General features: G+C 46.4%; 3 protein-coding genes across 3 annotated transcripts; 2 read left to right on the top strand and 1 right to left on the bottom strand.

Moving 5' to 3' along the window:
• The first annotated feature begins 12,747 nt into the window (after positions 1-12,747).
• On the top strand, positions 12,748-16,531 carry org (oogenesis-related gene). Its single transcript, XM_066695652.1, has 7 exons — positions 12,748-12,852; positions 14,347-14,424; positions 14,813-15,026; positions 15,284-15,429; positions 15,611-15,724; positions 16,026-16,101; positions 16,285-16,531. Exons 1-6 carry the CDS (start codon positions 12,751-12,753, stop codon positions 16,056-16,058), a joined length of 687 nt encoding a protein of 228 aa, XP_066551749.1. The 5' UTR covers positions 12,748-12,750; the 3' UTR covers positions 16,059-16,101; positions 16,285-16,531.
• A 24,566-nt stretch (positions 16,532-41,097) lies between these two features.
• lingo3a (leucine rich repeat and Ig domain containing 3a) lies at positions 41,098-67,935 on the top strand. The gene is made up of 2 exons (XM_066695769.1): positions 41,098-41,338; positions 59,956-67,935. The coding sequence occupies exon 2, from the start codon at positions 59,985-59,987 to the stop codon at positions 61,800-61,802; it is 1,818 nt and encodes a 605-aa protein (XP_066551866.1). The 5' UTR covers positions 41,098-41,338; positions 59,956-59,984; the 3' UTR covers positions 61,803-67,935.
• An 11,857-nt stretch (positions 67,936-79,792) lies between these two features.
• Positions 79,793-109,300, bottom strand: nfil3-4 (nuclear factor, interleukin 3 regulated, member 4). Its single transcript, XM_066696053.1, has 2 exons — positions 109,007-109,300; positions 79,793-81,964 (listed from the first exon to the last, which is right to left on the bottom strand). The coding sequence occupies exon 2, from the start codon at positions 81,451-81,453 to the stop codon at positions 80,494-80,496; it is 960 nt and encodes a 319-aa protein (XP_066552150.1). The 5' UTR covers positions 81,454-81,964; positions 109,007-109,300; the 3' UTR covers positions 79,793-80,493.
• Positions 109,301-115,233: the final 5,933 nt, after the last annotated feature.

Here is a 115,233-nt window from a genome sequence, read left to right as displayed (position 1 = left end):
GAGAGAGTCAGAGAGAGTCGGGGGGAGAGGGAGAGTGAGGGAGAGAGAGAAAGAGAGAGAAGGATGGAGGGAGAGAGAGGAGATGGCAAAGACCCTGCCTCAGCTCCGTAATCTGATACTGTGGTCTGCTCACTCGGTCACATGACTGCACCAGGAAATGTGAGCTGCAGCAGCATCAGATAAAGTACTTTCAAAATACAGAAACACTTTTTAATGTAATATTTTCTTGCTGCTGTTTGTTCGTTTTCTATTTTTAGTGGATTTCCTTTTCAGAATCCAGATTGTCCTCGGCCCGAAAATCTGGTTAGACTGACAGGCTCACTAACTGATTGATCGACTGACTGACTGACTGATGCAGAGACTGACTATCTGTTCAATCTATCTGTCTGTCTGTCTCTGTAGGTATGCATGCATCTATCTATCTGTCTGTCAGTTGACACAGACACAGTGACTGACCTACTGACTGTCTGTCTCACTGTCTCTCTGTCTGTCTCATCGTCTCTCTGTCTGTCTCACTGTCTCTCTGTCTGTCTCACTGTCTCTCTGTCTGTCTCTTACCTGTGCTGTTTGAGTGGGAGGGCGGGGGGGCAGCTGTATCTCTCTGTCCGGTCCATTGCACCTTTCTGTCCAGATGAAACATCCATGCTGGAGTCAGCTAATGCATTCCAGGCAAGTTTCCTCCCTCTCTCTCTCTTTCTCTCTTTCTTTTTCTCTATGTCTTTCTGTTTGTTTCTGTGTTTCTCGATCTCTTTCTGTTCGTATTGCACACTCTCACACACTCTTTCTTTCTGTGCTCTCTCCTCCCCTCTTTTCCTTCAGCACAAACTACCGCTCTCTGCGTCTGCCTTTCTCTGCATCTGTCTCACTCTGCGTCTGTCTCTCTCTCTGCCTCTGTCTCACTGTGCGTGTTTCTCTCTCTCCACTCGCTCTGTCTCTCTGTGCTTCTCACCATGTCCCTCTCTCACCTGGGTACGTCTCTCATTAACCTCAGTTTCACAATCTCTTCCTTCCTTCCTCTCTCTCTCTCTCTCTCTCTCTCTCTCTCTCTCTCACACACACACACACACACACACACACTCTCTCTTTTATACTACATTTCCTAATTTCCAAGTGTCTTATTGTGTCATTCTTGTGTCACTCTTCCTTGCCCTGGTTGCCCTCTTATGTCGCTCTCCCCACTGGTCTCCCCATGCATGTGCGTGTGTGTATGTGTGTGTGTGTGTGCGTGTGTATGAGAATGAGTGTGTGCCCGTGTTCTCAGGGGGCTGTGTGTGCTATCTGTACTGCGATCTGTGAGGCTTTGGGTTGGTACAAACACAGCTGTACATTTTCAAACCTCAACTCTGAGAGAGAGACAGAGAGAGAAAGGAGGAGGGGCTTCGACTGTCTTTTCCTCTCTCTGCTCTCTCTGCTCACTCTCTCCATATTTCTGTGTGAAGAAAGTGTATAAAAACATAAACCTTATGCCCCCCTGATACAACTCACACTACACTACACTACACTACAGCACACAGCACTAGGCTAACCTACACTACAGTACAGCACACTGCACTACACTACACTACAGCACACTACACTATACTACACTACAGCACACTACACTACACTACACTACAGCACACTACACTACACTACAGCACACTACACTACACTACACTACACTACAGCACACTACACTATACTACACTACACTACAGCACACTGCATTACAGTACAGCACACTACACTACACTACACTACTCTACAGCACACTACACTGCACTACACTACACTACACTATACTACACTACACTACAGCACACTGCACTACACTACACTACAGCACACTACAGCACACTACACTATACTACAGCACACTGCACTACATTACACTACAGCACACTACACTATACTACACTACACTACAGCACACTACACTATACTAAACTACAGCACACTACACTACACTACACTACAGCAGACTACAGCACACTACACTACACTACACTACAGCACACTACACTACACTATACTACACTACACTACACTACAGCACACAGCACTAGGCTAACCTACACTACAGTACAGCACACTGCACTACACTACAACACACTACAGCACACTACACTACACTACAGCACACTACACTACACTACACTACAGCACACTACACTATACTACAGCACAATACAGCACACTACACTACAGCACACTACACTATACTACACTACACTACAGCACACTACACTATACTACACTACAGCACACTACACTATACTACACTACACTACAGCACACTACACTATACTACACTACAGCACACTACACTACACTACACTACAGCACACTACAGCACACTACACTACACTACACTACAGCACACTACACTACACTACACTACAGAACACTACAGCACACTACACTACACTACACTACAGCACACTACACTATACTACACTACACTACAGCACACAGCACTAGGCTAACCTACACTACAGTACAGCACACTGCACTACACTACACTACAGCACACTACACTACACTATACTACAGCACACTACACTACACTACACTACAGCACACTACACTACACTACACTACACTACACTACAGCACACTGCACTACACTACACTACAGCACACTACACTACACTATACTACATTACAGTACAGCACACTACACTATACTACACTACAGTACAGCACACTGCATTACAGTACAGCACACTACACTATACTAAACTACAGCACACTACACTACACTACACTACAGCAGACTACAGCACACTACACTACACTACACTACAGCACACTACACTACACTACAGCACACTACACTACACTACACTACACTACAGCACACTACACTATACTACACTACACTACAGCACACTGCATTACAGTACAGCACACTACACTACTCTACAGCACACTACACTGCACTACACTACACTACACTATACTACACTACACTACAGCACACTGCACTACACTACACTACAGCACACTACAGCACACTACACTATACTACAGCACACTGCACTACATTACACTACAGCACACTACACTACACTACACTACACTACAGCACACTACACTATACTAAACTACAGCACACTACACTACACTACACTACAGCAGACTACAGCACACTACACTACAGCACACTACACTACACTATACTACACTACACTACACTACAGCACACAGCACTAGGCTAACCTACACTACAGTACAGCACACTGCACTACACTACAACACACTACAGCACACTACACTACACTACAGCACACTACACTACACTACACTACAGCACACTACACTATACTACAGCACAATACAGCACACTACACTACAGCACACTACACTATACTACACTACACTACAGCACACTACACTATACTACACTACAGCACACTACACTATACTACACTACACTACAGCACACTACACTACACTACAGCACACTACACTATACTACACTACAGCACACTACAGCACACTACACTACACTACACTACAGCACACTACACTACACTACACTACAGAACACTACAGCACACTACACTACACTACACTACAGCACACTACACTACACTACAGCACACTACACTATACTACACTACACTACAGCACACAGCACTAGGCTAACCTACACTACAGTACAGCACACTGCACTACACTACACTACAGCACACTACACTACACTATACTACAGCACACTACACTACACTACACTACAGCACACTACACTACACTACACTACACTACACTACAGCACACTGCACTACACTACACTACAGCACACTACACTACACTATACTACACTACAGTACAGCACACTACACTACACTACAGCACACTACACTATACTACACTACAGTACAGCACACTGCATTACAGTACAGCACACTACACTATACTAAACTACAGCACACTACACTACACTACACTACAGCAGACTACAGCACACTACACTACACTACACTACAGCACACTACACTACACTATACTACACTACACTACACTACAGCACACAGCACTAAGCTAACCTACACTACAGTACAGCACACTGCACTACACTACAACACAATACAGCACACTACACTACACTACACTACACTACAGCACACTACACTATACTACACTACACTACAGCACACTACACTACACTACACTACAGCACACTACAGCACACTACACTACAGCACACTACAGCACACTACAGCACACTACACTACACTACAGCACACTACACTACACTACACTACAGCACACTACAGCACACTACAGCACACTACACTACACTACAGCACACTACACTACACTACACTACAGCACACTACAGCACACTACACTACACTACACTACAGCACACTACACTACACTACAGCACACTACACTATACTACACTACACTACAGCACACAGCACTAGGCTAACCTACACTACAGTACAGCACACTGCACTACACTACACTACAGCACACTACACTACACTATACTACAGCACACTACACTACACTACACTACAGCACACTACAGCACACTACACTACACTACAGCACACTGCACTACACTACACTACAGCACACTACACTACACTATACTACACTACAGTACAGCACACTACACTACACTACAGCACACTACACTATACTACACTACAGTACAGCACACTGCATTACAGTACAGCACACTACACTACACTACACTACACTATACTACACTACAGTACAGCACACTACACTACACTACAGCACACTACACTACACTACACTACACTACAGCACACTACACTATACTACACTACACTACACTACAGCACACAGCACTAGGCTAACCTACACTACAGTACAGCACACTGCACTACACTACACTACAGAACACTACACTATACTACACTACAGCACACTACACTACACTACACTACAGCACACTACACTACACTACACTACAGCACACTGCACTACACTACACTACAGCACACTACACTACACTATACTACACTACACTACAGCACACTACACTACACTACAGCACACAGCACTAGGCTAACCTACACTACAGTACAGCACACTGCACTACACTACACTACAGCACACTACACTATACTACACTACAGCACACTACACTACACTACACTACACTACAGCACACTACACTACACTACACTACAGCACACTGCACTACACTACACTACAGCACACTACACTACACTACAGCACACTACACTATACTACACTACAGTACAGCACACTGCATTACAGCACACTACACTACACTACACTATACTACACTACAGTACAGCACACTACACTACACTACAGCACACAGCACTACACTACACTACAGCACACTACACTACACTATACTACAGCACACTACACTACACTACAGCACACTACACTACACTACACTACACTACAGCACACTGCACTACACTACACTACACTATACTACACTACAGTACAGCACACTACACTACACTACAGCACACTACACTATACTACACTACACTACAGCACACTGCATTACAGTACAGCACACTACACTACACTACACTATACTACACTACAGTACAGCACACTACACTACACTACAGCACACTACACTACACTACAGCACACAGCACTAGGCTAACCTACACTACAGTACAGCACACTGCACTACACTACACTACAGCACACTACACTACAGAACACTACACTACAGTACAGCACACTACACTACACTACAGCACACTACACTATACTACACTACACTACAGCACACTGCATTACAGTACAGCACACTACACTACACTACACTATACTACACTACAGTACAGCACACTACACTACACTACAGCACACTACACTACACTACAGCACACAGCACTAGGCTAACCTACACTACACTACAGCACACTGCACTACACTACACTACAGCACACTACACTACACTATACTACACTACAGTACAGCACACTACACTACACTACAGCACACAGCACTACACTACACTACAGCACACTACACTACACTATACTACAGCACACTACACTACACTACAGCACACTACACTACACTACACTACACTACAGCACACTGCACTACACTACACTACAGCACACTACACTACACTATACTACACTACAGTACAGCACACTACACTACACTACAGCACACTACACTATACTACACTACACTACAGCACACTGCATTACAGTACAGCACACTACACTACACTACACTATACTACACTACAGTACAGCACACTACACTACACTACAGCACACTACACTACACTACAGCACACAGCACTAGGCTAACCTACACTACAGTACAGCACACTGCACTACACTACACTACAGCACACTACACTACAGAACACTACACTACAGTACAGCACACTACACTACACTACAGCACACTACACTATACTACACTACACTACAGCACACTGCATTACAGTACAGCACACTACACTACACTACACTATACTACACTACAGTACAGCACACTACACTACACTACAGCACACTACACTACACTACAGCACACAGCACTAGGCTAACCTACACTACACTACAGCACACTGCACTACACTACACTACAGCACACTACACTACACTATACTACACTACAGTACAGCACACTACACTACACTACAGCACACTACACTATACTACACTACACTACAGCACACTGCATTACAGTACAGCACACTACACTACACTACACTATACTACACTACAGTACAGCACACTACACTACACTACAGCACACTACACTACACTACAGCACACAGCACTAGGCTAACCTACACTACAGTACAGCACACTGCACTACACTACACTACAGCACACTACACTACAGAACACTACACTATACTACACTACAGCACACTACACTACACTACACTACACTACAGCACACTACACTATACTACACTACACTACAGCACACTACACTACACTACACTACAGCACACTACACTACACTACACTACAGCACACTACAGCACACTACACTACACTACAGCACACTACACTAGACTACACTACACTACACTACACTACAGCACAGTGCACTACACTATACTATACTACACTACACTACAGCACACTACACTATACTACACTACAGTACAGCACACTGCATTACAGTACAGCACACTACACTACACTACACTATACTACACTACAGTACAGCACACTACACTACACTACACTACAGCACACTACACTACACTACAGCACACTACAGCACACTACACTATACTACACTACACTACACTACACTACACTACACTACAGCACACTGCACTACACTACACTACAGCACACTACACTACACTATACTACACTACACTACAGCACACTACACTATACTACACTACAGTACAGCACACTGCATTACAGTACAGCACACTACACTACACTACACTATACTACACTACAGTACAGCACACTACACTACACTACACTACACTACACTACAGCACACTACAGCACACTACACTATACTACACTACACTACACTACACTACAGCACACTACACTACACTATACTACACTACACTACAGCACACTACACTATACTACACTACAGTACAGCACACTGCATTACAGTACAGCACACTACACTACACTACACTATACTACACTACAGTACAGCACACTACACTACACTACACTACAGCACACTACACTACACTACAGCACACAGCACTAGGCTAACCTACACTACACTACAGCACACTACACTACACTATACTACACTACACTACAGCACACTACACTATACTACACTACACTACAGCACACTGCATTACAGTACAGCACACTACACTACACTACACTATACTACACTACAGTACAGCACACTACACTACACTACAGCACACTACACTACACTATACTACACTACAGCACACTACACTACACTACACTACACTACACTACACTACAGCACACTACACTGCAGTACACAAACCAGTTTGCCGTGCAGCAGCTGTGCCATGCTCTGGTGTTATCTCGTCAGTCACACGTCTCCAGGCGCTGATGCCGGGTGTCTGACAGTCAAAACCGCAATTGCATCAGCAGCGCACGGCACAGGACACTGTGGAAAGTGTTATACGCGCAGGTGGGGGGTGCAGCAGCGTGCTGGGGGTGAGAGCCGGGGGGACACGGTGCCACCACCACACGGGCTGCCGCGGGACCGAGCAGGGGACCGCGGTGTGCAGAGGGAAGTGGCGCCGCAGACGGTTGCTGATGTCGTGTCAGTTCTCTTGCGAAAGGAACATAACGTGTGTGTGTGTGTGTGTGTGTGTGTGTGTGTGTGTGTTTTAACACAGCATGGCTCAACAGTGCTGGCGGCCACGTCTTGATTTCATCAACACTGAGCTGTTATCTCTGGGTCTGGAGAAACACAGTGTCTGCCTGTCTGTTTGGAGATGCAGAACATAACTGAGATACGCAGACGGTGGCAGTTTTCTAATTTGCTTCTAATAATAACACAACTGGAAATGAGTAGTGCAGGGCATGTATGCCTTATATCCACTAGAGGGCGACGTTAGCTTGTGAAAGCGGATCCACTTGTATTCTTTCTATTCTGCACTTCAGGGACGGTACAGTATCATACAACAGTTTTTCTCTGATTTCAAGTACTCCCTGTTAGATAATAATAATTAAAACAATCGTCTTTATTATTATTATTATTATTATTATTATTATTATTATTATTATTATTACTTCTATATTAGGTTATTCATGATTTTGCTCCAAAGAGCAAAAAGCCTTGACTAACAGCGACATGCAACGTGGCGAGTGAGAGAGGAACTGGGAGGAACTTCCACAGGCCCTTTGCAAGTAACGCCCTTGTGTGTCCCCTTTACACCCTGTCTGTAAACGCCTCCTCCTCACCCATGGAGAATTGAACTGAAGAGAAAGTGGAGGAGTTTTCATTCTGCACCATTTCACTCTTCACTCTGTGTCTCTCTTTCTCGTCTCTCTCCCTCTCTCTCTCTCTCGCTCTGTTCCTCCTCAGTGCCACTCACTACAGAGACATCTGGAGGGCTTTTAAAGACAGTGTGGGCGATCTCTCTTTCTCTCTCTACCTTTCTCTTTTGCTCTTTCTCTCTCTCTCTCTCTCAGCTTCTCTATTTATCAAGAGGCTGACTCACTTCGCCAGACCACAGAGTGACGGTGAAAGAGAGAAAGCAAAATAAAAAGGCAGAGGGAGTGAGGGAGTAACCCGGCTGGGACAATGCGAAACAGACCCCATCCTTGGAAATTGATCAATGTGAGAGAGAAGGAAAGATGAGGGGGGGAGGCAGTGAGGTTTGGAGGCTAGAGAAAGAGAGAAAGGGAGAGAGAGAGAGATAGAGAGAGAGAGCGAGAGAGAGAGCGCAGGTGAAGGAAAAACAAAACAAACAGAAAACAGACAAAGCAGGAGTCTGGCCCCCGCCTCTCTATTTCAAGCACAAGCACTTCTCAAGCTGTGACTCTGGGGGGATGTAGAGTGGATGAGGGTGGGGTGGGGGGTTCACTGACATTCAATCACAGACCAACCCCCCCACCTCATTCCACACCCACTCCCTCCCGTCAGATTGGCATCACATCTTCTCACAGCAGCGTTCACTGGCGTGAACTACTCTGAGAAGGCAACACTGACACAACCATCACGCAAGTATGAGCACACAGTGTGCGGTGAGGGTCCTGGGGAGGTGGGGGGGGGGGCTGTGTGCGAATCGTTCCTGACCTTAATTGGTCTTGAGGAGTCCCTGTGTGTAAAGCATCCCCCGTCCAAAGCATAGCATGGACTTAACGAGAGTGATTAACTAATTGGAAATAAATCAATTAAGGTATGGAATAGAAGGCATATTGACAGGGAGAAGCATTAATGCCCATACACTGACTGGGGTTTCCTCTCCTCTTCTCCTCTCCTCCTAGTTGTGGCCAATGCTTCAGGGCCATTCACTGATTGTCTACCCACTTGGTTTACTTTATTACATTTAATTACATGTTTTTTATCGGTCACTATTACTATATAAAGACCCTTACAAACCCCTAAGGACTGGACTTTGGGCATCCCTGGTGGAGAGTCATGCAGCCCAGCTGTTAAAACCAAGAGTTAAAACCAAACCAGAAGGAATGAAAGGCCAGCAATAGATTTCTTTCTTTATTATTTCTTTCAGTGAAGCACTTTGGCATCATCTAAAACACAGTGCAAATAAACATTGTAACACACAATAAGTTAAAAAATACACAGTCCCACAGTCTCTCCTAGTTTGGGCTCCAGCTCGGCTCTCACTTCCTGACTGGGTCACATGATGAATAGCTGGCATCGTCCTCAGAGTTTCCGACAGGGGGCATCTGCCTGCTTGCTCTTGCCGGGCTGCAGAGATGTGTTGCTCATCTCCCTGAGGCTGGCCAGGTGTTTGCGCAGGAGCCCCCGAAACCTGGACTTGTGGTTGGCGGGAGCTGGGCTAGCTTTGGTCTTGGCCCCACCCTGGTCCTTGCCGCAGAGATGGGCGACCACTGGAAGGGATGGGCGGCGGGCGGCTCGGGTGGCAGCCTGGGTCTTGGGGGCCGGGTTGTTGTTGAGGTCCAGGGCAGAGGTAGGGGGGGCAGCAATGTCCTTGAACTCTTCCTCCATGCTCCAGGGCTGCCGCTGCCCCCCTGCGGTCGCCGCTTCCCCCACCTGGAAGAAGAGGTCCTCCTCGCTAGCCACCTGGGGGCTCTGGCCCAGCATGAGGAAGCCGTAGGGCGTGGTGACCTTGGGCAGGTGAGGCAGGGAGAGCGCCGCTCTGGTGGCAGGGTCGGGGAACAGCTGGACATCCAGGAAAGGGCAGCAGGGGAAGGAGCTCTTCCGGGGCAGTGGGTGTGGCGGGAGGGTCTTGCTGAAGATGTCCGAGCTGCTCCGACGGGCTGTGCGGAATTGTGGGGGGAACCAGCACCCCGAGGAAGATGAGGAGGCGGAGGAGGACAGGGAGGAGGACTGACGCTGAACTGGGTCGCCCTCTTCCTTGGGGCTGCCCCAGCCTCCCCCCTCCTCCTCCTCCTCTTCTTCTTCTTGTTCTTCTTTAACCTCTGGTTCGTCCTCCCCTTCCTCCTTCCTCTCCCTCCCCAGGTTGGGGATAGTGAATTGGGGGATGCTCTCCGGCGTCACAACGAAGTTAAACACGCTGTCCTTCCCCGGTTTGTTGGCGGACCCCAGGGGGCTACCCAGGGAGCGCTGGCCGGTCGCCCCCCACATCAGCGCTCGGATGCTGCAACTGCTGTGTCGGCGAGTCGCCTCCCGGTGCTGCGGAGCGTCTGTCGCCCCGGGGCTGGCGGTGTCTCGGCCGTTTCCAGCGCTGAAGGTCCTGCTCACGGAGAGGCTGCGGCTCATCTTCGCGTCCAGTGTGTCTCTGAGAGAAGCACACGCCGGCGCTTTTATAGTGTATACTGCTGCACCCCCCCATCTGCACTGCCCCCTATACCTGCTCTCTCACCGGCCCCTGTGCGTGTCTCTGTCTCTCCATCCTCTCTCCCACTCCTGACACAACATGCAGTGACGAGAGAGCAGCCCGCCGGCGGAAACGGACGCCAACTTTGGACATATTTTCAGTGTGTCGATTCGCATTCAAATTCAAATTAAAAGGAGTTTTATTGGCATGAGTGACAGCAGTGTTGCCCAGCCATAGACAGACATGTCCAGTGCTCAGGAGCAGGGCAAGGGGACAATAAATACAGAAACATTTTACATTTTGTGTAGAATCTCTCTATTTATCTCTCAGTAGTACAAATGGTACGTTACTGTAGTGAGCAACCAAATAATAATAAAATAAACGTTTTAAAAAGACAAATACATTTTTTTGGAACATATTTAATATATAGGCTAACCATTTACTATTAAACTTTCTAATGTATTGTTTTTTAAAATACGTGAAACAATAATACATAGAACGTAGGCTATATTAATTCAACATACCGATTTAACAACTTTTCATTTATGTATTTATTGGCAGACGCTCTTATCCAGGGCGACTTACAGGATACAAGAGCAATACGAAAGTGCAATAATACAATACAAAATTACAAATCAAGCATCATACAAGTTTCTAATGTCTGTCTAATATATCCTGTAATAACTGCTGCTGTTACTCTATATGTGCTCCTCTTTGACACTTGTTGGTCGCTATTACAGTTTTTGGTCTCGAATGGCATCTGTATCTTGTGCCACAGTCGTCTGTCTCTTCCTTATTGGACTCGTATTTGCATATTAAAGGGCTTGGGATGTAAAGACGGTGTAGGTAGTCTCGGGGGCTGTTTCCGCTATATGATCTGTTGTGATAACAAATAAACAAACAAATAAATACATACTGACATACATGAAACAATAATAATACGTACTTAGTTATACTATGACGTATTACTGCAATACCTGCTATTACATTGATGCATGACACTAACTTAAATTCTACTGCCTCAGTTACTATCACTAATATTAACCCGCATACAATCATTAAAATAATACATATTTCATACAAACCACACAAAGTCTAGTCATTCTTCTTCTTTTATTATTTTTATTATTATTATTAGTAGTAGCAGTAGTAGTAGTATACTTATTGATACGTTCCTGTATGAATTGCTTCTATAGGATGCTTCATAATGATATCCACTATGTTGTGTTATTAAAGTAATTGATTAATTGATTGATTGATTGATTGGACAATTGGTCCAGTCAGATGTAATTTCATTGGTGGGGGGAACGGAGCGCTCTGATTGGCTGAGCTCGGCGATGACAGGTTACTTGTCCGCCTTGTCCTGCCCCGCTGCCATCGCCGAAATGACGCAGGCCTACTTCTACGACCATGAGAGCGGCTCCGAGATCGAGCCAGAGGTAAAACCCCAAAAATCGGTGTTATTTGAATGTGCTTCAGAATTAGCCTTTATAATCGTCTGTTCTGGCACTTTACTCTATATTGTCTGCGTCTGTCTGTCTGTCTGTCCGAGCGTGCAGATTTTAAATGTGGTTTTGTGCCATCGTTAGGGGATGGGGAGATCTGTTACGCGTCTCACAATAGTAAGATACGATACACGTGTTAATGTAACGATTGCACTTCCTAAACCTCCCCCCGAAAATTACTCCGACGGGCTTTGATGACGTCATCGCGATTTCTGGTGTGGGATCAGTTCCGCTCTTATTACAGGGGTGCAGGACACGGTAGTTCCCGGTGCAGGACACGGTAGTTCCCGGTGCAGGACACGGTAGTTCCCGGTGCAGGACACGGTAGTTCCCGGTGCAGGACACGGTAGTTCCCGGTGCAGGACACGGTAGTTCCCGGTGCAGGACACGGTAGTTCCCGGCAATACAAGTCTTCTCACCCCCTTTCCGGCTTCGTCTCTTAGATTTCTACGCAATGCTGAGCATGCGCATTTTTAAACACGGAAGCTCATCAGCACACTTCATTTCCCGGCGGCCACTGCGTGTTGACCTCGAAACTCCCGGAGTGTGTTGGAATAATGCAAATAAACGGATATACATGTTAAACGAATGCTAACATGGCGAAATACCAGAGTTTGTTTGCTAGTGGCAATTTTATTTTCATACTTGACAATTTGGTCCTTAATAACATGTCAAACAATGAAAGGCCTGTTTTCAGCGGCTCACGGATGATGCATTTCATGAATAAGTTGAGATTAATTGAATAGTCAAAATACTGTAAAACGCTGTACTATTCCATGCAGTGTGGAATTTATATAAAATAGACATTACGAAAATCGATCATACATTTATGTATGCAACTGTTTAAAATTGCATAATATACATAGCCTACAACATTAGAATTTATAGAAATCCGGCCCAATGTTAAACAACCTTTAAAATGTTCTGTCATTGCATGTATTCCTGTACTTTATTAATCAAAAGGGAGGCAGGGTGGGGTGTTATTTTTAGATGTACAATTCATTATGGCTACAGACAGGCATGTGGAAAGTATGGCTAATTCTGTAATATTAAAGGTCACATTGTATGCTTACATATTTGCATTGACAGAACCTCAACAAATATCACTTTTACACATATACACCACGTAAAACTTAATTTTAAATTGGAGTATAAACAAATGAATCTCTTAAATCTAACGTAAATGTGTATTCATTTGATCTTATTTAATTGTCAGCATCCAGCATACAGCTGGGAAACTATTCTACGTTAAAATGTAAGTGCAGTTTCCTTCCATTAATCTAATGTATTCCTGGAGTTTTCAAGGTCAATACGCAGTTGCCACTGGGAAATGAAATTTGCTCATATGAGGTTTTTTTTTTTTATGGCCGGGAACTATTGCATCCTACACTGGACCACTCTTAAGGAATCGCCTTCCTGCTTTTACAGGTTCGGCCAGTGGCGACATCCGGGTTCCTGAGCCGCCTCATAAGCCAACTTGCGCAGCTTTGGCCCTTCAAGGTTATGGTAAGGCAACATGGTAAATGTATAACAATACAACTAGTTGTAAAAAAAAAAAAAAAAAAGTAATATGCATTGTCACTTTTTCCCTTCTATTGTTCAGTTTCACAGGAAAAGTGTTAAGTATTTAAATGAATTACATTCACACTATAAATTACACAATACTGCCCTCTGGCGGAGAGTTTGATTTGTAAAGTGAAATGTGGCATTTACCCTTGTTCACATGAAATGCTCTTGAAGCCACAGTAACTAGCTCTGTGACTAACACTGCCGAGTGTCAGTGGCCCCTTGCATGTAAAGATTAAAAATTCCGGTGTGACCGAGGTTTCAATTTCTATTTTAATGTATTCCTTAAACCAGGACTGAACATTTTCACATGTCTGTGTGTATGCAGGTGCGTGCCCTGCGCGGCCTGGCCGGGCTGTCCCCTGCGGCGGGTCGGCAGATCACCGGGGAGACCGTGTCCCCGGGGAACGTCCGTCACTGCCGCACCGGGAAGAAACGTCTGCGGCGCGTCACCCGGCTGCTGCTCTCCGTCACCCCCCTCTGGCTGCAGTGTGTGCTGGGGTACCCTGTCTGCACGAGTATCGGCTGCTCCCTCTCCCCAGGTCAGCACTGCGCTGCGGCACTCCAGGGAAGGGGTTGAAAAAGGGGTTTGGAATTAAATGGATAGCTGTTGAAGTGATGGAATATCCACCCTCTGGTCCTGCTGGCTTTTCTTTAGTCTGAATAATTAAAATGCTCAATTGAGCCCTATAGTTGGGCTTAATTGGTAAAAAAATACTAGTAGGGTGGGTAGGTTAGAGGTTTGTTGGGATCGGCCGCACTCCACTTGTGGGTCCAGTCTCCCTCCTGTGTCCTGCAGAGATGCTCTGCTCTCCCACCAAGCCTTCCGGGAAGGGCAGCAAGAGGAAGCAGGACGACCTGGATGAGGAGGAGCAGCAGTCCTGGGTGGAGGCGCTGACTGTGGAGCTGGGAGACGAGGACAGCGAGAACGACCCTGACTATCAGGTGAGCGGGGTGGAGGAGGGGAAGCTGGGAAATGAGTACGGGGGAGGAGAGCAGGTACTACAAGGTGAGCAGGAGGAAGGAGCTACTCGGAGGTCTGTGAGGGGCGATGGAGGGAGGAGGAGACTGGAGTTCGAGGGAGGGAGCGCAGTAATTTGGTCTGACGCGTCCCTTCCCTCTCCAGCCAAGCACTGAAGGGTCGACGGACAGCGAGGAAAACCGCACGTTCAATGACACCGAGACGGACATCGAGGTGGAGGTGAAAGGGGACCAGCACATGATCAAGGACCTGCCCCAGGTACTGAAGGAGGGCTGGGCTGTCTGTCAGTGCTGGCTGGGGTTATACTGTGTGGCACTTTAGTTTTGGATTAAAACCGAAATGCAAACCCAGGTACCCGGGTGTGCTGTGGACACTTGGCACTGCGGCTCTCCTCACCGTGAACAGCTCCTTTTTTTGAAGCTACTGTGTGGTTTGAGAGGCTGTGGCGGGGGCTTCCTGCCTGCTCTGCCCGTCTGTGGCTCTGCAGAAAGCTGTAGAGAGCATGGAGGGTGACGCCGCTTCTCTCCCAGGCTTGTGACAGACCTGGCTTGTGTTGCAGGCTGCTCCTGCGCAGGAAACACCGCTCCCGTGAAAGTGCTGATTGGCTGCAGGAAACGAGCAACCTGCTCCCCAAGGTTAGTGAATTAAAGTGCTTTGCAGAATTCAATGAGCAGGTGGTAATAGACTGATTTTTCACACTGGCTTGGTTAAAGCTTTTACCCCTAGCATTAACAAAACAGATGGTGCATTTATTTACAAAACTGTTAAATTCCATTGTTCAAAAATTGACACTCCTTTTTCCCCCCCCCCCCCCCCAGTCTGAGTGCTGCCCCTTTGTGGCTCTGCAGGGAGACCGAGGGCGATTGTGTTTATAGTGAAACCTACTGCGCTGTATTTGTGAATGAGTCTCTCTTAATGTCCTTTTATGAGTGTTAGTTTCTTGCATGGACTTTCCCATTGCCCTGCCTCCTCCCACCCCTGTGAAGCTGGATGCCGGAAGCTCTGTTTTGCCCTGTAATGTGTATTCTGAAGAATTTAAATAAAAGGTTTCATGTTTGAACTCTATTTGCTGTGCTAGGTTTTTGGTTTATGCCCTGGTTTACTGTGGTGCTTGGAATTGACATCCCTACTGCCTGTGTGGGTGTAGTAAAACTGTTTATTTGGTTTAGTATTTTACATTTACATTAATAAAAACAATTCAATTTTTTTAATACTTATGATTAAAATCATTAAAATATCAATCCTTAAAATCACTTAATTTTTAAAATCTGTGATTTAACAAGGAACAAAACAATTAACTTAAAAATAAACGTGCCCAAAACAACAAAACAAACGTGATATAAGCAAAAACTGCTCACCAACAAAAAGGTCAAATACATTGAAAATAACTGAAAATGCATTGAACAAAATAAAGAAACAATTAAAAAAGTAAAAATAAAAAACAAACAAAAAAGGTCCAATGCATTTAAAATTAATTCCAAAACGGTCAATGTATTTGACAACAGAATATAACAAAACTATACCAAAAACCCTAAACAATGTGATTTAAAAGCAACTAAATCTTTAAAAACAATTAAGATTCGTTTTTAAAATCTTTTTAAAAACAATCATCCGTAAAATCTTTAAAAGATCTTTGGACTCGGGCTCCAGCAGGGGGAACTGACCGTCCCCGGAGGTGGGTCCCATCATGGGATCCTGAGCTCCCCCAGATCTTGTATGTGCCAGTTCTTATAGGCTTCCTCCTTGCCCCTCTGGTGGACCTCCAGATTGACATAGTCTCTTACGAGCACCATGCCCCTCCGCGCGATGACAATCGGGTCCAGCTCCTGCTTGTTGAACAAACAGATGTTCCGTCCCTCCCACAGTGCCTGCTTCACTGCGCAGACGACACGCCACCAGCACCTCAGGGTGGATGTTGATATTCCCCTGGCCGGACCGTACAGGATCTGCTGGGCGGTCGCCCGCGCAGGAACGGCAAACCTGTGGAGGAACGGGGAAAACAGGAGCCAGACCCTGTGGGCGGAGGGGCACTCACTAATGATGTGAGCCTCCGTCTCCTTCCCCAGGCAACCCTTATAGGGGCAGGTGTCATAAGGAGCTATGCCCCTTCTGTGCATGAACACTCGGGTGGGGAGACACCGACTCACAGCCATCCAGGAGACATCTTTCTGCGTATTCGTGAGGCAAACGTGCGTAGCGTTAGCCCAGATAAACCGGCAGGTTTCGGGAGGGAAATCTTCTATCCATCTGGCTACAGATGGTCTTATAATCCCAGGAGGCCAGCACGACTTTATGGAGGCCTACTTCGAGCGCAAAGGCTCGGAGCGCCCTGTAGAACGGCGGGGGATCCCACGAGTGCGGCCTGGTGTTATCCATGGCGCAGAGGCCGAATGGTCTCAGGCTGCTGGCAAAATAAAAGCGGTTCATGAAACTCAATTTCTTGCCAGCAGCCTGGATGTTCTTGACCACATAGGCCAGCCCCTGCGCCTTTATCAGCCGCACAACGTCCGGGACCCCCCCTGCCTCCATCCAGGGTACCCTTCACCATCTGTACTCTTTTCAGCCTCTCCATTTTGCTCCCCCAGACAAACCGAAATATAATTCGGGTCACTAATTTTGCGATGACCTTGTCTGGGGGGAAGATCATTCCTACGTAGAGGAGTATCGGGAAGAGGATGGCCTTTACGACCAGCACCTTACCAGCCATCGTCAAGGTCCTTGTGCTCCAGCCGTGGATCTTCCTTTGGACCTTCGCTATGGCCTCCTCCCAGCTCCGGGTGCCCGTGTTGGTCCCGTCGATCGTGATCCCCAGAACCTTGATAGACGGCTTCACAGGGAACACGGTCGGCGGGCCCCGGCCGACAGGCCATGCCCTGGAGAGGTAGACCTCGCTCTTGGCCTTGTTCACAGCGGCCCCCGTCGCCCTGCAGAAGCCGTCCAGCAGTTCCTCGACCCTGGCCACGGACGGAGCGTCCGTGCAAACCACGGCCACGTCGTCCATATAGGCCAGCGCCTTTAGTTGCTCTCCGCCGGAACCCGGGAGATGGAAACCTGTCACCCGGACGTCCCGGCGGATCGCCTGCATGAACGGCTCCAAGCAGAGGACGTACAGCAGGGCCGACAGGGGACAACCCTGCCGGACCCCCGACCTGACCGGAAATGGTTCGGTCAGGTGGCGGTTCACAAGGACCCTGCTGCTTAGGCCGCTGTAGATGATCTTGACCCACTTCCTCAGGCCAAGAGCGAGACCCATCCTCTCCATAACGAGCTGCAGGTATTCGTGGCCCACTCTGTCGAAGGCTTTCTCCTGGTCCAAGCTGATTAGGACCAGGGGAAGCCCTCTCTCGTTCGAGTAGGCCACGACATCCCTGAGCAGCATGGCGTTGTCGGCCGCCGATCTCCCCCGGGCACCACAGACCTGGTCGGGACCCACGACTTGAGGGAGTGGCCGCTGCAGCCGGAGCGTCAGTGCTTTGGCCAGTATCTTGTAGTCGGTGCACAGGAGGCTGACTGGCCGCCAGTTCCTCAGATCTTTTTGATCTCCCTTCTTATGAAGAAGGGAGAGGATACTCTTCCTCATAGAAGGGGCCAATCTGCCCTCTCTGTACATCGACCCCAAGACCTGGCCCAGATCTTCTTTAAGCACCTCCCAAAAGATCTTATAGAACTCAGCAGGGATCCCGTCGGGACCCGGTGTCCTTCCAGAGTTAAGACTCTTTATCACCTGGGAGAGTTCAGTGGTGGTGATCTCTGGATCCTCCTCCTCCTCCTCGTCCCCCTCATTGCGGGACTCCAACAGGGACAGAAAGTGATGGATCAGATTTTGATCCACCACCTTCTGATCGTACAACTCCCTGTAGAAATCCCGCACCACTGTCTCAACAGCCTCTCTGCCCTCCACCTCTTGCCCCGAGGAGTCGATCATGGAGGACATTGCAGGCCGCCTCTCCTTCGTTTTCTTGAAGAAGAAGCGGCTGCATTTCTCATCGTCCTCCATGATGCGGACCCTGGAAAGGACCTCGATCTTCTCTTGCTCCTCCCGATAGAGGGCGGAGAGACTCAGTTTGACCCGGGCCACCTCCTCAGCTAGGTCGAAGCCTCTGAGCTGTAAAAGACTCAGGCGCTGGAGGCGGGCGTTTAGATGGGAATATCTCGCCCGCCTCTCACGAGCTTTCCGTTTCCCCAGCTGAATGAAGTAGCCCTTGGTTCTTTTCTTCACCATCTCCCACCACTCTATGGGAGAATCAAAAAGGTCCTTCAGGGTCCTCCACTCCTCGAGGCGTCTGCTAAAGGTCTTAATAACACGAGGGTCATCGAGCAGGGAGGTGTTGAGCTTCCAGACCCCAGGCCCCGACTCCCGTGTGCTCGGAATGAGCACCTCTGTCGTCAGGAGCCTGTGGTCTGAAAAGAAGACCGCCTCCGAAGACATGGCGGTCCTCTCCAGTGGCTTACTGAGGAGGACGAGATCTATCCTGGAGAAGGAGGAGCCAGAAGAACTCACCCAGGTGAACAAGGGGACCAGGTCCCGACCTGCGTTGCAGAGTTCAAAGTCCTCCACGAACGCAGCGAGGTCCCTGCTGGATCTATCGTTGCGGGGCTTACTCCGGTCTACATCCCTCAGAGCACAGTTGAAATCACCTGAAATGATAACTGGCAAGGTGCCGATCAGGAGCGGGCGTAGCTGAGGGAGAAAGAGGACTCTCTCTCTCTGGCTGGTGGGGGCATAGACATTGACCAGCCTCAATACAGCCCCCTTGTATTTAAAATCGAGGCTGGCCAGTCTGCCCGCCTCTATTACCTTAAATGTTTTAACTGTTATGAAGGGGTTTCTCAGGAGTACGGCAATCCCGTCCGCTCGGGACACATTGGACCCCGTCCAAAAGGATTCTCCTAGGGTCCAAGTGTCCCGGAGATCTTTGTATTCTTTTTGGAACGGGATGCCGCACTCCTGCAAACAAATAATATCCGCCTTCATTCCAGCCAGAGAGTTTAAAACATCGGTCCTCTTTTTCACCTCAGCAATGCTCCTCACATTTATTGAAATAATGGTTAATGCCATAATGGCTGTGAGGGCAATTACCCGCTCCGTAACAATCATGTAGAGAAACCTTTCTCTTCCCCACTCCTCTCTTCTCCCTCACCTAGCTTAGCGCTAGCACCCATCATTTCAATCATTTGCCTCACCGCTTGATCCTCTAGGAAGACTATGGGGGGGGCTCGGCTCCCGCCACCCGGTAAGGCTGGCGAAACTCCACTGGGCTCAGGGCCCGTGGTGCTGGAGGTTCTCCCTGGTTCCTTTGAGGCCGAGGCCCGACGAACAGATGGCAGGGCAGAGGCTTTATGTACAACTGGGGAGAAAACTGTGTAGACCCCGCTAGTTGTTCTTTTAACTAATGGTGGGGGAGGGGGTGGTCTCTCCCTTCCCGGCTGTCTGCCGCCGCAGGCCTCCTCCCCCAGCGCCAGTGACCTTACCATCACGTCCCTGATGTCTTTCTGGGAAAGGACACTGGCGCCGACTCTCATCTCCTGAGGACCTGCGGCTCTCCCACTACTGCCGGGAGGGCATACCTGACCCCTCCCCTGGGAGAGTCTCAGTTGTGGGGCAGGAGGAATGTTATTTCTAGGGGGCCTCTCATCCACCAGGCTGCCCACTCGGGGTAGTGGAGAAGGCCCACTGCTCTCCTCTCCGGAGTCAGAGTGGGGCGTATAGAAATTAGAGGGAGAGGTCTCTGCAGCGGGGGAGGAGCCGGCAGGGGGGGGAGAATCTGCAGAATGGATCCTTTTTTTCATCATACCCCCCCTACCCATGCTCCTCTTTTCTGCTCTCCTCCTCTTCCCCGCTACCACTGTCCACTCCCCCTCTGCCTCCACTTCTGACCCAGAGTCAGAGAGGGAGCCTATGAGGCTCCTGAGGATTGTTTCCTCTCTACCCCCATCTTGGGGTATCACCTTTGGAGGAGCCTCCACTTGATTTTCTCTCTCTCCACCACCCCCGAGGGCCCGCGCCCTATTTGCATAGGAGGAGGGACAATTCCTGAAGAGATGCCCTCCCCCACCGCACAGGTTGCAGGCCCTCTCCTGCTTGCAGGCCCTGGTCTGATGTTCTCCGCCGCAGACCTTGCACTTGACAACAGTACAGGCTGCGGCTAAATGACCCAGGGCCCCGCAGTTCCTACATAATTTGGGCATGTGTGGGTGTAGGGCAGAGCTTGGACACTAGAGGGCAGTATAGCAGTTTTTGGTTAAGATGCGACGTACTTGAATAGTGCCACTTTTCAAAGTGTTGGAGAGTCGTGGTTGCCTTGAAGTATTACATTTCTCTAAGATAATCCTTTTATTAAAAAAAGAAGAAGAAAAAAACAAACCTTAATTTTCAAACCATAATACCCCTTACTTACTATTTTGAATGGATTTTAATAAGCACAATGAGCTTTAAATGTGCCATGTGCCATGTGTAGTGGGAGCAGTGTTTATAGTGAATGATAAAGGTTTAATTTGTGATGCCCTCTTGGCCCTGACCAAACATAGAACTGTTATTTAAAACCTTTCATAAGACCCTCACAAGAATTTAACTTATCTTAAAAATAACAAACCTCAACACTGACTGATGACATGCAAATGCACACTGAACCTCAAGATTGGCTGATGACATGCAAGTGCATGCTGAACCTCAATACCGACTGCTCATGTGCAAATGGATGCTGAACCTTAACACCGCCTGATGATATGCAAGTGCATGCTGAACCTCAACACACCGACTGATGACATGCAAATGCACACCCAACCTGTTTTTGTCGTCGTTGCTCTATTTTCCATACAAGGATATTGGCTTTTGCTCCAATTTTTTTTTCTGTGCTTCCTGTACATTTATAAAAGAAGTGTGTGTGTGTGTGTGTATGTATGTATATGTATGTATATGCATGTATGTATGTATATACACTCACCTAAAGGATTATTAGGAACACCATACTAATAATGTGTTTGACCCCCTTTCGCCTTCAGAACTGCCTTAATTCTACGTGGCATTGATTCAACAAGGTGCTGAAAGCATTCTTTAGAAATGTTGGCCCATATTGATAGGGTAGCATCTTGCAGTTGATGGAGATTTGTGGGATGCACATCCAGGGCACGAAGCTCCCGTTCCACCACATCCCAAAGATGCTCTATTGGGTTGAGATCTGGTGACTGTGGGGGCCAGTTTAGTACAGTGAACTCATTGTCATGTTCAAGAAACCAATTTGAAATGATTCGACCTTTGTGACATGGTGCATTATCCTGCTGGAAGTAGCCATCAGAGGATGGGTACATGGTGGTCATAAAGGGATGGACATGGTCAGAAACAATGCTCAGGTAGGCCGTGGCATTTAAACGATGCCAGTTGGCACTAAGGGGCCTAAAGTGTGCCAAGAAAACATCCCCCACACCATTGCACCACCACCACCAGCCTGCACAGTGGTAACAAGGCATGATGGATCCATGTTCTCATTCTGTTTACGCCAAATTCTGACTCTACCATCTGAATGTCTCAACAGAAATCGAGACTCATCAGACCAGGCAACATTTTTCCAGTCTTCAACTGTCCAATTTTGGTGAGCTTGTGCAAATTGTAGCCTCTTTTTCCTATTTGTAGTGGAGATGAGTGGTACCCGGTGGGGTCTTCTGCTGTTGTAGCCCATCCGCCTCAAGGTTGTACGTGTTGTGGCTTCACAAATGCTTTGCTGCATACCTCGGTTGTAACGAGTGGTTATTTCAGTCAAAGTTGCTCTTCTATCAGCTTGAATCAGTCGGCCCATTCTCCTCTGACCTCTAGCATCAACAAGGCATTTTCGCCCACAGGACTGCCGCATACTGGATGTTTTTCCCTTTTCACACCATTCTTTGTAAACCCTAGAAATGGTTGTGCGTGAAAATCCCAGTAACTGAGCAGATTGTGAAATACTCAGACCGGCCCGTCTGGCACCAACAACCATGCCACGCTCAAAATTGCTTAAATCACCTTTCTTTCCCATTCAGACATTCAGTTTGGAGTTCAGGAGATTGTCTTGACCAGGACCACACCCCTAAATGCATTGAAGCAACTGCCATGTGATTGGTTGATTAGAAAATTGCATTAATGAGAAATTGAACAGGTGTTCCTAATAATCCTTTAGGTGAGTGTATATGTGTGTGTGTGTGTGTGTGTGTTTGTGTGTGTATATATACACAAATGCCTTCTGTGAGGCTGTATTGTGTGAGTCTCCCTGCTGTATTCCTGTCTCCCTGACTGACGCATTCACACTTGGCCTCTGGAGTGCAGTCATACAGGAGAAAATGGTTCTGAACGTGGTGGAGGGGGCATGGAGTCACAGGCAGGCAGCAGTCTGGGCCTTGGGCTGCAGATGAGTCACATCACTGTACAGAGCAAGAGAGACGGAGACGTCCTCTCCCAACACTGTCTATCTCTCACTGACCCCCCAGCAGCAACACAGTCTTCATGTGTTGGACAGCAACAGTGCATTGCAACCACACGAGACGAGAAAGAGAGGCCTCGAGCTTCAGGTAGCCCCTCCAAAACAGGCCAATGAATCCAGTTCCCTAGCGTTCCCAGTCAGGAAGCTTCACCATAGCCCCACCTTGTTTTCAGTAGTTGTAGATATGTGTAGCTCACGGGGTTTATTAGAGCTGCTGGTGAACCTGCTTATGCAACGAGACCACTTGTACCCAGCAGGCTCCATGGCTGCTCTGGCATCTGGCTGGGGGTTTCTCAAGCAGCCTTGGCTGAGGGGAGAGGAGCGTGGGTTAACGTCATGCGTGTGGGTGCTGGGGAGGCCTCTAGCACAGACCTGTGCTGCCTGAGCTAATTAAGGGAGGCCTGACCCAGAACACAGAAGGTGAAGGGGAAGGGACTGTTTGCCACTTGCAGGGCATGAGGCGTGTGTTAAAGGGGATTGCCTGCCTCCCATAACCCATGGATATATATATTTTTAGTTTTAAGGACTGTTTGTCTTTGTAATTTGTTTTTATTTCTTCATATTGTATTGTTTAACTGCTGAGGGCTGGTGAAAAGAGTAAGAGGCCCTGGGGTGAGGGTGTCTGTTAGAGGAATATCACCTCAGCCTTGTGGCTCAAGTGCTTAAGTAGCAATCTTTTTTGACACATTTTCTCATCTCCTCCTGTGTCCTCTGTAAAGTGAAATAAGAATAAAATGAAATCTCTTTATGTAGGAGGCAAGTTTGTTCCCAAGGAAATCTCAGACTTCTCAAAGTCAGGCCCAATCCCTCGTGCCTGTGCAATGTCAGGTGAATGAAGTAGGTTAATATCCCCACAGGCCTCTCACCGCCCTACATACCAACACCAAGGTTGAAAGCAACACACTCTCTGTGTCGGACGCACAACACATTTTACACATGGCTCCATATGGCGACAGTGATACCTGTTCAGTGACATATTTTTCTCTGCCTCCCCCTCTCCTTCCTCCCCCTCTCCTTCCTTTCTCCCATCTATCCTTCATTCTCTACTCTTTCTCCCTCTCTCTGCCTCTTTCCTTTTCTTCCTCCCTCCCTCACTCCCCCTCCTCTCTTTCATTCTTTGTCTCTCTCCCTCCTGCATTCACTCCTTCCTTCTCTCTCAAATCTCATCTCTCTTGGTCTCTCTATCCCTATGAATCCCCTATGCTTTGTGGCCTCAGGACTTGTTTGGTGTTCTCAAAACATTGGACTTTCTCTCCTGTCCCAATTCATTCCTTCTACATGGAAACATAAACCACCTGCACCCCCAACCCCATCTGTATTTATGTAATTATTTAGCAATTGCTGTCTGTTAGAAATTCAGGCAGCAGGGGGTAAGTGCTGTAAGTGCTGTTGAACAATGCCATGTGCAAGCTCTCCCTTCATCGCTCTCCCTCCCTCCCTCGGCTTGTCTCTTAAGCTTTCCTGTGGGACTTGACGAGAAGAAAAGCAGGGGAATTTGTGGGCGGCACTTGCAGAAGGTTCGCGAATGAATCATGGAACAGAAACGGGCGATCTGATTGATCTGCGTGGCCTGAGAGCAAGCGTGTGTCTGTCAAGTGTTTGGCTTTAGTTATGTCACGGTTTTAGGCACGCAGGGTGACGCTGGGGCGCTGCGCGGGTGAGGGCGGCACAAGTGTGTGCCCACCAGCACTGTCCAGGGACTCGCCAGGTTGAACAGTCCCCCAGCTGCCCAGACCCCGCAGCCCGTTGACTGTCAGTGCCGTGTTTCGGTGATGTGAGTAATTACTCCACGTCTGCAGCTGTTTCGGCACAGTGGGGTGCTGTTGTTTGATGTTGGCATTAATTAATCTTTTTTTTTTTTTTTTTGATAGACTGTATTGTAATACTGAGTAAATTAAATTTGCCTTGCAATCTGCAGGCTGTGTTTTGTAAGTGCTACAACGTGATCTTTTTACATGATGATTTGAACACCTACAGAATTCTGAATAACCCCTATTTTTTCTGTTGTTTAGGAAAAAAAAGAACATTCACTGAACTGCCTTGGAAGCTGTTGCATTTAGGACAGGTTTCTGCACAGGGAAGGGGACCAATCTGTAGCATCCTGTAGGACAAAGAGCCCGTTGATATTCTTGGATCATTAACCACAGCACCAGACAACCTGGTGGGCAGAAGGCTGGGTGTGTTTTTGTGTTGATTTATTTTTTATATATTTGTAATTACCCTTCTGATGCTCTTATGCTAGGCTGGCTGATTTTCTACAACAAGAGCAAGAGACCTGGTTTGTCCCCAATTACAGTGTAGGGAATTAGACCATTATACACCAGTTAGACGTCTCTGTGTTGTTTCTGTTATTAAATCTATAAGGAGTGTGACCGGCTATCACTGACACTGAGGAGCTCGCTGTGGGGGGGCGGCCCCTGTAGGAAGCTCTGACTGACTGTCCTCACCATGGGGCGTCCATGCTGGATTGCCCCTGTGTCCTGGCAGCTCTGTATCTGGTGTTTATAATCATTCTAATAATATTCATTATACAAAAAATATATATATGAATAAGTGCTGCCTTCTGCTGCAATGTGTTTTGTTTTATTTTTTGTTGGGGGGTGGGGGAATTGCAGACAGGAAGCGGAGCCTAGTGACTCTGAGAGGGAAGGGAAGGTGGGTGGACAAGGAGAGCTCTCGAAGGCACTCGTGTACCTGGCAGCGCGGCGAACTCACAAATGCGATTACGTAAGTTTGTTAATTCATTAATTAGATTGCATTAATGTGTGCCTGTGTGAGTGACTGTGTTTAGGTGGGGAAGAAGGGCTGAATGTAGGCGTGCGCATCCCTTATAAATGAGCCGGGATTTCAATAATGTGATTCAATGAGAGGATGTCTGTTAAGAGGTGCTACTATCATACAGCGCCACACTGACGCACTTCATGTCATCACAATCGCCTGGTTCTCTCCACATTGGTACACACACATGCACACTCTCACACACACACTCGCAACAGATTATTGCACACCCTGTTCTGGGACAGGAACAAACTCTGGAGGGGTTAATTAGGGGATTCTCAAGGGCTTTTGTCTTCAGAGGATACCCCCTTCTTTGAGAAATGAATAAGTTTCATGCGATACTGCTGCCTTAAATGAGTGCCTGTAAATCTGGGGTAAATCAGATCTTAATACAGGTTTGGAAACATTTGAATTGTGATCAGTTACACAGGAAGTTTTGGCAAATTCAATGCCATTAACCCAGGGGGTGCTTTATGTGAGAGAAAAAACGATGAAAAGGGAGGTTTTTTTGAGGAGTTTGTTAGAAACTTGCAGCCAGTTCTGCATTTCACTTGTAAACTTTGAAAGTTGTCCTGTGGATTGTGAATGTATTTTGTACCTGTGGTGCACCACAGATGTGCTCAAGATGGAATAACAAACAAATGAGTAAATGGTTGACACCGGCCTGCCGTTTGATGAGTTTCTCCCAGGGTCCTGCTTTCAAGTGGCAGGAAGTTGCCCACTTTTCCGAAGTGAGTTGTAGTGGGAGTGTATGCTTGAAGTATGCAGATCGGCCACAGCTCAGCGCTCTTGCCCTGAACACAGGGAACAGAAACTCCTAGAACCTTCACAGGCTTCTAGAACCTGCCAAGAGAGAACAAATCCATACTCAGATTTAATTGAAATTTAATGTACTCGTTTTTTTAATAATAACTTCGCTCTCCCCTCCATCTGGCTCTCCAGGGCAATCTCTTCACATCAATCACTGTCCCTTAGTTGCACAAGCAGAGGTGAAATGAACAAGAGGGAGGAGAGGAGAGAGGGTAGAACATTCCCCCGTACATACAGTATATACAGAAAAAGAGAACATTCCAGAAAGAGAAATCCTTTTCTGAATGTTTAATAGGTTCTCCATATTTGTGTATTAGGTGTTTTGTTTGATTGTTCTCCTGTAATCAGGAAGATATGAAATAAGTGTTTTCCCTGAAATCTTTCTTTAAAAAAATATTTTTGTTTGTTTGTTCTGGTTTTTTTTTTATTATTATTTGTAGACATGATTTGTAACTAGCAATTCCAGGGCGCTTAGCCTGCAACACTTGTCACAGGATATCAAGATCAAGATAGGCAGCTTGTGCTGGGGCTACACGTCCGCAGACACAGACCCACGGCCGGCGCTGCTTATTGAGCCTGTGAGCCATGGACGGCGTCTTCTGCTGGAGTTCCTCGTGTTTGGGGCTCGAGAGCATTACCTCTGGAGCTTTCAGGTTGGGAGGGGTTTAAACAGGTTTAAAACCAGACTTGGGCTCTCTCTCTCCCTCTCCCTCCCTCCCTCTCCCTCTTGCTCTTTCTCTCCCTCTGCATTGTTGTGCCTCAGAAGAAGAAGAAAAGTCAACTCCTCGGTTCTGCATGTCTGCGATAAAGAGTGAAAGAGAGGTGGAGGGAAGGGGAAAAACCCCTTTGTGTGTGTGTGTGTGTGTGTGTGTGTGTGTGTGTGTGTGTGTGTGTGTGTGGTGTGAGGGTCTGCTCTCTGTACGCGGCCCCCTGGTGGCTGCTCCCGCTGTGCCTCTGGCGCCGATCCTTTCTGTCTCACAGTGTGATGAAGACCACCTGGTAGGCGTCTGCCCTGGGCGGATGCGTCTCATTGGCACGGTCTTGGAGTGTGACAGCGGAGAGCTGATGACAGCCAGCTGAGTGTACCGGCGAACAACTGTGATGTGAAGCATCTGGGGAAGTACGCTGACTGTGGGACCAAACAATTACCTCGTTAAATACTAATTATAATGATGATAATAATAAGAAAAAGCACAGCTAGGGTATAGATAACATTAAAGAAGAACATCTCAGATAAGACAAGAACATGTTATAAACAGTAATAACATAGTAATGCAGACACAATAAACTATATGCATGTTATAAACAATATTATATGTATAACAACGCCTACACAGTAAAATGCATATATGATATAAATGTAATTATAAGAGCTCCTACATGTAAATATTTATACACATGTAATAACATGTATAATAACTCCCATGTCATATTTATACAAGTTTAATTAAAGTTTAAATAAACATTAATTATGATGAAAACATACTACACTCTAATATTGCATGTTGTAAACTGTAACAGTGATGGCAACAACAATATCAGAAATCTCTTAACAAAGGATGATCTTGGGGATCGATGGAAAAGGTCTCTCTCACACATACTCTCTCTTTCTGCGGAGGAGTGTGGATGGCTTGAACCAAATCATCAATTAATCACAGGCCCAGATTAAACGAGTCGTTTCAGACACTGCCCCCGGGGCCCGTGCTAAAGAGGCCTGGTAGTGCTGAGAATCTAACTGCCTGCTACCCCCCACGCTGCGCCCACACAGCCCTGCGCAGGGACGGGATTGAGACAGAGACAGGAGCCCCGGCGTGAGAGAGAGCTGACCCCTGACCTGGCAGAGAGAATCAGGAGCCCAACCCGGAAAGAGAGAGGGAGACAGAGACAGAGTGAAGTGTATGCCTGGAAGGAATGATGGGGAGAATTGATTTTGGAATCAACAGAAGTAGATTGGCAGAGTGTGTGTGTGTGTGTTTGTGTATATGTGTGTATGTGAGAGAGAGCAAGTGTAGCAGGTGACTCTTGCAGGGCCTGCTGCCCCTCTCTGACTCATCTGTCATCGCAGCGCGGTGGCTTTTTATCTGCTGGAATCACAATAGCGGCCTTTTCCTCTGAAGAACAATTACAGCCATTAGGCATGTGACAGCACCATGACGGATCGCTCCAGCAACTCCGCTCGACACAGAACGGCAAATTGCTTTCTGAGGAGGTGATGGTAATTAATACACACATCGCCCCCGGGGACCACGGCCCCAGTCCCCTGGCAAATCAGTAAGACAATAATCGAATCGAGAATCGAATCGAGAATCGTCTCCAAGAGTGACACCCTTCCCAAAAGTTACAGTGCAGTGTGTGAGGAAGAGATTCATACCTGGGGGATATGCCAGGCTGTGAATAAACTGTGTGTGTGTGTGTGTGTGTGTATGTGTGTCTCAGGTTGGCAAGCCCTGCAGAGGGGATATATCGTTGGCACACTTTAAATTGGCTGCAACAGCACAGAACTGTGATCTCAGCACACGTAGATGAACAGCTTCTATCACTCTCTCTCTCTCTCTCTCTCTCTCTCTCTCTCTCTCTCTCTCTCTCTCAGCCCTGGGCTCCTGTCTGCCTCTCTCCCTCTTTCTCTCTCTCTCTTCCTCTCTCTCCTGGCTGTTGCAAACAAAAGAATCACTATAAAATCATTGAAAATTAAAAAAAAATGACAAGGGATACAGAAGAAGATATAAATGCTCTTACAGACACAGATAGGGCATTTTTACAGAACTGTATTATTTTGAGTAATGTAGTTGAATTTTGCACTTTGCTGATGAAATTAGTGCTGCATTTTGGTCCAGGATAGGGTTAGGGTCAGAGTCCCCAGTGAACCCAGACTCCCTAAAGTCAGGATTGCGTTTCTACAGAGTGAACGGACTCGGGTGTGGATCTGTGTGGGCCTGGCTTACAACTGTAACATGGCTGTTATTGTGATGCCTTTCTCATGCAGATTACAAATTTAGTTTTATCTCGCCGAGTTTCCTTATCAGTGATCTCGGCAGCGCCGAGCGATGAGAGATGTAGGAATGTCTACTGGGCTTTTCCTGTCCTCGTCTGTGAAGGACTGTTTGATGTTCCTGATGATATAAATTAGCTTTGCCTTCTCGCCTGACACCACAATCGCACCATCTCCCCCGAGCCGAGATGGGCTATCAGCAGTAGGCTTACAGAGTGGCGAGAGGAATTAAAATGAATTGTTCCACTCAATAAAAGTACACACGGTTCCTGTTATAATAAATACAAGTATAAATGAAATACAAATGTATATAAACTGGACTTGCAAATACGGTGACCTAGTACAGGGGTCTGGTGATAGCAGATGGAATGACAGGGTTTGGCGTGCGTTGGTTAGATGTCTCTGTATATATGATATGTCTGTTCCCACAGTCCCATATTCAAAGGGACATGGATAATATTCAGTTGTGGGCCGACACCTGGCAGATGAAATTCAATGTGGACAAGTGCAAGGTATTACATGCAGGTAGTAAAAATGTCCACTATAATTACACTATGGGAGGAATAGAACTCATTTGAGATTCTTACTGTGCAGCTTATGGGATGAGCAACTCTGACCTGACGGCAATGGTGCTGTTTTAAGGCCTTTTCAATTTTCTTCCTTTATACAGGAAGTCAAAGTGGGCAGCCAGGAAGTCTTACAGTCTTACGAGGTGAATAGAGGTGACTCAGAGGGTAAAATAAATAAATAAATAAATAAATAAATAAATAAATCGGATAGGAAAAAGGGAGAAGCACCGTGTTTTATTTTCATTTCTTCTCTTTTTCAAATCCATTTCAGAAATTAATTGCCAATTTGGAGTTGGGTCAGCAGGGGCAGCGTTGCTCAGATAGCGGTTCAATAGCAGCAGGGCGCTGCGGCTCACTGCCCCCAGCAACTGCACCTGAGATAGAGGTGGGGGGAGGAGGCTTCCAGATCAGCTTCCTTACCCATCCACTATACTGCCGACTCTCCCTGACCAGCCACTGCACACAGAAAGGGAAATATTTGCCTGCTGTTCTGACTTCAAAAAGGCATTTGACTCAATCTGACACCCTGGTCTGTATCTGAGGCTCCTGCAGAGTGGCAACAAACAAAGTCTTCCCCAACGGCTGAGGGGTGAGGCAGGGCTGCCCCCTGAGCCCCACCCTGTCCAACACATACATCGACTGGCTGTCCACAGAGCTGCAGTCAGGTCCCGGCCCGGACTGACTGAGAGTGCTGGGCTGCAGTGTGTTCAGTGGCTCAGTGCTGGGCTACGTTGTGTTCAGTAGCTCAGTGTTACTGGGTTGCAGTGTGTTCAGCAGCTCTGTGTCAGTGCTGTGACTGTAGTGGGTTCAGGTTCTCAGTGCTGACAGTACCGAGCTCCAGCTCAGAGTGTGCTGGGAATTGTGACTGTGTTGTTTGCAGCGGGGAGTGCTGTCGTATTGTAGGCTCTTGTGTAATGAGTGTCCTTCAGCCCAGCAGTCAGCCAGTGTCTGGGGGCCCTCTGTGCACTTGGCCCAACTCCCCTCCCCGTGCTTCCCTGTCGGCACCGAGGGGCAGGCTGGTACAGCAAAGAGGGGTCTTCTCTGGCACTAACATGCTTAATCGCAATCTGGCAGCGCTGAGAACACAAACACACTCGCACTGACAAATAGGCAGCCAGGGATTGTGTTATCTCTCTCTTGCAGGCGTAGGGCTCACCAGATTTCCTGCAGAGCTTTGTGATGTGTATGTGCGTGTGTGTATGTGTATGTATGAGTGTGTGTGTGTGTGTGTGTTGTTTATTACAGGCTCTCGCTGCACCTTTCACTGCAGGGTTTCGTGCCTCAAACTCAGATTTGGAGCTGCTGTGTACACCCGAGGAAACTCTGCCCGAGGGGCTGCAGAAATATTTCTTCAAGAGACGCGCTTCGCTGTAGTATGAATGAATTACTAAACAAACAACCAAACCAGCCAAGAAAACAATCCTAAATGAGCACAGAACAGAAAAGAGCAGAGCACTCACTTCTCCCCTGTGTCTTAACATTTACCAGCCGCTGCCCCGTCTCTCAGTGCATGGGCGTATCAGTGGGTGTTTCGCACGGATGCATTCCTTACTGGGTGAAACATACCCTGAATTCAGAGCATTTGTCTCCAGCCAGCTGGCCCATCGTGAACTGAAACAGAGCTGGAAGTCACAGGCAGTTTAGTCGGATGTGGCCTTACTGGGCTGGACTTCCATCCGCTGTGCCGGTCCTGACGTTGCACTGAGCGATGTGGACTGCAATCGAAAAGCCACACAACACCTCAGAGCGGATTTCGAAACACCCCCTCGTGATCTGCTAACGTGTCTTTTTCGGTAAGCTCTGTGGCCCGACGCTTGCAGACAGCTCTCGTGATGTGTTGGTCTTCTTTTGGATAGCTTTGTCGAACACCCAGTGAACACCGGAGTGAACGCAACCAACAGTCAAAAACTAGCAACTTCTGTATGTCGAATTATTGTATGTGATGTTCCAGTCAGACCAGATTTGTGTTTGTGTGTGTGTTTATTTCATGTAGAGCTTTATGTGGTGCAGAGTGACATCTTCTGTCAGGCAGGTCTTCGTCCCGGAGCATTGTGGGATTTCTACTGTCTGCCTGCTGTCCCTGGCTTTTACTTCCTGTTTCTATCCCCTTCGGAGGGGAATTAATGCCACTTTCTATCCGTTATGGAAATATTCTGAGCCTGGATCTTCAGGGTAGCAGATGTATAAAATCATTATTCACGCTCTGCGGCTACAGGCTGTGGCACATTAGCCAGCTATTCAGTGGAGGAGCCTTGATAATTAATCCTCATCTCTATTAGTCTTAATTTTTTACGTTTTTTATTAAATTTTATATGCGTTTTTACAAATTTCTGTATTTTATGACTTAAAATTTTAGCCAAATCCCCATCTACTCTCAGGCACGCAGCCCTTCCTCTGCAGGCACACCATCCTCCTTCTCTCTCTCTCTCTCTCTCTCTCTCTCTCTCTCTCTCTCTCTCTCGAAAGCTGACAACGATTCACAAAGTCGAGTGTTTGACCTCCATTATTCTGTCCTGTTCTGCTTCTACCTTTTCATCCATTAAGGTAAAATTAACAGAATTATCCGGTATAATAAAACAAACAAACCAAAACACACACACACACAAATCAAGAAAACCATGAGACCCTGTAGAAGAAAGAAACCTATAAAAATAAAGCCTTGTGAGTTGAGTCTCCCCTCCACGCTTGAGGCCAAGGCTTGAGTGATGCACCCAATCTGCCACTTAAACCGCAATATAGGAGGCCCTGCATTGTGGGTGACACATCAGCTGCGTTAACGATGGATCAGTTACCGCCAATGGGCATGTATTGGCGCCAGCTCCTACTGCCCCTCTGTGATGCTTCAGACGTTGTGGGTCAGGGTTCATACCCAGAGGAACCATCAGACCCTGTTCTAACATTGCCAAAACAATGCCCCTTAAAACAGTGAACCTCATATAACACATTGCTACTGTCTTACAAGGCCTGAATTCAATTCCTGACTACCAGCATGCAGAGAGAGAGAGAGATGGGGGGGGTATATGTCTTTTTAAGGAAGCACAAATATGCTCCAGGTACTTCTTCTCAGAATGGCTGGATTCCTTTTCTGCATCTCTGGAGCCATCAGTCAGACTCCAGTTTGTCTCCCTCGCGTTTCAAAAGGTAGTTGCTCGCCGTGACTGATAGACTGACTGCCATTCCTTTGCTTATTTATTTATTTATTTTCTGTCTTGCGCTGTCACGCATGCAAGTGAAGTTGAAGGACACCACAGTATTTGATGTCATAACCTCTTCCGTTCCACACGGCGCTTCCCCGTGGCTCCGGCAGGCAGCGTTTAATGAGCCTTGCACTGCCCCGAGATTCAGCCGGACGGGAGAGATCAGGCTGTCTTGTCTGGCTGAGTGCTGCGCTGCGTCTCCTGAAGGGGCATTTCAATCACAGCTTCATCACCAGGGTTCAAAGAGCGGGGTTTATCTTCCACACACACACTCACACTCAAACACCAGACTCCACTCAACCCTCTTCTGTATATACAAATGTGCCTAAAAATCAATTTGGAAAGTTGTGTATCCGGGTCACATGTGTCCGTTGAATACAAAACTCAACTGTACGCTTTGCAAGAGTCACCCAGTGGGAGGACAATCCTTCTCTGTTTGTAGGGACACTAAATAACTGGAAAACACACACACACACACACACACACACAGACCCAATTTTCTCTGCAATATTTTTGCCAGTTGTTTCTCGACACGTCAAAGTTATTTATTTATTTATTTATTTATTTATCTATTCTTTTGTCCGTCGCCGTGCAACCGCTGCTGCTGCGCCCACGCCGGAGCCACTTTGCCGAGCTTTTCTCCCTGCCACTCTCTCAGTCGCGCGGCACCTGTCTTCTGAGAGGTCATTTAATATTATGCATTAGCCCGGCATCACAATTACAACTGACAGAGAAGAAGTGCTGCCATTATGCGTGTGCAGCAGTGGGCAGCCCGGTGCTCCCTTTGTGCGGCTCGAGACTGATCGGTATTAGCGACGCTCCGAACATAACCCCCGGGCAGCAGCCTGGCGCATTGTATTGTGTGCCGGCATGGTGGTAACAGGAGACGGCACAGGAAGGTGTGTATTTGCAGCAGGTGTGTGGACTCTTATTGGAGGTCGCCAGTGTGCCGGAGTCCCATTACAGTGCAAAACAGTCCGTGGCCTTCAGCAATTAAGGAACAGCTGCTTTTTTTAATCCAGGACCTGTAAGGGGAGGCTGTTATTGCAGGTGTATCCCACAGAACTGTCACATGATCAGCTTTTGGTTTCAGTCATGCTCTGTTAAGGGATTTTCCCTCCAGTCATTCCACTCACACTCAACCATTGACATAATAATAAAAATCCATTCAGAGGTCCGGGGACATTTTCCTGTCCAACCACCTGAGAGATAAGGTGGTGATCCTTCGGCTGTCCCTGTGTCTGCACCGAGCAAAGGAGCTGGCTGTTGTCCTGTTGTGTGTAAAAAAATAATAACTGACAGGGGGCCAACTCTGTCCTTTACAGGAGACTCACCTGTTGGGGCTGTCAGCAGGCCTCAGAGCCCCTGACCCTGAGTGGGGGTCCGGGGCAGACTGATCCGGTGGTCTCTGTGGAAGTGGAAAACAAAGGCCTGGGGAATGCCCGTGAAAGCGGATATCTGGGATGCCTGATCCTCCATGCTGCCGGCTGGCCCCTGCCTGTCACAGCCCTGCACAGCCCAAACTCCCACCAGCCTGCCTGAGGCCCCACAGTCCCGGCACCCCCTGAACCTCCGGCTCAGATTGTTATTGGGTTATTTTATTGGGGTTCGAGGGCATCCCTGTCCTCTCACACTGTTTTTTGCTCAGGACCCCTCCAGAAATATATACTATCAGTGGCGCCTGCTTCTGTGCACGGAGGCGGAATGAAGAATGTAGAGCAAGGACACTGATGACAATCGTACGGCACGCTGGGACTCAATGTCCCGCCACCTCCGTGCTCAGAGAGGACAGTGATGACAGTCGTACGGCTCGCTGGGACGCGATGCCCCACCCCCAGGGCCAGAGCAGGTCTCCGGCCTCTCTGGAGTCCCGCGGGGGAGCTGGTATAAATAGCATGTGGGACAGGCTGGCCGTGTTTAGCTGCAGTTAAGCTGGGGTGATGGGGCGCATGTGTGCTGGGCCAGGTGATCAGCTGGGAGAGGGCGTCACAGCAAAACCAGCCCATCCTGTCCTGTCCTGTCCCAGAGAGTGCGGGGATGAAGGTAACATGACAGTATCCTGAACATACACCCCCCACCCAATGACCTCCTTCTCCCTGACTCTGAAATAGTCTCTGGAGCGTCCTGTCCTTTCCTTGTGCCCCCACCCTTCCTGTGCCCTGCAGAGCCCCATGATGCCACGGCTCTTCCCCTGGACCCATGGTTCTGCTCTCACTGCCATCACTGATACGCACTCTTGCAGCCCACGCGAGTGCCGCTCCGCAGAGGATTACCAATGCCACGTGTACGAACTGCACCGAATGGATTTGCAAAAGCAGATTTTAAATGTATATATATTTATATATTACCCTTGACTGTTAAAGCTAATTTCCTCGCTTGAAATATCCACAGGCCGGTTCTGGCTTTTTGGGAATCCTAAATCCGCGGTGAGGTGGAGGTGGTGGTCCTTATCTGTCTCCTTGCTGTGCATCGAGAGCTGAGGATGGGGGTCCTGCATTGTAACCGGGCGAGAGCTCAGAGCTCTGATGCCCCTGACCGTTCCTTTGATAACCTCCCGAATTCCTGACAGGGAAATAACTTTCCCCATGGGTGGAAAAATATATTAAATATACATTTTGGTCTAAGCTTCAGGCAGAGAAATCAAGTATCGAGTGTCTGACATTGTTTATACATTCCTTTTCTGCTTTTTATTTATTTATACCCCCCCCCACACACCCCTTATTCTCATCATGACAATAACGTATTTATTTATGTATTCATGTATTCATTCAGCCTGTCCCGGGGTCAGTCACACAGAGGGGAGTAATGATTGGCTGTCAGGCCGATTGACGCTGACGGCTCCTCTAACTGCTGCGGTCTCCTGTGCTGCCCTCAGACACATCCCATATAAATATATATATAATTATCTATCTCTCTATGTGTGTATATGTATATATTTGTAAAACTGACTTCGAATTTATTGGATTTTTAATAACATCTCAAATTGAGTTGATTTCATTCAGACAACCAGAAAAAAAAAAGAACATTCCAACACTTTTTCTAACATTCCATCAAATCAGGAAACTAAAATGACATTTTGAAATCTAATAAGGGGATGTGTGAAATCAAGTTGCAGCACCACTCTTTATGTAATACATTAGACCTGGTCGGTGTGTGCGTGCGTGTGTGCGTGTGTGAATTTGTGTGTATTTCCGACATCTTACAGCTTGCATGTTTTGTGGCTGTGCGTGGGCAGGTGAGTGCTTTTCATGTTGGAGGGCCTGAGCGCATTTGCTTGTCCAGGGATGATGAGAAGCAGGCTTTAATGCTAGTGTGTGAGTGCTTGAGTGTGCGTGTGTGCGTGGGTGTGTGTGTGTGTGTGTGTGTGTGTGTGTAGATGGACATGCGTAACAGCGATTACGTAGGTACGTTTGAGGCCTTGATGTGAAAGTGTCCTGAGTGTGTAATGCTATAATTAGTTCTGTGTTCAATGGATCTTTCCAGAGATTGGCACAAGTCATAACAGTCCAGTAAACGACTTCATTATGTCGGTCTAATAAACATTGTCCGCAGATCTCTGTTGACTTGCATGTAATGAAGTGGAATAACAATAATAGGAAAACAAAAGAAAAAAACAGCAAGGCAGCACTTCTAGCTCACAAAGGCCTGAAATAATTCCAGTTGCTACACCTCTGGAGTCTTACATCCACCCCTGTTATTATATAAGCTTTCTTCATTCACTGCTACCTGCCTTTCAAAGTCTCTTGTGCCAAAATGACAAAATCGGTAAACGGCAGGACTCCACTCTGCCCGGACTCAAAGGGTCATAGTGCTTCCTATCACAAGCCAAATTGTAATTTAGAGATATCTCGAAATACAATTTAAGATATTTTAAATAAAATTGCAGATATCTCAAACTAACTCCATTTCAAGATATTTCAAATAGAACAGGAAGTCATTTTGAGATATCTTGAATTGACTTCCTGTGAAAATGCTGTAAGTTTTGTATGTACTTCCTGTCTATTTCAAGATTTCTTGAATTGACTTCCTGTCCTATATGAGATATCTCAAATACAATTCGACAATAAGACAGGAAGTCAGTTCAAGATATGTCGAATTCAATCCCAAATAAAATTTTAGATATCTTGACATTGAGTTAGTTTGAGATATCTGCTGTTCAATTTAAGATATCTTAAGTTGTTTTTGAGATATCTCTGAATGCCCATCTGGCTTGCCATATCCTGTCACCGGATTTCTTTCAGCCAAGGGTTTTTATGACTCAGTGAGGTTCTGAAAAGGTCACAGAAGAATGGGTGCACCTGATTAGAATTTAAACTACATATACACCGATCAGCCATAACATTATGACCACCTGCCTAATATTGTGTAGGTCCCAAAACAGCCCTGACCGTCGAGGCATGGACTCCACTAGACCTCTGAAGGTGTGCTGTGGTATCTGGCACCAAGACGTTAGCAGCAGATCCTTTAAGTCCTGTAAGTTGCGAGGTGGGGCCTCCATGGATCGGACTTGTTTGTCCAGCACATCCCACAGATGCTCGATTGGATTGAGATCTGGGGAATTTGGAGGCCAAGTCAACACCTTGAACTCGTGATTCATCAGACCAGGCCACCTTCTTCCATTGCTCCGTGGTCCAGTTCTGATGCTCACGTGCCCATTGTAGGTGCTTTTGGCAGTGGACAGGGGTCAGCGTGGGCACTCTGACTGGTCTGCAGCTACGCAGCCCCATACGCAACAAACTGCGATGCACTGTGTGCTCTGACACCTTTCTATCAGAACCAGCATTAACTTTCTCAGCAATTTGAGCTACAGTAGCTCGTCTGTTGGATCAGACCACACGGGCCAGCCTTCGCTCCCCACGTGCATCAATGAGCCTTGGCCGCCCATGACCCTGTCGCTGGTTCACCGTTTTTCTTTCCTTGGACCACTTTTGATAGGTACTGACCACTGCAGACCGGGAACACCCCACAAGAGCTGCAGTTTTGTAGATGCTCTGACCCAGTCGTCTAGCCATCACAATTTGGCCCTTGTCAGAGTCGCTCAGATCCTTACGCTGCCCATTTTTCCTGCTTCTAACACATCAACTTTGAGGAGAAAATGTTCACTTGCTGCCAAATATATCCCACCCACTGACAGGTTCCATGATAATGAGATTATCAGTGTTATTCACTTCCCCTGTCAGTGGTCATAATGTTATGGCTGATCAGTGTATGTAGTGTTGTTGTCCATAATTCATTATTTTCCTCAATTGGATCTGATCATTCCATTGCAATGTTTCTGCAGTTTTTGGTATTTGCTTGCTAGCAGAAAAAGGGTTTTCTCAGTTTTGTCATTAATTGTGTTAATTCATGAGCTATAAATTGCATACAGTGTAGTATAGTATAGTGCAGTGTAATGCAGGTTAGTATGCTATAGTGCAGTATAGTGCAGTGTAGTATAGTAGAATATAGTATCGAATAGTGCAATGAAGTGTGGTATTGTGCAGTATAGTATAGTGCAGTGTAGTATAGTATAATGACTAAATCACACATGAGGGGAGAGTGAAGGGGTCTTAGTTTATGAATGGAAAGCTTGCCAAGCATGTGAGCTCATTTCATTCCCATCAGATAACGCTGATTTAATTAGGAAACAGACCCATGTTTACAGTTCTAATTACAGCTTGAGGGGCAGATAGACAGGACAGAAAGAAAACCCAAAACGTGGGCAGCCCTGATCTTTTACTCGCTTTTTCTGCTGTTGTCCCCCGTCCCCCAGTCTCAGCACTGAGTCAGTGGGTGAAGTTCTAGGACACAGAGAAAAATGTACAGTTTTACCCCAGGGCTGTTGCAATGGTAGTTGCAATCTGTTGTTTTTGTTATCACCTAGCGCGTGTTTGAAAGACAGCGTGTGAGTGTGTGTAAGTATGTTTGGGTCCAAAACTATTGGTCTTGAACTAAAGAAATAAATAAATGATGACTGTCAGGGAAGCAACAGCAGAGCCCTGCAGAGTGGAGGCAGAAACACAGGCCTCGCTAGCATGACTGTGAATCACTGCTTGTGCTTCATTTCTCCCTGTAAAGCTGAACACTCCTCCACACCCCCTTCCCCTCCAGGTAAAACTGCTCCAGTGATCTGACCTCCTGGTTCACTTGATGGAAGGAGGTGGTGATTGCTGGTGGGGGGGGTTGGGTAAGCTAGATCGTAGGTGTTTTAGCGTCATTCATAACTTATTGACTGAAATGCATCAGTCTGACACACACACAAAACTGCGATGAACAGCATTGTGGATGATCTCTTTTTTGGGTATTTGTTGTGTGTGTGTGTGTGTGTGTATGTGTGTGTTTGTTTTTCTCAATAACCGTATTAATAAACAGACACACACACACACAAGCGCCCCAGTCATCACCAACCCAATTCACTCTCTGCACCTCTGTCTCCCTCTCTTTAATTCCCTCTCCAGACGAAAGGGGTCGGTCCCTCTTACGCTTCCTGTCCCTTTGCGCACTTGCGAGAGGATCCCTGAGCTCCGGGGCTGTCGGAGGGAGCGGGACGTGAAGCCGAGCCGCGCAGAGCAGCAGAGGCAGCGGCGGCGACGGAGCGGCGGAGAGCAGCACTGGAGCAGCGGCGTTCACTCAAACACACGCACACACACACATACACACACATGCACACACATGCACACACACACACAAGCCTTCCCAACAACACAGCCCCGACAGCCAGTCAGAGGGAAGCAAGCCGAGGATTGTCCTCTCCGTTGGCCGCAGCCTTCCTCCGGACAGAGCCCCGGAAACCTGGGCTTGAGGACTGGCTTGGGAGAAAACAAAAAGCCGGGGTTGGGGGGGTGGGGGTCTGGTGTGAGGGTGTGCGGGTGAAGAGAGAGAGGGACCCTGAGAAGAACAAGAGGAGGAGAGGAGAGGAGAGGAGAGGAGAGGAGGCACAGGAGGACCGCGCTCCGGGCTGCTCTCACGGCTCACATGCTTGGATGCCAGGAGCTGAGCGCCGAGTGACCGGGCGGCACGGAGAGACAGACCCCCGGAGAGGAGAGCAGGGGACGGGACACACGGATGAGGACCGATCGCTGGGGACGCTCCAGTCCTGGGTGAGCTTCCTCTTAACTGTCACTTTGTATACCAGCATCACCCGCACACGCACGCATGGGGCGAACCACCCATCGGGGCACAGGGCAAACTTGCCTGGGCTGTAGCTGGGGACGTGAGCTCCTTATTTAGCCACAGCGGGTGGGGGAGCGACTCAGACCCCGCTGATCCTTGCTGTGGCCGCAGGGGGTCTTTGGGGGCCAAATGTGCGTCTGCGCGCCGTTTTGCACCTGTACGTTTCGGGGTCTCCGTGCACCTGCGTCCTGTCGCCGTGGTTGTGTGTCGGTGTGTGCGCCTGCCTGCGTGTTTGTTTGTTTGTGTAATCCGGGGTCGTAATTAAAGCTGCGCCGCTGACACTGTCTCAGCATCCCTCCCACAGCAGCGCGATTATTTACCCACATGTAGCACCGCTAGCTCCCCTGCGCACTCGCCGGCAATTACAGCCTCATCATCTCCACACTGCGAGGGCTGGAGACGCGTCCTCATAGATGTCTCTCTCTCGGAAATCGGTGTTTTCTACCGTTACAGTTTCGTTTTATTTGATGTGATTGTAAGTGTGCTGCCTAAACTGTGGCTGGGGCTCAGGACCTGGCGATGCGTTGGATCGCTTGTGCAGAAGCAGCTGTCACTCCTCTGAGGGGCTGTTGCGAAAAGCCTTCTCTTTTTTCGTTGTACCAGGCAAAAACAAGACGAAAAACCAAAAAAGCATTTTAAACTCTAAAGTGGATATTGTCTGTGTATTTTTTCTTTTTCTTGGGGGGGGGGGGTTACCAATTCGGAGAACTCTTTAAACCAGACGCACAAGTCATGAGCATTTCCCAGGTTCCTCACCTTGGAGAAGATGTTTGTCACCCTGACCCTGGAGAACTTTTATGAACTTATCCGTCACCGGTCCTGCCTGCTGCCCTGCTAATCCGTCTTGATTTCAGGGCAGCGGTGCAGTGGTCAGGGCTCTGGAATCTGGAGCAGAGGATTGTGGGTTCAGTCCCAGGTGGGGGACACTGCCACTGTACCCTTGAGCAAGGTGCTGTACCTAGATTGCTCCAGTACAAACCCAGCTGTGTAAATGGGTAATCATATGTGAAATAATGTGATATATGACAGGTGTGTCCGTCCTTGACTTTCGCTCCCTGAAGCTGCGTTGGGGGTGCGGGGAGGCTGTGACCCTACAAATACATGGCTTGACCAGGTTAAAGGAGTAGAGTAGAGCTGGGACGGTAGGCGGGGGGCAGCTACTAGGCTGTGACCTTGTCCCCGTGTCCCTCAGTCTCTCGCAGGGAGCTCCTCTCTGGCCCCGCGGCCGCACTGAGTCACAGCCCCCAGAGCGCAGGTCTCCCATATGGCCGGGGCAGGAGAGGCACCCACTGCAGAGCCAGAGAGGCGGGTCCGACCTTGACTCTCAGCACATACACTCACACAGTACAACAAGATACAACATATAATGTGAAGGTCTTAAATAGTAAATGAGAAAATAATATTAAATTCACTAAGTTCATTAAATTAAATTCCTCAGAAATGAGGACACGCTGCAGCCCTCCCAGGACCGGAGTCTGGCTCCCCAGAGCTACAGCACTTTTGAGAATTAAACACAGCCGATTTGAGCTGAAGATAAGTGCGTTGACTGCACTGTGCCAAGCTGTTAAAATCAAGGTGCGCTTAATGCGAGGGCTTTAGAGGAGACTTCTTTTTAGTTGTTCATTGCTCCTGGACACAAGCCTCCCCCATTTTATTTCATGGGGACAACAATGCAAGAAAATCTCTATAGACTGGACTTTTCTCTCTCTCTCACTCTTTCTTTTTTTACGCAATTAATAATTAATTCCAAACACACTTGGAGATCCTTTGGAAGTGCGTGTAATCTGCACCGGAGAAAACGTTTCTAAAGTACTGGGACGTTTTCCGACTTGATAACACCCTTCAAAGTCTAATGTGTTTCTTCTCTCTCTCTCTCTATCTCTCTCTCTCTCTCTCTCTCTCTCTCTCTCTCTCTCTCTCTTTCTTTCTAATGGATTTTTATTTTCTGCTGTTGAATAGATCCAACAGGGTCTGTCTACAGCTCATGCTGACAAGGTGGCAGGCTGCTCTGCCCACCACACAGCGCCCGTGATTCCTGAGCTGGGTTTATGATGATTTTCCCCCTTTAGAGCATAAGTAAAAGAGACTGAGAAAAGGAGGGAGACCACTATGTACAGCTGCCAGTGCCAGCGTGTGACCCAGTGTCGTTCAGGGGTCAAGTCTGTGGGGAACTGGCCAATTCAGTGCAGACCAGCACTGTGTTCCTCAGAGCCTTGTGTCAGAAGTGGACAGATGTATACATTTTGTCGTGGTGTATTTTCGTCCCGGACACGGTGATGCTTTTGTTGATCGTGAGGTTTCTTGTTTTGGGCTGGGAGGGGTGTATAATACAGTAGATTGAAAACTGGCAGTGATAAATTGTGGCTTTGTTTTAATGTCAAACCTTAATCTCTTCTCCTAAGTGCCGGAGCTTAGCTGCTTTATGCTGCTGTGATGAAGGGAGTCACGTTGTGGGGAGGGGAGAGGAGGGGACCGGGGAGAGTATAGAGAGGGGAGGTCATTCTCTGTGGGGTCATGCGCGCCACAGCCACTGTCACCTCGGGTCTGCCAGCCATTAAGTGAATTCTGTTGTGTGTCTGGTTTTTATTTTATTTTATTTTTTTATGTTTTATTAGTTGCAATTGCATTGAAGCTCATGAAAAGCTGGCAGATGTTTCGGTGAGAAAGTGCAGACTGACCGCTGTTTGCTGGAGGGCTGGAGAGAGCACTCTAGGGGGATCGGGGGTGTCATACCTGCTGCTTTATCACTGGCCCGGTGGAGATGGTCCCAGGCCCGTACAGAACCTTGGCAGAGCTCCACACAAGGTGGGCGGCTTTGTTTACTTCCTGCAGGAGAGGCAGCGATCTCTCTCTCCGACGAGCTGTGCCATCCAAAACAAATCTGCATTCAGAGCATCAGTTCACATTCAATTATATGTATTTGAATGGCTAAAAGGCTTTGCATGTGCGTTTCCTTTATTTAAAAAACAACCACTGGCCCTCGAAGGCTTGTGGGCACATGACGCTTTTTAGGGAAACTGGCGCGGTCCTGACAGGGACTGCGTTGTTGAGCGATTCAGAGCAGCACACAGGGTATCTTGCGCTGGCAGGACACCTCCAGTCTCAGAGAGTGGCACCATCTGCTTGGGCTGCAGCCGAGGGGGCAGAGAGCTGTGCTGCCAAATTAACCCCTTCAGTCCCAGGGTGAGAGATTAGCCTCCTCTTTCTCCCCACTCTCCTTTCCTGGTTCCATTATTGACAGCTGGCTTGGCATCCTAGTTCGGGCCTGTATCCCAGGGCTGCTGTATCAGGTCTGCTGCTGGGCAGGACAATGTGAAGAACTTAAAACGAGGCAGGCTGATTTGATGTGATGTATTTATTTTTTGGTAGTTCAAACTCGAGGCGATTTGAAGCGTAACCTGCTAATCTTTTCATCTCCTGCCTGAGAAAGATCGAACAAAAACAAAGTGAACAACCACCACAAAGATGTGCGTTTGGATGTTTCGCTTTAAGCCTCCAGTGGATTTGCTTTCCTTGCACTTTCAAAAGCAAAACTACAAAACACCACCAGCAACAACAACAGCAATGAAATAAAGACAAAGCCAGACGAGAAAAGAAACAATCGATACTGGCACTCGGGACGACGGCCTGCTCTGTATTCTGAGCAACCGCGGTCCCCTCAGCTCAGGAGCTGCGCTGGGCTCCCTCGCAGCCACGGCACAGCGCTGGAGAGCTGAAAATGATCGGAGGAGCTGGCGCGGCCCTTGTGGAGCCATCGGGGTCGGGCAGTTAACTCCCCTGCTGGGTCTGTAATGATTGGAGAGACGAGGATAAGGAAGAGCAGGAGAGGGGGCACGAGCAAAGCAGCGGCAGAGCCTCCAGCGCCAGTGTCGATGCCCGGGCTCCGGCTGTGAGCTGAATGCGCCGCCGGGGATTAGCGGAGGGGAGTGTATGTCGGGCAGGTTTATCTGGAGAATTGGCTCCTGCTCATTGGATGACAGGATGGCGGGGTTGTGATTGGCTCAGAGAGGGACGGGGCCCGCACGCTCTGTGGCTCCTGTTACCTCTGGAAGTGCCCCAGCAGCAGGGGGCAACACATCCAAAGCCAGTGGGTTTCTGGAGTGTCATTGCAGTGTATGTGGCCCCACTGCAGTCACCACACTGCCCTGGCTTCTGGAGTGGGCAATGAAGAAATGTCATTTTTGTGCATGTGTGTGTGGCCCTCAATGCGGCCTGGGGCCCCTGCAGTGTGTGGAGCCCGATTAAACACAGCTCTCTGGCTGCTCTCGGTGTGAACACGGGGCTTCAAACTTTTTTAAAGGGACTCTTGTAATGCCAGCCATCCTTCTATCCATCTGATAGTCTGTCTGACTATCTTTCCATTTGTCTTTCAGGATTCACCGATTCTCTCTCCTTCTCTGTCTGTCTGACCTCTCTCTCTCTCTCTCTCTCTCTCTCTCTCTCTCTCTCTCTCTCTCTCTCTCTCTCTCTCTCTCTGTGTGTACAGTGTACAGCTGCTGATTCCAGAACGCATTATGAATTTCTTACAGGAATCGCACCCGACTGCAGAGACTTGTTTCCTTGTCCAATAGCAGCAAATATCCTCTGTTTGGTATAAATTATGCAGCATTCTTAGAAATAGTTATTTTGAAAATGGAGAATTTTCCATGTTTCACCCCATTTGCTGTTCAATTTTATATTCTTTATTCTCCTTTCTGTCCCTACCCCCTCTGCTCCATCCCTCTCTTTCTACGAAGGATAGATCAGACAGGGAAGGTTTTTTTTGTCATTGAGAATACATTCTCCTTTTTTTTTTTTTTTTTTCTCTTCCTTAGGAAATATTGCAGTTTGAGCATCTTAAGCAGTTGTGATTCATGGCATGGTGTGGAATATATATGAGCTCTGAGCCTGTGTGTGTGTGTGTGTGTGTGTTGAGTGTGCACTGGATGTTTCGAGACAAAAGATGACATCGTTTGCAGATCTCCAGTAGCCCAGGGGTCACTGGCCATGCAGCAGTATTAACACTGTGTTAAAGGCTGACGGATATTCATTTATTTCTCATGTCTGTTACGCTTCTCCAAATCGTTAATTAAAGCCCCGGCTCAAGTGAGCTGTACATCGGAAGCGTTTAATCGTTAAATGAATACCAGATAAATAAACAAGAGCGGTCAGTGCGTACTCAGCTCTCGAGTGCTTTCCTGTAGCGGCAGTTCTGGGGAAAAAACAAAACACTGCTTTTACAACAACAGTTGGCTCCTCTTCTGTGCTTTCTGTCTGCTTTAGGTCATTTTGCTTTGTATGTGTCCTCATATATATATACACACACACACAATTTAAAGTGGTCACACTTTACAACAAGGGGCAACAATTCCGAAAGAAGTGATGTCTGAATCCCATCAGGAAAGGAACACCTTATACACTTATCTGAGTTCTTCCGTTAAACAAGATAGAAGAGCTGGAAATTATATTTTATTATTCCCCGCAGTTTATTCGTAGGCTTGTGGGGAGGCGGGGGGGGGGGGGGCAGTGTGTATCTCTGCATGCTGTTTATTAGCACGGAAGCCCGGCGCTCCGCATCCAGAGCCAGTCAGTGTGTATAAAGTGCGGCCCAGCTGTTCGCTCTGTATGGGTTTTCAGCCTGCGGGCTCTCTCTTTCTCTCTTTCTCTCTCTCCCTCGCTCTCTCCCTCTCTGTCTCTCTCTCCATGGCTTGGCGTCTTTCTCTCTCAGCTAGGGATACTAAACGTGATCTCTGAACAACAGCGCAGACAAGAAGATACAAAGACACATTGCTCTCCCTCTCTTTTTCTTTCCTCCTCTCCCTCGCTACACATACCTGCTCTCCCCTCCCCTCTCCTCCCCCCCGTGCCTCTCCTCCTCTCCTCTCGTTCTCACAGCGCTGTGCAATTGTTTTCTGTGCCCCAGCGCTGCCTATCATTGGCTCACAGTTCACCCCGAATAGGTTAACACTTTCCACATATCTGGGATATTTATATACTGCACACACACACATACACCAGGGGTCTGAGTATGAAGGTGTGTCAGGCTTTGCTATCCCATTTCCTATCTCTCTCTCTCTCTCTCTCTCTCTCTCTCGTGTCGTTCCCTATTTCTCCATCATTGATTATATTTCTCTTCCCCCCTCCGATCTCCCACTCTTATTGTTCCTTCGCCCCACCAGCTCCACCCTCTCTCTGTCTGTGTGTTCATTTTGTTTCCACCCCTCTCCCTCTCCCCTTCCTCCATCCATCCATTTTGTGTAATTTCTCCTTCCCGCTGTTTCATTTTTTCCATCTCCGTGTTTTTTTTCTTTAGTGATTATCATTTGTTTGTTTTCCTTTTCCTCCATGTTTATCCCTCTCTCCCATCCCTCTGTTTTCTGGCTCCTTCCCTTCTAAGCCTCAGTACCCTCCCTCCCTCTCAATCTTTCTCCTCCCTCTCTTCTCCTCAAACTCGGTTTCTCCCTCCCTCTCTCAGATTCCCCCTCTCTCTCTCTCTCTCTCTCTCTCTCTCTGTCTCTCTCATTCATTCTTCATCTGTCACCGCTAATCCTTTTTTCTCCCTCTCTGCCTCTCTCTAGCTTTTAATCTGATCTCACTTTCACACTCTGTCTTTATTACCCATTCATCTCTCTCTCTCTGTCTCACACACACACACACATCCTCGCTCTTCTCTTCCCTTCTCTCTCTCTCTCTCTTCCTCTCTGGCTCTAGCCTGGTTTCTGCCTCCCCTTTGAAGTGAAGTGCGTCTCACAGAGGGGACGGTCGGACGGGGGGTATGCGAACATGGAGGTTGATGGGGACATTGGGGCTGGAATGCAGTTGAGTAATAAACAAAAAAGAACACAATAACATTAACAATAATAATAATAAGACGATGAAGTCGTGCAGCTGTCTTCTACAGCAAAGTGTCACTGGCACAACATCCAACATCAGCATCAACAGGCAATTCAGGCTTTTGTCCCTAAAAGCAGCACAGCAGATGTAACCTGGCAGATGATGCTCAGGCAGTGAACGCTATCGAGACGCATCAGGAGCCTCTGGCCACATACAGCGGCTTCCTCTCGCTCCTGACCTGACTCCTCTCCTTGCTGTTGAGCTCTGTGTTGCTCCAGTTCAGTCTTCTTCGATTCGTAAAGCCCTCAGTCCCGGAGAGGCCTGAGAGACTTACTCAGACGGGGGGGAAGCTGTCTTGTCTCTTGCATTTAAAAAAATTGTGTTATTGTAGAGAGAGTGCCAGGAGCAAACGAGTTAACGCACTTTTGTCAGCACTTGTGTCTCGGCAGAATTTGCATCAAAGCGTAATGCGATTGGAATAATGTCTGCAAATTAATTACGTGCAATTTTATTTCTCTCTCTCTCTCTCTCTCTCTCTCTCTCTCTCTCTCTCTCTTTTTCTTTTTTTTTGGAGGGGTGCTATTTCTGTTTGAGCACTTGGGCCCGTGTTTGTATTCCTCTGTCATTTCTTTACCAATCTAAATTACCGTCTGCTTCTCGGCTTAATTGTGTCCCGGCTAGCGCAATCCCGGATAAACACCGCTGGCTTACTACAATAAACAAGTTAATGGTTCTTTCACAGCGTTATCTACAAACCAGATGTAACTCGCTGGATGACAGCCAAGTGACACGGCTCTGCAAAACAGCCACGGGCTCCGGTTCACTTCACATGGGATTGAGAGCAGAAGAGAAGAGTAACACTTCAGACTCGCTGTTGAGCCACTTCTGCATGTACTGACTGACTGACACACTGACTGACTGACTGACTGACTGACACACTGACTGGCTGACTGACACACTGACTGACTGATTCACTGACTTCCATGCTGCGAGACTGAGCTGTTTTTAGAATTGAAAAGAAGCTTGAGATATCAAGTCAAAGGATAAGACTCTGCATGGATAGAGAGAGAGAGAGAGAGAGAGAGAGACGGGGGGGGAGGTGGCGGGCACAGGGAGCAGGAGAGAGAGAGGGAAGTTTAAGCCTGTTCTAGGATTCGGCTGTAAGCTTCATTAGTCACACCTGAGCCCTTGGAGGACGCGCGGCATGTCTGATTAACCCCCGACGCGTCTCATTCGTCTGCTGACTCGAGCCAGGGGCCGCCTGCTCCTGCTGTTGAGGTCTTATCTGGCACCCAGCAGAGTCCCTGTGGAATAGAGTGTGTGTGTGTGTGTGTGTGTGTGTGTGTGTGAGAGTGTGTGAGAGAGTGAGAATATATTACAGGGTCACCCAGTGAAAAACACTGGAAGAGTGGAAAAAAAACTGTTACAATACTTTAGTAATAATAAGTCCACTGTAGTGCAAAACAAAGAAGCTTATTCTTAAAATACCCAAAACACACACAGTCCCCCCCCTCACACACACAGACAAACACGCACACACACACACACACACACAGTCCCACAGCTGCTCCCCAGCAGCACAGCACAGGAATCCTAGTGAGAAGACATTACAGAAATATTCTAGTTGATTGAGTGCTTTTGCTGCCGGCTCTCCTGACTCCTGAACAGCCAAGAGCAGGAGCCGAACCCAAGATAGTTCCCTCAGCCCTCCCCTGCTCATCCCTGCGCCTGCAACAGGGCAGCCTGGCGAGCCGAGTGCCCGTCTCTCTCTGCAGCGCTCCTGAGCGACGCGGCTGCCCTGTTCCTCAAACTGCCCTGCCTTAATGTCCTCTCATGAGTGAGGCGGTGCTGCTGGGCTGAGGCACTGAATGAAAAAGATGATTTTGCCTACTGTGTATGTGTTTATATATATATACAGCCATAACATTATGACCAGTGACAGGTGAAGTGAATAACACTGATAATCTCGTTATCTTCGCACCTGTCAGTGGGTGGGATATATTAGGCAGCAAGTGAACATTTTCTCCTCAAAGTTGATGTGTTAGAAGCAGGAAAAATGGGCAGCGTAAGGATCTGAGCGACTTTGACAAGGGCCACATTGTGATGGCTAGACGACTGGGTCAGAGCATCTCCAAAACTGCAGCTCTTGTGGGGTGTTCCCGGTCTGCAGTGGTCAGTACCTATCAAAAGTGGTCCAAGGAAGGAAAAGCGGTGAACCGGCGACAGGGGCATGGGCGGCCAAGGCTCATTGATGCACGTGGGGAGCGAAGGCTGGCCCGTGTGGTCCGATCCAACAGACGAGCTACTGTAGCTCAAATTGCTGAGAAAGTTAATGCTGGTTCTGATAGAAAGTGTCAGAACACACAGTGCATCGCAGTTTGTTGCGTATGGGGCTGCGTAGCCACAGACCAGTCAGGGTGCCCATGCTGACCCCTGTCCACTGCCGAAAGCACCTACAATGGGCACGTGAGCATCAGAACTGGACCACGGAGCAATGGAAGAAGGTGGCCTGGTCTGATGAATCACGAGTTCAAGGTGTTGACTTGGCCTCCAAATTCCCCAGATCTCAATCCAATCGAGCATCTGTGGGATGTGCTGGACTAACAAGTCCGATCCATGGAGGCCCCACCTCGCAACTTACAGGACTTAAAGGATCTGCTGCTAACGTCTTGGTGCCAGATACCACAGCACACCTTCAGAGGTCTAGTGGAGTCCATGCCTCGACGGGTCAGGGCTGTTTTGGGACCTACACAATATTAGGCAGGTGGTCATAATATTATGGCTGATTGGTGTGTCTTGAGAGAGAGAGAGATGTAGCTGCCCCCACACAGAGAAAACAAAGTCCTCTTATTACAGAGTGTTTATTAGGTGAAAGTATTTTACATTTTACAGATAAAAACATTCAAAATTTTAATACTTGTGATTAAAAAAAAATTAAAAGTGTATTAAAACTATTCTCCACGGTGGGTCTAATCGGACAGCCTGTGTGGCTCGGGGGTCTCAAGGGAGACGTCACTCACTCTCCCGTTTCCCGCGGGGGCTGTGCATGGAAAACCAGGCCAGTGCTTTCTGGGATAGAGGCGTAATTAGTTCAGGTGTGGCTAATTAAAATCTGTGCCCATTTTCCGCTAATTGGCTTTTATCTGAGTCCCTGCAGCTGTAGTAAGATTTTTCTGTTTAAAACAAAACTTCTTCGCTGTATAGCTTACTTTTCTGTATTTTTCTTACTCTGTTGATTGTACCAGACTTTGAGTGTACTGTACCTCTCTGCACTGGATTTTACCGGGCTGAGCCGCACGGTGCGTTGCCACACCAGAAATGCTTCGTGCCACACCGCCTCTTAAGCCGAGTACGTTAATTACCTCCTGGAGATTATTTGAAAGCATTAAAGTGAGAAAATTGCTCTGGCTGGGTTACAGGGGGATAGGCAGTAATCTTGGCTGTACGAATATCGTCATTGCCCCGGTGAAATCATATACCAGAACCATATTGAGTGTCGTCGTTCTGCCCTCCTGTCAACCACAAACCTGAACCCTCCATTCTCTCCCCTCATCCTGCCTTCTGTCTCTTGCGTTTCAGCTGTGTGTATTTTCTGTTGTTGCTGCACATTTGCTGTGCACTTTCGTTCTGCAGTAAGCGCGAGTCTGCGAAGTGCCCCTAATCCTCTCGGGTTTCATCAGCATCGAGATTACAACTCGCGGACAAAAGAGGAGAGAGGGCAGGCAGAGCAGAGGACGGATTAGGAAAAAGAACAACAACAAAAACAGAATAATCAAATAATGATGATGATAATAATAATGATAATAGTAATAATGATAATCATAATCTTAAATTATGGACCAGCAGCAAATTCTCAGATTATTTCTCCCAGTAGAAAAGACAGCAGCACACTTTCTACTGTTAAAAATTGTTTTTCGTATAATTTACTGTGAAGACATCTGGGAGCTTGTTAGCCAGGGCAGGGTGTGTGTGTGTGTCTGTGTGTGTCTGTGTGTCTATACAGTTACATACACCCCCTCACAACACGGCTGTATTCATTAATGGGACGATCGCATGACCCCCGGGTTTTTGTGTGCTGTAACTCAAGCCACGGCTTTTGTTGCGTTCTGAAATAATGTGCCCAAGTGATGCCGGCCTGCCTGGGAACCTGCCTCGGAACCTGCCTCTGTGCCACTGGGTCAGCCACAATTACAGGTGCTGTGTGAGAGGGCTGGGGCCACAAATGCATATACAGTCCGGGTCCACCTATGAGGGGAAAGGCGTAATTATCTCATTAGGGCCTGATTTGGAGACCCTATTGTTCGGGGCTATTGTCATCAGATGCTCTCAGAGCAAGGGAGCCAAACAGCTGATTGTAAATAATAGCGTCGTGTTCGGCTTCATTAGAATGGAACGCCACAACGGCTCAGTTTACACGCCAGCGCAAGCAACAGGCAATCTTAATATATTTATATATAAATATACTTTATATCTATACATGTATAAATTAACTGAGGGACAGTAGATCCAGCGCGTGGGGGCAGTCTGGCTTGGCAGTTTAATGTGTTGCAGATTTTCTCCGGCAAATACGTCTCTCAGCGCTCTCCTCTACGCACCCTGGTGGCAGCCGGGGGCTGAAAGGGCACGTATCTGGCTCGTAAAATAAAGGTGCCCACCTCATTCCACCTGGGGCCGTGTTCCCCGGGTCTTTTCACAAAAGTGGCGTCTCTCATAGCTTCTGGCAGGAAACATGCCACCTACACCTGAGAGCCTACAGCTACTGCACAATCAGCCATTTCATTCTTCTTCACACTGTCCTGTCTCTCTCTCTCTCTCTCTCTCTCTCTCTCTCTCTCTCTCTCTCTCTCTCTCTCTCTCTCCATATTGTGCCTAGAATTAGCTCCTGCCTCGCAGCGCTACCTGATGTCTGTTTTTGCGCTGCTGGCTTTCTGGCTGCGTCCCGTTCACATAGTGGCTGCTGAAGCGCAGTGACAGATAGCAGTGCGCTTGACTGCCTGTTCATTTCCTCTGTCCCCGCCACTGCTCTGCAGCGCCCCCCGACTGCCAGGGTGGGGGCACTGCCTCGCTCTCTCTCTCTCTCTCTCTCTCTCTCATGCGCACACACATGGCCCTGCCCTGGAGAAACGTCCCTTTCAGCCTGGGTGAGGAAATTAATCTTGTTTTAGGAGATTAAGAATGACAGTCTGCCAAAAAATGAAAAGAAAAGAGATGAAGAGAACATTGGTCAGTCATTGGACCAGATTTAGAGCTTGTTTTACTTCCGATTACTAATTAGATGTTTTTTTTTGTTTTATCACACAAACTTAAGCAAATTTAAGGAAATAAGGAAAAAACAAGAAAAATCAAATCAACTGAAAGTTAAAGGAATAAATAAATAGGTGATTGGAGTCTGGCTGGCCTCTTGCAGTGTCCTGGTGTGGTTCGATGGGCCTCCTGGCCAGCGTCTTGCGTGTTTTGATTGTGTGTGCGCGTGAGCGGGGTGGACAGAGATCTTTTTGCGGCATTTGTAATTTTCATTTTCCGGCTCTCATCACAACAAAATAGACTTTTTTTTTTTATATATACATCTTCAGATTTATTTTGTTTCTGTTCCCCCAACTGTGACTCTTTCCCAAATCCTAGTCTACACACGCACACACACTCACACACTCACACACACACACGGATCTTTCGCTCTCTCTATTTGTCTTAGTTTTTCCCCACTTTTTGAAGTTTCATTTTATAATCGCTCTAATTTATTTTTCCTGTGAAAGAAACTGCGAGGCCTTTGTGTGCGTACATGAAGTCATGCCAATTATTTTTCTCCATTCCTCTTTGTGCATCTGCACTACAATGAAGACAAACAATAACAGCAATTTAAAAAACCGATGTACTAGCGAACCCATTGTCTGGATACGGATGAGTAACACCTGAGAGAAACGAAGCAGAGAGAGTCAGGGAATGTCATTACAGCACTCTCCCTCTCCCTCTCTCTCTCCCTGTCTCACTCTCCACCCTCTCATTCCCTCTCCCCCATGTCTCCCACTTTCCCCAAGTCACTGTCTGTCTCTCCCTACCCCTCTACCTCGAATCTCTGTACTCAGTGCCGTTCTGTGTCTCTCAGATGTGCCGTCAGGCATGGGCAGGCATTTGAAAAAAGTGTCACGTGAGGAAAATGTAATTTAAAAACATATAACAGTCATGTTCTCAATAGTGTAAATTTAAGTCCTTGACCGCTCTAAATAAAGACTGCTGAAGCTCAAAATATTCTAAATCAGACCAGACTGTAACCCAAATTCCATTGCTATATTTACTCTCAGTGCATGATCTAGCTAAATTACTCATAATTATGCCCTCAAAACAACTTCAATGTAACTGTTAGACCAGTCCTACCTTCACCCATATCTCTGATTAAAATGTAGCTTGCTCATATTTTCTAATTTTCCATTTTTATTGTGATTTTTGTACTTACATCCATTAATTTCAAGCAGATTTGGCAACCTGAATTTTGAGGAATGCAGTTTTATGTCTTTATTTATGTTTTTATTTATATATTTATATCTTTCTTTATATATAAATACATGTATTGTAATTCGCTTTCTCAACATCTACACCTCTTCCTCGTGACCTTTCCCATTTACAAAGAAATACGAGAATTAAAAACCTAAGGGGCGAATAGATTTAAATTCGTTCTCTACAAACGCCCAGGTTTAAGATGTGGCCATTGATCGTATAACAGAGCCAGTCACAGGGAACATGCATGTAATAGAGCAGATTACACAACAGAAGACAGCACTGTGACACATCTCACACACTGGTCGGCACGCAGATCGCGGTAATCTGCCGTCTGTCTACGGTTACGAGCAGTCACTAACACAGAGGTCAAATTAACCACTGCAGGGATTATCATTGTTTACTACAGGGGAGCTGGGACACAGCTGTTTGACTTGTGAATCCTCTGTGTGTGTGTGTGTGTGTGTGTGTGTGTGTGTGTGTGTGTGTGTGTGTGTGTGTGTGTGTGTGTGTGCACTGAAATCATTCCTGCACCCAGTTCACAGACTGCTTCACTGGAAAATCATGCTGTCCAAGTCTCAATGTGAAGCTCATTCAACATCATCATAATAATAATAATAATAATAATATCAAAAATAGGATTTAAAGAAAAAGAACAGGCATCAGAAATAGTGTATAACAATAAATAGATTAGTAGCTGTAGTAGACTAGGTATTTAATCAGTTTGTACAATGTTATTATTATGATTATGATTAGTAGTATTATATAATAAATAATAATAATAATAATAATGGTAATAATAATAATAATAATACAGTTAAATATCATTGACAGTTTGTAATTGAAATGGCAGTTTCAGTTTAGGTTAGGAGTCGTGGGCATAAGGAATAGTGTGTAAAAGTAAGCAGGTTTGGGGGGGGGCAGTGGCAGGGACATAGCGACTCCCCCCGTTGAGCTGCAGAATAAACAGTCTCCCAGAGCCGGCTTCTTGAGTCCACCAACGCCTGACTGCTCGCCAGCTACATCCACAGCATCCTTCAAATTGAGCCTTTTATGGTTTTAAATGAGCCGAACGCACTGCGTTCGACTGGAATCAACCGGCTGTAACCCCCCTCTGGGTAGCGGAGAGGGAGATGGGGGAGGGCAGGCTGGCAGGACGGACAATCGCTGTGAGTCAAGAGGGCAGAGCGGTTAGCACAGTCAAGTGCTACCAACAGCAGGGCAAGGCCAATGCTGCACTGAGCCGATGGAGGGAGGGAGGGAGTGGGGGTTAGTGGTCAGAGCTGAGGAAAACTGAAAGAGAGAGAGCGGGAGGGCATTTCTCAGGAGGCACATCAGTCCCATAATGTGCGAGAGGCAAGCGTGCCCCAGCTTGGCACCAGAGCGTGATGATTAATCTTCTGGGCGTTTCTGGGTCCTTGCTCTCCCGCTCTGCGGCGCCCGCTCGTGCTGGTCGCTCTAATGCAGCGGCATGAATCACTGTTGCAAAGCGCTGCTGAGGACCGCCACCGGAGGCAAGGACACCTACATTGGCAGAGAGGACGCAATCCTGCAAATGTCAAGACTGCCCAGGTGGGGATCAGGAGGGAATATGCGGCTGGGGATGAAAGAAAAAAAAAATGCACACAAAAGGGCAGATCCAAGGGCTGTTTCCCCAGCTGCTCTTCCACATCCCAGAATGCCAGGAGTGAAGGCGAGGGTGGCGGCAGGAATCCCACCCCTGATTTTAGTAGGGATCGGTTGATGTGTCTCTGGTTTCTTGGACCGTAAAGTGTAGTGTTCCAGGCTTTGTTTTTTGTTTTGATTTTGTTTAGTGTTTTTACCTGGCACCTATTCAAATCGTGGATATGAGTGCGTTTCCCTTTTTGATCAATACCAGGGCGGTTTAGGATAATGGCACTGTAATTGGCCCCCAAAGGGAGCACAACTGGACAGAGACACCACCAACGCTGTCCACCCGAATGCTGGTTTTGTTTGAGGGCTGTCCCAGGTCGCAGGGAGACATCCTGCCATACATATGTATTGGGGATATGAAGACAGCAGTACCGCGCACAACTGTTTCTGGAGCTGGTTAAGGGCTCTAAATTATTTACCACCCCCTGGTAACGACAACGGAGACAGGCTGACAGAAACCAGACTGGCCACGAACAGGCGCTGCCATGCTGGAGAGACCCAAGGAAAACTCTCATCCTTACTTCCAGTCCCCTGATCAATGCTGCCCAGGTGCAGTGTGTCGCCCCAGCCACCTGTCTCCGTGCAATTCAAGTGGTCAGGGCTGAACAGCTGGGCACTGTCCCAGTCACATGACATTTAGAGACAAAAAAAAGAAAACAAAAGAGCCACAGTTTTGCTCCCAGTCTGCAGCCAAAACCAAATGCTGGCTCCTCAGGACCGGTTCTGGAGCCCTGTGAGTTACGCAGCCCAGTACTGTTGTTGTAGTCGCTGTTATTATTGTGTTATTGTGTTATGGTGGTTGTTTTTGCAAGATACGCCTGAATAAAGGTCAGCGTAGGCATCACCAGCGTTGCGTGCTACGAGCGGCCGTCCCATCTGCTCTTGGCCCCCAGGCTCCGGAGGACGGCACGAGCCAAGCAAGCACACGTCTTCTCTGTAAGCCTCTGAGCCTCTCTCCCGCGGGTCTGGACAGCGGTCAGGTCTTAGAGCCCCACCGAGAGGAAACACTCTCAGGGCGAGGACAGCTGAGGACAGAGAAGTGCTTTTCCACAGTGGACTGGGCTGGCAGGGATTGTATAATGGTTGCTCTGTTACATAAGCAGTGCAGACAACAGGATCAGGAGGGTACTGGGGAGGGTGACGAATGACAGAAACAGCGTCCGAGCGGCAGGGACAGTGTCTAGGGCCCCTGCACGGTCAAGCTGACTTGTGCAGGACACAGCTTTTCATGGCTGCCCTTCAAAGCCCAATCGACGAGTGGGCGGGCCGCCAACGACATGAACCTAAGTGAGAGAGTCAGGCCAGTGGGTTGGGCCAATTGATCAATCAGTCAGTGAATAAACATGTCAAGGTCACGCAGGTTAGGTGACACCAGCGGTCAGAAAAGCGTCCGTGGCCAAGAGGGCCGCCAGTCGGGTCAAAACACTGGCAGGGAAACGCAGATGGGGTTGGAATTTCTCCAGCGCAGCCGAACTGATGCTGCCAGAGACCGAAGGGAGAGGGTTATGGGAGCCTCTGTTGCCAGGGCAGGATGGAGGAGAGCGAGTCCAGGCTGTCAGGCTCTCTGCCTCTCCGCTCGGCCACAGAAGACTGCCTGGCTGGCATTTACATCCTGTCAGGAAGGATCTCTTCACGCCAACCAGAGCGTTGGCACGGAGACGGCATGCCGTCAGAAGTGGCATTACAGCGGGCACAGTGCAAGTGCACGTAAGGTTACACTCGCACACCCTCGCTCCACCTTCCTCCCTTTCTTCCCACGCTCTCTGCCTCCTCAGTAAGAAGGCAGTGCTTGAATCAGACAGAAGATGCAACCCCACAGAGGGACTGGAAGTGTGTGTGTATGTGTGTGAGATAGAGAGCGATGGTATACAAAAGCTATTTTGCCATTTTGCCAAGTCAAGAGAGCCTTTTCTAAGAACAAAACCAAAAAGAATGAAAATCTGATACTCAATTGCCTCCATTACTAGAAGTGCCCGGCTGGGGCACGAGGCGGCTGCCCCCACACGCTCCCGCCAGCGCCCAGCAGATTCAGAGTCTCGAACGACTAGCTTAGCAGGAGTGCTTTCCAGGCTGGGATGAGTCACCGGGCCAGGCGCCAGAGGTGCTCTGGTCCAAGTCCGCCAAGGGCTCAACCTTCAGATACAGCGCTGGTATTCTGTGGCTATCCTTCAGCCCAGCTCTGTGCCAACATCTGTTTTCCGGCTCGGCTCAAGCCTGCAGGTGCACTTTATCTTACAGAAAAATTTAAATAACGGTTAGGTTAAAAAGAAAATCAACTGAGTGTTGGGGGTGCAGGTAGCAAGTCACGCATTGGCTCCCAGTTAAAGGATGCAACAGTAACGGATGAATGTCAGGGAATAATGTCGTGTACACGGCGGGGTTAGATGAACACCCGGCCTCTCGCTGCTGTCCAGGGAACTGCCAGCATCTCAGTTCTTCTTGGGTGACTTAATGAGCAATTAATTAAACATTTCCACAGCGAGCCGGAAGGATGGATGCTCCATACCCAGTTGACAGTGGCAGAAGGTGCTGTGTGGCAGCGCTGCCTCTTTTCATTCGCCGCCCCCAAAATAAATTAAAAACGAAAAAAAATAAGAACTCTCACGGTGACGACGGACAGATTAAAAGAATATGTCTCAGAATCTAAAACATGGAAGAACAACATCTGCTTCGTGGTTTCTGCAGCAGAATGCGCCGACCCTGTGGCCTTGGGGCTGTGCCAGGCAGGGCTGCTGAGCCTGTGCTTCACTTCAGAGGGTCTGCTGGCGCACAGAGACAGTACAGCTGGGAGAGAGCGAGAGCGAGGGGGAGAGAGAGAGGCCGCTCGGCATTGTCGCTTGACATTTGTCAGCCTGCTGGAGAGTGGAGATGCGAGTGGCAGTTATCTTGCTGTGCCCATTCACAGGCCTCCTTCGCATTACAGCGATGAGCTGGGCGGCTCAGACATGAACGTCCGAGCGATGAAAAGCTGTCCGAGCCCCATGGCGTGCTGCTTCCTGGCTGCAGGTTTTTGACAAGCTGTGCCTTTTTTTCAGGGGGATATTTCGAGGGAGGGATTAGGAGGCATTTTAGTTGTTTTCCACAGCACTGTGTGTCCTGTTTTTTTTTTGTGGTGGATAAATCAAAAGGGAGAAATGAGGTTTGTGAGAAGGCTGGCCCCGCTGGCTGCACTAAAGAAATCACTTATTAGTGTTGTATTGATCCAGCCAGCTCATTAAGCCGTTTCTTCAGAGATCCCAGTGAATCAGTGTCAAGGAGTAATGGAATGAGAACTGACTGTGTTCCCCTTGTCTCTCTCCTCCTCTCCTTCTCCCTCTGTTTTTCTCTTCCCTTTTCCCTTCTCAAACACTCTCTTGGCCCCTACCCTTCCTTTCACATTATCTCATCCCTTCTTCTCTCTTCTCTCTCACCCCATTTCTCCTCTTGCTCTGCCTTTTCTTGTTCTCTATCTCTCCCTTCCTATCCTTCCCCCTCTCTCCCCATCTCTCCCTTACTCTCTTTCAACCATATTCCCTTTCTCTCCTCTCCTTTTTTTCTCTCTCTGTCTCCCTATCTCCCTCTGCAGGTGTCTGGCGCAGTGATCCAGCAGGCAGGATGGCACGCCAGGTGGGCCCCTGGTGGCTGGGCCTGTGCCTGCTGCTGATGGCAGTGGTGGCCTCGCTGTGCCAGGGCTGCCCCCCGCGCTGCGACTGTGCTCCGCAGCTCAAGTCCGTGGTGTGCCACCGCAAGCGGTTCAGCGCCATCCCCGAGGGCATCCCCACGGAGACCCGGCTGCTGGACCTGAGCCGGAACCGGCTGCGTTGCGTGGCAACCGGCGACCTGTCCCCGTACCCGCGGCTGGAGGAGGTAGACCTGAGCGAGAACATAATCTCGGTGCTGGAGCCCGGGGCCTTCGGAAACCTGCTGAGCCTGCGTGTGCTGCGCCTCCGCGGCAACCAGCTGAAGCTCGTTCCCACGGGCGCCTTCTCGCGGCTCTCTAACCTCACCACACTGGACCTCAGCGAGAACAAGATCGTCATCCTGCTGGACTACACCTTCCAGGACCTGCGGAGCCTGCGCAGCCTGGAGGTGGGTGACAATGACTTGGTCTACATCTCCCACAAGGCTTTCAGCGGGCTGTTGGGGCTGGAAGAGCTGACCATCGAGAGGTGCAACCTGACCGCCATCTCTGGCCAGTCACTGTCCTACCTGCGCAGCCTGGTCACCCTGCGGCTACGGCACCTGGGCATCGCCGCGTTGGAGGACCAGAACTTCCGCAAGCTGTCGGGGCTGCGGGGGCTGGAGATCGACAGCTGGCCCCTGCTGGAGTACATCTCCCCCCTCAGCTTCCAGGGCCTCAACCTGTCCTGGCTGTCCATCACCAACACCAACATCACCTCCGTCCCCTCCGCCTCCTTCCGCAACCTGGCGCACCTCACCTGCCTCAACCTGTCCTACAACCCCATCAGCGTGCTGGAGCCCTGGGCCTTCCGGGAGCTGGTGCGGCTGAAGGAGCTGCACCTGGTGAGCACCAGCCTGGTGTCAGTGGAGCCGCACGCACTGGGGGGGCTGCGGCAGATCCGCGTCCTCAACCTGTCCAACAACTACCTGGTCACTCTGGAGGAGAGCTCCTTCCACTCCGTCAACAGCCTGGAGACGCTGCGGGTCGACAACAACCCACTGTCCTGTGACTGCCGTCTGCTGTGGATCCTGCAGAGACGCAAGACCCTCAACTTTGACGGCAGGACGCCGGTGTGTGCCGGGCCCGCGGAGGTGCAGGGCAATGCACTCAGCACCTTCACGGACTCGGCGCTGTTCGACTACTTCACCTGCCAGAAGCCCAAGATCCGCGACCGCAAGCTGCAGCACGTGACGGCACGTGAGGGTCAGGCTGTGTCCTTCTTGTGCCGCGCCGAGGGGGAGCCGCTGCCCGCCATCATGTGGATCTCGCCACAGCGCCGCAAGATCACGGCCAAGAGCGGCGGCCGCGTCACGGTGCTGCCAGGCGGCACGCTGGAGATCCGCTACGCCCAGGTGCAGGACAGCGGGACCTACATCTGCATCGCCAGCAACGCCGGCGGCAATGACACCTACTTCGCCACGCTGACCGTGAAGGGGCAGCCGCTGGACGCTGCGCTCTACGCCAACCGCACCCTCTACATGGGCGACTTCAACGAGACCAGCCTGAACGACACGCGCGTCTTCCTCAAGTTCACCCTGGACCTCAAGACCATCCTGGTGTCCACCGCCATGGGCTGCATCACCTTCCTGGGCGTGGTGCTGTTCTGCTTCCTGCTGCTGTTCGTGTGGAGCCGCGGCCGCGGGCAGCACAAGAACAACTTCTCTGTGGAGTATTCCTTCCGCAAGGTGGACGGTCCCACCACCAGTGGCAGCCAGGGAGGCGCGCGCAAGTTCAACATGAAGATGATCTGAAATCACGCAGCCAGGGGCTCCCCGGGGGAGGCATGAGCACGCCCCAACACACACCTGCACACTCACGCACGTGCACACGCACGCACGTGCTCACTCACACGCACGCACAAGTACGCGCTCTGACTCGCATGGGCCGCTCACGCGAGCACGCACGAGTTCTAGAATCCAAGAAACAAAACAAGGGCTTCTGACCTTGACCTGATGTTGCAGATTTACGAATCGGGCCCATACACTCAAAACAGCAAGACCTTGATCTCAGACCTTTCCTGGCTTTTCTATAGCCTTGTGTTTGATCGATCGGCATCCATCAATAAGCCACAAACACTAGGAAACAGCCTTCAATACGAAACAACCAGATTTCAGATTAATCCTCCTTCCTCGGCACCCCTTAGTCTGGATGGGAGTAGGTAGCCTTGGCTCCTATCTTCCATTACAGCACTGCAGGTCTGTGTTAGGGTTAATTAGGTAATTAAAGTGCTGGCAGGGTAAACACAGACTGGAGTAGCCGAGGTGTTTGTTTAATTTATTGAATTCATTTGGCGAAAGGGATTTTACTGAGGAGAGAGAGAGAGAGGAGGAAAGGTTGTTGAGACAAGGTTGCAAAATCAATCTATAAATTGAAATAAATTAAATGCATTAAATTGGAAAGTATAACAAAAACTAAAGGAAGAAAAATAAGTACTTTATTTTTCTGTGTGTCAGTGTGACTGAGGAGTGCGTTGTGTGTCCCTGTGCTGGGTAGCAGTGTGGGTTGGGACGAACACACTGGCCGGTCTCACAGTGAATGGGGTGTGGTCTTCGTCCTGACCTGACCCTGTCGCCTCTTGTTCTGCCCGCGCTGGCTGCTGATTGGCTGCCCGGGGGGAAGCAGCAGAGACTTTTATCAAGCGTCAGCACAGCTGCGCGGCAGGAACACCTTCCCCTACCACCTCCACACACACACACACACACACAAGCTGACACACACCTACACACACTGACCCTAAGCCCTGATACTCATATCAACAAACAGTGTACATAAACCAGAGGAGGAAAACTAAGCTTGCTGTGTTTCCTGGCAGCATCTTTTTATTTACTTGAATTATATATATATAATATTTCGTTTCAGTTGTTTAAAGTGTAAGAGAGCTGACGAGCAGAATAGCCTTCTATTTATTATTATTGAAGTTATGGAAGATGTACCAATTTGTATTGAATCCTTACGACACTTAGTTATTATTATTATTATTATTATTATTATTATTATTGACAGAATAATTTTATAAGTGACTTTTTTCTTAGTGTTCCTCTGACTTGGGTCCCAGACATCACAACACTAAGTGAGTTCCCACTGGCGGCCTGTGTGCTACTGCCCCTGCCCCCCCAGCCCAGCCTGTTCCCCCCTCAAACCCCCCCACAACCCCCTTGGCCTCAGGCTGGGTCTCCATGAGGAGGGGGTCCCTGGCTGGTGAAAACGAACTGTACCCTGAACCCACCCTGCCCCACGCACATCCCACCAACTCAACAACACCCCGACGCCCCCCATTCACTCTCACTTCACCCCCACCCGTCACTCTCTCGCTCCCGTACAAACCAGCGTATCTCTCTGTCCCAGAGCCTGTGCTGTGTCCCTGCGATGGTGATTTTTGTCTTTGTTCAATGTAAGTGTCCTTCATGGATGTCCAGCTGGGCCACTGATCGGTGGTCTTGTGTGCGTGTACAGTACTACTGTATGTCGTAAGAACAAAGTAACAGACTTTTTTCTGTTTTCCTTTTTAATGCAATATCATCTGTGGGATCACAATCTAACATGCAGAAAAAAAACATTTTCTTTTTGTTTTAATAATATGTAGGTGTGTGTTTGTGCAGGTAGATGTGCACAGCTGCGTGTGTGTTGTGTGTGTTTGTATGAAGAGAGAGAGAGAGAGAGAGAGAGAGACTGCAGGATTCGCAGTCACACAGAATTGCCACCGGGGGGCATCATTGCAAAGATTCCAGTTGTGTTTGAGATCTTCCTGTGTGAGAAAACAGGTGTTAAGCGTGTGCTGGTGCTGGTGTGTGGGGGGGGGGTTAACGCATCCCTCAGAGTGAGAGTGCTCTCTTTGCTCTAATTACACCCCAGCCAACACATCATGTCCCCACTACTGCCCTGACCTTTGACCTTTGACCTTTGACTTTCAGAAACATCTCTCTTTAATGGAGCTGCAAGGAACTGAAGGAGCACCCCCCCTCCTGAAACACACTCCAGTAAACCGTCAACCCCCTCCCACCATTCCTTCCACACAGACCCCCCCGATACCTTGAACCAATCAGAGAGTGCAGCTGTTCACATCACAGGTTGGCATAGGTGTGGTTTTCAACAGAGAAGAGAAGGAGAAGATGAAGACAAACTATCAATCGACGACAATGTGAAGCTGTGCTCGTCCGCGACCGGGACACGGGAGTTTCAGGGTCGAACTTCGATCAGGATGATGGGATGAGAGTCTCAGTTCAGAGCAATAAACTTTCTTTGGTTTTTCATCTGTTGTTTTGTTTGGTTTCCAGTGTAGGTGCAGCTTCAGGATTTCTTCCTTGCCCTCATCAGTCCATACGCTGCCCCCCCGCCCACACTCAAAGAAGTAATGCAAAAGCCCTCGTCTTCACTCTCTGCTGCACTTTCTCTGTGTCTTGATTTTTGTTTTTGGCAAATGGTTGTTATTCTTGAGATTGAGGGGGGGGGATTCCTCCAACTTCTGTGCTCCAATTCCCTTCAGTCCCCCCCACCCTCTAAAGGGCTTCAGGGTTACTTTAGAAATGAGAAGTGCATTATTATTATTAATTGTTATTATTATTAATCTTCTCAGATCAAAAAGTCCTTCCAGGCTTCCCAAAGGCCTGGTCAAGGACAGACACTTTTAGCTGCTTTGCCATGTTTGGGCAGTGTTGGCAGATGGTAGGTTTGGCTGGTTGTTTGGTCAGTTGGTGAGTTTGATTTGGAAGTTGGCACTAGGGGCACTGTCGTTTCTGCTGCTGTTTGCCCCAAGAGTCGTGCTCAGCTGGTGTGCGGTGCGGCTGCGTTGGCGTTTGTTGGCGTTCGCTCAGCTCACAGAGACCGTTATCTATTTCTCCTGGTAAATAGTGTAGGCTGTAAGTAAGTCAATAAATTAACATGTTTACTAGCTGTGCAGTGCGTCAGTTCACGCTGGCCGATATGGCGTAAGTCTGCACTCCAGCGGGAGACATATGCCCAACTCCCACGATCGAGAAATTAAAAGAGAGGAAGACATAAAAAGGAAAACATTCTCTGAAAGTTGTGAGTCATTTCTGCGCTGCTGATTCAGACGCTGAGCGGCCCTGGCTGGTTGGCGTCTGGGCGGTGGAGACACAGAGCCGGCGCACAGCACCTCCTCAAGCCTCGCACCACGGGCTCGAGACACGTGGGGGTCGGGGCAGAGCCACTAGGAGTGCAGGGAGCAGGTCTTGTCCGCTTCCAGCTCGGGCTCCTCCACATCGTATTTAAGAGAGCCAGCGACGGTTCACTGTGTCAGAAGGTCAGCTTTGGACAGGAACAGGATTGAGCAACACATTTAGCGGTGCACAAAATTATAGGTCATTACAATAATGATTGTTATGCAGTGGAGCACAAAAATAATCTGTAATCCTTAATTCGAGTCAAGGGAGGTCAGAATGATTGCGGCAGTCAGCTCAGCTTGTTGTGTGAATGACTGATTATTGGAGGTCTTGCTGAACCTAGGGTATAGTATGGCACAGGCATAGTTAAGACCGTGATGAGGTGCAAAAGGTTGTCAAGGGCTGGGGGTTTGGCACAGGATGGAGGCAGCGTGGCCATCCAACACTGGAGCCGCACAGCCCTGGAACTGGTAGGTGCACAGCTAGAGGACACTGGTGACACACACATTGGCATCACAATACACTGCCACTGCCTCTGCCATTCCTGGTGATGAGTCTGGGCGATGGAAGCACGATCCTGCTCTGTGAAGGCAGGGTCTGGGTTGGTTGGCTGATTGTTAGTTTCTTCTCGTTAAATCTGCCCATCCTGTCCTGCCCTCTGCCGGTTACTGTGGCTGACACTCCGCTCCCATGGTGGCGCTGCCCCCTGGCCCTCACAGGGCCAGTGCTTCGTGAAGGAGCAGGGTGAAACCGAGAACTCCGGCAATTAACTGACTGCCCAGACAGTTCATTTAATAACTACCTAAGACCTGCTCATACGCGCAGCAGCTATACCGCATATACCTGAAACCGTGACCTGTGTTTATCATTAACTTATGAAATTGTCCGATTCTTACACTGTGGTTCAAAGTTTCCCAAGAGGTTGAAGTTGGAGGAATCCCCCCTTTTTAAAATGTATGTACCGTCTTCTCAACAAGTCCCAAGGTTTCAACTATACTACTTCTACTACTAATAATATTAATAATCGTTCTAATAATACAGACAAAACGAGAGTCCGAAATCCCAAGGGTCTGACAACAACTGTGTTCTCCTGTGCACACGCTGATCTATCTATGCATGCTTTTCTATTCCTGGTCTCGCCAAACTACACCTGGAAACGTTCGGTTACCTGTCTGTCAGACGAGCTGGTGATGAGATTGGGTGACAGCATTCACAGTGGGCGAGGGCGGAATCCTGTGTCCCAGACCCAACCAACCGACACCTGGGAGGAAGATGAAGGGGGCAGGACTTATTCACGGGGCGATAAAAGTGGACTTTGTTTTTTCTTGTTTTTTGTAATAACAGCTGCGGAGAACGACGGTCAATTTTGATCGTTTTGTATTCAAAAGCAAATTTTCTACCAGACAGGGTGAACAACAAGAATCCTCTGTCTTCCTGGGGACCATTGTGTTGTGATACATTTTTTTATGGATAATAATTATAATAATAGTGATATTAATAATAATATGATATTTAAATAAGCTTTAATTTATTTGTACTGTCGTTCTCTGCAGTGTATGCATTATTATGTTGTGGGTGGGGATGTGGGCGGGGCCTTGCCATAGAGGGGCGTGGCTTTAGCACTGAGTAGGCTGGCTCCCATTCCTAGGTTTCAGAAACTCTCTCTGGCTCATTAAATTATCATGTGTTAAGTATTCTGTTTATAAACGAGATGGTGCCAGGAGCTGAAACAGCCAGGCCTCTGCTAAAGTCCCCAACCTCAGGACGTGCCCTGCTCGGTGTGAGGGGCGGAAGTGGGGGTTAGTAATACAGGAGTAATCCTATCTCTGGAGACACACACAGACTAGTCACTGAGACACAGCGTGGAAACGAACAATCACAGGAGCAAACACACTGCCTTTTGTATGAGATGGGGAGGTGTATGTGTTAAAGCAGCCGCCAATATGTCTGTGAGGGAGTTCAAAATAAATATATACTTGAATTTAAGCAGTTAAAGGTTACTGCTTAAGGTCTGGTGGTTATCGTTTTCAATGGACATTTCTGTGCTACAAATGCTACATCCTGTGGGCAAACTGAAGCTGGTGCCAGTGAATTGGTCTTCAGTTCAGTTCGCCCTGTGTTTTCGGGTCTCTGCCACACAGTGCAGCCAAACGGATTCACGCTCCTCGGGTGTCCACTGGGCAGCCGATGGGTTTAAATGTACATCAGTACGCAAATGTTTACAGCACACGGGTGGAGACAAATAATCTCTGTGTTGGCAGCGGCACAACCCCATTGGGCCTCCTGGTACCGCTCTCGTTACCAATTTAAATTAATTGATATTTCTCTCTCTGGAAAAATAAAGTCATTCTGAAACCTAGGAATGGGAGACCGCTGCCAGCCTCACACACCTGCCACAGACCCCGGCCACACTGGCATGTATCGCTGCCCAGTCCGCAGTCAATGGCCTTCATTAGCAATAGAGCTGAGTTGGGAATGGGCAGCAGTAACAGTTACACTGCCACCCCAACCCACTAAGTTGTGTGTGTCTCCTGGTCACAAGATGTCGGAACTGGTATTACTGGGCACTTACTGGGAATCACTGTTGACAATCCCCAGGGCCCACACTCACCCAGTCCCACACACAGCCATCTCTGTTTACTCCAGGGGGAGAAATTTAAGAAATGGATTCCTAGAACATTTAGGATATTTTTTAATTATTTTGTTTGTTTTATACTGTTCTGTCTTGTACGAGAAGAAACACCTTTTTATTTATAAAAGCATGTTACACCACCACCTGCTTCTGCTGTCTTCTGTTCCTCTCCCTGGCCTGTCCTGTGTGTGCTGATCTTAAGTCAGAAATTCGTTCTCTCTGTGCCACTACAAGTTATGGTACCAGACTCACACTATTGGCTAATGGAGGGCACCACAGTGGTCAGGGCCCATGAGGCTTCAGACACAATGTTAGACCTGCCCGTTAGTGATTATTCATCTCAGAAAAAGGCTAATTCACTTGATGATGTGATAAAGAGAAACTGTTCACTTACACAAAAGCTCAGCCCGTGAGACAACAAAATGGAGTGCACACAAACACATTGTGTTGTCTGGTTGCCTGGCCCTGAACATCCTTTTTAGGGCCCACTGCACACAACCTGAACAATATCTATTTATTCATCTGGTCACAATAATAATAATATATAGAGAGGGGGTGAGAGAGAGAGAGAAGCACAAATAAAGCCAATCAGCTATTCAATCAAAACATATGCATCATCAGAATGTTAAATGCAAAGATAAATTGATGGTAAAATCACTAAAAGAATATGTACGAATGTGTTCGTAATATTTGTCTTGTTCTGCAGACTGCAGAAATCACGCAGCAAAATGGTTCTAGTTAGAGAACTAATGGCAAACTGTGATCACAATATGGTTAGCTTTGAGGCATTCTTTCAAAAAACAAGGACCAAGTCTAAAACAATGGTCTACAATTTTAGAAAAGCAAACCTTGAAGGTATGAGGCGGCACTTAGAAGAGGTAGACTGGAGCAACCTGGATACAGATTCAGTTGAAAATGAATGGTTATATTTTAAGAATATACTACTTTTGGATTAATTTGTACCAAAACTTAGCAAACTGAGGACCAAAAAACACTGGCCAAAATGGTTTAACAGAAGTATGCAAAAAAATATCAAGAGAAAGGAAATGTATAGCGCATACAAAAGGGATGGAGACTAAACAAAATACAAAGAATATGTTGAGCTGCAAAGAGATCTTAAGAAAGGGATCAGGAAAGCAAAGAGGGAAATAGAAAGAAACATAGCTTGTGGAGCTAAAACTAATGCAAAGAGTTTTTTCAATACTACAACAGCAAGAGGACAATAAAGGAGGAAGTGAAATAGATAAAGGGCAAACATTGAAGTATCTTGGAAAACTAACAAGATGTGGCAAATGTTCTAAATGAGTATTTCACAGAGGTTTTTACTAAAGAAAAAGCAGATAACATGCCACAGGTTAACAGCCAGTCAAATCCTAAGAGACATCAGGATAAATGAGGAGGAGGTACTGAAGGGACTAGCAGAATTAAAAACAAACAAATCACCTGGGCCAGATGGGATATTTCCAACAGTACTTAAAGAAATGAGGGAAATTATTTGTAGGTCGCTAACTCGATTATTCCAAATGACACTTAGAACAGGGGATGTGCCAACTGACTGGAAGACAGCAAATGTCAAACCAATCCACAAGAAAGGGGACAAAACTGAGCCAGGAAATTACAGACCAATCAGTCTCACCTGCATCACTTGTAAAATGTTGGAGAAAAATGATTAGACAGAAAATAGAGGAACATCTTAATGAAAACCATATTCTTGGAGATAGTCAACATGGGTTTAGACGAGGCAGATCATGTCTTACTAATTTAGTATTACATGTTTTTCAAACACGCAACTGCAGCTGTAGATCATGTGAAAGCATATGATTTGATATACTTAGATTTTCAAAAAGCTTTTGATCAGGTTCCACACCAAAGACTGATCCTCAAATTGGAAGCTGTAGGCATTCAGGGTAATGTAAGTAGATGGATTATGAACTGGTTGATGTATAGGAAACAGAGGGTGTCGATTAGAGGAGTTGCTTCTAACTGGAGTGAGGTTGTTAGTGGAGTTCCACAGGGATCAGTACTAGGGCCTTTGCTTTTTCTAATCTATATTAATGATCTGGACTCTGGGATAGTTAGCAAACATATCAAATTTGCAGATGATACTAAAATAGGCGGCTCAGCAGATACAATCTTGGCAGCACAGGCTATTCAAAGGGACTTGGATAATATTCAGCTGTGGGCCGACACCTGGCAGATGAATATCAATGTTGTCAAGTGCAATGCATTATATGCAGGTAACAAACATGTCCACTATAATTACACTATGGGATTAATAGAACTAGATGAAGTCTATGTGGACTCCTCACTTTCTCCATCCAAACAATGTGGGGAAGCAATAAAAAAGGCAAACAGGATGCTAGGGTATATTGTCAAATGTGTAGAATTGAGAACAAGGGCAGTAATGTTAGACTGTACAATGCACTAGTTAGAGCTCATCTGGATACTGTGTGCAGTTCTGGGCTCCACACTTCAAGAAAGATATCGCTGCTCTAGAGGCAGTTCAGAGGAGAGCAACCAGACTTATTCCAGGTATGAAGGGAATGTCCTACTGAGAGACTGAGGAACTGAACCTTTTCACCCTGGAACAGAGGAGACTACGTGGGGACTTGATTCAAGTCATCAAAATCATGAAAGGCATCGACCACATCAAACCAGAGGAGCTTTTCCAGATCAGCAGGGACACACGCACCCGGGGACACAAATGGAAATTGGGCTTCAAGGCATTCAAGACAGAAAACAGGAGACACTTCTTCACACAGAGAGGCGTCACAATCTGAACAAACTCCCCAGCGATGTAGCTGAAGAGACAATTTGGGAACATTCAAAAACAGACTGGATAGGATCCTTGATCACTTTGTTATTAATGGACACCAAACGAGCACGATGGGTCGAATGGCCTCCTCTCAATTGTAAACTTTCTTATGTTTCTTATGTGATAATGTAACTACATTATTCCACCAGAGGGCAGCTCAACCTCATTTTTAATTAATACACTTTCCTAACACTATTATGTAGACATTACATGAATATGCATTCACGATCACACACACATATATAGTGTTTTGTTTTTCTAACATACAACAACAAAAAAATATGTTAGGAGGGAAGTATCAAACAATACATTAGATGGCGTGGTGGGGATCAAAGTAATATGTACATTTGTTTAGTTTTTTGTAATGTTGTCAATACACATTTTCTACTTGATATCATGTGAGTGTGGTATAAGCAGACGAATAAGCGTGTAAGTTTAAAATTAAATCCATTTAAACTGATCTAAGTATTACGGAAGAATCTGAGACTGTAGCTACAGATGTAACCAGGGAAGTTCAGAGTGGACTATTCCATCGAAAAGCGGCAGGGGACACATCTTTTCAAAATATTAACTCTTCTGCTGATTCACTTTTTTTTTTTTTTTACTGTGAATGTATGTTAAAAACTCTTTATTTAAACTTCTTCAACTAACGTCCTTTTGTTTCTGAAGGCCACTTTTATTTCTAAGTTTATTAACAATTTCTCCCCACTCCCTCCCCATCCTTGATAGTTGGTCGGTCAGAAAGAAGAGGGGAAAAATCGTTTTTATAACGAATCCAAACCCATAAAATACACAATAATTGGCTGAAACTACTCACATTCAGACACACTTGGTGTTAAAAATGTCACCCTGGAGCGGCGGTAGTGTGTTTTCCATAATGAAAAGTGGATGGAGGAGAGAGACACGGAGAAGGCGAGCGGTGACGTCACTCACGATGGGGCGGTAGGATCTATCCCGAAAAAACAAAGATTATCAATATAAACTATATGCCGCAAACACGGAGAAGACTGGAAATATAAAACTCGCTTCCGAGGTGGTCACACGCTTTGTCCATGCCCACTCACAGTCTTTTAAATGGATATATATATATATATATATATATTATAATTTTAAGTTATCCCCTTTATCCAAGTCGACGTATTTAATGAGGAACAGAAAAACAGAAGTTGCTAAAACGAGTGAGTGAGTTTTACAATATAGAAAACACATCACGAATAGTCATGTGACGCGGTACCGGAAACAGTATGGGGACGCAGGGGCCCGACCGGAAGAGACAACACGTAAACACGGACCCTGTGAAGGTGAGCTGTGTGTACCTTTAAACATAACTGTCATTTTTTTAGATAAAGGTAACCTGTGTATATACCTTTAATTGTGTGTCATTTTTATTGCAATACTGTTCTGGTTGTCTTGAATCTTCCCCAGAACTCGAGTTATTACAGTCCGCTCATGTCGAGTTGGGTGAAGTCACCAGCCAAATATATATTAATCAGGGTCGTTTCTAGCCTTTTGGGGACCGTAAGCACTATTTGATTTCGCCCGTCTCACTGTAGCCCATTTGACACAGCACCAAAGTAACATATACATAAGCCTGCCGTCTTGTAAACATTTGCATAAGCACACATATGTACGAACAATCATACAGTGTACAAATATACACTAGCGTTCAAAAGTTTGGGGTCCTTGTTTTCTGTGAAAATATACATGAAATGGGTTTGAATAGGAAATATAGCAAAATGAATAGGAAACATAGTCATTGACAAGGTTGGAAATAATTATTTTAAATTATAATTAAAAATAATAATTGTGTCCTTCAAACTTTGCTTGCGTCAATTAATCCTCCATTTGCAGCAATGACAGCCTTGCAGACCTTTGTCATTCTAGTTGTCAGTTTGTTGAGGTAATCTGAAGAGACTTCACCCCATGCTTCCTGAAGCACCCCCCACAAGTTGGATTGGCTTGATGGGCACTTCTTACGTACTATACGGTCAAGCTGCTCCCACAACAGCTCAATAGGGTTGAGATCTGGTGACTGTGCTGGCCACTCCATTATAGACAGAATACCAGCGGACTGCTTCTTCCCTAAATAGTTCTTGCATAGTTTGGAGCTGTGCTTTGGGTCATTATCCTGTTGTAGGAGGAAATTGGCTCCAATCATGCGCTGTCCACAGGGTATGGCATGACAAATTGGAGTGATAGCCTTCCTTCTTCATGATCCCTTTTACCCTGTACAAATCTCCCGCTTTACCACCACCAAAGCACCCCCAGACCATCACATTGCCTCCACCATGCTTGACAGATGGCGTCAAGCACTCCTCCAGCATCTTTTCATTTCAGTGTGTGCTGTTCTGTGAAGGGAATTGTACACAGCGCTGTATGAGATCTTCAGTTTCTCAGAACAAGAATATACTGACGCGTTTCAGAAGAAAGTTCTTTGTTTCAGGCCATTTTGGGCCTGTAATCAAACCCACAATTGCTGATGCTCCAGATACTCAACTAGTCTAAAGAAGGCCAGTTTTATTGCTTCTTTAATCAGCACAACAGTTTTCAGCCGTGCTAACGTAATTGTAAAAGGGTTTTCTAATGACCAATTAGCCTTTTAAAATTATGAACTTGGATTAGCAAACACATCGTGCCAGATGAACACAGGACTGATGGTTGCTGATAATGGGCCTCTGTACGCCTATGTAGATATTCCATTACAAATCAGCCGTTTCCAGCTACAATAGTCATTTACAACATTAACAATGTCTACACTGTATTTCTGATCAATTTGATGTTATTTTAATGGACAAATAAATTGGTTTTCTTACAAAAAGAAGGACATTTCTAAGAGACCCCAAACTTTGGAACAGTAGTGTATATGTAAAGGTTACACGGGGACCTGTTTAGCAGCAACATTATTATCAAAAGTCTTAGGATGCTCCAATAAAATACTTCAGTACTGCTTCTGAGGAGGTTATACATGCATTAGAACTCTATGGACACAGCTTGTTGTGAATTAGAAATGTTTTTATCCTATGATGTATTATACACAATTGCTCACATAGGCTATTAGGTCTATCTGTAGTTTTCACATTACAATAATAATCTACCTGTTTGTTAGCCTTAGTAGACCTGCATTTCCTGATCCCATTGTTTAAAATAACGTTTAGTGGTTTACACATTTTTGCCCCAGGTTCAGTCCTAGTCTGCAGCACCCCATCATGTGTAGTCTGAAGTCTGTCAGTCAACAAAGGTCCTGACTGATATTTATTACACACTTTGCAGGTTTAAATAAGTCTGTCTAGATAAAGCTACAAAAAACATACAGCCAGCCAGATATCTGGTTTATCTGCACATGTAATGTCATTGTCATTAAAACGGTTTCTTTAGTCAGTATGCAAGAAAGCTACTGTACAGCACTACAAATTAAGCATAAACAAATAATATTACAATACCTTTCGCTTGTGTTTGTTTTTCTTCTTCAGTTTTTTATTATTTTTATGCACCAGATTGGTATGTTCTTGGTCTTTTTTCCAACTTTATAATTTGGTCATGTCACAATCCTAAAACATACAGCTCTGGAAAAAATTAACAGACCACTTAAAATTGATTTCTGAACTTGGAGAGGTCTCTTAATTTGTTTCAGAGCTGTATATTTTTTCTTGTTTTCTGCCACACTCAAGCCATTAGGAAGCAGACACTATGCAGTCACAGAGCGATGGCAGGTTTCTAGCACATAATCTATTGATTCCCCTGGGCACAACTCGCTCATAAACTAAAACAAAAACAAATCTGAAAATTGTTTCAAAACTGATCACTGTTGATTGATGATGTATTCTATTTATTTATTTATTTATTTATTTATTTATTTTGCTACGAGGCCCCCTAGCGGCTGGGGTCCCTAAGCGGCCACTTATGTCTAGAAACAGCCCTGATAATAATCACAAATTGAAAAAAAACTATTCTTGTAAAACTGAAAAAGACTATACATGAAATTTGAAAAAAAAACACATTTTGTATATAGTCTTTGCCTTTAACAGGAGAGAGATGTATCCTAAATGTGTATCCCAATGGGTTTGTGGATGGCATCACAGTGACGAGACAATCCGGAAGAGACGGAGATGCCAACTCTGTCCTCTTTGAACAACAGCTGTTCTTCTAGTACTGAAAACCTCTCTCTCTCTCTCTCTCTCTCTCTCTCTCTCTCTCTCTCTCTCTCTCTCTCCGTAAATGTTCCCCATTCTCTCTCCTCATATTCTTCTCTTGCTCACGCTTCTCTCGTTCTCTCAAATCAATTCAATTCGGAAAGCCTTGATAGGCATGACTAATTTACATCAGTGTTGCCAAAGCATTGACAGCTCAAGAACAGGGCAATGGTAACAATAAGTACAAGAAATTATACATCTTACATATTAACATCTATTTACAAACATTGTATGTAAAATTTTCCCGATTATAACCTGTCTCTGTCCCCAGGCTGTGGCATCTCAGTCTGTAATGGCTCAGGATCTGTCTATGTTTAGGGTCCTTTACTGTGGGGCCAGGCTGTAGTCCCTCTGCAGGCTGTGGTGGCACTCCAGCTTGTGATGCTGTAGTTTGCCTTTGTGCCATTTTCTAACATATTAAGTTATGTTCAGGCTCAGGCTGGTGTGTCTCCAGTCTCTCAGACACTGTGCCAGGGAGCTGAGGGCATTCTGTGTGGGATTGGTCTCTTGACTCTGCTCTGCAGTGCTGTGTGGCAGTTGGAGAGCATTATGCTCCTACTTTGACATTTACAACAGACGAGAGATCGTGTGGGAAGGACAAACTGAGCACCTCTAATTATAGCCTCCCAGGGCCAGGTGAAATGGTCTTGTACTTTCTAATTTAGCTAATCAGTTAGCACCCGAGTCAGCCACAGCACTGTCAAATCACAGCTGAGCATATGTACAAAGCCTCTGTTTGGCCCCTAACACAGTGTGTGAGAGTTTTCCTTTCCTTTCCCGTTTCTTTGCTGCCCTTTTGGTGTGGATGTGGGTCAGAGGTGAACTCTGACATCACGGTAGCCTCACGTTAATCATTCCAGGAGAGGATGACATCAGCGGCCCTACTTCACAGGAAGAGAGAGATAGAGAGGGGGGGAGAGAGCCTGGGGGAGGTGCTGCTTTGTTGCAGAGCTGGAGGCAGCAGGGCAATGCTGTATGGAAAGCAGATGACTAGGACAGAACGGTCTGAAAACATTGCAGAAAACGCTTCACTACAGCGAACCGTGGCCAACCTTTACAAAACACTCTCCCACACAAAGCCCTTGACAAGCCTGTGTTGTGCTCTCACTGGAGTGACCCAGACATCCCTCTGCAGCCGAAGAGTGAGAGAGTGTGTGGGGCTCCTGTCAGTGCACAGTCACGCAGGCTCTGTTCAGCTCCTCTGATGCTGCACTATTCTCTTCCTGAGGATGTGGCACACCGCTATGAAAAGACAGAAAGACATTTTTATCTTTGTTTTTCTCTTTATTTTTTATTTATATTTCTCCTTCTCTCTCTGTAGCCCCAGTGAATCGAAAGAGAGAGAGAGAGAAAGAGAGAGACAGAGAGGGAGGGAGGGAGGAGAGCGTGACTCGTTTGTGGTGAACCAGGAAACAGGACTGTCTTCCAGCTCACACACCTGGTTCAGGTGAGGTTATTATAGTGCACCGACACACACACATGCCAGTCTTCTCAACCAGTGTAACTCGGCGCACACAATAAATGTGCTGGTAAAAAAAGAAAAGAAAGACATGGCAGGATTGATCAAGCTACCAGAATTACATGGCCAAGTCATGACATTGACATGCCTTCCACGGAAAGTCTGATGCACAGTCTGATTGCCCACCCTATGGCCCACAGTCTCTTTTATGGCCTACCCCCTGGCAACCAGGATGACATGGAAACAAGACCAGGGTCAAGAGAGTGGGGGTGGGGGACTGTGGTATATCTGGCGTCATGCACAAAGAGCCCCCCATGTATGAATCAGGAAGGTGGGAGGCTGGTGTGGTTGATTTTGTCCACCACATGTTCTCATCTCTTGGGGTGGGGATGTGTCAGGACAGTGGGCTGGTTTGAGGTCACCTCTGAGTCACTGAGTGTGAAAAACTGCACAATCTTCCCCCTCCCCATTCCCGTACCCTTCCCCCCCCACACCTTCTTCTCTGACCACTGAGAGACCCCGAGTGAGTGGAACATGAGTCACTCTCCGAGTCGCACTGTCACACTCTTTACCTCTCTCCAAAAGCTCGCTTCCCTTCATGTCTTGAATTAATGTGCAAATAAAGAACTCAAAATCATTCCTGTGTCTCCTAACCATGTCTGAGAACCCCCCCTCCCCCAACCCTGTCCCTTTTTTTTTGGCAATATACCTTAATGTACACTAAATCTGCAATCATCTTTGAATTGGAAGGACTGGTCAGTGTAGAACAGGGAACATGAGGCTGTGTTGAGCAATGTAAGATCTCAATAATCTGCTAATATCTGTGCATCGCAGCTGAAGTCCTGCATGTGTCTGACGGTGAAGTCGAGTGTGTATCTGTGGTTTGTGTAGGACTGTAGGTCAGGTTATCAGGTGGTCAGTGTGGTGCGTGGAGCAGCCTCTCTCAGAGACCTGGGTTGGGGGGGAATGATAGCGATCAGCTGTCAGAGAGTGGCTTTGTTCCTCTTGACCACACACTGCCAGATACACGTCCTCGCTGCCTGCAGAGACACCCACCCACTGCAGTCCTGCAGCACTGGCTCCCGGTGGCGCACAGCACAGCTTTAACCTCTATGGATGTTGTGAGCGCGTAGAGTGGCGTACATTCTCTCCAATTGTGCACGACTTACTACTCATTAGACAGTTAAAAAGGTAATGTGAAGGACATCTTAAGTTAAAGTAGAACTCCACCGAAATGCCATAGTTTCTCAACTACATTTTTTGACTGAACACCAACTTGCTCTCAACACCATAGCTTCAAAAAATGTAGTTACTCTTCTTCAGTCTTCTCGTTTCTGTCAGCAACCAGATCAAAAGAAAGAGCCGGGATTCCCCTTTTGGAGAACGCATGTGTGCAGTTTGCACACCACTGTAGCCTACACTACAGTCCCTCGAATAAAATAATCATGTAAATAATAGCGACAGTTCTGGTTGGTGAAATAAACTTTTTATGACTACAAACCGATGGTTCTTTCTGAAAAATATCGTGATGGGGCCATCGAACGTGCATTCAATGTTAGTTTTATTGATTTACGTGACTTTTCTGATTTGCCCCATTGACTTCCAGCAAACCAGCTCCAGAGTTAGCACCCCTGTGGGCCTATTTCTCAGTGAAAAAGCAAAAGATGTAGGGGTCCTGTGGGAATCGGGCACCTGTGTGTCAAGTGGCACTGATTCGTGCAGACGAGGGGTTAACGATCAAGACATACAGCAGTTTCACCTCTCTCAGTGGAACGCTGAAAACGCATGTGTGCAGTTAATGTATTTAGGATGATGCTTTAAAAAAAAATGAATCAAAGGAAACGTTTATCAAAGAGAATGAAAGCGTGCTGATGTCAGTGCCTCCGCTGTTTCTGGGAGCACTTGCTCTAGGAATGCAATAAAGCAGCAAGTTCAGAATCAGTCTAGTTTCTTTTCTCTGGCTGACGACAGCATGATGGGAGCCGTCGGCGTTTGACGCACGCTCACGTCAGGCCAGGCTTGGCCCTGTTGCACACTCATCTCTAAAGAGCTGCTTACCTCACCTTGACGCCACTCTCCGTCACTACTGCTGTGGCCCATCAGACTGGCGCGGTCCTGACGACCATTGACACATTCCCAGGGAAACACCGCTAGCGCACTCATGCCAGCAAAAACGAAACAATCTCCAATCCTGGAAGAACACGCGTGCATACAAACACACACACTGGTGGAGATTGGTGTCACAGATTACACACAAACATGTTTCCGGAGCACAGCCATACTGGTGTTAATCTTACAGGGCTGGAGCTTCCAGTTTTACTGCTGTTTTAAGCCCACATGCCATAAGCCATAAATTAGGCTGAACATGTGGTGATACGGCACTGTGTCACTGCTGGTTTAATCCCAGTTCAGGGTTATGTGGACGTGTGTTTCCTAATTATATAACCTGCTGTCTTTCTCACGGCCTTTGTTGTTTTTGTTTTTCTGCACTGCCTCTCTCCCTGAGCAAAGGCTGTCATACTACAGGTTCATACAGTGTTTGTGTGTGTGTGTTTGTTTTATATGCAGCATTTGTGTGTATCTCTGTAAAGTTTGGTTTTACATAGTGCGTGTTGTGTGTGTGTGTGTGTGTGTGTGTGTGTTCTCGTGTCTCTGCAGTGTGTTTGTTTGAAGAATGGTTGACAGCTCTGTGGTTTTCTCTTGTGGCTCATTTACCAGCAGCGTGGTGGGGGTGGGGTGGGGCGGGGACTGGGGGCTTGCTGATGTGTTTGACTCGTGTATCCAGTGTGTTGCAGCTGGATCTTGATGGTGCGCAGCCAGTCTTGAGCTCATCCTTGATTGAACTAATGAGCTGTGTTGGTGGTGTTTTATTTCAGTTTAAATATATCAGCTGCATTGAACAGTTGAAAGCACTTTTTGGAAAATTTGGAATCGTTTTGTACCAGTGAAGCAATTCAGAACTGGTGGTGGTGGTGGGGAATTGAGGAAAAATACATGCATTGCCATTCTGTCACTTTTAACCTGGAACTCGAGGGGAATTTTAGAGTTTTATTTATAGTCAACAGTGTCACGTGACTTATTATGTGAAATGTTTTAAAAATCTACTTATATATGGGGTTTGGGGGGGAGAAAGAGGGAGTGGTAAATCTTTTAAAATGTATTATGAACGTTAAATGTCCCAGGAGCTTGAGCATGTGACGGCTACAAGAGCTTGACAGAGATATATAGCAAGACCTGGGGAAAGACTGGAGAATGAAAAACCTTTTGAGCTAACACAGTACAGGCACATGCTCACACACACCCTCAAACACTCAGTCACACATGCTCACACGCACACACACACACACACACACACACACACACACACACACCTACCTTCACACGCATACACGCACGCACGCGCACACACTCGTGCACACATAGACATAGGAACATGTACACATGCGCACAAAATCACAATATTGGAGGGAAAATCATTGACATCAATGGGTTTTTATTATTTAATGATTTAATGAAATACAGTATATAACTCACAGTATGTTTTATGAACCCTGAGATGGCATTGCTCTCCAACAACTGTACAATCCCTGAGTTGTGTACAGCGGGTGAATGGAGGGTGCTATATATCTCATACAGAGGCAGAGATATTTGGATGCCTTGAATTAACTGAGCTCGGCTTCTACTAATGCCGTAGGTCGATTAGGGGAGGAAAGGGGGCGGGGGGCAAGCGAGCCGTTTCGTCCTTTGTTTGAGCGGAAAGATAAGTAATGCCTGAATGTTTTACGGCCAGGACCTGGGGGAGTCTGGGCCGCCCTCCTTCCACAAGAGACACAAAAAAAAAATCAACAACAACAAAGAAACAGAATTGAGATAACATGTGACTGTCGGCACCTATGGAAGAATGACAGAATCATGTAAACAACGGAGGAGCTGCCCTGAGCTGTGAATGGACTGTCAGTGCATGACAGCCTTGTTGGGCACTTAGTCTGTTGACTAATACTGGTACTGGTCTTTCACTCACTTCCTCTCTGGGATTTTCCTTTTTTTTCCCTAGTCCTCTGAAAATTAGATTAGATTAGCAATTTTGATACATATCTTGCATGATGGCCAGTGTAGGCTGGTGTGTGCACTGGTTTCAGGTCACAGAAGGTCATGTGAAGTAGCTAAGATCTGTCCGTCAGATAGGAGCACAGAAGCTACCTTGATGGTCACATGACCAGCGTGGGTCAGTCGGACACACAGAGTCTATCTATGGCCTCAGTCGGAGACGCGGCAGCCTTGCCCCTGTGCCTCTCCACCGCGGCTGCCTCGCTGTCCGAGTCGGCCTTCTCTCGGGGGACACGCGTCTTCAGCCTCAGTTTATGTGGCAAGGCCATCTTGGGGTCAGCCTCGGAGGGAGCCGGAACCTGCTGCTCTGCCTCCTCGTCGCTGGCCGCTTTCGAGGCTGGGTGGAGCTGAGGTCGGGGCGGGCAGGGCCAGTGCATGGGGGAGGAGGCCCGGCGAGGGGCAGGGTGCAGGGGTGGGGGAAGAGGAGCCAGCGGTGGTGGAAGCAGAGGGGGAGGGGTGGATGGGAACGTCGGGTACTTGTAATTGTATCCCGCTCCCAGCGTGCTGCGCGTCGGGGTGAAGGCAGAGCCGTTGCGGCGTTGGATGGTGGGGGGGTCGTGGTAGGAGTGTGATGGTGCGGGAGCAGCCTCCCCCTGGCTGGAGCCCGAGTCGCTGCACCGCCTGCCCCAGTATATCTCCCTCCCGCCCATGCTGTCGGCCAGGGAGGGCGGGCTGTGCTGTGGTGGGGGCAGCGAGCGCAGCTGCAGCAGGGTGTGCTGGTGGGAGGCGTAGGTGGCGGGGCTCAGCAGGCCAAAGCGCAGTTTGAGGGCTAGCAGCTCGGCGCGCAGTCTGACGTTCTCCTCACTTAGCGCCAGCAGCCGGCTCTCCAGCACGAAGTCGTTGACGCGCCGCTTCTCCCTCGAGCGCTTGGCCGCCTCGTTGTTCTTGCGCCGCTTCTCCCAGTAGCTGGCGTCCTTCTTCTCATCCGGCATGAACTCCCGCTTGCGGCGAGACGACAGCGCCAGGCTGACCCCGGGTCCCATGCTGCCTCCACCGGCCAGGCAGGACCCAGACTGCTGCTCTGCCCCGGGCAAGAGCACATCCTCACTCAGCAGCGGCAGGGTGAAGGGCCCGTCCATTGGAGGAGACGTAGGCAAGCGCGTGTGTGTGTGTGGGAGTGGGAGTGGTATAGTTAAAATTGCTACAGGCTCTCACTTCAACAGGTGTGTGAGCTTCACAAGTTCTAAAAAAATTAAAATAATTTTGGGGCAACTTGATGATGGCTTAGGTCCCCTTCTGCAGCTTGTCTGTAAAGGCAGACAAAGACTGTGCAAAGGAGGGCATAATGCCAGTGTTTACGAGGGCCTGTCCGGCTTTTGCAAAAATTGAGCTCCAGTCCTGGGGTCGCCTCAGTGTTGCTTAGCAGCGGCTGTAGCCATGACAGCAGGGGTCAGTGTTCCCATGGGCAGTGTGGACAGTCTGTGTCAGGAGCTGTAGAGAGCACGGCATGGCATCGCTGGTGGTCTTCTCCTCGGTCACGGCCTCCACCTGTGGACACCTTCTCGCATGGAAACAGGGACCCGCTCTGCTCCCGCCTCCCGGTGTGGGTGTGGCTGGCACCTCAGTTACTGCACCCTTGTTCCTCCATACCTACGGGTGCCAAGAATAATGAGATGTAAACATTAAAGCTAGGAGACATGGTGAAAATACCTTGAATGAAGAGCAGGTAAAACCACCAGGAAACAGCAGTTCATATTAAATGAAGTAGTGTGTGTGTGTGTGTGTGTATATATTTATATATATTGCATGACAGGATGTCCCTGGTGCATATGTACTTATTTGCAGCCTGTGTTAAAAAAAATGTCACACAGCAGTTCCACAAATAGTTTAGGGACTGTTTGAGGTTCCAGCACCTCAGTGAGCATAAGAGATGGCAGAGACGGTACAGAGGCAGTAGCTCAGTGCCAGAGAAGGGTGAGTGGGCTGCAGCTCACTGGCAGAACACATCCAGAGCAGCTTTCCCTCGGCCAGGGGAAGCCCAGAGAAGTACAGTCCCACACAGTGTGAGGTACAGCCCTGGGGAGAGGAATACTTTGCTCTGCGTTAGTGCATGTGGTTATGAGGAAAACACACCAAAAATACCCTGAAAACTTGTGAATAACCATATACAAAAAAAAATCCCAACAGTTTTTATTTCTCTCTCTCGTCTCTAATCTTCATGACAAAGACACTGGTCCTCGCGGTAGTGCATGTCCTGTAGCAACAGAACAACAAGCTCACATTAGAGGAATGCTTGCGTGTGGATGTGATTTTGTGGAATTTTTATTTTTAATTTTTTTTGCAGTTCACTTTTCCTCCCTTGGTTATTGGCTTTTCTGTGTGTGACAGTTTTATGATTCTCATTAAGATTATATAAGTTAATATCATCAGTTTGGGCGAGAGGACCGCTGAGCAAGGCTGTAACAGACACCTCTCACATGACCGATTAACTTATTATAAATCACACACATGACGATTAGACACACAAATATCTTTACAGTGGGAAAAAAACAACAACACATTTTTGTTAAATTTATCAATCCCCCCCATTTTGTCTCCGTCTAAAAATGTATTGGTTCCTGGACATGCTGTGCCTGATATGTGTTGTGGTTTAATGCTGGTTAAACAAAATTAAACTATTAAAGACAAATGTACATCCTGTGACATTTGCAGCACTCGCAGGAAGTGTTCCGAAACGTCGCTGGTAACTGAAGAATTTTAAATTCCTGGTAATTCCATCAACGGGATGACGTTTCTACACAAGATGAAAGGAATAGGAATGTTTGGAAATGCTGCTCTGTGATTGGCTGGCTTCTCACATGTGAGAGTCAGAATGGCATGGGATTTTTTGTGTCATTCATACTGAGTTTGCATGGAGGAGATTGTATAGATTGTTGTTATTACAAGGCAATATAGATGTCTTTATTATTAATGAAGATTAGATTTGCAGTTGATGGGGACCAACAAAGACAATCTGTGTTTGTGTTCAGATTGAGTTTTTGTAGCACAGCACAGTTTCCAGTGTTGCAGCAGCAGACTGAGCACTGCTGTGGAGATTTCTCTGAGTGGGCGTCAGGCGCTGTTGGAAGAGGCAGGTGCATGCTCAACCCCCGCGGCTGTGGTCACTGCTCAGATGCCCGGGGCTCAGCCCTGCCTCTTTCATGTGCTGTGAGATCAGTGAAGGGGAGCTGCTGGTTCACCTGGCCATTGTGGCACAGGTGCATGCCGCTGCCCAGGTGCACGCCACTGCCCAGGTGCACGCCACTGCCTGCACCTGCCTCACGTGTGCAGAGGAGACCGAGACGAATGTTGCTGTGATGTAATCATGGTGCAAACCCCACGGTCTATGAGTCGAATAGCTGCTTTTCAAACCTACAGACTCGGTCGCCTCCTGCAAGAAGTTTCCACTGCGCGCCAGGGACGAGTGCGCTGCTGTGTCTCCCTGCCGGGCCCCGGAGGTGATGGCACAGTGATCACCCCCTGGGCTCATGAGAGCAGTTATGGGCATTTTAAACTCATCCCCAGCTCTTTCGCTGCATTAGCTGCCCAGATTGCTGAGCAGAGATTGCAGTGTGGGTGTGGGTGTGCGAAGCGTTGATGGCTGAGTCGGGATGCGGGCTGGAGGACGCCTGCCTCGTCTCATCCTCCCCGAAACTGCACAGAGGCTGTAGCGGTGAGATGATTAGTAACTGCCTCTTCCAGATGGGGGTTAAGGAAGGCAGGGGGAAGCAATTGGACTTTTTATCTTGTTCAAACAAAACAACCCCAAAAAACAACCAAAATTAATCCCTGACACCCAACTCTCGAGAAATTAAATCTGACAGGAAATGGAAAGAAGCTCACACTATGTGAATGTTCCATTCTCACCTCTCTCTCTCTCTCTCTCTCTCTCTCTCTCTCTCTCCCCCACACTGAAGCACTGCACTGTCAAATACTGTCTTTCTCTCCCACTTAAATCAGAGCTTTTTTGAATCAATGCTAAAATACTATAATTTCGTCTTTTCCTCCTTTAATAAAACCCTCTCTCCCTCTGACTGTTTACACTGTACTCTTTCTTCCTTATTATCTTTTTCTCTGCCTTTCCGAAGACAAACCTCTTGACTCTTTCCAGTACTCTGACATCTGTATTTTTCTAAACATGACCCAAAAGAACCCCTCCTACCCATCTCCCTCTCCAATTCAAATCCCTCTCAAATCCTTACTCGCTACACCCTTCTGCGTTCCGTGTCCGCTTCTCTCTTATCCTTCGATTGTGGGGTTCCTCTTAGCGGGGTCCCCGTGTCGGTGCAGTCAGGTGCTGTTCAGTCCCAGAACCCTTGTCTTTAGGCCCCTTGATGTTCGACACAGACTGTTCGACGCACTGAGAGACCCACACAGACAGACTCGCTCGCATCAGCGTGAATTCCCCTGCCTGGTTCTGTGGGTGAAACTGGACACCTCCATGTCTAGACGGGCTGACAGAGACAGCTAGAGAAGGAGAGTGAGTGATTTCACAACCCTGCGATCTTCTCCTCTCTGTCTAATAAACGCAAGCTCTTCGCAACTTCTAAGAACAATCGGAAGAATAAAAGAAAGCACACCAGAAAAACAAGCTGTCTCAGGTTGCTTTCCTTTCGTTCTCTCTCTCTGTCTCTCTCACTCTCTCTGTGAGCGATATCTGTCAGTTTGACGTCTGTCTGTGGCCACGTCGAGAAGATGCGCTGCCTCCACACACCCTCTGCGTGGTCTCGTTCAGTTTATAAGACACTCAGAAATAGTAAGACTGAGAAGAAGAATAAACCAAGTGAGAAACTAAAATAATATTTACAAAACCCCAACAATTTAATGCAGTCTAGGAAATCCTCTTTTTATTTTTGTATTTTTTATTTTATACTGTTTGGAACATCCCATTGCATGTACTCTGGGGGGTGTATTTCAATAAACTGCACTTCTCTACTATGAATATCTTCTACCCTGTGGGCTGTGGTCTGCAGTGAGCAGGACCTTTGGCAGGTAGCTCTCAGGAAGCCCTGTTTGTGTTGAGATGCAGCAGTGTAGTAGGACCGTCAATACTAGCAGTTGTTGACACTTTTGTGTCATGAAACAGAACGTGGAAAATGCCTCTTCAGCCAGTCTCTGCGCTGAAAGCCTCAATATGCTGAAAGATCTGTGGCAGCAAAATGTTTTCTGCTAACATTTGCAATTTTGTTTGCTTTTTAAAATGTTTTGCTTCTACTCAACCCAGGTCTGCTTTAACCTGGGGCTGAGCACCTGCTCTGGGAGGCACGGTGATTCCGGCTGCACAGCAGTTTGTTCCACTTCAGGTTTTTGTTGTCCTGAAGCTAGAGAAGAGTCAATCAAATATGTGCCTTTTGAAAGCAGAATGTGTGTTTGGACAAGTGCACGAATGAGAACGAACGCAGGTTTCCTTTCAATCGCGAGGGTGACAGACACTAAGGGCAAAGTGTTGTATAATCGCGACTGCACGCCTCCCTCTTTGAGAATTTGACCAGCTGAATTGACACTGAAATGCTGTCATGTTGCGGTGGTATGTGTGTGCGTCTCAGGAGTCAGTGCGATGGGAGTGAGTTCTCAGGGTGCCCTGACAATTCACTGTGGACTGATGCATCGGGCACAGGCCTCCCTGGGGAAGAGGAAGTGGGACACACAGGCAGAGCTGCCGACCCCCCCCCCCCCCCCACTGCTTTAAAACCCTGTGCCAGCATAAATACCCCCTCAGCCCCCACCCACCACACACATACAAATAAAAACAAAGATCTACAGATTACAAAATGTGCTTACCTTTTAGATGTGTTTTAAAAATAAAGCACACAGATAAACCGATCTCTCTCAAACACTGATGAGATCAGTCTGAGAACTTAGAAGGTACACTGATCTGTGACACAGATTTTGTGCATTGTGCAGGGTTTTGGAGCGCAGCGCATAGCCGTGGAACAGCAGGGTTCTGCTCAGAGCTGGAGCAAAGAAAAATGCTTTGCGCTTTAACTTAAATAACAAATAAATAAAACTAAATATGAAATGTTATTTTCACATTCCACATATATTGTTATTTTCAGTTGAATCTGCCTTTGGCTTTATTTTGTGCATTTGGTTTGCTTTTCTCCCAAGGTTGCTGGTCTGACTTCTTGCCGTGTTCAGCAATATTTTTCTAAATTTACCGACCGTTGCCTCTTTGTGGTAACCTGTACTAATCTGAAATCCTGTGATCTGTGTCAGGTATTTTTTATGTAGGCTATGTTTCTATACGTTTTAAGAAAATGCTTTGGTTAAATATATCGGTTAATAAATATAAAGTTCAGTGTCAGGTCTATTTTTCTTTATTCTTATCTAGATTATTTAAAATATTAGATCAGTCTTTTTACCACTATGGGGGCTGTATGTGTCAGGTGTGAACCCCCAAATGTTGCCCACCAGCCGCCACTGGCTCCTTCAGGGTCTCTGTTTTCTATCTTCACGGCGTTCAAGCATTGGATGGATTTAGTGCAGGTGGGAAAAAAAGTCAGAATTAAGTTTCAAATAGAAATAATTAATCTGTCACAAAGCGGTGATATCCTTTTTTTGAATTTAATTATTATACGGTTAATTTGTTAATTTGAGCTGGAGTGCGTTGCGGAGCTGGAGCAGCCACATAACGGGCCAATATATAACCGCTTAACCCAAGGGCCCATCAAGTTACTGTACTGTGCAGTAACTACGCCAGAAATCGATGGGTTGCCGGGTGACTGACAGCACAACGTAGGAATGAGTGTGTATTTATTTATTTTCTTTGCAGATACCATCAGATCTGGGCAGTGTTCACACCCCTGTTGTTTTGTTTGTTGGCTCGTTTGCTTGCTTGCTTGCTTGTTTTCCTACAAAGAAAAGCTGCCACATTGACAGGTTTGCAGGGGCATCCTTCCCATGCAGGAATATGCAGAAGCCAGCCTCCACGTAGTGCGGGTGATGAGTTTGGCCCGTCTTCCTCCCTGATGTCATTCACACAACCTGGTGTTGAATCTGTCGCCACTGAAAGGAGTGGTTGTGTGGCCGGCTTCTCTCCATTTCAGTTTATCAATACAAACAAAAACTGTGAATTCACATCCTGCGTTAGTTGTTGTTTTTTGGTTCCGTACAAGTTGCAGCATAGGATGAGTCCACAGCTTTGAACAGTTTGCTGATTACAAAATACTTGTGAGCGTGTGTGTCTGTGTGCTTGTTTGTTGGTACTGTAACTACGCAGTTCCTTAACGTTTTTCTACATTTTTAGGTTTTTCTTTCACCTCTGCTGACAATTTCCAAGATTTGCAATTCACATATCTATATCCCATAAATGTTTCTGTGCATATATATAACCCAAAGGTTCTATGGTTCCTCTTATCTGTTGCAATGCATGACATCTTATTGGGGGGAAATCAGGTGACAAAGACTCAACATACATGGACCTGTAAAAAGATAGATCTAAATCCCGAGGAGGGTCTTGAATAGCAAAACGCTGATCTGTGTTAGCATATATGTACATTTATACTGAGGCGGGACAGTGCCCTGTCTAGATTTCAAATATATTCTCTTTGTATTACTGTTGCAGCAAGATTTGGTAAGCTCCGGGTAGGCCAAGTTCAGTACAGTGTGTGTAGCTGATAAATAAATAAATGTTTTTAATCAAAGGCCATTTACGGAACAGAAGACAAACACCAGAAGTCGGATGATAAGGTTTGGGGTACTGTAGAAACCTCACTGACATCATGTTGTTGCCCAGCAACCAAAGGGAGTAATGTTCTGTATGATAAGTGTTCTTTAGAAAAACTTTAGACGATACTTCCCCATAATTATTCAAATTAAATCGGGCCCTTAGTGTTCCTTTTCTATTGAAGGAGTACAGTTCTCCTTATATCACTATCTATAGTCTTAATTAAGACATACGGTTTGGATTGTGCAAATCTTGTGTGATCTTTTAACACCTGTGGAAAATTGTCTGATGAATCGCTGTAACCATAGCCTGTACTAGAATGCCAACATGCAGTCTCCAGGTGTGAATCAGAGAACCTCACATTTACCTTGAAAATCTCGGGCCTTTAAAACACTTTTAAAATCGCCGTTGTTCGTCTGAAAGAACCAGTAGTCAGATCATCTTAATAGAATAATTACACTCGCACACGCACACACACACACACACATACTCACGTACAAAACATAGCACTTGCTAAAGGCTCAGGGGTTGCGGAGACTGATTATTTGAGCTTTAAAATGCAGGCTGCTGCATGCAGTCTTACTGTAATTACACTCCCACAGTCAACCTGACTTAACCTTGCCATATCAAACCTGCTAGACTATGAAAACATATTTCAAGCGGTGGCAGTGATGCTGTCAGACTAACGGTCAGGTTGGAACGTGGGGGGTAGGTGGGGGTAGGTGGGGGTGGGGGGGGTGGGGGGGGTGGGAGCGCGGATAACGAACGCAGAAGCAGCAGAAGGGCTCGAGTGCTGGGTTCCTGCCTCCTGCTCCTTTGATGGTGACACCTGCGCGCACCTCCCGAGACCCGACACAGATAACGGCCGGTCACTCAGGCGGCTGCCTCGCTCTCGATCACGGGCCAAGGTCATCAAACGGCTCGAGCAAGGGCAAAGGTGAACAAGCCAAAAACAAACAGTGCCAGAGCTCGACAGCAGGGTGTGTTATGAGTTTACAGTGGCTTTGACTGTCTTTGCAGCGAGCTGTGCGTAAACGCGATTTCTTTCTCTCTCTCTCTCTGTCTCTCTCCTTTTGTCTTTCTCTTCTTTCACCTTCAGCCTCTTCCATTGATCCCAGGCTGCTCTTCAGCTTGACCACATCCTCTATGTTGTTTGCTTGTGTCTTTTAAGGTTTCATTTTTTATTTTTTATTTTTTCCTCTCACTCTTTCATTTTGTCTCATTTCTTTCCTCCGTGGCAGGATGAGGTGTGGGGGCAGCATTGGTGATTTAAAAAAAAAATATCTGAGATCTCTGAGATAGGCTTCGGGCCCTCATAGAAAGACAGAAGGAGAATAAGAGATGAAAAGAGAGGAAGAGCGAGAGCCTGGCTGCCTGCCTGCCTGCCTGCTTTCACGTTTTGTTCATGGGTTGTGCTGGGGTTGGTGTTGGTGGGGGGGGGGGGGGGCTGGGAGAGAAGAGGTGTGAAGTTGTGCTTTAACCACAGCTCTGAGAGTCTTCAGTCTGAGAGCAGAGAGCTACTCCCACCTCCACCGTGCACAGCCTCGGGCCCCTGTCTGACTGTAGCACGGTGTGTATCTGCAGCTCAGGAAGGATAAAATGTAGCTGGATTCAAAGAGAGCCTCCTGACACATGTCTCGTACCTGTGCATGCAGGCGCAGTGCATGCCGTCACAAATAGAAACGCGATGGCTAGTGGAGTACCTTGATACGACACGCACGCCCACACACACGCACGCACGCGCCGGCAGGCATCTTGTCACTCAGACACTTGCACCTAAATATTGACGGGTGAGGCTGGGGTCTAGAGGTTGTGAATTTTCCACGCTCAACTGTAAAAAAACACAACAAAACAACGGGTTTTATTTATTTTTTTTTTTATTTTATTTTTTTTTATTGTTGTCTACATCAGGTTCATTTTTATTAATGAATGTATTCGTGGGGACTTCGCTAACTTCACATCTACATTTGTGGCACTGTAAAGATGTGGGTACGCATCAAGAGGAACTGAGAAGTGCCTTTGAACCCGGAAGTAGAATGGGTCAGAGGTCAGAGCAGAGAATTACCCTGGTCAACACGTGGCTCTACACCAGCTGTCTTCAGCCCACGCCCCAAAGAACTGAAGGCTTTCACTGAGGTTCACACTGAGCTCAACGAGTATAGTCAGTTGCTAATTTCATTTGTCAAGACACCTACAAAAACCCTCAGCGTGGAAGTTAAAGTAGTCTCCCTTTTGATCTGTTCAAGAGCAGTCCCTTGGTACAGTCACCCCTTTAACTGAGTACTTGAGTGAGACAATTACAGTGTCTTGGTCTGATTGTGCCCATGCCACTGCAGTCCTGTGCCAGCCTGTGTCAGGAAGACATTTCTTTACAGGAACCAGTTACTGCTGAAAAACACAATCGCATCAACGCGTCTAAGAAGCACACAGGAATCCCAGGAGCTAGGCTGGGCCAGGACCAAGCAAACACACCACTGCAGTGTGGGAAAGCTGTGGAGACTCCTGCTTAAAATACTGTAACCGTGTGAGATTCATTCAGTCAACACGGCATCTTAATACAGTTTGGTCTATAAATATTTGGACAGTGACACAATTGTCATCATTTTGGCTCTGTACACCACCACAATGGATTTGAAAGGAAACAATGATGATGCTCTGCCAGGCCTGTACTGCAGCTTTCTTTAGTTCCTGCTTGTTCTTGGAGCTTTTTGCCTTCAGTTGTGCCTTAGAAATCAAAACAAACCAATCAGAGAAATCGCAAAAACATTAGGTGTGGCCAAATTAACTATTTGGTACATTAAAGAACGCACTGGTCAGCTCAGGAACACCAAAAAGCCTGGAAGACCACGGAAAACAAATGTGGTGGATGAGAGAAGAATTCTTTCCCTGGTGAAGAAAAACCCCTTCACAACAGTTGGCCAGATCAAGAACACCCTCCAGGAGGTAGGCGTATCTGTGTCAAAGTCAACAATCAAGAGAAGACTTCACCAGAGTAAATACAGAGGGTTTACCACAAGATGTAAACAGGAAACAGGAAGACCAAAAAACATCTAAAGAACCCTGTACAGTTCTGGAACAACATCCTATGGACAGATGAGACAAAGATCAACTTGTATCAGAATGATGGGAAGAGAAGAGTATGGAGAAGAGAAGGAACTGCTCATGATCCGAAGCACACCACCTCATCTGTGAAACATGTCATGGCATGGGCAGGTATGGCTGCCAAGGGAACTGGTTCCCTTGTATTTCTTGATGATGTGACTGCTGACAAAAGCAGTAGGATGAATTCTGAAGTGTTTAGGGCTATATTATCTGCTTAGATTCAGCCAAATGCTTCAAAACTTATTGGGCGGCGCTTCATAGTGCAGATGACCCGAAGCATACTGTGAAAGCAACCCAAGGTGAAGAAGTGGAATGTTCTGCAATGGCCAAGTCAATCACCTGACCTGACTCCATTTCAGCAGCATTTCACTTGCTGAAGGCAAAATGCCCCAAGAACAGGCAGGAACTAAAGACAGCTGCAGTGCAGGCCTGGCAGAGCATCACCAGGGAAGAAACCCAGCATCTGGTGATGTCTATGGGTTCCAGACTTCAGGCAGTCATTGACTGCAAAGGATTTGCAACTAAGTATTGAAACTCACAATTTAAGTCTTGATTATGTTAGTTTGTCCAAATACTTTTGAGACCCTAAAATTGGGGGGACCACATATAAAAATGGGTGTAATTCCTACACCATTCACCCAATTTGGATGTAACTACCCTCAAATTAAAGATGAAAGTTTACACTTAAAGCACATCTTGACTGTTTCAAATCCATTGTTGTGGCATACAGAGCCAAAATCATGACCATTGCGTCACTGTCCAAATATTTATGGACCTAACTGTATATATATTTTTAATTAATATGGAAACGTTCACCCAAATTATTTACATGTCTGCCTTTTTACATAGCCTTATAATTCCTTGTATGTGATTGGCCCCCGCCCCCTCCTCCCTGGTGCTCTGTCTTTACACAGTTTCTGAGCCTGCTAACGGATTAAATCATGAATCTACATTTTGACGTGGTGAACTCGAAATACAAAATTCTCGGAGTACATTTTTACATTTATTCACGTGACACACGTATAAATTAAAAACATTTAGCATTTAAAAAAAGTATATATTTATTCAAAAGTTGCACTTGTTAAACGGAAACACCAGATAAATTATTTGCAGTAGTATGCCGGAAAAGCCCATATTGTTTTTTTAAGCACGAATGAGCAATAAAATAAAGCAAAGGACAGAATTTGGAAATTTACAAAAATCTCAGTTTCTTACCGATATCCGCCGTAGGTGGCTGTGTGATTGTGTCCAGAGCTGAGGTATTTGAGCAAACAATGTTACGGTTATTATGTTCAATCATAACGAGCCACAGGTTTGTGATGCGTGCACGGTCCAGCGAGTCGTGATATTTATAGAGCTGCTCTTCACATTTCCGTGTCATCGCCCTCACCCTCCCCAGCAAGGAGGGGACTGAGGTAGGCCCCCCCACTGGAAAACCTTTCTCATTGTAATTGTCAATAATTAATATTCAGTCACCTTTAATATGATCAGATTCTCACTCCTCCTCCCTGCCCATTGCCTTCTCTCTTGGATTCTTTGTTACCATTCTCTTTGTGTCTGTATTCATTATAGCTTCTTTAATAAATGTTGATAGTTGATGGTGGATTCTTATAACAAGGGAGTTTTTTATACTGGTTTGTGTGATACAAGGGCTATTGACACCATTGAACGTTTACCATGGTCTTATAGAGAATGAATCGTGTAATATTTGAATTGTGTACGCCGGAGTGTGGTGATTGTTTTTCATGCCTTCCTGTCTCACAAAACGCCAGAGACCCTTGTTCTAACCAATGTTTGAAACCAGTGTTTAAAATTAGATCTTCTTACGACGACTGAGTCACAGTATTCCACACTCTTTGTATCTTGCTTATGTTTGATCCTTTTGATGTAGATTCTAATGTGTCCTGTTTATTTTTTATTTATTCGTTTATTTTGATGTCATCAAAATAAATTAGATTTACTAAGACGTATGAAAAGCCTTGAGTAACCAGTGAGGGAAATGTGCTCTGTGTGTAACATTGTAACACTCGTGTACATGCAGGGGATTGCTAAAGTATAGGCATACAGAAACACCCCGAAAATGGCAGCACCGAAGTGTCAGGGCTCACTCCGCCTGTCGCACAAACTTGGTCTCGTGCCCACCCCCTCTCATTTTATTTTCAGTAACCAACTACAAAATGTCCAAATGAAGGCAAGCGTGCCTTTTTCGTGGGGGGGGGCGGTGTTGTTGTCACTGACAGCTGCCTGTTTGGAGGAAACTTATTTAAAATAGTAGTGTGTTTATATGCAACTCCGACAGATGTGATGGAACCCCCTCCCCTTCCTAACTGTCCTCCTCCCCTCCCTTCCTTTTCCACCATCCTTCGCATAGCTTTTTGTTTAGTTGAGTTGCATAAAATTATATTGTGATTAGAAGGAAAGCGAGATAATATCAGCCCAGGACAGACATAACTGGTAAACCGTGAAAACACCATAAAGGTGTTAAAGGCTGTATGTCTCAAGATTCACCAGTGCCTCGCAGGGCCCAGGAAACGAAACGGAGAAGCAACCAGTTTCGTTCAGGTTTCACATAACTTGTTTTTTTCTTGTTATGTTCTTTAAGGCACTGTTGCCCGCCATCGTGCTCGATATCGAGATGCGTCAAAGAGACCAGAACCGTCCCGAGACGCAGCCAGCACTCATGCGGACGTATCGTTGACCCACAGACGAGACGTGGAGGCTCCTCTGTGGTCCTTCAAAAACAAGCAGGCTTGACCAGGAGATGGGGTCCACACACCAGCTCGGAACCGCCCAGGCAGAAACCTGGCATTAAGTGAGGACCTGGTCCTCTGCTGTGTGTTGGCCCAGTGGCTTGGGCAAATGGGTGATATTTAAACGTGGAGATGCAATATTAAAATTTCGACGGTGCCACAGCCGTGGGAAGTGTTAAGTTGAAAGGAAGGATCTTGTCAGTGTCTTTGGTTTCCAGCTCTGCATGTTTCAGGTGAAAGCTCTGCTGTGGGTTGGATGGTGTCAGGTCTGCCTGCGGTGGCAAGCCCTAAAGTCAAAGCTCAAGGGAGTGTTAGGATGTAGAAGACCATTGTTTAAAACGCTTACAAAACCACTTGCAAAAACGAGCCTTCACCTTTCTACTACATCTCAACATGCACGTTGCGGCTCCGGTCGGTCTCTGTGTGTGCCCACTGTTTTGTGTGTGCACTTGCTCCCTCATCCTTAAGCAGAGTTTCAAACAAGTCACCCATCTGCAAAAGTGTCCTTCTCCCTGTGGTGTATCAGTCTGCACACAACCCCCCCTTCCCCAGCGATGTGTTCAGGTGCAGAGCAACATAAGCGCACTGACATGGCATCCCTGAACCACACAAAACGGGTTCTTTTCGGAGAGAAGAGTTAGGGGAGAAACTCATTTGCAAGTTTATTCAAAAGTGATGTGTTGATATTTAATTTAGCCCCCCCCACAGTTGTTGTCCCTGAGAGATCAACGCAGAAATACAGTCAGACGGAGGTGCTCAGACAAGGTGTGGTGGAAAATGTGAGGGCAAGCCGGCTATGTGCTTACCAGCAGATGAGCGAGAGAATGGCAAAAAGAAGTTAACGGGGAAATCAAGCTATAGCAGCTGCTGGCTACGTTGCAGACCTGTTCAAAATGTTATCTCCTCTGCACTGGTTAGATTCAGTCACCGTGTCTGAAACTTGCTGCTGCCCCACCTTCCTGCTCTCACTAACCATACAAATCCAGTCAGGCCGGTAGGAACTTTATTTTTCTTCCCCATTCTAATTTTATAAGCGGTAGATAATTCATTATATTAGTTTTTTTATTCTTCTTCAATCACCTCCTTTACCCTAAATTAATAATATTAAATTAAAAAATATTAAATATTTAAATTAAAAGAATGGTCGAATTAAGGGTTACTCTTAAAACCCACTGGGTTGTGACTACCGGAAGAAGACATTCATAGCAATAGACTTTCATGTACATCATATATATAATTTTACATAATAAAAATACCAATCTTTACCATTGTCATTTACATGAAGCAGATGCTGAACATAATTAAAAGCCGTGTGTTTGGTATTTATATGCTTATGATAAATGAATCGATACTATTCATGACCATCTTACGTCAAACCCAAACCCAAAGAAAAAGACTGAAAAACAGAAACCACATGCTGGGGCTTGTTTGTCAGGGCTTGTCGAGTTTGATACGAGCGTCTGCTTGCAGACAGGGCCCTGTGAATGCACTGACAGTAATTAACAGAAATGTGGTTTAGTTCAGTAAGTTCCACTCAAATGTGTTGCTCCACACTGAGGCACTCAGAGATACTTCACACCTTCGAATTTGATGTCTGCTGAAGTGCTGTAGACACTCTGGCCTCTTAGCTAAAGTTTAGGCCGTTAGCCATTTTTTGTTTTCTGGTAGTATGTTTTTACCTTTCCTGTCCAAAATCTTGAGGCGGTAATCATCCTGACACCTGCTGACCCCTCTGGAGGTGCTGAAAATCACAGACCGCAGACGCGCAAACCCGAGCTATTAAACTTCCTCAGCCTTTCTCAGTTACTTCAGCAAGAGGTCATCAGCTCAGTGGAGTTCAATAGGTCCTGTGCGCACTGCTGAAGGGAGCCGTGGTCACATTCATGCACTAACACAGTCATGGCTACAGTCAAATCTGTGCCAATCAGCTGTTCGCACTCACAACCATCTTTAAAGAATGTATTAACTTCATATGCAAAGTGTTTTCCAAGAGTTTTTTATTAAAATCGTATTCCTCATAGGTTTATTTTACATTTCCAGTACATCTGATTTGAAATCCGGTCAAATGGTTATTGGCACAAATAATAACATCAATGAACGGATTTTAAGGTGGGCTGCATAGTTATGCTGTTTCAGCAGGGGTGCTGGGCTTCATGCTCCTGATCAGTAAATAAATCAGTGCTAAGTACAGAGTGTATTGATCACTAGAAGGCATATCGGTAAACGGTACGTTGATCAACTGTGTGTATTGGATTGAAAAGCCTTCCGACTGTTAACTAAGGGGCAGCCCACGGTGACTCTTCTGAGAAGCACAGCAGTAGAGCGGTGATGGGCGGCCGTCCTGCGAGCTCACAGCTGCTGCAGAGGAAGCCGATTCCTGTTGATTGTGGCAAAGATATGGAAGAAAAAACAACCCCCAGATCAACTGAATTTTAGAAAAGCTTCCTGAGATTGTTTTCTTCCGAATACAGTGCAGAGAGTTTGTCTCTACTGGTCTGGGACGGCTTGGCTCTTGACTAACAGACACGCTTTCCACCAGACCCCAAGGTTAACTGGGATATCACAGTGAAGCCCTTGAAAAGCCCACCAGCCAGTGCTGCGTTGGTCATGTCCAGCTTATTGTGAACAAGTCTGCGTTTAATTTCTGCCATCTCCTGACAGAGTCAGACCCAGCCATGACGTGCAGTGTGGTCGGTGTCTTTGTAATTGAATCTTTTGTTATCTGTGTATTTATTTCATTGATCCTTTTTGTTGCTGTTGTGTTTCAATTGTTTTGTTTCCTTTACTTCCTTTCCTCTTCTCACTCTCTGCCCCCCCCTCTCTCATTCTCTTTCCTCCCTCGCTCCCTCGCAGCGTGTACTAGGCTGAGATGTTATCAGATGTGTGCATTCTGCCATTAGCACACTGTGTCATCTCCCTATCAGTGTGATCAGCGGCTGCTCATTTCGGCTGAGGCCTCTGCACATTCCGCGGGTTTCCCGCTGTTCTGGGTTACGTAAGGTGTACGAAAGTGTTATGTGGCTGTCCGCTGCCAGGACCGCCGTGCTCTCACACACTCTGCCAAATGATGGGGTTTGCCACCCTGGCTTCCTATCTGAAATCACTTCTGCCGTGCCAGTTTTGATGTGTGCCGGTGGCATCAACACCACCGCAATCCCAGGTTTTCATTTTCTGTCTCCTTGTGACTGTCCGTTGAATGTAAAAACAATAATGGGTGTACTATATTGTTGTTATTATAAAACGAGATTGGCAGTAGTAGAAGTACCGGCATAATTTAGTTTTGCACAGTTACAACTAAGGAGCGTGTTGTTCATGTGTGACTGTGTGTGTGTCTTTGTGTGACTCTTTGAGTGAGTGTCCCAAGTGTACACTTTGTGAGTGAGTGTGTCTTTGTGTGCATGTGAGAGTGTGAGTCTGGGAAGGAGTGTGTGTATGAATGTGTGTTAGTGTATGTAAGTTAGTATGTATGCTTGTGAGTAAGAGTGTGTGTGTGTGAATATGTATGTGAGTGAGTCAGTGTGTGTATGTGAGAGTGTGGCTTGTGGTGAGTGGATGCTCAGGTGAGTGGGGGCAGTGGCTAGCTACACCGTCAGTTTGTAAGGGTTTTCAGTACTAGGAGGGCTGCTGGCTGTATTCCCAGGTCTGCTCTAACCTCACTGCTGATCCCAACAACGACCCCCACCCCCGTTAAACCTACAGATGTCGACTGTCTCTTTCTTCTACTTGTATAGATACCTGCTCTTAAGGACATGGTTTTAGTTTGCCATAAGTGGGCACAGAGCACAGAGCACAGGCTTACAGATCCCTCAGTCAATCAGTCAATCAGTTTGGATATAAAACACCTTGCTAAATCACTAATACTTTTTTCTATTATTTTTCTTACACTGAAGTTAAGAGTTGAGTGAATGACTGAATTAATCTGGTGAGATGACAGTGCGCTGCTGCAAAACGTTTCTCAAACTGAGTCCTTCACACGTCAGCTAACACCCCCAGCTCCAGTCCTTTAACGGTGTGAAAACATGGTTTTCAAAGAATGCTGCTTCCCCCCTTTACTCCCCCAAAGAGCTTTACGAATAAGTATCTGTGAATATCCACAGACTTTGAAAAAAATCTGTTCACCTATAAAACAAAAACAAAGTAAGAGTAAAAAAGCTGGTGAAGGTGAAGTCTCCCTCAAGTCACTGTAATCATTACATTGGTTTTATTTAATTTTTACAATTATTTTGCTGCCATTTTGTAATGGTATGGTAGATGTACACATTATAACATTTAAACATTATTTAAAAAATAGGATAAGTTAATGTTAAAATAAAGTTTTTCAAAATATCTGCTGCATACTACTTCTATTGTTGTTGTTGTTGTTTTTGCTGTTGTTATTATTATTACACAGAAATGCCAATTTCAGTGCTGTAGAAAGCCTCCCAGTCGTGTCCTCAGCTTGGTGGTTTCTCATAGTTCAGCAGGATTGCACATCTCGCATGTGGGTTTTCCCTCTAATCTCTTCCTTTAATCTAATCACACCAGTACTTTCTCATTTATTTACACAGATAAAAATGCCCCAAATGAATTGCTTGTATATGTCTTCGTATGATTATTTTATTATTATTATTACTTAACACAGTTTCGTCAGTCCTGACATGTTTGTTTACTGGCCTGATGGCACAGAGGTGCCATGTGTCCCACCAGAGCTATTCTCTCTCCTCTCCCATCTCTGCTTGCTCTCCTCAGCACTTTTAATTTAAAAAAATTAAGTCATTAACGCAGAAGAGAAGGAAAAACCCTTTTTGATCCTCTGTGCTCAGATTTGTGAAGAAATCACACACCAACCAGAAGCAGATCTGAGTAAACATCAGCTGCTGCCCATTCGGTGTGCAAATTAAGTGGGTAACCATCTTACTTTCTCTGTCTGTACGTATGTCTACTGATTTACCTTTCTTGTCTTTGTTGGTTTCATTAATTCACAGCAAGAACAAACAATCTTTCCGCGCGGCGCCCTCACACAGCCTGCACTGCGCTCAGCCCCGCACACCGACACAATGTAAATCATGAGGCTTTCTCATGTGTTGCAGAAGCGTCCGCAGATTAATGCAACCCCCACCTCTGACCACCCTGCCTGCAGTCTCCTCAGCTCCTCTGCCCCCATTCAGGTGGCAAGCAGGGCGCCTCTGCAAGTACACGAATTACAACCTTGGCTTTCATTTGTATTGTAAATGCGAAATTCAAAAGTCTGACAATATTTTTCATTGTGCCGATCAACACTGTGTGAGCCGTCCTGAACTTTGACTTCATAGATTGAAATTTGATCTCTGTCAGAAGATCCCTGATAATTAAAATGTGTGTGTGTGTGTATTTAAGACATGCGAGTTTTCAGATTTTGGGTGGAATTACAACATTTAGGCAATCCCGTGGGTCATTTGTAAGATGAGCGCAAATCCAATGAAAACATATATGGTTTTTTGTCATTATTGTTAATCACGGGTGATGACAGAGTGGGTCTTGGGGCGGCAGATGCCCCCACCTAAAATGTATCCACCTCCCTCAATATATCCCAACCATATGTTTTTCGGAAAAACAAAATCCCCCAATCTCTCCTATCAGATCCTTGCCCATGCACCACAGTTACACTTCTCTTTCAGTTACCAAACAACAGCAAAAAACATCATCCGGTCTGACAGGTTCTGGTATATTTCCAGCCAATCACTACGACAAAGCAATTATAAGTCCAGCTGCCATTGCTCTGACCTTGGGCAGAGATGTAGCCTACAGGTAGGGCCTATACTAGCAGGTAGAACGAACTCTGTCATAATGTAAAAATGAAATTACTCATTTTATAAAGTCTGCGTCATTATTGTATGCCTTTATATTTGAATGTTATAACTTTATTGGGTTAGCAGTTTGTTCAAATGAAAAAGAAACAAAAGGTGAGGTTGAGGTTATAAGAAATACCTGCTTCATTATTTCTGTTTGTTTTAGGGGTTACACATTTTACATGGGATATATGCTTATTAAAGGCTATGTTTCAGATTTGGATTAAAATACAGAATATCATGCTGCAATGATTCTGTGTATAACACTGATTGGATGCTTGGTTAAAAAATCTCACATTTTTACAGAGAATCTATGAAAAACTGTGATATGAATTATGAACACATCTATTTATATGTAAACCCAGTCTGGATAAGATGAAGTGTTTGAATTGGCCATTAACTCAAGAGCAACAAGATAGTAACAGAACCTTTTTGAAGTAATACATTTCTTAATTGACACAGATAACGAACAAAACAACATTTGACTAGTTGTTACTTTTTCTGCCTATGTTATGACATCAGTTATAATTACTAACTTGATTTATCGGCAAATTGCAACAACGCGTTTAATACTGAGAGGAGTGGGCTTGAGCGGCGCAGAGGGAGTGATCTGTATCTGTATTAAGATCGTTAGATAAGTGGAAAAAAAGTTTTTACACGTTTCTCTTAACTTTTAAATGCAGTTATATAAATTATACGCATGTTTACTGTCTTGTAAATATTAAGAGCTTGTCGAACATGTGGGTGACAAAGAGATGTCCCTTTTTCCCATTATTAATAAGCTCAGATTTTAGATAACTTAATCTTTTCTTATACCGGTAATAATAAATATTAAAGCAGTATTAACTTTCACTCAGATTAATATGATATTTATTCCATCTTTATTAAGGATTTACTTGGATTATTTAGTGGACACCATGTCCCCAGACCCCGGCCGGTATGTGAGCACTATCGACACTCCGTTTTCACATTTCAGATATGTTTCTGTTCTGCCACATGTCTTATATAATATAGTATATTAATGCATTTATAATTATATTTGTCAAGGTGATAATATTTTAGAAGAACAACAAGATTTGACTCAAGACTCATCTTTTCAGACTGTACTTGTAATTTAGTTGCTTATTCTCCTGTAAAATTGCACTTATGCAATGTTTTGTCATACTTCTTGCTTTGCATTACTAGTACTCATATTGTTTATTTTGATTTCCCCTATGCGCCCTTTCCCTTAGTTCTTAAATGTGACTTCACATCTTGTCTGCACTCATCGGCTTTTACAATCTAGGATGTTGGACTTATATTGTTTATATTTATATTGTGTATATATCCTATACACTGGTGTTAATTGGAATTTGTAAATTGCATTATGCTTTGAATTGTACTGTATTATTGTACTTTGTATTGCTCTTATGTTTTGTAAGTCACCCCGGAAAAGGGCGTCAGCTAAGGAATGAATAATAATAACTAAAGGTTTCTTCTGTGTGTTTTTTATATAGTGCTGTGTCTGAGTCAGTCGGGGGTGGTGGGGGGTAATAAAGTCGCAAATTCTTGCAATCAGTTCTTCAAACCATTAGTAATCTATATACAGTACTGTGCAAAGTTTTAGGCAGGTGTGAAAAAATGCTGTTAAGTAAGAATGCTTTCAAAAATAGACATGTTAATAGATTATATTTATCAATTAACTAAATGCAAAGTGAGTGAACAGAAGAAAAATGTACATCAAATAAATATTTGGTGTGACCACCCTTTGCCTTCAAAACAGCATCAATTATTCTAGGTACACTTGCACAAAGTCAGGGATTTTATAGGCATATAGTCAGGTGTATGATTAAACAATTATACCAAACAGGTGCTAATGATCATTAATTCAATATGTAGGTTGAAACACAATCATTAACTGAAACAGAAACAGCTGTGTAGGAGGAATAAAACTGGGTGAGGAACAGGCAAACTCAGCTAACAAGGTGAGGTCGCTGAAGACATTTTACTGTCAAAAGTCATACACCAGGGCAAGACTGAGCACAGCAACAAGACACAAGGTACTTATACTGCATCAGCAAGGTCTCTCCCAGGCAGACAGGGGTTTCCAGATGTGCTGTCCAAGCTCTTTTGAAACGGGCACAAAGAAACGGGCAACGTTGAGGACCGTAGACGCAGTGGTCGGCCAAGGAAACTTACTGCAGCAGATGAAAGACACATCATGCTTACTTCCCTTCACATTCGGAAGATGTCCAGCAGTGCCATCAGCTCAGAATTGGCAGAAAACAGTGGGACCCTGGTACACCCTGGAGAAGTCAGGTCAGAGTGGCCTTCATGGAAGACTTGCGGCCAAAAAGCCATACCTCTGATATGGCAGCAAGGCCAAGCGACTCAACTATGCACGAAAACACAGGAACTGGGGTGCAGAAAAATGGCAGCAGGTGTTCTGGACTGATGAGTCAAAATTTGAAATATCTGGCTGTAGCAGAAGGCAGTTTGTTTGCTGAAGGGCTGGAGAGCGGTACATGAACAATGCAGGCATGTCTGCAGGAAACAGTGAAGCATGGTGGAGGTTCCTTGCAAGTTTGGGGCTGCATTTCTGCAAATGGAGTTGGGGATTTGGTCAGAATGAATGGTCTCCTCAATGCTGAGAAGTACAGGCAGATACTTATCCATCATGCAATACCATCAGGGAGGCATCTGATCAGCCCCACATTTATTCTGCAGCATGACAACGACCCCAAACATACAGTGACAGTCATTAAGAACTATCTTCAGCGTAAAGAAGAACAAGGAGTCCTGGAAGTGATGGTATGGCCCCCACAGAGTCTGTCTGGGATTACACGAAGAGAGAGAAGCAACTGAGGCTGCCTAAATCCACAGAACTGTGGTTAGATGTTTGGGCCGACCTACTTGCCGAGTTCCTTGAAAAAGTGTACCTAGAAGAATTGATGCTGTTTTGAAGGCAAAGGGTGGTCACACCAAATATGGATTTGATGTAGATTTTATTTCTGTTCACTCACTTTGCATTTTGTTAATTGATAAATATAATCTATTAACATGTCTATTTTTGAAAGCATTCTTACTTTACAGCATTTTTTCACACCTGCCTAAAACTTTTGCACAGTACTGTGACTTCTGTGAGTATGATTGTAGCAAGCTTTGTGCTTTTGAAGAATTGTGAACAGAATTCAACACAAATGTTTCCTGAAAGCTGAGGCTCATGAGTGATTTTGCAGAAGAGAGGCTCCTGAGAGACTGAGCACCTGCGGCTCTGAGTGCCTCTATTTATAGCAGGACCGCATGAATAAAGTCACTCTGATTCTCTGGCTGTTTACTTTAGCACCTGTTGCTCCACTGTTGCCCCTGCCCAATGAGTGCTGCTGGCAGTTTAGTGACTCTCAGAGGGGCACAGTGTTGTGATCCTAACTGCCCTGCACAGCGTTCATTTATGTATTTATTAATTTCAGTTACATTTAAATGTCTTTAGTTGAACATTTTGAAGGAAAACCAGGGGTGCATGTGATCACAACCCCACACGCAGACCACAGCTCTAAAACCCGGAGTATTGATAAAAGTGTGTCGAGCGTCTAGCTGCATGAGGCAGTGAACCTGTGAGAGGGACAGAGAGCGGGCGGGGGTTGGTATCAGGTATTGCTCTGTTGAAAACACACTTGGAGGAATTCTCCCCGCAATGAGAAGAAGTCCAGAACGTATGTCAGGCTGGGACGTCCCCGATCTGACAGGTGTTTCTCTGCACAGTCTAAATATGGGTGCTTGTTGTCTTTTCATTATGATTATTTTTCACTTTATTTTCTCTATTTGGAGGACCATCAGTTATCATCAAATGGGAGTCAGTAGGGAGTCCCCAAAGAGTCTGCAGCTTCTTAGATGTGTCTTGTGAGTGTGTGTGTGTATGTGTGTGTGTCAGTGTCAGTGTCAGAAAGATGGCATGGCTGGGGAGAACGAGAGGAAGTGCCAGTTTGCACCTGGACTCTCTAACAATCAGGGTTATTATTAGAAGCTGCAGCAGTATTGTTAGAAGGCCTGTTATTTAGTTGTTGTTGTGAGACCGGGGTTATTCGAAAGAGTAGCTGAGGAGGCTGGGCCTGGTTCCCTCTGTCTCCGCATGATCAACCGTCCACCTTGCTTCTGCTCAGAGGGGCCCCACGTTCCCCTCATCCTCACTGCAGTCAGCTGGGAGCTTCCACAGCACAAGGAACTGTGACGCACACTTTTCAGCATGACAAGACACGTGCATTAAGATGTATTTGTTTGTTTGTGTATAAATTGCGGAGACCTTTACCCAGGTGGCTCATTTTGATCAGCACCTCTGCATGCCAGAAGCTGTAGCAACCCTGGCACATTAACCAGCAACTTGAGTTGTTAAGTTGCAAATGTATTGATGCTCAGCAGATGATTAATAAATAAGTTGTATGATGACTATGCACTTTGGAGTGATTTGTAACATGTGACCAACCATTTTAAAATAAATTACAACTGCATGTTTGGGCAATTAAAAATATAATTATTAGCCCCTCAGTTTGCCCACAGGAAAAATGGATATTAGGAATCATTTTTATTCAGACACAGTGCTCTGTGTGCCTTAAGCAATGTTCTTGTATGCTGTACTAACACACACAAGTCAATTTCCTCTCATGGACGTCAAGTTCTCTTTTAAGAGGTTGTATCTATTTTTGTAATCTTTTTCTTGTTGTTACATAAATATTATTTCACAGTGCTAAGTGTTGCTGTTAAAGTTAGTTGGTGCACTGTTTGTTGTGACCACATGCTGTTAGAAAGTGCCCAGTTATATTGCGTTTAATAAGATATATACCTTATTATGTATATAGTTACTATATAGGTTTTTTGGGAGGAAGTATTTGCATTTTTTTGTTTCGGTTTTTTTTTTTTATCGTATACCATCCCACTGATTCAGAGTAAGACAGGAAAACTGATTCACTCTACTGAGAAATGGACGCCAGTGGAAATTAAAGATACGTTAAGAGTAGACCCAGAGGAACAAAAAGGTAAAGTGATTATATACACAAACGCACACATACACACACAATCACACACCTATCAAAATCTGCACTAAAGCCCTTGTGACTTGTCTCGTTCTGCTCCGTTGTTCAACTCCACCTTCCTTAGCGCTAACACAACCAGCGGGAATGAAATAACTCTGCTCTATAAACTTATCGTCCACATCAGAGAAGTACAACCGGATCTCAGCATGTGGTTTCCCTGGCCCTGTTATCCACTCAGTATTTCAGTTTCAGTACATCTGAACCTGGGTTTTAACCCCACACTGATTGGAGAATAAAATAACCTCTTGGTCATGCTCAGTTCAGAGTGATCTCTACCTTCCCATTGGACTTTCCAATTATCTGAATATAAACCATGCGGGTTCTTGTGCTGCGCCCTCACCCTGATCCCTCTGCAATATTTATATTCACTTCTCTATTCTCTATGAAGTCTTGTTTATTTATTTCTTCCCAGCGTTTGACAAGGAAGTGAACTGCAACACTTGTAACCACAAGAATATTTATAATATGTCGGCATCACAATTTATCACCCGAGAAGTTTCTGCACGTACTTCAAGTCGCAGATTGACAATCTTAGTTTTACATAATTTCCAATTTATTGCCACTGTATAATATATAGTTTATCATCACCCACATCACCAACATGAACCATGGAGACCGATAGTTTCTGGTGTTGATTATAATTATGCATAGTCTCTAAACATCTAGTTATACATCTATATACTGTTAGAAATAATAGTTTTATAGTGCACATTTTCTGGTTAGTTATAACCGTTTTATGAAGTTGCAGATTTTTTTCTTTTCTTTTCTGTAATAAGTTAATTGCATAATGAGTTGTGCTTTGGTTTATAGATATATCCCTTATAGAGGATCTGTCAGCTCAAGTGTCATTTGGTTATTAACAAGAATTCCAGGTCCACAGAAGTCACTTTCTCTAGATCTGTGTGTCATGACATCACTGAGAGCGAGCACACTGTTCTCTCTGTGTGTCATGACATCACTGAGAGCGAGCACACTGTTCTGTGTGTCATGACATCACTGAGAGCGAGCACACTGTTCTGTGTGTCATGACATCACTGAGAGCGAGCACACTGTTCTGTGTGTCATGACATCACTGAGAGCGAGCACACTGTTCTCTCTGTGTGTCATGACATCACTGAGAGCGAGCACACTGTTCTCTCTGTGTGTCATGACATCACTGAGAGCGAGCACACTGTTCTGTGTGTCACGACATCACTGAGAGCGAGCACACTGTTCTCTCTGTGTGTCATGACATCACTGAGAGCGAGCACACTGTTGTTCGCTCTGTGTCATGACATCACTGAGAGTGAGCACACTGTTCTGTGTGTCACGACATCACTGAGAGCGAGCACACTGTTCTGTGTGTCATGACATCACTGAGAGCGAGCACACTGTTGTTCTCACTGTCACATCACTGAGTGTGAGCAGTGATCTCACTGTGTCATGACATCACTGAGAGCGAGTACACTATTGTTCTGTCACGACATCACTGAGAGCGAGGCTGTTTGTCCACTTTTTTCCACAAACAAAACAAATCCTTCAAAAGTAGCTCTGTACATAGCCCTGATATAGCCTAACAGTTACCTTGATTCTGCTACTTGCTGAAATCCCCCTCAGTGCACCCTGCTCGCTGTTTACTCCAGATAAGGCTGAAGCTGGGTTTTGTATGCTCTAGCTCTTACTGGGCTGTTCTTCCTGAGAGGTTTTTATTTTGTGATAGCTGTAAGATGCCCTGGCTACAAGCATCTTCTTAGAAATAACTACTACTACTGTGGATAATATGTAAAAAGGGTAAACTGCAGTAGCCCTGTTGCTCAGGAAGGGGAACTTTTAACGCAGTCTTGTCCATGTGGACGAAGCTTTTAACTCAGTCTTGTCTATGTGGATGAAGCTTTAAATGCATTCTTGTCTGTGTGAAAGCACTTTTAACTTCGTCCTGTACTCGTCTGATATGGCGCACTGGCCATGTTGCTTGTGACGCTTTATTCAGTAACGCATAAGCACACACTTCAATTTAAAAACTAAGCAAACGCACAAGGCAAACATCACACAACACGAGAGAGCGCATCTGTTTCGATTTTTGCAGCTTTCCGAGCTTTTTTCGGTTGTTTGCAATCCTGATGCACTTTGCAATACAGCAAAAGTCACAATGATTGGAAACTCTTTCTAAGAAGCCGATGTCATGAATCACACCGGCTCCTGGGGCCACTGGGTTCATATTGCTCCACGAGAGGCTCCTGACTCATTCTGGACCTGACACACTCACACAGCGGGCCCCAACGAGCCCTGCAGCGCAGCTCTGAGCTGGCGTTCGCAGTAGGAGCTGTGTTGACTTTTATCTACATGATACAACCTCACTGGCTCTTTCATGTGTTGTTGTCTCTCACAGGGCTGTGGACACAAAAATCAAGTGAAGAAAAGAGAAAATGCTGATATTCAAGCTGTTGGTGTGAGTGTCCGTGCTCTGTGTTCACAGGAGTCAGGCATTGAAATGAGACGTGTTTGACTTGGGTTGCGGCAGAAGGCACTCGCACTCAAACGCTTCATTGGGAACATTGTCGTCTTTGGATAATATCCTCATCAGAAACCTCCCTCCCCCACTCCCTCCTCTTGAAGTGCTATAGTAAAACTCAAATATGTTTTTTTCACTTGGAAGGGGGGGAGTGTTTATGTTTACAAAAACTGTACACCCTTTGTTTTCTGTCATTGATGTTTCAGAGGGTTAAACATGAAATTCTCACAGAAGGGAGATGGAGTAATAATTTTGTAATGTTTACGCTTACATTAAAGACCTGCTGTAAACTTGCACGAGCCCAGCATTCAAAACAGCAGGAACTGAATCGAGTCAACGGCACCACAGTGTTTGTTTATGCAGATTTTCATGAATATATATATTTATGTTCAGAACCATTGTTTTTTTTTCTGTTCAGAATGGTGTTGCTGTTTGAACACCAGCTTGGACTTCATTTAAAAGTTTTCGTTTTATTTTCTTATTGTTATTTGTTGTTTTTTCAGCTTTAACAAAAAATCAGTAAACCGTCGTCTCTGCAGCATCAACCTGTTTCTCCCCCAAACACATAATAATAATAATAATAATAATAACTAAACATTGTTCTGTAAATATTTAATATAAATTTGGCGGTAATTTAAATATGCATCCAAAGTCTTTTCATAAGTGTTAGAAATGTAGTTTGTGAAATTGTGTAGAACACAGTACAAGCGAAGCGACGGCCTATTTCTTACAATAATTACAACACATTTACATTGGCAATCCCGTCACTTTTAAAAGATTGACCTTCAAGGAAATATCTTCAAACACAGTAGATTTATGCAATTTTACAGTTCTGAACAGTAGAGACAAAGCTTACGTAATGTGTGTGTGTATAAAATGCTTCTGTGTATTGAAAACAATATGTCGGGGGCTTGGGTTGTGAAAGTGCAGTATTTTAACTGATAAAGAAGTGCGTGGACAGCAAATGTAAGTTTGACACATTCTGTGATGTAGATATTACATTAACGTAATGAGTGGTCATTGAAAAAAATGCTGCATTTGAAATGTTACATATTTTAGATAGTGTCCTTATCAGAAGTTTCACGTAGTTGTGGCATGTTTTAGGCATGTTTCAATGTGTGTCTGGTGAGGACTCTGGCTCTCGGGAGATGCAGCGATAACAGTGAGCTGCAGAGTCGAGCTGTCGGTCTAGCAGGGATGGGGACGGCTGTGCTGAAGGCCGCAGTGCACTGTCACGGCCCCTCACTTGGCACAAGTTATTTGTTTATTTGATTTATTTATGTTTTTTTTTTATTTATTCACTCATTCATTTATTTATTTTACACTTCCCTAAGTGTATAAATGTATTTGTTTATAGCCAACATGGGGGGGAAACAGATGTGTAGATATATTTGTTTTTCTCCTTCTAAATGAATAGATTGAAACTGTATAAAACACCACACACAGTTGATACAGCACACTGTACAGGTCTGGATTTGCTACAGTTGAGCCAGTCAGCGGTCATTTCGAGTCTCTGCTGTCTCTCTGATGCAGCTCCTGTCTGGGCTGCACCACACGACACGCACTGCTTAGGAAATTACACGGTCATAACATGGATGGGTAGAGGGTGTGAATTCTCAGCAGCCTGTCTGACTAAAGGCCTGCACTGACACAGCTCTCAGCCCGATCTCTGTCTCTCTCTCTCTCTCTCAAAGAGGGAGCCAAGCCAGAGCTGCTATATTCACTCAACAGTCCCATAAAACAGCACAGAAACAAGGCAGAAAACTCTTACCTGCTGGCGGTGTCTACGGCGATGTGTGAATCCTTATCTGATGTAGCAAGATCCTCACAGTCACTCACTGAATGACTGAGGATCTGATCCACTCAATCACTCACTCACTCACTGACTGATACACAGACAAAGTGCTCACTGACTGACTTGCAGAATGACTGACTGACACAATAACTCACAGAGAGAGCGTTGTCCTGACTGAATGACTGACTGACTGACTGACACTGTTTTGCTCCCCGTCGGTTTTGTTCTGGCTGCCAGTCTTGAGCCCCCAACCCTGTGCCACCCCCACGCCCCCCTTAGTCTGTCTGTGTAACTGTAGGTGCGTAACTGACCAGTGTCCCTCCGGTACCAGCCCACCTGTACTGCTTGTCTAGTGTCGTGAGCCCGGCCTACACACCTCCTGCTTGGCCCTCTCTCTATCCCTCCGGCTCCCTCCTTCCGCACCTGCCTGCCCTCTGAACTCAGTGCAAGTCCACGTGACTGCGCAGCCAACCAAGCAGCTATCTGTCTGTCTTCCCTGTAGTGCCTGTCTGTCTGTATGTTTCTATCTCTCTGTTCCTCTCTCTCTCTCTCTCTCTCATTACCAGTGCCCTCCCCTCTTCTTCTCCAGACAGGGGGAGGCTGAGTCACAGCCCTGCTCCCTCGCTCTGACAGATTGACAGATACCTGTGTGGGTCGCAACCTTCCAAGCACAGCTTTTTTCTTTTTTTTTTTTCTCATTTAACCAAAACCACTGTTTTCGTTTTTTTTTGTTTTGGTTTGGTTTTTTTCTCAGTTTTGTTCTTGCCCCTGCTCTTGACGAAAGCGGGAACTCCTGAGCGGCGGACTTTGATCAGCGCGTGAGATGAGAGGAGGAAAGCAGATTGCGCGCGTGCGCGAGAGAGAGTGAGATGGAGAGAAATAAGGAGATCCAGATCGTGAGAGGAGTAAAAGAGAAAGGTTTCACAGAGAGAAAGTACAGGGGCTCTAACTTTTACCTTGTTGAAAATCACATTAAACAAAACAAAAACACCTCTAGGAATATAATATATATTTCAGTGAAAGTTGTACTTTTTTAAGGGGAAAAACATCATCTTCACATTGTAAAGAACAGAGGAATGACCTAACACAGAATTCAGGCAAAAGCCCAAGACGTATTCGGTTGGTTTTATGTACCTGTGCCCATGTGATGCTTTGTTCCAGGCGATTTATGAACATATTCCCTTCCAGTTGGCTTTCAGCACCGACCTGCACTCTTTCACTATGAGACCCCCACTCTGAGAGACGAGACTCCGGTGATCATGAGCTTGAGACTTGGAAGAACGCTTGTTTGCTCCAAGTCCAGTCGTGCCCCACTGGCAGGATGCGAGGGGGTCCTTCTGTCCCGATCCTGAGCAACAAACAGGGAGAGATCGGTGTTTCGGGAGGGGGGGGCTGTGACAGACAGTGACAGGACAGTCCTTTGGTGGCAGGTGATGGTTCTGTTCTCTCAGCTGGCTGGCCTTTTTTGTTTGTTTTTTGAGCACAGTGCTCCCTCTGGTGGCTGTTACTCAGCACTGCACTCTGAGCATCCCTGCCATATCATCTGTGTTTCTAACACCTCACTCGTCCTCCTGTCGCTTACACCAGAACCGGTCCCGGGTCCAACACTCATTCTAGCCGCAGACGCCTGGCTGTAACCCCACCCCGCCTCCCCACTGGGGTCTGGGGCTGTGTGCTTTCTGTAATCCTGTATCCTGAGGTGGTTTTAAGATCATTTTTCAGACTGTGAATATGAACTGGTCTCAGTGGCATCTGTGAGAGGAGAGTCGTGAGGGAGTGCAGCCTGAGCGCTGAGGATGTGCCGGAGTGGGCCATGGCTTAGTGCCAGCGGGGAAGGGGGATAAATTGAGCCGGGGTGGGGGGCTGGACTGTGTTAATAGGTGATATTGCCTGAAGGGGGCGCTGTTGGCTCAGTATTTGTCCGGGGACCTGGACGCATGGTTTGTGAGGGGTAAACAACAACTCATTGTCACTGAACCACTTTAGGCGCAGTAGGCAAGCGTCAGCACTGAGCCTCTCTCTGACGACTTACTTCCTGTCTGGCACTGGGGGCGTTTTTGTTTAGCATCATTTAGATTTATAATAATAATAAGATATATTTAGATATTTAATAACAGTAATAACTCTTGTCCTTTTCCTGAGAGCAGAGGTGTTTTTGCGATGGGTGCGTTGTAGCATTGTGTTTGTGTGGCCCTGGCACTGTGGCCCATGTCCAGGTTGCCTGTCTGTACCCAACTCAGGCTGTCCATCTCTCACACCTTCCCATTCCCTGCTCCCCTCTCTCTCTCTGTTGCCCACACCCCTATTCCTTCTTGCTCTCTTTCTGTCTCCCACCCCCCTCCTTTCTATTCTCCCCCCTCTCTCTCTCTGTCTCTCTGGGAGGTGAAGCACAGTTCAGACAGTGTCAGGTGTGTGTCAGGCTCTCTCTCTCTCCTCACCTTCACCTCTCCCTTCCCAATCCCCCTCTTATTGATCGCTTACTTTCCCTGCCCTATTCTTTTCCCCCTCCATCTTTCTCTCCTTCCTTACTTTTCCCTCCTCCTCTGTTCCTCTGCTGCTAATCTGCTTTCGGTGAGTACCTGAAGACTCATCCTAAACCAGTGTATATTTGTGTTTGTGTGTGGCTGCATTTACGTGTGTGTGTTTGTGTGTGTGTGTGTGTGTGTGTGTGTGTGTGTGTGCAGGTTGGCCTGTATTGATGTGGTGAAGGTGTTGAAGGGCAGGTTCTCACTGCTGGTTCCCCTGATGCTTCACACCTGGGATTGTGTGTTGAAGTGAGAGTGAGAGTGTGGCTCACACAGTGCTACTGTACTATTGTGTGTGTGTGTGAGAGAGAGCGAGAGCAAGAGCACGCAGGCAGGGCTAACAGACCCCTTTTGCTGACACTACACATGGTAAATTACATTACAATTAGTGGCACCCTGAATCAACAGAAGCAGGAGCTGTGTATTGTTGAGTACTAGGAAGTGTGCTTATCTTATTCCATTTTGCATTTACTGTATGTACTGAATGTTTCTTGTGACAACTGTAAGTCGTGCAGGGTAACGGTGTCCGCTCAGAAAGAAATAATAATCAAACCCCTTTAAATACAGTTACAGCTGTTTAACTGATGGGGTAACCAGGGGAATTAAGTAAATTAGGAGATCTCCAATTACGAAAACATATCCAGGACCCCTGACCTGCCTGCATTCTGTGCATTATTGTTCTGTTTGCGTGGCATTTTTAAGTGATGGAGCCAGTGCGCCATAAGTCCTCCCTCCCTCGCTGTCAGCTCAGGTCCCAGACTGTGTGAGGGGTTTAAAAAAAAAATTAAAACTGCACCATCTGTGGCCCCCCCAGGACTGGAGCTGGGAAACACTGCATCAGTCCTACTGACCAAAACAAAGGGTGATTGACTGAATGATTGATTTTTGAGGCTGTGCTTAAAGACCCGAAGGAAAGGAAATCAGATTCTGTACTTGCCATTTGACCAATAGGTGTTGCTCTTCTTCTGTCCTTTTGTTTTTTGTCTTCTTACTATTTCTCTCTCTCTGTCGGGCTTTCAGCTCTGTATTTAGTATAGTGTTGTTAATATCATAAAGGGGTTACGGGGTCCATGTCTTGTCAGAAACCTTCAAAACAACAGCAAGCAAAGGGGCTGAAATGAAGGATGAATTAAAAATCAAACTACACAAGCGCTGACCATTTCCCCTGACACAGGAGTCTCTCGAAAACTGACACACAAACACACTAAGCCCCCTGCCTCCCACACACACACATGAGAGCTCTGTGGCTGTAGCTATCGGATTAGTGGGATTGAATAACTCTGCAATCAGGGCCTCTCAGAGTGGCCAGATCTAGGGCACCTATCTGGGTAAACCACTGAGCTGAAGAGAGATCGAGCAAGCGCAGGACTGAGGGAGGAATAGAGAGAGAGAGAGAGAGAGAGAGAGAGAGAGAGAGACTTACAATGATAGATGCAAACATACAGACCTGTGCACTAACAGGGCCATTCAATTGATCTCACACAAGAGGCGCTCCATTGTCAGCTACCTGCGCTGTGTGGGCTGATCAGAGGGTTCGCTCCAGACCCCCACAGCTCTTTGTGTAAAGAAGTGACTGTGGGCTTTAGCCCTGATGAACGCCTCTCACTCTCTCACACACACACACTCACTCACTCTCTCTCTCACAAATACAGAACAAGACCTCTGTGACACACACATCCCTCACAGCTCAGGGAACACCCAGGAGGGGGTTTCTCCTCTTTGCAACAACCTGATTTGCAGTAGCAGCCCTAACCACTTTCATTGTGAAGGTTGTCCAACAACCTGATTTTACACAATAGGCAAGGGACAGTAACGGATTGCTTTGAGAATGAAACTGAACAAAACTGGAGCATGTGGCACAGGACGGTCAAAGAGACCTGCATTTTTCCACCACTAGGCATATTCCTGCTACAACTGAACTAACCATACAGTGGGATTGGCTAAATAAGCAGTTTTAACATAAAAAACTCATTTTATGTGTAAATGCAAGCCAAATAAGCACAAGAAGGCCATGAGGACAAGAGTGCAGTATGGGACAGCTGAAAAATAAGGGATTGTAACTGAACTACGGGGCAAGAAAACAAATACATGCAAATAATACATTGCTGTGGTGTAGGGCGACTGAGGTGTTTCGGTGTGTAGAAGTTAGAAAATACAAAATCGTGAGATCCATGGGAGAAAAACAGTTAGGTGAACATGTGGACTTCCCCTTAAACGGAACTATAATCAAGGTATTCGATTTCTAAACATATCCTGGCGCATCTATTATAGGTATAATGGACTCTCCTGCCACAAGACGAGAAGCTGTGAGACGGGCTGAGTCGCAGCACAGAGGCTGGGGAAGCACGCGTTGGGGACAGGGGGAATACCAGGGTGACAGTTACCCCCTGCAGCACCGGTTTCAACTTCCAATTGAGCCTATTCTTCATCCTGAACGCCTTAAACTGCGTCATTCGCTTCTGATTTAGATTGTGCACAGTGGAAAATATGTTATTTCTGCACACACTGCAATGCAGAGACGGAAAATCCTCCCACAAACCGTTATCCAAAATGCAAGCGTAATGAAATTAATTTTAATTTTGCTTTTGATGTAAATCCCGGGCTCGGGTAAACGGCAAGCTGTCAGAGTACAATCCTTCATGTTTTAGATGCATTTATGACTAAAGCATGTGGAGCTGCACGCATTGCTGATGCAAGCCTCTCCAGCTGTCATGCAACTGCGAAAGGACATATTCAGCCAGCTATCAGCCCCATGCGATCATTCGGTTTTCGAGCTGGTTCTTTATTTCTACCAATAAATACATTTGAAGAATTAAACAGCAAAAGGCCAAAATGATTGTTGTATAAAGATGGAGATACAGCAGTTACAGCACTGAAAGCGTGCCTATGAAGGAGGGAACAGACTGCCCCCTCCCACGCCTGCGCGGCACAGCATCAGCACCGATTCCGTTTCAATGTTATCTCGTTTTATCACTCTCATTTAAAAGAAGAAGAAATTGTGGCTTGATCGAGGACACTTTAGCGATGAAAGATAAATCATGTTTTTAAGTTGAAAAATACGAGATTCCACTGGTGTTTAGTCTTAATCTTTTGTTCGTAATAATAATAATACTTCACAGTGCAGCTCTGAGCCCAGCGCCTCGCCTCCTCGCTTTCCTCAAAAGCTGCTTTTCAGGGCAGAAAACACGAAGAAAGGTTTCTGTAAGAAGAAGAATAACACAATAATAACACTACCTCTTCGCCTACTCTCACACCAGTCCCCAACTTGAAATCGCAAATATCACTCGCGTTTCACCTCTCACTATCTCACTTGCTATTTAAAGAGGCTAGGTTTTGTTTTTATCAAATAGTTTCTTGTATTAATGCAGAGCTCTAAGGCTTTGTAGTTGTAGCGTAAACGTTTGTATTATGTATTGATGTCATAATTCGCCTCTGTTTTACCTGGTTCACTAATGCACCTGCCCTGTGCGCCGCTGCTCTGACTTTAACTGAGATCAGGTAACACCGTCAGCGTCGCATTTAGACATTCATGTCTTATTTGTCTGTTTATTCATTTGCTTGTTGTGATACAAACACCGAGGTGAAGGAGTAGATTCCGCAATCCAGATACAAGCAGAATCGTCAGTAAAAAAACGATGATAAAAATGTAGATAGTATATTAATACCGGATATATATAT

Source organism: Amia ocellicauda, chromosome 22 (genome assembly GCF_036373705.1).
Source record: "Amia ocellicauda isolate fAmiCal2 chromosome 22, fAmiCal2.hap1, whole genome shotgun sequence".
In the NCBI taxonomy this organism is placed as follows: domain Eukaryota; kingdom Metazoa; phylum Chordata; class Actinopteri; order Amiiformes; family Amiidae; genus Amia; species Amia ocellicauda.
The sequence above is the reverse complement of the archived record's forward strand: the minus strand, read 5'-3'. Positions and strand labels throughout refer to the sequence as shown.

What these genes read in the sequence shown, in the direction of transcription:
- org (XM_066695652.1), top strand. Translation starts at nt 12,751, where the DNA reads ATGACAGGTTACTTGTCCGCCTTGTCCTGCCCCGCTGCCATCGCCGAA. An exon ending in GCTCCGAGATCGAGCCAGAG is followed by an intron (nt 12,853 to 14,346) that starts GTAAAACCCCAA and finishes CTGCTTTTACAG; the next exon opens with GTTCGGCCAGTGGCGACATC. An exon ending in TGATCAAGGACCTGCCCCAG is followed by an intron (nt 15,725 to 16,025) that starts GTACTGAAGGAG and finishes CTTGTGTTGCAG; the next exon opens with GCTGCTCCTGCGCAGGAAAC.
- lingo3a (XM_066695769.1), top strand. Translation starts at nt 59,985, where the DNA reads ATGGCACGCCAGGTGGGCCCCTGGTGGCTGGGCCTGTGCCTGCTGCTG.
- nfil3-4 (XM_066696053.1), bottom strand. Translation starts at nt 81,453, where the DNA reads ATGGACGGGCCCTTCACCCTGCCGCTGCTGAGTGAGGATGTGCTCTTG.